The sequence below is a fragment of the Rousettus aegyptiacus genome, unplaced genomic scaffold (assembly GCF_014176215.1).
Source record: "Rousettus aegyptiacus isolate mRouAeg1 unplaced genomic scaffold, mRouAeg1.p scaffold_m13_p_1, whole genome shotgun sequence".
In the NCBI taxonomy this organism is placed as follows: Eukaryota; Metazoa; Chordata; class Mammalia; order Chiroptera; family Pteropodidae; genus Rousettus; species Rousettus aegyptiacus.
Genome location: NW_023416284.1, coordinates 102656627 through 102766251, shown reverse-complemented (window position 1 = coordinate 102766251; position 109625 = coordinate 102656627). Strand labels below are relative to the sequence as shown.

General features: G+C 40.0%; 1 protein-coding gene and 1 pseudogene across 4 annotated transcripts; both read left to right on the top strand.

Annotated features, from left to right (window-relative positions):
* Nucleotides 1–7849: 7849 nt before the first annotated feature.
* On the top strand, nucleotides 7850–103111 carry ADGRF5 (adhesion G protein-coupled receptor F5). 4 transcript variants are annotated; one of them, XM_016158925.2, is made up of 23 exons: nucleotides 7850–8254; nucleotides 52021–52146; nucleotides 58354–58408; nucleotides 67706–67876; nucleotides 70991–71167; nucleotides 71298–71404; nucleotides 73047–73105; nucleotides 73970–74112; nucleotides 77373–77594; nucleotides 78554–78757; nucleotides 85295–85465; nucleotides 87313–87432; nucleotides 87582–87791; nucleotides 89931–90143; nucleotides 91839–91994; nucleotides 93830–94038; nucleotides 95094–95273; nucleotides 97111–98502; nucleotides 99737–99778; nucleotides 99866–99925; nucleotides 100539–100623; nucleotides 101887–101953; nucleotides 102597–103111. In XM_016158925.2, exons 2-22 carry the CDS (start codon nucleotides 52045–52047, stop codon nucleotides 101949–101951), a joined length of 4143 nt encoding a protein of 1380 aa, XP_016014411.2. In that variant the 5' UTR covers nucleotides 7850–8254; nucleotides 52021–52044; the 3' UTR covers nucleotides 101952–101953; nucleotides 102597–103111. The 4 variants fall into 4 exon arrangements, with proteins under 4 accessions (XP_016014411.2, XP_016014409.2, XP_016014412.2 ...); XM_016158923.2 differs by lacking the exon at nucleotides 101887–101953 and having other exon boundaries at nucleotides 7853–8254; XM_016158924.2 differs by lacking the exons at nucleotides 7850–8254; nucleotides 101887–101953 and adding an exon at nucleotides 35450–37255.
* Nucleotides 84241–84359, top strand: LOC118606744 (annotated as a pseudogene).
* Nucleotides 103112–109625: the final 6514 nt, after the last annotated feature.

The following is a 109625-nucleotide window of genomic DNA, read 5'->3' as shown; positions in this document are numbered from 1 at the left end:
AGTTTTGGCTCATCTGCAGCTATGAAGAAGAAGACTTCTAAGTTTTTAAAATAAATGATAAAAATCAGTCCTCCCTTGTCTTTATCCATCCCAAAAGCCCTCTATTCTCATACTTTCTATCATTCTCTCTCTCATGAATTCATTTATTTATTTAGCAAGTATGTGACTCAAAGAGGGATACAAACCTGATTAAAAGATATAGTCAAGATGCTTAAAATATAGTATAAAAGATGAGACATGTGTATAAGAAGAAGATAAGATATACTAAGATGAGGAAAAATTTGCTGTTAAAATTGATAAAAGTCTTCTAAGGAAGTAGGATAAAGATAGGTGCTTATTTAAAAGATGCCTCACTTGGATCATTTTGGAGGCGAAAACTGAACCCCCCTGGCCATTTGGATGAGTGGGTACAAAACAAGAAGAGAAATGAATTGCTCTGCATCATGAAGTGAGAAGAATTAGAAATTTATATCGGACCCAGGAGAGAAGGAGAAGGGAGATGTCAGGCTCTGGGAAGGAGATAGAGCCCAGACATGTGATATAGATAGAGGTGTAAAGAGAACATTAGCCAGAAAAATTCCCTGTGGAGTGGTGGCAGAGGGACTTTAGGACAATGATTTTAGTGATTAATATAAATTGTTTTTTAAGCTTTGTAATTACCCTTTCTCTTTTCTCAGACCCCAAAGAAAATAAACATGTGTTCTATGTAACAGCATTGTACTAATGGGGCTTTGGGAAATGAGGAGTGTGGGGTCCAAAGGCAGGAACCAAGAGCAATAACTTGACAGAAACCATTGAATCCAATACAGCATCCAGTGAGGATGGCTCATAAGAAGTTGAATCTCCCCTACACCACCTTCTTTGAGGATCTTGGAGGAATGGAAGGTGAGAGGACTGGGCTTTGGTGAATTTCTCGCAAGACATGGAATGGAAACTCCAGCCACTCATTTTGCTATCATGTAGAAAAGACTGACATCATCCCATAGGATTGTTTGTTAGGAGAATTAAATAGGTTAATATGTCAAGGCTTGACATATAGTAAACTCTCAAGGACATTTGGTGTTATATGTGTTATTTGAACTGCTGGGTTATGAAATTATAGATACTATATGACAGGGAAGGGCTGCTAAAGTGATACAGACAATATGTGTTCTAGGATTTCAGTGATAAGAGAGATTACTTCTGGCTTTATTTATCAAAGAAAGGTTTGTGCAGAGCTGGACTTTATGCTGGTCATGTAGACCTGATTGACACTGTAATGGAAGACTCCAGCTAGACGCCCAACTCTTTGCAGAAAGGAAAAGACAAAGCTTGTTGAAGGGAGCAAAGGAAATTCACTTGGGTTTGGAACCAAAGTTAAGTAACTAAAGAGCAGCGTTATGCTGGAAAAGTAGCCTGGACATAGACTGGGGGTAGAATGACAATCTAAAGAGTAAAGCCTCTTGATAGGCACTGAGAGTATGCAGCACAGGTATCATGGAAGGATTTTTGAAAAGAAAGTATTAAAATCATAGCAGTGCTTTAAGGAAATTAACCTGATAGTTAATTAACCTGGGTAATAGGTAAGAATGAGAGGAATGGAGGGGTAACAAGAGTTAGGGAAGGATTTGTGGTGACTAGGATGGGACTCTTAGGGGCTAAAAAGGAATCTGGAGGCAGAGGCTCCTAAGAAGGGAGGAGGCCTTTCACCCAGGCTTACGTTGCACATGCTGGATGGTCTCTATGTTTGTTTATTCACTTTTCAATCTGAGATGTTGAATGGCAAGGCCTAAAGTGAGTCAGAGACAAAGACCATCTCTTATCTAACAGGAAAGCCAGAGGTTAGAGAAATTTAGGACATTGCGCACAAAGCCAAAACTTCCTCCTCTATCTCTATCATAACAAAAAACAAACAAACAAAAAGTTCCTTCAGTGTATTCTCAATCCATACTGGTTTGTTGTTAAAACTGCAACCAAACCAAACCAAACAAGATCTATATTCAAATGCAGAATGCCTAAGTTTAATTTTTAAAAACATGTTTCTGTTTACATCATTTAAACAAAATAATTTCTTTTTCTAATGTCCTAAAAGACATACATTTTCAAAGCAAGCTGTCTTTGGGAAATGTCTAGCTATATTCAGAGGGGTGGTACAGGTTTTCTTGTGAACTGTATCAAAGAGCATGTGGAGTACCAGATGCTGAATGGTCAGTACACGTGCAGGACGTGGTATAAAACACTGCACCTAAATATGGGCCTGAGGACACAGGGTTTCATTTCACTTGAAAGAAATGAGCAAATCTGAGATCAAGCCAAGAAAAGTAGTGCTATTTCATCAAGGATTGAAGACAATTATGATTCTCTCTGGAGTTTTTTTCCTAATAACTTCCCCCCGCCCCCATAGTGATGGGTGGAGGATGAGAGAAGAATGTGTTTAATCTATGACTCAAAATGCCTCTATCTTTTAAAATAATATTTTAGTGACTTTGCTTTTATTAAAAGACAAACTATAGAGAAAAACAAGCATCTTTATTACATGGCATACAGAATTATTGCTATTTCACCATTTTTTTTTTTTTTATACCAAAGGCATAGAATAAAATGGAAAATCTCTTTCATTCCCTGTTTAGTCCTATTTTATACCTTCCTTCTCCTGGACCTCACTGTGCGTTTTCAAAATTATATATCATTGTGTATATATTATTCTGCAACCAGCTTTTTTTTTTTTTCACTTAAAAAATTACCTATCCATGCTGATACCTATAGGTCTAGTTCGCTATTCCTGTAATAATACTCAATTTTTTTTATCTACTTCTCTAATGATGCACATATATGTTCTTCAGATTCTAATTAATAACAAAGAGTTATGCAATTAAACACACTTGTGTTTTCTTGTTATATATATAGGCAAGAATTTCTCTAGAATCTATACAGTGACAAGATTTTGAACTATCCTGGATATTGCCAAATAACTCTCCAAAAATGACTGATGAAGTAACACTCACTCGGCAGCAGTGTGAGATTCCTAATTCCCCCAAATCATTCCGCGGTGTGTTAGAATTCTTAGTTCTCACACAAAAAGAATTGGTGTAATCTTCTGTAGGGAGGGGAGGGAGGAGGGACGAAGGAGAAAGACAGAAAGACAGAAAAAAGAAAGAAGGAAGGAAGGAAGGAAGGAGGAAGGAAGGAAGGAAGGAAGGAGGAAGGCGGAAGGAAGGAAGGGAGGAGGAGGAGGGAGGAGGGAGGGAGGGGGGAGGGAGGGAGGGGGGAGGGAGCGGGAGGGAGGGGAAGGGAGGAAGGGAGGAAGGGAGGAGAGGAGGAAGGGAGGAAGCGGAGGAAGGGAGGAACGGGAGGAAGGGAGGAAGGAGGGAGGAAGGGATGGAAGGGAGGAAGGGGGGAAGGGATGACAGGTGAAGGCAGAGGCAGGGACGTAGGTGGCAGGAGGGAGGACGGGGAATGGAAGGGAGGACGGAAGGACGGTACTGGAAGGAAGGAAGTCCTCCTTCCTTCCTTCCTTTCCTTTCTTTCTTCTTTCTTTCTTTCTTTCTTTCTTTCTTTCTTCTTCTTTTTCTCTTTCTTTTTCTTCTTTCTTTCTTTCTTTCTTTTCTTTCTTTCTTTCTTTCTTTCTTTCTTTCTTTTCTTTCTTTTCTTTCTTTCTCTTTTTCTCTTTTCCTAAATCATTATTTTCTTAATTTTCCTAATCGTTATTTTCCAAGGAAGCACATGATAGTGGTCTTACTTAAGATGAATATTTATTTTCTTTCCAAGAACAATTTTATTGATTCTTCTTGCATATGTTCTTGCTTTGACAGGTTTGATATAATGGAATACACATTTCCTTTTTGTCTCTTAATGAAATAAAGTCTTAAAAGTCCTTTGTAGTCCCTTCTTAGCACTTTGTCTTTAATGACAAATGTGATATTAGTAGTTAGTAAAGAGAAAAATGGCTAATGGAATAAGACCAGCTTCCCCTCTAATGTAGGTAGAGTCAAGCTGTCATAAATAGTCCTCCCTTTATGAGTCACTGAGAAATTGTGCAAAAAGGACTACATGTTTGTGGTGAGTAATCTTTGAGCATCTAACAGATCACATTTATTCTGCTACTTGCCATAATTGTTTATATTTCTCACGAGTCCTCCAAAATCATGAATCATTCTTTTCAGGAAAACATCTGAACATCTATGTTGAACTATTAGGTGTGTTGTTTTCTCCCCTCCAAACAGGGAATTAATTACAAATTTTATTTCACAAGAAAAATGCAAAAATATAACAAAACAGAAAAGGCTTCACATTTACCTGCCCATCTGGTACTAAGAGATTCAGAGAGCAGATCACACTGATTGACTTGAACATTCTTTAAAGTTAAGTCATTTTATGTTTTTGGCATTAAAGAATATATATTACAAGTCACATTAATTGAAAATACAACAAATAACATTAAAGAGAAACTAAACCACACAAATATATTGATATAATCTGAGTTCTTCCTGACAAAATGCCACTGTCCCCTTTGTTGAAGGGTTTGCTATAGCTCATTGATAGTAATATATTCCTAGATGGTTATCTTTGCAACCAGAATTCCTTGAAAATACCATTTTAGAGAACTGTTGAACACCTGAAATATATGTCTTTTGTTTATCAATTTTTTTCTCATTTCTAAGGTATGAACTTCAATGAATCCAAGTCTCAGCACTTTTGCCCTATCTGGTAACCCAGTGTCCAATTATGGTTTTGTACACTTTGAGCTTTGCCTGTACTTCTGCCTTAATTGAAATGCTGTATCTTCCTAATTGTTCAGCTGAGACAGTTTTGTCATTCACTTTGACAATCACCGTATTTTGTTTATTCTGTTTTTATCTTACATATTCAGGGAATATAAAAAAAATCTAAACAAAATATTGGAGAAAACGAGTTCTGCCACTGCAAATTCCCAATACGACTTCCCAGATTCATTATTTATCACCTGATCATTTTCAAAAAATGTAAAATCATCACTCTCATATAAAAATAAAATAAACATGGGATGGAGATTTTATTTAATTCATTAATTAATGAAGGGATGGTAATATGTTATAACTGGTTCAAAGGAAAATCTCAAGAATAGACATTTTTATGGCAACCGGGAATGCCAAACTGAGTTTGTTAATAGATGTAAATGTAGAGAATAATATCCCATAGAGCACTTAAATGTAATATTTGGGATAATTGTTTCTAAAGGGTGGAAATCAGTGTTATCCCTACTGGTGAAAATTAATTTGTGTCTCTATGGATAGGAATCATTTACATTATTACATTTCTATATCTTTCAGAATTATAAAATGGCCAAAGATAATCAAAAGCATAGAGCCCTATAGAGTCAGCTCCTCACAAAGGATCTGCCAGACAGCATTCAACATTCTGTTGACAAGACACCCAGTCTCATCTTTTCCCACTTTAAATTCTTTCACTATGTTTCTTGGCTATTCCATTTTCAATGGAAGTAATATCCATTAATTAGAAACAAAATTGAGACATCATGAAAAAAAATTCAAACTATTGCTTTAATAAATAGCTTTGTTTTATTATAGAAACATGCATATATTAAATTACAATTAATAGAAAAACTAGATAATCAGAATCAGACATAGTTAGGTTATCTTTATAGATGTTAGATAATGAATCTCTGTTATGGTAGCTTTTACTCTATTCAGACGCCCTTGACTGGAACTTCTCAGCCAAATACAGCCCTTAGACGTACCTTTGCCAAAATACATGCTCAGAAATTCTAGTAGTAACATTGTCATGTAAGTGATCTAAACCATGAAACGAAAAATACTTATGTAGCTTTAAAAGTGTTTCAAAACCCAAACAAAATGCGGAAGCTAATTTCTGACATGACAGTAGCACTGTGGCATGTCCTTTGACTCCCTTCTGCCTTGTGATTTTTAGAAAGCACAATTTTGATTTCTCAGGGAGTGTAGTTGAGCAAGGAGCACAGAGCCTGACTTCAAAGGCTGCTTCTAGATGAAACGCCGTCCTGGATAATTATTTTTCTCCCGCCCCCAACCCCGCTGCTGATTTTTAATCTTTGCTGGATGCTTGTGTTTCTTCCCCCTTCTCCAGGCTTTACCTCTCCTCCCTTTCTTTCTCCCACAATCCTCCCTCCTCATTCCCTCTTTTCTGTCCATCCACTCTCCTCTTTGTCATCCCCTGATTTCTGCCTCTCTCTCTTCTCATCTCTGACAGCTTCCCATTTTTCTTCACGATTACGAATTTAAGTCCTCTTTCCTGTTGCCATGTCTAAAGCTATATTTTCTGAGTAGAGGTCATCTCCTACTCCTAATATGGTCCCTGTGGGAACAGGATGTACAACACATGGCAAATGGTGGCATTTAATAACTATTAACAACAGCACTGTAATATTAGCCTGTGAAATTGCTCCACTTTGTCTGCCAGAGTTTAAACTGTAAAACCCTAACAACAGTCTTTCATTTTCCCCTGAATCCTATGTTTTCCTTTTCCCAAAAAGGAGATGACTATAATTAATGCCCCTTCTACTAATAGTAAACTCACACAAATCGTACCCTCCTGGGTCGTAGGTCTAGGGACGTTATGCTAACACAGAAACAGTCCACAAGTTTATAGCCCTACAGGAGACAGGAACAAGTGGACTGGTTTTCACTGCTTTGAGTTAATGAGTGTTAAGAGAGAGATAAGCGTAGTTTGCTAAGGAAAAACACCGAAGGGACCTAGGAATCTGAAAAATAATTTCTGGAGGATGTGAGATTTAAAGGATTGGAGATTGAGGGAGGGCATTGTCCATAGAGCAATTTTCAGGAATGGAGAAAGGTGGGGAAAGAGGGAATGAGAAGGAGGTGAGGAGAGAGCAGGTGGAGGTAGGCTTCGAGGTATAGTGAGAGAGGTTAGCAAGTGCCGGGTCCCGAAGGGCCTGTAACCATGTTATAAGTGTTCGGCTTTTATTCTTACGACTGAAAGATTTTAAGCATGTGAGTTATATCATGATGGTTGCATTTGAGAGAGATTGCCCTGACTGTGGGGAGGAGAATGTATTGGAGAGGAGCAGAAGATCAGCAAGGAGACCACTGGTGTAATTTTAAGTCAGTGATGCATTTGAAATCTGCCTGCTCACAGCCACAACCCAGCATTTGTCCCGCTTGCACCAGCTTCCAAGTGTAGTGCTGTTCAAGCCCTGTCACCTCGTAGAACAAAATGTCTATAGTCCAGGCCTCTTGTAATTCTCTGGTTAAAACCAACACAACCACAGTTGCAAACTTTTTCTTGGACTGGCTTTTTCAGGACTGGCTTGATGGATTTACAGCCTGGGCAGTTGTATACAGTCTTATACTGAGGGAAAACGGCCACTGCACTTGATTTAATTTTCTGCCGTCTCCATCTTGAAATCCTTAATTTTTAAATGAGTGGCCTCAAATTTTCCATTTTGCACCAAGCCCCACAAATTTCACAGCGAGTGAGTCCTGCTTCCAGCACTCTATAGAGGGTAGCCTTTGAGTAATTCTTTAAACCCTAGGGCAAAATGGCCGGAGGACTTTAGGCGTTATTCTAAGATTTAACACAGAATGCCATCAGCAGTTCCAAAGACAGAGCCTAGAGGGTCTCCCCCTAGGCTGCCAAACAGACTTGTGGGGCCCGTTCTCACCTGCCTTTCACCAGTACCTCTATGATCTGGCATTTGAACTGTGGCCAGTAAACGCTTCAACTCGGTGGAAGAGGGTGAGGGCATTCTTGACTTTTGCAGAGTTAAACACTTGGAGAAACTTCAGGAAGAAAACACTTGATAAAGGTAAAGCTAGCTGGCCCGTAGCTCCCTGCCTGCTGCCCTGCTCATTTTCATTTCCATGATTCTCGGCATGTTTATTCTCTTCTTTCCAGTGGCCAAAGGACAAGTTTAAATTTTGTATTTCCTCTAGGGAGCCTAGAGGAGGCAACAGGCACCAAATACAGGAAATCATGTGGAGAGGATTTCTTATTTATTGCGGTTCCCATATTACTTCCCTTCCTCAGCCTCCACCCCCACCTCCAACCACACTGTGTCTCTCAGCTCTTTCCTGCATCAGAGAACAGAGGCAGTTCACCTCTGCTCTCTAAGGTCTGTGGGAGCCCTGAGGATCTGAAGTCTGGTATTGTGAAACCCCAAGCTCCTGTGGCTATGTGATTGAATGGGAGGCCCTTAAATTTCATCTCACGCAAGAGGGTCTTGAGAGGATCTTCAGGACAGGGTTACATTTCAGGAGCCTGCAAACCACAAAAGAGCAAGGTAGGTCCCTTCTTATTTTGTTTTGTCTTGTTGAATGTGAATCAAGCTGTTCTGAAGTAGATGTGTCTGTCCATATGGCTTTTTTAGTTGGCTACATGTTTTCAACCTATGTCTTGCTGAGATTTACCGATTTACAGGACAGTGAGTAAAAACTGTGAGATGGGAGATGACCTCCGGTGTTTTTGAATTTGTACATCTTTGGATAAAGAATGCGAACCAGCCTCGTACACAGAAATTGAAGCTAGTTATCATTCTCTTTGGAGGCAAAATCTCATTAGAAGTTGCAATTTCGGGCTTCTGCATAAGGGAAAAAAGTTTACTACCTGCATTTTCTTTTCACTGACATAGACCTCTCCTCGATTTTTTTTTTTCTTTCACTAAAAGAAATACTTGAGATGACAGAGGGTTCTCTAACAGGGATAGAAATAGGTGTTTCTAATTTAGGGTACCTATACACTGGTTTCTTTTCAGATTGTATAAATCTCTTGCCTTTTACTAATTCGGCATACCTATGAGTTATAAGTAAATGAACAAGCACTTTGTTTACAATCTGGTGGACTTCTATGTTACTTTCCAGAATTTGCTGTGAAACAATTGCCTTTCCTGAGGCACCCTGAACTTAAATGCTATTAGTAACAACATATGTCAAATGATAGTTGAGAAGTGTGATTTTATTTACTCTGTTATGACAATTGTCTGCAAGGATATTGCTCACCCCTTAGCTGGCTGCTTTTTTGAGTCACTCTTGGAGCTCAAGAGATTGTATTGACTGAGACCTGGAGAGGGGTCAAGGTTTATTTGAATAACATTGCATATTCCTCTGGAGTTATTATTTTTGGCCTCATATTTTTATTGTCCTTATAATCACTCTTTCCTCTGGGAAAAATATTTTATAACAACTTCATAGTGTCTCAGCCAATTTATACCTATTTATCGAACACTGACTATTCTTTCCTAATTTATTTAGTTCAGATGCTCAAACTTTCTTGCCACTCATGTATTTTACCACAGTCTCCCTCCATTCCATCCTTCATTCCCTGCAACATGGTTTTTGGAAAAATACAATGTCAGATGATGTCACTCTCCTCAGTGAAATATTTCCATCACACTCATTACTTAGGGACTTGCTGCCTAAAGGGCAGTCCAGGAATCAGTGGAACCAGGCATCACTTGAGAGCTGTTAGAGATGCAGATTCTCCAACCCTTCCTCAGACTTAGCAAATCTACATTTTAGCCAGGTCCCTGGGTGATTTACAGGCACATTAAACTTTGAGAACCCCTCCTTAAGGAAGGTAGACAACATCTTCAAAGTCTGATTCTTATCATCCTGTCCATCTTCACCTCTCCCCACCTGACTTTCCAGCTGTACTAAGTACCTTCCATTTCCCCAGTACCTGAGAGCTCTAATGCTTACCTATATCTATGTTTGCTATTCTCTCTGTCCCAGATACCTGCATTTATCTTCTCTACTCAACCACCCATTGTGCCTGATTTCTTCCCCCTCCTTTTCCCATACCCCATCCACTTCATACTAAGTGTCCCTCAAATCTGTGATTTTATGGCACTTCGTGAAATGCTCTGTCATTAGCCCTTAGCACATTGATTGATGGTTGCTATGTTTATTTTCGTCCTTGAGGAGTTATCAGTCTTTGATTTCTGAATTTGTAGCACTTGAAACAATGTCTGGTGTATAGTTACTGTTTATCGAATTTCTGAATTAATGAAAGAACAAATGAATGGATACATTGGCTGAAGAACCAAAATTTATTACCAGATTGAGAACTAGAATTTGAAGCTTTCCAAGAAGATTGCCAATCTCTATAACATTTTTCCGAATTCTCCTTTATGAGACTTTACTGGATTCATTTTTATTATCAAATATTTTGTGTACCTACCATGTGCCACACCTTTTAGAATCGATTTCTTTATGTCTCTGTGGATAGACTCTCTCATCAGGTGTTTCTCTGTCACTGCCTTTCATTTTCCACCACTCCAAGTCAGAGACTTATTCATTTTTTAGCAAGCACTACATACCTTCCACAGACCAGTCACTGTGCTACATGCTAGGGGTATGATAGCAAAAAGCACAGATGTGAGTCCTGCTTCCATGCAATTCCTCATATAGAGGACATGCCTTTTCTCATCCTCTATCTTGTTTCTCTCCTAAAGCATTAAGGAAAACTGAAAGAAGTCTAGTCTATAATATGTGTCGGCACAACTAAGTACAGACGTATTGGGAGCTTGAGGGCACTGCGATTTAGTAAAAATAAAGCTGCGCTGTGTTTCGGGGCCCTGATTTAGTCCTGCACTTGCAATTCACTTGCCCTGGGAACTTGGGTGGGTCCATATCCATTCTTTGAAATTGATTTTCTCAAGTGATGGAAAGACAAAGAGCTACAGGGAAGAGGAGCCCCTGCTTTCACAGGTGCACAGAGAAGATGATATCCAGGAGCCCCTGCACTCAACTTCTCTCATACTCCATGATTATGTGAAGGCATTGTTTTCTGAGTCACACCGGCCAAAGAGATCTTAAGGGAGTCATTTCAGTAGTATGCCCATGTGCTCAGCCACAGACATCAACATCATCCTTTGGTACCTTCCATGGAGCACAGAATGGCAGTGGGTCCTAGGGAGCAGTGCCCTGCAGCTTAAAGAAATCCACTTGGCACTAGTCATTAGGTGTAGTGCTGGTTGAAGCGGGGCAGCTGAGGAGGGAGACAGGGTTATTCTGAGGCTATCTCTGCTTTTGGAAAGCAACCAGAAGGGAAGGAAGTAACTCTACCAAATTGTGCAGGAAAAATCTAGAAGCCTACATACGTATAGCCAGTCCCTGACCCTCACTGTGGCATAGTTGCAAGGACTCCTTTTCTGTCTAGATGCGAGCCGTTTTCTTTCCCACCTAAAGATGCGTGACTTAATTAGATCCCACTTAGCATTAGATATTGGGGCAGGGCATAGTATCCTTTGTCCCTAAACTGTGCCCTTCTATGGGGGTACATGGTGACCCAGGGGAAAACGAACACTTTCTATTTATTCTGCAGACAACTACGGGGCTCAGGCTGAAGCAAACTGTTTAGGTACTTTCATTCAGCCACTTTTTCCCAGTTTGAGCATTCTTGTCTTGCTCCCCTATCACCTAATACTTCCATAGTAAGAGGCCTCCTAGACCTCGTGAATTCCATCTTGCTTCCTATTGCTCATGCATCTCTTGACCTCCATACTGCCTGCACATCCCCTTGTCTTACAGTTGCCCTTCAGCAGCAAAAGTGTTTTTTTTCTCATCACTTTCTAACTGCTCCGATTAGCATTAATTTCTGGCCATTATCAAAAAGATAAGAAATAACAAGTGTTGCAAGGAGAAGAAGGGACCTTTAAGCACTGTTGGTGGAAATGTAAATTGGGGCAACCACTATGGAAAACAGTATGGCTATTCCTCAAACAACAAAAAATGGAACTACCATATGATCCAATAATTCCACTTCTGGGTATTTATTCAAAGAAAATGAAGATACATGCACCCTTATGTTCACTGTAGTATTATTTATAATAGTCAAGATATGGAAACAACCTTGGTGTCCACTGATAGATAAATGGATAAAAAAGAGGTGGTACATATACACAATGAAACATTACTGATCTATAAAAAAAGAATGAAATCTTTTCATTTGTGACAACATGGATGAACCTAAGTGAAATAAGTCAGACAGAGATAGACAAATACAGTATGATTTTACTTATTTGCACAATCTAAAAAACAAAATAAATGAACAAACTGAACAAAACAGATACAGAAAACAGAACAGAGGTTGCTAAAGGAGAGAAGGATTGGGTGTTGGGCAAAACAGGCGAAGGGAGTCAAGAGGTGCAAATTTTCAGTTATATAATAAGTAAGTCACGGGGATGTAATGTGCGGCATGGTGACCCTAGTCAATAATATTGTAGTGCATAGTTGAAAGTTGTCAAAAGAGTAAATCCTAAAAGTTCTCATTATGAGAAAAAGGCAGAATTTTGTAATTTTGTATGGTAATGGATGGTAATTAAACTTATTGTGGTGATCATGTCTTAATGTATACAAATATCAAATCATAATGTTATACACCTGAAACTAATATGTTATATGTCATTTATACTTGAAAAAAATAAGAAAAAAACATTAATCTCTAATAGTAAGCACAAGTTGTAGCAGCAAAAGGAATGTTAATCTACATGGGAGGTTTCCAGTGGCCTGCCACAGATCTCAGAAGGTGTCCGAGATCAAACTTGGCTATACCTGGTTCAACACTTCTTTTCTAATGAGAGGCTCATGGTGGGCTAGGAAGAGGCAGATGTGGTTTCGAGCCCCCCATCTGTCACTTCTTTGAATAAATAATTGTATCTTGCCAAGTCTTAGTTTTGTTTCTGAAATGCGGATACTATTTCACACACAAAGTTGTAGAGAAGATTAATTAGCTAAATAAAGTATTTAATATGTCACCTCAAGAAATATATCAGTTCTTAAAAGAGGAGGCTGGCCAGGATGGTGAAAATGAGAAAATTGTCATTTGCAGAATAGTTGAAGGAACCAGGCGATATTTGAAATAAAAAGTCAGTCTTACTGTGGCACGTGAAAGTGGCCCACAAATATTTAAAGATTGCTGTGTTTGGGAAAAGAGATCAACAGCGGATTGATGAGTGAAAATTATAGGGTCAGGTTTTAGCTTCATGTGCAGAGGGATTTACCCACCATCAGAATCGTCTAAAACTGGGAGATCTGCCTTGTGGTGTAGTGAACGCCCTGTCCTGGGCAGTGTGCCAGCACCCTGGAAAACCATGGCCGGGGTGTTCCCAAAGGGATGCCCGTACTGGGTGGGGTCCGGGTGATGACCTCAAGGTCCTTCCCGCTCAAAGCCATCAAATGAAGGTCTGCAAAAAAAAAAAAAAAAAAAGAACTCATAAGGCTAGAGAGTGATCAGAGCTGCCTTTTTTACTAGCTAGTCCCACCTATCTGCTTTGACCATTTGTAAATCAGGGTCTTTGCAACAATAAAGTTAGGTTGGAGTTCCAGGAAAAAGCAAAAAAGAAATGAGAGCAATGAGGTGGGACAAGTTCACTCTAAACTGCTCTTCTTGGGTTACTCTTTAGATTGTGGGTTACTTGTGCTGCAAATACATTTCTATTTGATGGAAAATTGCCACATTTTGGCACATTTTCAGCCTAAATAGGCTCAAGCAAGTAAGAGGAAGACTCAGAGCTATGTCCCCGATTTCTACTCTATCTGTAAAATGGAAACATGACTAAATGGATGTACATATATTTAGCCATTCAAAAATATAATTTTAAAAAGCATAAAATAAGTGGTCCTACCTACCACCTTCTAAATTATGGAGGCTATAAGTGGTGCATTTGACTTTTGCGGAGAGAAAAATGTTGACTGGAGCTGTTTGCTTGCTCTGAGTCGAGTTCATTAGGCATTGTTCACCCAGCTTTCCTTTTCTACTAAATGAGCCACATTAATAACAGCCTCTCTGTCAGTTAAGGACCTGGAGACATTTAGGGAAGAGATAATTTAGTTACCATGGGTCTTATACCCTTCACCCATTGCTGCCCTGGGGTTCTTTGCTAATACTTTATCCTCCCTGCTCTGGGAAAAAGGGGCTGATCTTGTGGTTTTGAACCCTCCCATCTTTCTGCAGTTGCTTGGGCAGCATCTCAGCATGCCTTTGCTCCCTTTAATCTTGTTTCGAAATTCCGGAGCCAAAAAAAAAAAAAAAAAAAAAAAGCAGTAGCCTTTTCGAAGAAATGGGTATTAGCAAATACTGTATTTTGTCAAATTGAAATGAAACCATAATATATTTTATTCTCTAGGTTTACCTATGGTTGCTTTATTAAAAACAAGTTATAAAAAAAAATCCTGTTGAAATACAATCCACTGCACAGGGAAAATCATAGAAACCCATGCAGACCAGCATGTTTATTTTTAGTTGCGCATCAGCCTACCCAGCATAGCAAAGCAACTGCCTAATGTCCAAACTATGGCCCTGGGAATTTCCTCTAACAAGCCTGTGTTTCCGTGCATTGTTATAGTACAAAGGGCAGAAGGAGGTCTGAGTGGAAGGCTCACGGTACCCACCCCTAGAGTGAAATCTAGGATCTGTCATTCCCTCAGTCTGCATGGTCCTGAGTGCCAGGGTCAAGATGGAGGTCACCTGCCAGCTCTGGGCAGATGCAAATAAGTAAATATGTATGATTATTTCATCTAAAAATATCCCAGAGACCTGTGATGACCTTTCAGGAATAAAGGCTCAGCTTTCTGTGTGGGTAGTCTCAAACCTAATCCTCACCTGTGCTGTGAAGCGGAATCTGATCTAGCCCCCAAACAAGGATGGCATTCGAAGATCCTGGGTTAGACTGCAATTAGTAAAAGGGTTATTAGATGTATTAGTAATAAAAGCATACATGTATGTGCATACAGCCCCAACATACACACATGCACGCACGCATGCACGCACACACACAGAAGAGCAGGTATCAGACAACTTAACCTCCCAGATCTTTGCTATTGACGTATTTTAGGCCCGTTTCTTATCCTTGATTTATTCATCTACACAATGGTTACAACAAACCTTGCATCTTATTAGTTTCAGAATAAATAAGGTACATTATTACAAATACTGACCCACACTAGATTTTTGTTTAAGATTTTCCATTTTGGTCCTAATATGCTTTGAGCTCCTTATAAGAAATTACTGTAAAAATATTTACAAAGACTCCAGAAGTTTTTGTTGTTATTTTTGGTTTGCTGTTTTTGTTTTCGTATGGGTTTGTGTGTATGTGTGTGTGTTTTGTTGCCACTAAAGAGAAAACAGCTTAATTTGTTACTTAATTGGCACACTTTATAAGCAGATCTTTTCACATCTTTATTGAGCCCTCCAGTCTTGGGGAAGGTCACTTTACTCCAGGTTGTGAAACTCAAGGTTATGTCTTGGGGGTCACTACAGAAGAAGTAAAAACATGCCTCTGGTCTGCACATGGAAGCCCACACCCACCCCTTAAGGGATCTGCAGTCTATACTCCAACGGCCCAATATGGGGATTGGGCTCCTACATTAAAACCCAAGGGGCAAGGGGATGTGCACGTACAAACGCCAGCCCTAAGACAGGTCAGGGTTATTGGGCTCTGCCAGCAGGTGGATTTCCAGGCCCTCTCTAAGTCCGCAGATGCAGGAAAAGGTGTTCTAGCCCTTTGGTGAAAATGTGAGAATGTTAGTAAAAATGCCCTATGGATTGTTTTGTTGGCAAGTGTTTATCATCAGACACCCCTCAGGGGTTCACAGGGCAGGTTACAAATGTCCGAAGTGGGGCCTGGGAATTTCCTTCCACAAAGGCTGTGCTTCCTCTCTTTGTTACTCCTCAAAGAACAAGTGGAAGCATTACTAGAGATCCTTACTTAACCCCTTCTCCTGTCCGCCACTATGTGTCCTCGCATAGCAGAAAAATCGTGCTTCTAGTCTTCTTAAAAGTAGAAAGATTTCAAATGTGAGTTGTGTGTGTGCACCTGAAGGTTTGTGTGTGTGTGTGTGTAGAAGAAATAAAGCATAAAACTTTATTTTAAAAGCTTTTGTTCAATATCATAAAAGCACCCAATCACAGACAAAGGTAAAATTTCTACTTTCTTTACCATAATATGCTTTCCTGCTAAAAATGCTGACTCAATTTAAGTTTCCTGTCCCCAGAGCAGGACCCTCCTAGAATGATACTTGCTAATCCCCTTTGGAGTCTGCTTATTGGCTAAAGCGGGGGCATGAAAAGTTGAAAGATCTTTCAATCAACCAAATTATTTATTGAGCATATTCTACATATGCTCTACTAGCCACCAAAAGAAAGTAGAAGTTTCTGCCTGCAAGAAACGTGGAAAACATATGATATATTTATATATGTACAGACATACAGTCATGCATTGTGAGTGAGAGTGCAAAGAAACCAGATGATGTATGTTCTAGGTCCAGGAAGATCAGAAGAGGCACATGAACCCTCACCCAGCTGGAGACTAATTATACCCAGAGACGTCTCCAAACACTAGTGTGGCCAAGTGCATGCACACACACAGACATATACATGTACACACATGCACATACACTTTATCTCAGGAGACAGCTTTGCCTTTTCAGAGGAAATAGCTCTCTTGGCCTCTCAACACCTACTCAACGAAAGCATCTGCTTCTGCACTCATCTCTTTATTTCGCTTTCCTGTCTCCAGGGAAGAGACAGCTCTTCCCTGCATCCAGAGCCCAGCTCTCACTCTCTCTAGTCTTCCCAATGGCCTCACTACACTCCTCTCTGATTGGCTCTTTCCCTCTATCATTTATTTCCGCGTAGGTCCTTCTCATCTCAAAACAATAGCAGCAGCAGCTTTTCCCCAACCCCACAGCTCCTCTTCTATCTTCCTTTTCTCCTCACCAAGAAATTCTTGAAATAATTATGGATGTTCAGGTCATCACCAACTATTCACTCTGCAAACCACTCTGTTCTGTTTTCCGGTCTCCCCTACCCACGAATGCACCTTAGTGAATCCTCTTGCCAAATTTCTCTATGGCCTTGATGTTCTCAGATCCATCTCACTTCATTATCTATAGCATTTGATATTGTTTACTTCTACCTCCTCTAGTCTTGTCCCTGCCTCCTAGGACACCACGGTTTTCAGGTTTTTCTTCTGTTTCTCTCACTTCACCTTCTGTTTTCTTTGCAGGCTCCTTTCCCTCTACTGTTCCTTTAACTTCTTGATGGCCATGACCTGGGCCACCTTCTATCTCCATCTGCACCACCGCCTTCCCCCATCTGCAGTTCATTCCTCTGTCTCGCCTAGAGTCCGCTTTTCTCCCTTCTCTGCCGAGTAAACTATTGACCCTCCAAAGCCCATTTTAAATGCCACAAGATTACTTCCTTTTTATGTGTTTTCCCATTTCTGCAGAATCGATTTCTCATCTAGGTGTCTTCCTAGCACTTTATCCAGCCTCTGTTATAGTGCCTTTCGTATTTGTATTCTCAGTAATTATTCACATGCATGCCTTTCCTAGGACATAGGGCTGTTACCTTATTCATCTTATTATGCCTACCCTTATCATAGTAACCTGGCACATTAGGTTTTCAATAAATGTTTGATAAAGAGGGAATACAAAAATGTCATTTAATAAACAGACATTTTGGTGAACTTATCCCTGAGCTTAAATAACATCCTTGTGTTTGGGAATGAATGTATTAGTACATTTTTATTTTAATATAATTTAAGTTAAATTACTCACATTTAGACTACTAACAATACTTTACCTTTACTCAAAATCAAAACCACAATTCTTAACAATTCCTGTTTGAGTTTTCAATCCCTGTTTAAAAGCCTAAACGAATGACAACTTTGGACTTCACATTGAATTTAAATTTCCCTCAGGGAGAGTTTCTGAGTGTGTCATAAATGACATTGTATTTTCTTGCACTTGAAGCGGGGTTGCCATGGTGGAGCAGAACTAATATTTTGTCAAGGTTGCCACTTCATTGTGGACCTGGCATTGCATAAACTTTCCACTGCTGCACCTGCCGATCTTTTGAAGTCAGAGAGATTGATTTGCCAAGTCGTTTGAAGGAGAACCGTGGAGACCACAGGAAGGTCAGCCTGAACACGGCGTCAGTACAGAATCCACACCCTCCTGTCTCCCAGGAGTGCGTAGTACAGGAATCAGTCTTACAGGGCAAGACCAGAGGCTCACCCAACCTTGGGTGGTGATGGTACATTGCATCTTCTGTTGGGCAATGTGGAGAAAATATGTGAACTGCTGTTTATTTAGAAAAATCTCATTCTTTTAAAATCTCTATATTGTGTTTTTGTAATAATGTGTGTAAAATATTAGTACAAGAGAACTGTAAGTGATGTACAAAATACTGGAGATATAAAGCATGGTTAATCCAAGCGTAGTCTAGAGATTACCAGTGGAAAAATTTGCTGGAGCCCTGGTCAAAATGTGGATTGCCAGGCTCTATCTGCCCAATTAAATCAAAGCCTGTGTGTGTGTGTGTGTGTGTGTGTGTGTGTGTGTGTGTGTGTAAAGGTGGGGATGAGGCAGGGAAGAGAAGCAGTGCTGCCGAGTCCACATTTTTCAACCAGCACCTTAGATATTTCTTCCAAAGTCTGATGAACATTTAATTATGCATAAGTAACCATTTAGAAAATATCTGTCCATTTGTGTTTAGAAAAGTATTTACAATGGTGGCTTAAATGGCCCCTCCCTGCATTTCTCTGGATAGGTTAATGATTTTGCCATCTGGGCTCCTCTTTGCAGAGACATTCATCCTGCTGAATTTGTAACCTTTCTTTGGGCTACGAGTTTGGAAGAAAATCCTATACTGCTTTGTACCATCCCTCACATCACTGTATGTTTAACTCTTTGCTCACTTATCTCTTGGCAGCTTATCTTGAAGCACAATATAGCATAGTGGCAAGAGCTGGGTATGGGGTTCGGTATGGGATTCAAATCCTTCAATTGGACCTGAGATCTATGGAGTTTTAAAATGAGGTTTGGTAAGTTGCTAAACCTGTCTAAGCTTCCCTTTTTAAAATGGGAATAGCTAACTAGTTCATAAATTATTGTGAAAATTAAATCACATTGTACATAAACAATATTTTTAAAAAAATCTCAACACAGACCCTGCGACAGACTTGGTTCTCAATAAGAGATGGCAATTAATAATACCAGCAAAAGCGTCAACACCAACAATGATAAGCGTCAACACCGACAATAAACTGTGTGTTTGGGAAACACATGGCTGATTAACTTTTTTGGAGTCTAAAAGAGTATTCTGTACAAAACAGGTACTCAAAAACACTTGTGCAGGAAATGAATATGTTTTAATTTATTAGTAAAAAAAATAAGATTTTAAAAATATAAATATGTAAGCCAACTGCTAATGTAACTAGACAAGTGACTAGAGATCAAACTTGGGCTACTTTAGATAAAACTTCAATGATTTTGTGAAAAAATAATCTGTATTCCCACATGTCGTCTGTAAGTTCTCCTTACTTTATCAGGCAATTCTGCTCATTGCTTATATGTTTAAGTTACACATCTACTGTAAATTACTACATACAGGTTTATTTCCTCTCTTTTTACTTGAGACCCACGTTAAGTCAATAATTTAATAAATGACAGATTTCAAGGACATATGGGTTTTATTTATTGTTATGGATTATCCTTCAAAACTAAGACTTCTGATTAAGGGATTGGCTAATACTTATTTCCTGTTTTTTGATATACCTTAGTTCTATTTTTCAAAAATGAAACCAACAAACTACATCTTCTATAAACACCCATCCACTTACCCAACCTCACATACACAGACACATACAAATTTTCAATGGTTATAAATGTAGGATGTTGTTGCAGACTTATAAAGTACTACATCAAAGAAAGAGAAGGAGAAAGAAGAAAAGAATATTAGCACCCTAGAGAGGAAATAAGGAAAAGAGTGTGTGTGTGTGTGAGAGAGAGAGAGAGAGAGAGAGAGAGAGAGAGAGAGAGAACGAGCCCTATGTGGAGGCTTCCAACTACGGAAGCATCTTAAGACTCTCCAGTCTTTTGTTTCTGGCATGGAAACATTGAGGCTTTAGTACTCATCAGTCTCTGCTCTAAACACTAGGTACAACCATTCTATGAGATCATTGTACCACTATATCTAATTCATAGATGAGAAACAGAGAGATTAAGTAACATGCCCAAACTTACATAGCTAGTAAATGGTAGAACTAAGATTTGAACTCAAGTAGTCTGGTGCCATGGCCCATGCCCTTGACCTCTTATAACACCTCTAATAATGTGCCATCTCATTCATAATAAACACTGATTGAGCACCTGTGTCTGACATTGTGCTAGGTACAGGACACAGAAGAGTAGACAAAAAGATCCTGCCTTAGGGGGTGGGAAGTGGGGTGATAAGATAGCAGAAGGGCACATACATAGACCATTATAATACAGTTCAGATAGTGCTTTGACAAGGAAGTGAGGAGCAGAGGTGTACACACAACTAGAGGGAGTCAAAGGTTGTTTCTCGCAGGGAATGACCTTGTCTTAGGCCCTGATGGACAATGAGAGTTAGGCAAGTGACAGTGGAAGAAGAAGGCAGTTCCAGGAAGAGGCTGGAGAACAGCGTGCTTGCAGGGTGCTAAGGGGATTCAGAGAGGGAGAGTAAGATAAGAAGAAAGTGGGAGAGAGAGGTAAAGCTAGATGTGTAGACAAAAGCTCTAATGATTAAGGATTTTAACTGAAGATAATTATGTCATTTTGGAGAGAGGACAGACTCCCTATGAACTAATCCAGCAGTTCATTTATCTACCAGTGTTTTTCTAAATGTAGGCAGAACTTCTGGTTCAATGGATGGGTTTTCAAAGTGAGAACCACTATGGCAAAAAATAATCATGCTGTATTTGAGTGCTTATTAAACTTCTGTGTACATCAGAATCACCTCTGGAGAGGTTGTTTAAACACTGATTTCTAGGGCCAATCCCCATAGTTTAGAGTCTGGAGGTCAGGGTGGGCTCAAGAATTTGAATTTCTCACAGGTTTCTAGGTGGCTCTAATGCTGGTTTGCAGCTCTCTATAGAGCAGAATCTCTGAGTGTGAAACCAGAAACCTAGCCAAAATTATTTAGGTGATTCTTAAGCTATACTAAAATTTAAAAATTCCTAGGAAGAAGAATGACTAAACCTCTTACTTTCTTTGTCATAATCTCCCTTAATTTTTAAATATTTCTATAGTTTAAGAAATTCTAATGCAAATATTCCCGATATTCTGTTTCATTTTTGTCTCTAAGTGGTCAAAGTATGGTGACTTGTTGGGTTCTTTGATATTTTAAAAATCAACCCTTTGAAACTTGTCTGTGAAGCAGGAAGTCACTTGTTATCCCGAGCAAATACTTGAGTCAAGAGTTTGCTCCTTCGGAAGGCTTTAGAGCTATGGCTTTTGAGCAAGTTTCTCTACATTTTGGAACGATTTGAATCTGAGCCTCTGCAGAATGGACTGTGAATGTGGAAACATGAGACTGATGTCTCTGAGTATGGACGACTGGGTAAGGCTAGACCACACACATCCCTAGGAGTGTCGTTTCCTTTTTGATAGATAAAGCAGGAACAGGCTGGAAACCCAAAGGCACCTTGAACAAGCGAGGAGTGAAAGGATAGACGGGGAAGAAAGGATCTGGGTGCTTCACGTTTCCCTTCACTTAAAAAAAAGATCTGCTTTTTTTATGTCATGATAATAAACTAAATTTCTCACATCAAATATTCAGAAGAAAAAGATTCGTGTGAAAACAGCAAGTGGTCAAATTAACACTCTTTAACACAATGAGTGATGAGTCAAAGTGAGGCCCCAGAAGCAGAATAATTATAAATCATAAAAAAATAAATTCTGTGGGAGTAACTTAAACTCCTCTGTATATTGAAGTGCAAATATCATTCTGAATATCTGGAAGCATCTGGAAAGCCTCATTTATCCAAAGTAGATTTAATTCCATTAATTATCTCTGTTTCATGTAGAAGAAATGTGCTAAAAATATGTTTTCAGATTTTTGATGCTGCATAATTTTTTCCCTTAGTTTACCAGCAAAATTAATTGGAGTCCTCCGTTCTGTATCCTCACAATAAAGTTCAACCTTTACTAAAAGTGACTTTTGAGTTTTGAAACAATAGGTTCAAAGGAAAGTTACTAAAAATAATTGAAATTAACAGTGATTGTATAAAAAGGAAATAAGCAGAAAACTGCTTTCACTGAGAAACAATCAACTTTCATTAACTTGCTCTTTCCCCTTATTAATTTAATTTTCATATAGGGATTTTAGTTGAAATTCTTCAAATATACCGATGTGGTTTACGATTTGCTTCCATGAGCTTATGGGGCAGCCAGTGTCCTCTCATTTCCTGATGTCCCCTTCCTACCTCTGAGCCCACTCGGTCCCAACCCCAGCTCAGCCCTGCACGTATTCAAGTCAGATACCTGGGCTTTGCCACTCATCTGATACTATTAAAGCAAGATTCCTACTCCTACTGGTGGGAGAGCATCACTAAAGGAGGGAAAAATAAGTCTCTGAGACTTTCCTTTCGTATAATCAGAAAAATTAGAAGAAAAAAAAGATGAATTTGAGGGAGAGGAGAGGACTCCTTGTGAAGAGCAACATGGGTTCAGTCTTTAGAACAGTAGTTTTCAGAATTTAATCTGCACAGAGTCACCTAGAGAGCTTATAAATAATGAAGTTTCTGGACTTCACCCTGAGACTCTGGTGAGAAGGTCACAGACAGGGTCTGGAAGTCCTGGTCAGTGGATTCATTAAACACTACCCATAAGAGTCACAGGGGCCTTGTCCAAGGCGCTGATCCTCACCCACGAAGGTGGTACCTCATATGTTGAGAAGAGCAAGTGGACTGCAAGGTTTCATCGGCGGTTTGGAGATGAACGGAATAAAAAAGTTTTTCTCCACCCTCAAAGGGTTCCCAGCTGGGTCTGAAAATTAGATCAACAAAGTCAGGTTAACAGGAAAAAAAAATACACATTTATTTAATGTAAGTTTTACACAACACAAAAGCCATCATAAAGGAATAAAGACCTGAAAAAATGGTTAAACCTGAAGAGTTTTATGCGAGATTTAACAGAGTGGAGGGTTGAGAAAAGGTATGATAGGACAAAGAGTATGAGGTGAGTGTAGTAATCTTCCCCCAATTTCTTTCTCAAGAAAATACTGTCATTGTGCCTGATCTCTCTCCTTCTCTCTCTGTCTTGGAAATGAGGAAGCTCCTTTCCTCCAGGTAGAAGGAGGTCACCTCTTACATGAGGGTCTTATGTTCTGCTTCAGGGGAGAAGGGTTGTGGGGAATCAGAGACCTTCCTATTTCTTCCATTTTCTCAAACTCCTTCAGCTTAAAGTATCCAATATGCCGGGGTCATAGTTTGAAGTAGCATGTCCTGAACCCCATAAGAGAACAACTCACTTCCAGTAGCTTCCCCTACCAGAACCTCACTTTCTTTTTTGACAGCAACTCCAAGAGTTGCTCATTATCAATGGCCTTCTAGATTCTTGACAGAAGAAAAAAAGTACAGAAAAAGACAAGTGTCACTTGCCAGTCTACAGTATTTATCAAGGGTTGGAGGAACAAGAAAGGAAAGCTATCATACTCAGCTCTGATTTTCTGCTTATGAGATGACAGGGGACAGGGCTTGAGAGTGGGAAAGAGAGGATGATGCTTTAGAAGGCACCCAGAGCATTGTCATTCTTATGGCAAAGACTCTGTGGAGCAAGCACTGGAATTTATTCTGCAGGATTTCATGGTTAAAGAGTGTATATGCTTCCCAAATACACAAAATTAAACTGTAAATCATGTTTATTCACAAACTACATGTGATAGAAAACATTTCTAGTTGTTTATAACTCCTACTATCACCTTGGAACTAGGATGGTAATGCATGGAGGACATATTGCTTGGGAAATTGAGATACATTTGAAGGCAAAAGCCATGATTAGCCTAAACTGCTCTGTTTAACATAGATAAGAAAAGAAATGAGACTCCATTGGGAAACCCAGTAACATGAGATCTGAATTAGTGAGGCTGGTAGGGATAGGATAAGGGTTGGAAATGGGATTTTCAATAACATGGAAGAAAGAGGGATGGGATGGTACCCCTACTAACACACACATTCCTTATTGATCTTATTCTACTGTATGTATATACACAACATTTTTGCTCATCTGATTTATAACTTATTTGTTTGTTTATTGTCTATATCGCTATATATCAATCACTCAAGCCCCTGGCAGAAAAGAAATGACATTTTCAAAGGTTACCTGAAGAGGTGTGGACAGTTACCAGGAGATTGGCAGCATCAAGTAGCTCTTGATTGCCTCTCCTAGGGAAGAAAGGGGCAAGAAGGATAGGGTGGAGTGAGAAGGTTAAGAGCCTGGTGAGATCTGTGGATGTGAGAGAGGCAGTTTCCCAGAATCCATGGCTGAGGATGGAGGAATACAGCCACTGCCAAAATTGTAGCCTGGCAAGGAGGGGAGGGGAGTAAATGCCTGGTTCCCTTTCTTCCATCCTTCAGTATCCTGCTGGGAACTTCCATTCTCCCATTCTTCCCTTTGTCCTCCCAGATGACAGGGGTTGCAGAGCATGTGGTCAGACTTCTGGGGCACAGAGCAAGATAGAGATGTACCTGGAGGCTGGCTAGCACTCTCTGTCAACTAGAATGTAAACTCCTAGGGGATGGTTGTTTTTGTTACTTCTTATCTCCAGGGTCTAGATTAGTGCCTCGTGCGTAGGTTTTCAATTAATATTTGGTGAAGAAATGAATGATACATGAGCTGGATGAAGAGACATATTAAAAGAGGATTTAAGCAGTTAGGTGATATCATGCAAACCCACCAACTGTCCCTATTATCATATTTAACTAAATTCATTCTCCCTCATGATGCTTTCATGAGAAGGGCATGTACAGTGGGCAGACCTGAATGAAAAAATGAGAAGATATTTGACATCTGATTACACACATATCATGCTAGTAAGTTATCCAGAATTTCTTTCACTTTACACATTTCTAAATCTGGCCCAGTGAGCAGCTGGACTCGATTAGCAATAGATGGACCCCAATGCTGTACATCCAACAGCATGACCTCTATGGTCTGAAGGTTGATGCTCCAGTACCTACAGGTGCTGGAATCAAGGGAATGTTCAAACTCCAGCAACCCCACCCCAGGCAGGACAGAGGGCTCGGACGTGAGCAATTCCTGGTTCCATCTTCTCTAACTCAGCTGCTCTGAGATTGAGTTTTCTGTCTGTAAAGTGGGGGTGACAGTGGTTCCTCCCTCACACGGTTGTGAAGCACAGTCAGGGCCTGACCCCACTGCCTGGCATGGTGCAAACACTTAGTAGTAGCCACAAGGATTGTTTCTTGTACAAGACAAGGTCTCTAATCTCGAGAGAGGTGCGGAAAGCTCTGCAGAGGCTCTGCTTTTTGCCATGTGCTCTGTATTCTTGATTAGGGAGAGTGTCAGGAGGTAATAGGACAGCCCGTCCCCAAGCAGGGCTTCCGGCTTCCTTCCTTCAGGGTCAAGTGGAGGGAAAGCTGGTTTCCCATCTGACCCCAGTCACCACCACACACTGCACTTATTATTTTTCTTTCGGGTGGCTGGTGGGCCAGGACTATACTGAGAAAGAGAACTGTGCAGCTAGCTCTTCTTTCCTCTTGTCAGAGAGATGTTTCCAGATGGAGCTGAAATGAGGAGCAAGTGGGGAACTCGGTGAAGGGGGAAGGCAGGATTAACTTACTTTGGAGAAGGTGGGAAATGAATTAGTGCCTCTCGGCATTCATGTGGAGTCCCTCTTCCAAGGGCTCTCCTAACTTCATTTTGCTCGTAGCAAGTCGTTTGTCCACCCTCTTTGGGTACGTAACCCTAAAGAACTATTCCTAGTTAAAATGGATGGGCTAATGAAGAAAGAAACAGGGTGACCCTCTGACACAAATGTCTCCCATGCTTGTGTGACCACCTTACAGAGACATTCTGGAGTCGGTGGCACTGAGGATGGGATGTAAGGAGAGGCTTCCCTGGTGCAGGTAATAAGGTAGTGAATGTCCACAGAGAATTTAAAATCAGTAGTAAAACCAACTAAAAGTCATATATAATATATATATATATATAAAATCACATGGTGGCAATTCCAAATAATGTCAGTGATAAAATACTCTACCTAAAAAGTATTTTGATCTAAGTTCTAAACAATTGGTGTCATCACTGGTGAGTTTCAGTAATATCACATAAGGTCATAGTGAATAGTTCTGTTACTTATCTTTTAATGAATATTGTATTCTACATAGAAGTCAATTCATAAAACCCAATTATACACTGGCTGCTGACACAGGCGGATTCAGCTACGCATGCTGGCTCCAAGAAAAAGTTCCTAATGGCTTGGAACTTTTTAAGCTTGCTTGACGTCTCTCTAGCCTCTGAATATGACATGTCCATCCCTACCCTTGGACAGTACATTAAAAATTAGTAATGTTAGCATGGTGGTTGTAAAGACCAAAAGAAAAAAAAAAGAAAGAAAAAGAAAACTAGACAGCATTTGCTTCAATTCTGTCATTCTATCAGACCATATAGAGGTTTTATTTATGGCTGAGATTTAAAAGAGTGGAGAGTGCAACCTGAGTGTACTCTTTTCATTTGGCAAGTACAAATTTTATTTTATACTTAAATATTTTACTGAATTTTTATAATATGTTAAAGTGAAATGTTTTATCTTTAGTCAATTGCTTTAAATCCAAAGACTAATCAAGAAAATAAGGATTAATACTGAAAATAATGTTCTCATATAAAAGAGGAGGAAGTTAATAAAGGACGTAGTCCAGATATCAAATACGCTAGATGCCTCCATGGTCCAGATTGTGACTGATTTTACAATTTAGAGGTGAGCGTGTGTGTGTGTGTGTGTATTAGTGGGCTAAGGAAGTCAGTTTTTTCTCTCATCATTATACGATGGCTAGAAAATTCTAAACATAGACATATGCTTAAATATTGCTCTTGTTAGCATATATGATTCTGACACTTAGCAAGAGGTGATATGGGAGCGTTTCTAATTTACACTAGTAAGTGATCCAAGGGCCAGAGGCCATTTATAAGAGTGCCTATATTTAGTGAGGGCCCCGCAGGTTCAAACAGTCATAGGCAGAGAGACATCCTGTGTGCAAATACTGCCATGTAAAACACAAAGGCCAAATCTTAATGGCTCTAAATAAAATGGAAAATGGAATGACATTTGAGGAATTCAGGAAAAGACTAAAAATATATGTAGTTTTCCTCTTGATGTTTCGGGTCAGATGAGGCAAAAAGGGGTGTGGGCCTGGAATAATCATGTATTGTTGATACATAGCTGTGATGTGTACTATATGTCAGGTCTAAAAAAGTTTAGTAGTCCTAAAAGGCAAACTTCGAACTATAGAAGGCAAAGTAGTTTGAAAAGTTCTTGAACTTGAAACACTGGACCCCTCATTGCCCTGAGATAGGTCATCAGAGCAAGGTGTGGAGGGCTGGGCAACTTTCATGCAGCAAAGTGACAGACTGTATGATGGTAGGCCATTTCAAAGGGCAGTAGCAGCCACTGTGACACATTTCCCTTAATCTATTACTCTATTTCTGAAAAACTACAGACCAGAATCCAAGATAACTAACCTCTGGTTTACCAACTTGGTCACCAGGCTGACTAGAAGATCAGGGTTTGCCATAATGATATGAAACAACACTGACCAGTGAATAAAGATAGTTATAAAGTAATGACTTATCCATGGCTTATATTTGGGAAGACAGAGAATTCAATAAAGTTACAAGTAAGAAATCTGAAGTGAACAGCTAATGCTTCTTCCAATATTAAAACAGGAAAGTTGTTTTGAGCAGGAGCTAGTTTACCGAGTAATATGTGTAGTGCTTGGAAATTTTGTGCCCTTCGGTTTCCTTTAAAATTTACTACAGGTAAAATAAAAAGTGGTGTTTGTGGTCTAACAAGATCTTGCTAACTATCAAATATTTAATTTCCCCAAAGCTAGCTCACAAGTTCTGTTGTTTTTCAGCATTCCACATTTTTTTTTCTCCCCAAGGAGTTGAACTTCAGAAATTTTGATTAATTTTCATTTGTGCTTCATTTGCTATTCTTACCAATGCTGTCCCAAACTGTATGCTTTTCCTCAGCAATCTTATTTTAGGCCCTTTCTCGGGGCTGAATTTCAGAACCATTATTGTTCTTCACAGATGCAGGCGTCAGCCAGTTTTTTTCCAATTTTTTTCTTAAGCAAACATTGTCATTGTGCCTGACATATTATGTATTCTTGAAAGGACATATTAAAAAGAATACATCATTCCTCCAAAGAACCGAAAAAAAGTGTTATTACAGAGACAAAACTGTTAGACATATAGCAGAAACCAAAGAGCAGTGACTCTGGAGGGAGGTGGGTACATACTTTGGGGGTGGCAATTTTTACTACAGGGATGGCTTTCTCTGGTTGACCACATATTGACCTATTAGTGTTACCTTCATATGGCAGGTTTTAGAAAATTTATTGAGAATTTGTTATGTGCTGGAAATGAAGTTACTTCCCCTCTTTGGCTAAGATGCTAGAATACCTGCCTGTACATACAGTGGGGCACTCCTGTAACCTGATAACAAGCAGACGGGCATGCAGAGGACATAAGTGTGCACACTGTTAGCAATCAAAACCATGCTGTGACTGTGCTTTTGGAATTACTGATTCCCCTGATGGTGTATATACCCAAGCCAGCTGAAAAAGTGATGAAACAAAACAAAAATTCTTCTTGATTCATTCATTCATTAAAAAAATATTCACTGAACACTTACGTTCCTTAATATTTAAGTTTATATATTCTTTTATAATCTTACCTCTAAACGAGTCACTTTTAACTAATAATTTAAAAAATCTAATAATTAACAAAATTAATAGTTAAAAATAGTTTTAAAATGATCAGTTCTTAAGTGTTCAATTTCCTTCTTTCTTAAATATATCCTTAAACTATGCTCATGGAAAACACATGGATAAAATTCAGGGGAATCCGTGTACCTGAATGAAAAAAAAATACACCTTTTTTTTCACTAACTTCTAATTGAAATTAAGAATTTCCTTGAATTAAGAACATAGGTAATAAATCACAGTAGTATTTGCAGTACCTATGACTTTGTAGAAATAGACATTGTAGGTATTTTATATCACATTACTATTTTGCAGATTCTTAAAATTTGGTTTATTCTAATTATTACTTTAAACTTGTGATAGTTATTAAAACTTTCATTAAATCTTTTAATTAAATAGATTAATACCAAAATAAATTTGTTACTAAATCACAATTTTAATATTTTAATAACTATATTTCGATATGGTTATTTTCCTGTATAATCTTATGTGTTTTGTTTTCTGCATTTAAAGCATTATTCTGAGAAGGAGTTGATAGGTTTCACCAGATGGCCACAGGAGTCCATGGAACAAAAGCTTTTTCAAACCTATTTTAGTAGTCTTTTCGCCAGAGCCAGTGAGATACAAACTCAGTCTTTATACGTCTAAAAATATCTTTATTTTGCCCTGATCCATGAATGTTTTTTCAAGTATGGAACTGATGAGGTCCCCCTGGAAGAAAGCAGTTGAAAAAAGGGCAGTGGGATCCTGGACCAAGCCTAGGGCACATCAATGTTTAGATCAGGTAGAGGAAGAAAGGCCACCAGTGGAACTAAGAGCAGGGACCGGTGGGGAAGGAGTGATATCAGAAGAGTGGATGCCACAGAAGCCAGAAGAATATGGGGTTTCAGGAAAGAGGGAGTGGCAAATTCTGTCAAATGGTGCTGTAGGGTCAAGGAAGACGAGAATAGAAAATGCACCATTGACTAGGGTAACGTGGAAGCCTTGGTGACTACCGTGAGAGCCGCTTTATACAATAGTAGGGAAGGAAGATTGATTTGACTGACTCTGGGGCCAGAAAAGAGGGCTGAGGAAATAGAGACAAATATATTCAGCATTTTGGTCAAGATTTGCTGCGAAGGGGAGCAGAAAAAGGCTGCAGTCAATAGAGAGAGAGCGCGACATATGTCAAAGGGAGTTTTCTAAAGAGAGATTCTAGATCATGTTTGTACACTGGTGGGGCCGATTCAGTGCTTAAGAAGTAAGAGGAAACAAGACCCAGAGCCAAGAGGAGGAAAAGGCACGACATCAGAAGGAGCAGAGATATGTCACCCTCTCAGACCGGAGGGAAAACAAAAAGGTGGTGCAGGTACGTGAAGGTCGAATGTTTGTAGAAGAATGAACATTCTCATTTGATTGATTTCGTTTTCTCAATGAAGGGTGAAGCAAGGCTGCTGCTAAGGCTGGGGGAGAAGGTGTGAAATGGTCATCTTGAGTGAGAAAACTAAAATAATGGGTTTGACAATTCTACCCCAAATTAGCAGGATGGTTTTAATAAACAAGCTTTATGTCTGGCCTCAGACAGTTAAGAACTGCTCTCTGAAATTCTTCCCCTCTCTATTGTACCCTACTTCTCGCTAACCTCATTGCCCTCTTGTTATCTCTACTCTCTTCCATATGAAACCTCTTTGATGATAAACTAACTTATGCTTACATACAGCTCATTGGAAATGGACAATATGTTAAGCTTTCATAGTCATTTGAGTCAAAGTAGAGGTTGTTCCTTCACTTAGAGTAATTTGTCTCTAAAAGTGTAATTTTAGGAATTAGGGGCAGGAGGATGTAGGTTTCTCGTTGCTCCTCAAATCCTGCCACAGGAGTAACAGCCTATAGTACTAATGTCACCTGGCACCATATATCTCAGACCACTGTGGTGCCATTAACCACAATTTTAGTTCAGCTGCATTCTAATATGTTAGAAAGAATCACTTAATATTCTTCTGTGAAATAATTTGGGCTCTGGAAAAATTGGGCTAATTTATTTCGAGCATCATTTTGGGTAGTAATTAAATTGTGTTCCGAGTATCATTAAAAAAGACAATTTCAACAGAAGTTTAATATTGTCTCTTTCTCTACTCAGAAATTTTTACTCCATCTTAGAATTTAGGTATAGAGATAAGCACCCTATTTGTACTGGTGGAATTGTTCCAAGGTAGAGGTAAGGGCAAAAGGTATCTTAACAGTCGAAATGGATGTGGGTGAAGGCACCAGGGCATAATGTTAAGAGTATTGCATGGGAAGACAGAAGATCTAAATTCTACTTCTGGCTCTGACACTAACAGGTGTGGTGACCTTGGTTAAGCCTGGAACTTCCCCCTAATACAAGATAGCTGGGACAAATGATTACCATATCCCCTTTACTCTAACATTGGAATCTGAATGAGACGTGCCCTCCTGGGGACAGGGCTTTGCAGGCCCAAACTAGCATCTGCTGGATGTTTGCAGATAATCCTCACTGTTACCTGAGGTAAACAATATCTGCTAGTGCAGAGCACCTGCATGCAGGATGCACAATAAAGAAGCAGAGGTTAGAATAAGAGTGACTGCCAAGTATGCATGGACAAACACATGTACTTTAGAGGAAATGTGGCTTCATTATAAACAGATTCCTTCCCAGACCAAGACAAGAAGGAATGCCCATGTCTTCAAATATTCTGCTCATCTCCTTGATACTGATTGCGGAGGGACTGAAGAAGAAGGCAATGACAAATTTTGTCAGTCAGTAACTCTAATATCATATGCATCACAGCTACAGTATGTGGGTGACATGTCATCCTGTGGGTATCAGTAAGCACTTCTGCTACACGAATGGCATGCCACCCGTAAGAACTGAAGGTGGACCCTGAAGGCTGGGGATGGCTCATAGGCTACTGATGGTCGACCCTCCACAATAAAAGATCAACAAAGGTCAAGAGAGGGCTACTGGTGACAGCTCTATGGAACTGTGTCCTAAATCTGCCTCCGTTTTTCCTATATGCTGTGCTTCCCTCTTCTACCAAGAAAAGGCAGGGAAAGTAGTTCTGGGAGTAGAGTTCAAAACAGGAGTCCACATGGAATGTGTTTTTGATTTTTGACAGAAGCTGGGGCTGTTACTGGAGGCATAAGAATATGGATAGAACAGGGCTGTCAATTGTATCCAACTGGTTCAAAAGATGGAAGCTTCAGGATCTTCCATAGCAAAATGACAGAAGTATCTGGAAGATATGTACATAAAGAAGGTATAATAACTCCGTCTATGGGTAGAATAGGCCCAGTAAGAGCAAGTGCAAATAAAACCCGAGAGGCCGCAGCAGAGCACAAGCATGACCAACTCCAATTAGCAGAGACTTTGCCAAGATATACACACAAAAGATAAGAGTAAGACCATTTGTATACTATAAAACTGCCCAATTATTTGTCAGTTCCTTCCTTGCATAAGGACAGGTCAGTGCCAGAAGGGAATTTTCCTGGCCTCAATATAGAAATACCAAAAGAGAGCTGACCTTGGGCCACATTGGGTCAAAAGGGTTACCAACATCTGGTTGTGAATAATTAAAAAAACCCATGGCTCAACCTGTCAAGACATGGAGGTTAGAGTGCTTTGAAACTTGAACTACTATGTACTTTTGCATCTACTTCTGCTGTGTATGCATGTTAATACTGTGACATACATAACTTTGCTTGTGTGTTACACTTCTAAATACTCCTTTTCAATGAACCAAAGATGCATCTCTGCCCTCAGAGAGCTTACATTCTAGAGAGGGGACGGAAGGTGGAGACAGCCAATAAAAAAAAGTTCACTGTAGTATGTTAGAGGGGATACGTGATATGGAAAAAAATAATCAGAGAAAGGGGAGTGGGTGTGCCGAAATGTAAAATACAGCAGTCAGCTAAGTCCTTACTAAGAAAGAGATTTTTAGGCGAAGATGTGGAGATGAGAGAGTGAGACATGAGGAAACCTAGGCAAAGAGCATTACAGGCAGAGAGAAGAGCAAGTGCAAAGACTCTGAGCTGGACTCGTGCCTGATTCTCAAGTAGGTCAGCATGGCTGGAGCAATGTGAGTAAGAAGAGAAGTAGAAGAGGAATTAAGAGCAGAAATTGTGAAAGAGGTGCCAATGGTGTATTGCTTACAGGCTATTGAATGGCCTTTTACCTTGACCGTGTGAGATGGGAGCACCGGAGGGTTGAGTATAGGTAGACATTATATAATGTATGTTTTATGAGGACCGTTCTAATTGAAGTCTTGAACAGAGATCAACTAGAGGCAATAATAATAATTCGGTCAAAAGATAATGATGGTTTGAATGAAAATGATAACAGTGGGAGGGGTAAGAAATACCCAAATATGCATATATTTTGAAGGTAGAGCTAATGGTATTTGATGACAAATTAGACATAAAGTGTGCAAAGGAAGACTAAAATGACACTTAGGATTCTGGTCTGGGTAACCTGGGAGGATAAAGATACCCTGTGCTAAGATGAGAGAGACTGTGGGAATAGTTAGTTTGGGAGGGAAAATCAGCTTAGTTTTGGATTCGTTCAGTGAGAGATCCTATTGAGCATCTTAGTGGAGATATCAAGTAGGCAGTTAACTATATGGCTCAGGAACTCAGGTGAGAGGTCCATGATAGAGATGTGCATTTGGAGGGCATCAGCCCCAAAAAGATGTAAACCATGAAACTGGTGGTGCTCATGTGGGGAATAACTCAACAGGGAAGAGTTTCAGTGACTACGCCATGGGGCATTTTAATGTTGAGAGAAAAAAATCAGCAATGGAGTGAAGTGGAGCCCTTTCGTTTTGTCTGCTTTTATTGATGACCTGTGATATGCTGGCATATACTAGGAGCTGGGCATACAATAAATGAGACTAGTCCCTGTCTTCAGTGTGTTTGTAGTCAATGCATTAAAATAATCATTTCAATGCAGTATAGTAATTGCAAAAAGACACGTGCCTGGTGGTATGGGGCCAAGGAGTAGGAATCCGTGGCCCAGGCTGGGAAGGCTAGGAGGATCTTTGGAAGAAATAACACTTGTAACTTAAAGGGTGATTAAAAGTTAGCTAGATGAAAGAGGTAGAAGGACAGAGGGGTGAAACAGCCTAGAGCATGCCGGGAAATATGCATTTAATTTGTGCCGATATTTCTGTTTAAGAAAAGAGCTCTGTCTCTAATGAGGTTATACCTTCAAATCCTAAGAGACACCTCATACTAACACAAACAGACAACATGGCTCTCTAGATAGTTACTCTGGCTACACCACTGCAGTCTGGTCGAAAAAAAATGGGGTTCGACTTGCCACCAACTCCAACATCTTAGAATTCAGGAGAAGGGCCTCAGACCATGTAGCTGTAGCCGCAACAGAACAAAGTCCATCAGCAATTAATTCTGGGTTGCAGCCGAGACCATATGGTGGTTCCATTTTTTATGTCTTTGTTTTCATTGTAAGTGAGTGCGACAAGCACAGAATGTTCCTAGCAACAAACAGGACTGTGGGTGAGAGAAGAATTGCTCCTCAGGGAAGCTAAGGGACAGCCACTTTGACAATGCCTTTTTCCATGTCAGAGAGCCAACTGCACCCAACAACGCAACACAAGCATGCCTGAAAAAAACGAGCAGCTGTAAAAAAGAAAGCTTTACCCAGGAAGTTACTCTGATAGCAGGGCGTTTCTTAAGTCAAGATGAGGCCACATCAAGTTCCGCCACACTGTTAACCTTTTTGTAAGCATCAAGGTCTGCAAGCTTCCCTTTCTCCAGTTGTAGGCTAAGTCTGCCACCAGACATTTACTACCCAAAGCTGTCAGCCTGCAAATTTCTTTTTGTATCCTTTACCATCACGTTAATGTCCTGTATCCTCCTACTTTTTTTTTATTCCTCCACAACATAGCTGCCATCACTCACCTATATTTATCCTAATTCACTTAAGTTACCCTCAAAGAAACCAAATCTTATGACGAAGATGAGATATATTTCAAAAGCAAATTCAAAGGGCCAACCTATTCGTGCTGCACCTGAGGTAAATCTAGCAGAATGCAGAGACAAAGACAACACTAAATCCATGCATGCAACTATTATTACAACAGAAATCTCATCTCAGAAATAACAATAGCTAACACACATGCTCACTATGGGCCAAGCACTGTTCTGAGCATGTATTTAATTCATTTAATCTTCACAACAACCCTGAGGTAGGTATTATTAATATTCTGGTTTTACATGTAAGGAAATCGATGCAAAATAAATAAATAAATAAAAAGACTAAATAATCTATGTTGCCATGGAGCTACTTACTATTTGGAAGATCTGGGGTCCGTATTCTTAATCCCCAGGCTACTCTGGGTTTTCAAGGCCTAGGTACTTTTCCAGGACTTACATTTAATAGTACAGATTTTTAGTGTAAGAAAGAATATGAAGTATCTTTGTCCATTTCTTATAGAACAAGTAAATACTGCAAATACTTAGCATAAGAAATTAATTTGTAATATTTTAGAAAATGATTTAAGGTATTTGGCTCTATGTATATGTGTTTTAATATTTTTCCTATTTTTTTTAAGCTAAGAGTAGTATTTTATATAGAATCAAAAGATTTACTTTATATAGTAATTCACAACTTTACTATAGTGGCTTTTAGCTACAAATAACAAAAACCCAATTGGAACTGGATTAATTGACAAGGACCTTTATCGTGCCACTAACAGAGGTAATGTCCATTCACAACTGGCCACATATCGAAGCTTACCCCAACGTCTCCCCAAGGAGAATGAGATCACTGTGCTTTTGATCAATCTTAGTTCACTTTCTGAGCTCAGCCTTGCTGGGAGTGAGCTCCCCAGGCAGAGAGAGGCAGAGGGCAAAGCAGGTCAGCTGTGGGTGAGCAACCATCATTGTCTCCCAATGAATGCATTTAGTGAACTGGGGAATACAATTGAGAATCAGTACTGAGAAGAAGAGGAATATTTTAAAGTTTTATCCTTTTTTGTTGTTGTTGTTAAAATATGTAACTTTGGTCTCAAACCTGAGTTCTACTGGTGGTTATTGACATGTGTAAGGGAGACAGCTTTGGCCAGAAGGGAAGACAGGCAAGAAGAGAGGAAGATGGTGTGGAACGGGAAAGACATATGAGCTTTAGGATTAGAGTCCAAGTCTTCAGATAGCAATGAACAGTTCTCAAATTCTTCCTCTATGTCAGATCTCACTGGAGCCTATAAGCTCAGCAGTATTATTATTCACTTTCACACATAAAAAAACTTGAGTCTCAGTGAGGTCTCATAATGTGTACAAGGCTATATAAATAGAAATCAATGGGATTATGGTTTGAATCCCTATAGTCTGACTCTGCTATCCTTACTTTGACAGTTTGGGGACTGTCTGTTTCAGACTCACCTGGTACATGTACTTACAATGCAGGTTCTTGGGCTCCAGGCAAGGCCTCATGCATCAAACTTTCTGTGGACAGGGCTCCAGAACAGACAGACAATCGAACAGCATTCCCCACACTAAAGTTTAAGATCAAGCGGGTGATTATCTATTACTTCCCATTTGTGTTCTGACCTTGGGCAAGTCTTGTTTCCCTTGGGCCTCTGTTTCCTCACTTGCAAAATGAGGATGGGTAAGTAATTTCCAGTTCAAAAACTGATTATAATTCATCTTTAAACCTCACAACCTGACTGCAGCCTGCCAATTGGTCCTTTTACACGTAATTTCTTATCTTTATATGTTAGTGTTAAAAAGATGATATTGTAAGTGTCATAGAATTTATGGTTCGATCTGCAAATACTCATAGAGCATCTCTGGAAATCTGGGAGAACTAGTTGTCCCTTCAAGTGGAGTATTTAAACTATAGCTCTCTCTAAAGCCCTGGGCTGGGAGTAAATCTCATAGGTCTTCTCATACTCTGGAGATTTTTTTTTATTCCCTGACTTTCGACACTGCTAGAGATAAGGAACTCATCGATAATCTTACTTTTCCTTCCCCTCGGAAATCACAGTCTAATTTGGTGGACATATTTTGAAGGTTTAAACCAGGCATCCTACACCGGTCATTAGCTCTAACCTGTCTGGGGTTTGCTCTGGTTTCATTTTTCTAATTTTTTCTTTGGAGAAAGGAAAGCAAGAACGAGGGGCATTGGCCAAACAAGTCCAGCCACTCAGTGGAGAGGTTTCCAGATAAGAAGGATCCGAAGGACTTCCCATGGGCGTGAGGGAAATCGCACACGCCATCCGGGGAAGAGAACCAGGAAATCACTTTTTGTTTTTCAAACCGCAGCCAGCTCTCAGTCATGGCTCTGTGAGGCTCCAAGCGCCACGGCAAAGAGGCACTGGTCAGCGGGGAGGCCGAGCTTGGTGCAGAGCTGCCAGTCCTGCTTTAGCCTCACAATGAGTCCTGCTTGGCTCTCCTTTCACTGGGCGTGAGGCCTTGGAGGAGGCCACAGGGCAAATGACCTCGTAGTGGAAACCTGGAAGGTTTTAGGAGTCTGGTCAGAGCAGGAGTCGGCCTGGGGACTGCGGTACTGGACAGGTAATAGGCATTTCTCTTCCTATGGTCTGTCTCTATGTGCAGCAAGACCTCAGGGATGCCTCAGTCATGTTGACACTTCTTCTAAGGCTTCTTCCAGTTACGATCCTCTTTGCCTGATTTTCCTTATTATGTATAGCTGTGGCATGTACGTTGGGAGCATAAAGCATGTGTGGTAAAAAGCACTTTGCAGCCTGTTGGTTAAGTTGAGATTGTGTTTAGGGAGATTGAGTATCAGGCCACTAGCTGGGATACTTTAAGGGTTTTCTCTATAATAAATATTTTTCCCTTTCCTCTCTTCTCTTCTCTCTCCTCTCCTCTCCTTTTTTTTTTTTTTTTTTTTTTTGGTTTCATTTGTTTTGTTTCTTTTCTTTTTAAATGAGTTTCCCACCTCCGAACCAGAAAATACCGTAAATACCAGATCTTTCATGAATGACTCCGTGAGTGTTTCTATGGCCAGGAAGCCATGTTGTGGGTGTACAGATGAAGAGAGGAACCTGTGCACGTGCATAGCAGGAGGAGACAGGAGAAAGTTCAGTCCTTGAGGCAAGGGATGATCTCTGAAATGTAAAATGCAAGCTGCCATCTCCTACCCACTGACTGAGGGAAAAGGAGTTTACGATCAGCATTGGAAAGGAAGTCAGGCAGAGTGCTGGGATTAAGAGCTGGGCAGACTTGAGCATTTTAGAAGGGAGGAAAAGCTCTATGATGTGTGGCTGGCTTAAGCCATGTTTTCTCATACGTTGTAGAAAGCCAGGTCATGCCAACATTGCAGCTCAAGTTTTCCATTTATAAAAGGCTAATGTTTTGGCCTTTCATTTTTGAATGACACAAGTAATACATGAACGTATTTGTACTATAACAGAATATCTCAGGTTTTCAAGCCCCGAACCCCCCAATATGCATTGTATTTTCCCCTACCCCAAACTAGCCCATCAATAGTTTCCTGTGTATTTTATCAGTTAAATGACTTATTTTCTCTCTTTCTAGCTCTTAGGACAATCTAGGGCACATGGGAATACAATAAATTCTCATGATCAGATTCATGTATTGATTCTTCACAACACCTTCCTCTCGCTGGAAGATAAAATAATACATGGGGAGTGTGAATGGCTTTTTTAAGTCTTAGAAATGTCTGAAAGAGTTCTACTCATTTTCACTGTTATTATTTCTTGTGTTGGTTTTGGTTTTGGCAATTGATGATATTAATAACAACTTCCTACAGATTAAACTCTAGATTTTCCAATTTGACATTTGGGCTTCTCTCCTGAAGACCATCAAAAGCAGCCTTGTTTTTGAAGAAATAAAGGGGAAAAAAGAAAAGAAAATTAACTGGATGAATAGATAAACAATAGATACATAGATAGATCACTAGATTAAGTGATTGGCCCTAGGGAGATGAGGTGAGCGTGGGAGAAATTGTCTCTTCATTTAATGGATAATAAATGTATTTAACAGATGGATTTATTTTCTGTCTTTTTAGCCTTCTGTAAAAACGTGGTCTTTTATTTTATCCCCATACATTGTTATGAGACAAGATAATAAGAAAAAATCATGAACAAGTCAATATTGCTCATAGAAAGAGGTTTGGGAAAAACATACACATGAGCAATGTTAAGCATAAGAATAATTACAGAACATTTTCAAATGCTATTTGTTTTTTGTTTGTTTTTGTTTTTGTTTTTGTTTTTGTCCTCTCCAAGATTTCTCCGTCTCAAACTCAAGGGCCACTTGGCCCTGCCGATTTGAACAACCTGTAGTGCTTTCTTGACCATCCTGTTAAATTTGCCTGTTTTAATGCTTCTCTGGATCCCTGCCCAGTATGATTAATTACTTCACCCAACCACATAGTGCTAACTCCAGGCAGAGACTTTCTCTTCTTTTGCCATATCACAGGTGAAGCAGGTATCATATTCCCATTTTATGGAATACAAAAATGAGAGGTTCAGAGGTTACATTGTTTGTCCAGCATTACACAAGGAACCTTTCTGGGGCACTGAGATGAAAAGAAACCCAGCTCTCTGGTTTTCCAGTCCTATTCTTGGTCAGTGACGTGAGGTTAAACGTCATGTGGAATAGAGAATTTATGTGATTGGCTGGATTCTGGAAGCTTTGTAGCAGCACAGACTCCCACTTTTGCTCAAAATCTGTAGCTAAATCAAGCTATTGCCTGGTCCAGATTTTAGCAGATTCTAACACTTACTGTTAATTAGCATCCTCCCAGGAACTTAACCAAAATAACAACAAAAACTTCCTGGAGCAATTGAATCAGAATTTCTAGAGAAGGAGTCTGGGCATGGAATTATTAATTTTTTAAAAATCTCTGAAGGGATTCTTTTATGCAGCTAGGGTTGAGAACCACTGAGTTCTAGCTGTAGGAGGTAAGACGGCTAAACTGAGAAGCAGAGGCAACCCTCACTTTTGTAGCCTAGAAGTTGAGGCCAGAAGTGCCAGCAGCTGTGAGCATCACACACTGGGATTCTATTTTGGCTGCTGCTATTTATGAGAGAAGCAGACACATCTCTCATCTGCATGTGAGAATGAAAAGGAGTTTTCCAGCTCCCCGACCGTGGCACCGCCTTTCGAGTTGAAATCGGAACAACCCCACTGACTTCACTGCAGATACATTGGCTCCTGTCACTTGCAGATTTTACAAAAGCTGATTAAATGTTCTAGGTAAACAGGATGTGCTCTTCTAGTGCCAAATGACTGTGGGAGGTTATACATTTTCCTCAATGTCACTTTAACATGTTTTGTCCCAATTCCAAGAAAAAGGGGAAGAAATACTAATTATCCTTTGCTGATCCATCACTTTCTGGATTGATCTAAATATGGATAGACAATAAATAAGGGCTGTTTTTAAATCTTAAAATGTGTCCCTAGAGTCTTTCCACCCTGACATTTCCTGGTAGTTCAAGTTGGTATGGCTCGTAGGTCCAATCTTTGCCTCCTCTCTAGAGACCAACAGGAGGGGCTCTCTCAGCTTCTCTGAGCTTCCTTCTGTGCCTGTGAGTTTTGGCACAGAACAGGTGCTGCAAGAAAGGTTTGTTGAGTTAAATATCTGTGTCGGCTGTGGATACACTATGAATTCACCAATTATTTACCAGCTCAGCATTTCAGTTCACATTGTATGACTCTGGTCATGATGGTTAAAATAATTAGAACCTTGCTTATTTCCTAGAAAGTAATAATAACAGTGAAACCTTTAAAATCACAGCTTGGTGGAGACACATGCACTGGGGAGACTTGCTAAGGGCTGTAAAATTAAAAAGGCAAAGAATCCTTTCCTTTAATTAGCTTATGTTCTTAATGCGAGGCAAGACACAGGCTTTGAAAATTTTAATACCAGGTAATAATTATTGAGTGCTTACTGTGTGCCAAATATTAAACTCAGTGTTCTATAAAGATTATTAACTCATTTAGTTATTCCAATCATCCTACACCTTAGATGCTATTATAATCCCTACTTTTTAGATGAGGGGACACATAATATAAAGCAAGTTTTCTGAGACGCACAAAGCTGGCAAGTAGTAGAGTCAGGATTCCAGTTCAGATAGTCTGACTTACGAGGCTATACAACTAATTACCATACTGCGCTACAAAAACCACAACAGTATTACAAAAAGACCCACATGGCAGGGCCAGACGAGTATCTGAGGAGAGAAAGGCAGTGCATTCAGGAGAAAGTTGTATCTCTAAGGAAGACAAGAAAAGAGGCGGCATGCTATAAAAGCTAAGAGTTCAGACTTTGACAGAAGACTCAGTTACTTACTGTGTGACCTGCGTGTGTTATTTAATTTACCCCAGCCCTAGTTTCTTCATCTGAAAATGGCTCTAACAATATAGAATTGTAAGGATTAAAAGAGTTTAGAGCATGCAGAGTGCTTAACCTATTGCCTGGCACATAGCCAGGGCTTAATAAATGATAGTAACTGTGATTACTAAGTGAATAAGCCGGACCTGAAATGATGAGCGAAGCTCACAAAGGAGGAATGGGGTGTTTCAGTTGCCAAAATAGTGTAAAAAGAAGCTGAGAGGTAGCAATCCATTCAACCAATACTTATTGTGAATATTTTTGACACATTATGCAAAAGAAGATACAATAAAAACTCTGTATCCAAGTGTTTCGGGAGCAAAACATGACAGAGCTGGGTTTGTATTAGATTGTTGTGATCATGCTGGCCAGGTGAATTGGCACAAATATTCTCTGGGCATTTGAGAAGGTTTAAAGTATTTATTGCGGTATAGTAGCATTCTATGAAAAATAGTGTTCTAGAAAAATTAATCATTTGGTGATATGTTGTGTTGTCGGGCAGGGAAGAAAGGAGGAAGGGAGCCCATTGAGGAGATTACTGCAATCATTCAGATGTGTCATGATACTGTTCAAACCAATGTGGTGGCCAAGGAAAAGAAACCCTCAGCAATGGGGTATTGAACAAGACTTAGTGACTGACTTACTGCTCCCACTCGGGTCCTTGATTCTTGTGTCCAAGAATGCCTGTGGGTTGTGAGCTGGGAGACTGGAGAGTAAAGGCAGATGTTGGTGAATCTGGGAAGAGGTGAGTTAGGGGATAGCATTGGGAGAGAAGAAGACACGTTTGGTGTTAGTTGAGTTGAATTTAGACCTGGTTGGACATAGTACAGTGGGAGAGAAGCTCTTAATATTTAGCAAAGAGAGCAGAGTGAAAATAAAGTTTTGGAAATTGTCACATAAATTGATAATTAAAATGATTGAAGTGGACAAGCTCCCTAAGAGAAAGGGTGTCAAGAGAGATAAGCCAGAGACTTAGGAGAGTTTTCGGCAGGTCCACAGTGAGGCGGTGGTGGAAGGAGGGGGATTGAATTACAGAGGAGGCGGGTAGAGAGCAAAACCTGGAGCAAGGAGAGACTCAAGAGAGGTTCAGGGGTCGCCACACAGGAGGAGGCTCTAAATGGCGTCAGAAACCGACAAGAAACCAGGGAGGATGAAGGCTAGTGAAGAATGTCACTGGGTTTGCCTTTATACAATACTTTTCATAATGAGATGAGGATTAAAGTCATGCTGTCCAGATTAAGGAAACCTTGGAATGGCCATGACTTCTCAGGGTACTGTATTCTGGGGAGAAAAGAAGTAGAGCTTTTTTCATTTTGAGTAGCGTATGCATAGCATTCTTAAAGTTGAACAAACTCCCTAGAGAGGGCAATGAAAATCTCAGAGAAGTGAAGCCGCTGGCCAAATCAGCAGTGCCCAGTCTCAGGGGGATGGAGTGGAGGAGGGCTGTGACAGGAGGAAACACAGAAGGCTAAGATGGCCCTGCCAATTATTAAACTCTTGGAACATTTTAAACCATGAGGTAAATAACTACTGCCCTGAGCTCCTGGAATGCCCAGAGTGCTCCCCAGACCTCTCCCTCAGCCACCCAGCCCCTCACTTTGGACACCCCTCCCCCCCCACACAGACCTCCCTGCTATCCAGCAACGAGGGCCCCCAGGCCTCTGATCCTGCACAGAGATGACCCCGATTGGTCCATTCCGATTATTACGAAAATACTCCAGTACTGTTTTGAATTTCACCTAATAAAAGGTAGAACCATAGAACTGTAAAGCTTGGACTCACACCCAAGCCCTCTGATGCTCTCTACAGCACTGCAGCCAAGCACAGGGCTACTCTCCGCGGCAGTTGGAATATACTTCTGGCATTGTTTCGCCAGGGCTTAGGGAGACCCTCCATGTGGTAATCGAAAGCAGTAAGATAGATGAGATAACAGCGGAGTTAGGAACTTAATGTTTTCATAAAGATGGCAATCTCTTGCTTAAAGGCTGAAATCCTCCAGCGATTTACAACAAGGAAAGAAGGATAAAAGGTTATCAATGCTGCACACATGTGCAGTGTGTTTTGGAAAACTTGACCCCATTGTGTACAAACAAACGTTCTTCTGTAATCTGATAGTATCGAGTCACCCTGACACAATGCTGCTGCAGGACTTATTTCAAGGCAGAGGAAAATTAAATTAAAAAAAAAAAAATTCAAGGCAGGTCTTTAATTGGTATTGTGTTTCGTGTTTGTGTTAAATAAATATTTAGCTTACAGTTCTGCATGTGAGAGGAATGTATCATTTAATTAAATAAGAAAAGCAAAGATAAGTCTTATCACCTCTGCTGTTGAAAATACAGGTTTCTGAAGACAGGCTCTTAAAGTTACACTTGAGGATTTTTAATCCGTAGTTCTACAAGTCAGGAGGATGGTTATTAACGGCATCCATCCTTATTGCAACCCTGAGCCTCATGGAGATGAGCAAAGAGTAATAATCACAATAAAATTTGCAATGAAAGTCATTTGACATTCGATATTACTATCCATCATTTGCCATCAAAAGGAACTCTGCCTTGAATTATTCTCTAGGAGTAGAATGGTATATATGCATATCTATTTTCAGTCTCTCCCCTAGTCTATTTTGATGAGAAGTACATGTTTAAAATATAGCCACTTGAGTATATAGTCTGTACCTCAGAACAGGGAGAGCAGGATATAGGAAAAGATGCCCTTGGCTTGTTTCAAAGGACACAGCCACAGGCCAAGGTTTAGTAAGAGACCTAGCTTCCTTTGATACTGTCCTGGCATAAAAATACAATTAGTTCATTTCTTAAAAAGAAAGCCGTGTGTGTAACATCACCTACTATATGTGATACGAATGTTGAGCAGCTCACATTTGGGAAGAATCTCCATTGCCTCTCTTCCACTTTGCAACCAAATTTCTTGAGTTTTTTGTCCTCACCATCTCCAGGTTTTCACTTTCCACACCCTATAACTTTTTCCAATATGACATCCTCCCTCATCGCCCCTCTAAGAGATGCCCCTGCTAAGAACATATCATGTTTCCAAATTCCACAGGCACTCTCAGTCCTCCCCTTAACAGACCTCTTTGCACCGTTAAACGTAGTTGACCACACTCTGCTTCTTGAAACTTGACCTTCTCTGGTTCCAGATTCTTCTGGTCTTGTTTCTCTCCTGGCTCTCTGATATCTCATTCTCAAACATCTTGGCTCAATTGTCTTTCTTGACTGGACTTTTGATCATTATTTTTCTGTGGGACTTGGGCCTAGGTCTTCTCTATTCTCTCTACTGTCTTCCCAATCAATCTTATCCACTCCTGTAATTGTGGTTGCAATTACAGGGCTTACCTGTGTGGCTCCTGCTCACCTTATCAGCCCCATCTCAAACCATTTTGTCCTTCCTTTTGGTGTTCCAGCCACTCTGGCTTTTGTGAAGCTTCTTGAATGTTCCATGTACTTTCCCACCTCAGGGACTTCATATGCGATCTTTCTGCCTGGAACTTCTTCCTCTCCCCTTTCAACCTCCTCTAGTTTTTAGCTATCTTGGAATCATACTTCAGATTTCAGCTCCATTAAATACTCCTGGGACACCATTCACAAATTCTGAAGACTAGCATCCTTCTCTTAATAGGCTTTATTATAGTTCAGCACAGTGGTTAAAATGATAATCTCTGGAGTTAAACTTTCTAGGTTCAAATTCAAGCTCTGTCACTTACCAGCTGTGTGATTTGGGGCAAATTATTTAAGCACTCTGTGGCTCAGTTAATTTGGTATCATACTATTAATTAGATATTCTAGAACCACTTCATTAGAATTATTGTGAGGATTGAAGGATTTGATATAGTCAGTGCTCAGATCAGTATCTGGCACATGGTAAATATTCAACGAATATTAGTATTATAACTATTCTTTAATAACGCTCATCTACTCCATTAGGCTCTGCTCCATGGAGACAGGATCCATTCTCTTCCTTCTTTGCTATTTCTCCTGTACCTGGCAGAGCACCTCGGCACTTAGCAGGACTTAATAAATGTTTGTCCAGTGAATGACTACACTAATGAATATGTGGGTGAGGGGATAAGCAGATTTGCTTCATGTAATACTTACAATAATAAATATAATGCAAGGAGGAGGGCTAAAGACCTAGGTTCAGTGCGGGTGCTCAGAGGAAGTGGGGACTGTTTATAGCTGAACAGATCAGGGAACCTCTCACTTGGAAATGGTCTTTTGCTTGGGTGTTGAAGGGTAGATAGAATTTGACTATGCAGTGATTATACTATGGCTAAGAGATAGAAGATTAACAAATCAAGTAAATGGAAGAATTATTTTGGTTTTGCCAAATACTGAAAAATTGTTTGACAGTAATAATTACTCCCTCCAACCGCCACCTCGATTGATTCTCAAATATGAGTTTTTTTTTAATTTTTACTTTTGTATGAACACTGAAAAATCTCTTACACTATTTTAAGTTACGAAAAAGCAATCATCTTAAAGATAAATACTTATTAAATATCCCAGCTCTGAAAAATAAAATTCAGGTCATGGAAGGCCTGGAGTATCAGTGAAAGTAATTGCCTTTATTCTGAAAGCAGTGAGGAGCTAAACAGGAAATAACACATGGGAAGAGAGCTTCTGGAAGATCAGTCTTGCATTCATGTAGATATGGAACGGAGAGGAAAAAAATGGAAGCCATTGCAATGGCACACAGGAGGGGCAGTGAAGGCCTAAACTGTGCAGTAAATCAGGGGTGAGTTGTCACAGATGGGTTAGATAAATGTAAGAGACACTGATGAGTAGGCTCAGAAGCCTAAGTATGGTTACATTATGTTTGACATAATTATGAGGAATGTTAAACTCTTTCAATAGTAATGGAGCCTTGAGAGGCCAACCCCTATATCCTAATTTTGAATTCACTGAGTGCAGTCAACTCCCTGGCTTTGCGAATAGGAAAACTGAGACTCAGAGAGTAAAGTGACTTGCCTTAGGTCACACAGTTAGGTGGCAAAGTGAGGCTAGAACTCATGTTTCCAGTTGTTTGGTGTAGTATCCATATAGGGAAAGTTTTTATTTATTCTTATTAATATCCCACCAAATGGTACCTCTTCCCCAGTAGTATAGACTGCTTACTTTGTAATTTCGCCGCCATAACATATCAGCTTGGCAATTTATTTCTCCTCTAACTTTCTATTTATATTTGAAAAGTGGTGTTAATTTAGTGGTACCTTAAGATCAGTGATAGAGTGTAATGACATATCCTTGGAGAGAGCTTAGCACCATGACTGGAGCACAGTGGGTACCCAGTAAATGACAAGGATCATCATCATAATCATCATCATCATTGCTGATAATTATTGTCCACAATCCTATCATAAATGGCTTGCCTGCATATAGGACAATATTATATAGAATGTTAAGAATCCTTGGTTAACCTCTTGAGTCCTGACTGACTCAACCTCCAGCTGCCTTTGAAACACAGACCTTGCTAGGTCTTAGTTTTGTCATCTGAAAGACTAAGAGGTCTGTGTATGTCAGGGGGTTAGGGCACTTGAACTAGAGATTAATTCTGACTTGCCTTCCAATTCTGACTGTATGTTTTTGTGTGCTATTTAGATATACCAAGTATCTATTTTTAAATTTTCATAGAAACACACCAAAAATAGATAATAAATATAGAGCAACAGACCAGAGGCGCATGTTTAGCCTTTTTAAATAATTAAAAATAAAAAAAGGGTAATTAAAAAAATTTCTATATTAGTTTGCTAGGACTGCCATAACAAAGTCCCATGGACTGTGTGTCTTAAACTACAGAAATTTATTTTCTCAACATTCTGGAGGTTAGAATTCTGAAATCAAGATGTTGGGAGGGTTGATCTCTCTAGAGGCTTCTCTCCTTGGCTTGTGAATGTCGTTTTCCTCTGGTGTCTTCATATAGTCCTTCCTGTTTGCGTGTCTGTGTCTTAATCTCCTCTTCTGATAAGGTCACTGATCATGGATTAGGACCCACCTTTAATGAACTCAGTGTAGTTTAATTACCTCTTTAAAACCAGTGTTTCCAAATAAGGTCACCTTCGGAGGTATTGGGGGTTAGAATTTCAACATGTCAATTTTGGAGGGACACAACTCAGCCCATAACAAATTCCAACTCTGACTAGGCTCTTTTGTGCTTCCTGGGGATGATCTTTCATATTTGCAACAATGCTGCAAAGCAGGTACTATGACCCTGGTTATTTATGTCAGGTAACTGAGGCTCAGCGGGGTTAAGTGTCTCACCCACAGTTAAGTGGTGAGCTGGAAACAAAACACAAGCCAGTTTTGTTTGCTTCAAAGCAGGTACTCTTTACTCTGTATCTATTATAGGAAGGCCTAAGGCCATCAAATTTATTCTCATTCCAAGTTGGAGCTAAAATAGCTCTGCTTTTTTTGGTGGTGCTGATTGTTCCCGAGAACAATGCCCTCCTGAAGACCAGGCTGAGCCAATGTCACAGTGGTTGGACAAGCTACTCAAGGGAACTTTCACAAGTGGCTCCAGGGGCCACTAAATGTTACCCTTTGGGTTGCATTGTTCCCTTTGAAACAGAGACAGCTGCCTCTCTGCTTATGCTGTTCTCCTTTGCCTGAAATTCTCTTTTCTTTCTCCATCATGCACTGAAGCATTGCCTATCTTTCAAGGTTTGGCCAGTGACCTTGGTCACTCCAAATCTCACTCAACACCACCCCGCTCTGCGGTCCTCAATTCCCATCAAGCTAATCACTCGCACACTGCAGCTCACTTTGGAGACACTTCGGATTGGATCTCACTCTGCTACCTACTAACTGGGTGGCCTGGGGAAAATTCTGTAACTTCTCTGGGACTTCATTTTCTCATCTATGAATTAAAATTAAAATATCTACCTCACAGCACTATTGCGAGACGTAAGTAAGTGAATTAACATTTGTTGCACATAGCACTGTTTGGCACATAGTATACATTTAGTAAATAGTGCCTTTTAAACTTATATTTTTCTTTCAGTCTATATTATTTCAATTGCGTATTTTGTACTTTCCCAATGAGATTGAGAACTTCTTGGGGGCAAAAACCATGACTCATTTCAATTTGTGAATGCACAATTTTGGGCCTATAAAAAGCAATCTGTAGTTATTGGTCCATAAGTACACAACATATTTGATAGCATATGAGACATATAACACAAGCTCAAATAACAGCCTAGGTGATTGAACTGCATCACAACTATTTGATAGACCGCCTCTAAGTCCATACTCGCATTGATCCATTTACTCACCCTTTACTGACTGATTGACTCCTAAATGCATCCTCCTGAAGTTTCTATTTCTACATAATTTCTTTAGTAGAGGAGGAGCTACAGGCTGGTGAGGGAAAGTACCAGAAGTGTGCAGGCGAATGTGGAAAGAGCAATGAAATGCTAAAACTATGGATCTGGAAACCTCAAACCTTGCTGTACGTCAAAAGCAACTGAGATGCCTACAGACACTTAACTACCACCCCCTAGAAACTTTGATTCATTTGATCTAGGATAATATCAATGCAACAAACAAATAAACAGAAAAAGAAACAACTCATGTGATGGGTCTGATGCTCAGACCACCGAAGCTGATGATACACATATACTTCGGGGAACTTCCTTCGAGGGTGGTGGTACTTGGTGATGCTAGGAGAGGGTCCGCATACCAGGCTGAAGTCAGGAGCAGAGCTCTGGACTGGAGGAAAGAGGAGGCACCCGGGCAGGGGCTGATCAAATACAGGCTCGCTTTTACTTCTTACCTTTTAACTCTCCAAGAGTTGCTAAGAAGAGTATCAAGGCTGTGCTCCCCAGGGGAGAGGATGGGGAATATCAGAGAGCTCAGGAAGGCAGAGCTGCATAGAGCTTAAGAAATAAATCTTTTCCAGCAAGAATCTCACTACTACCCTATTTAGAAAGAGCTTGGAATTACAATTTGATGATGACATTGGGTCATTGGACCTCACAGATGTGGTCATTTTGTGAACATGCTTTGAACTTGCAATGTACAAAGGCCCATTTATTCTCCTTCCTACTGAAATTCTGGGCAAGTCAAGACTGACAAAGGGTTTCCAGGAAAGCAGCTGATCTTAAGCATCACTTGTTTCTAAATCTTGGGAAACCATTCCCTGATGTGTTTTGGACCCTTTTCACAATGAGGCTCCCGATGCATAATCACTCTGCAGGAAAATGTCCTTAGAGACTACTTCAAGGAACTCAGACTCTCACCCTCCAAATGTAGTGCTGCTGAGAATCCCAATGACTTATTCCTGGCATATGATGTCAGGGTGCTTGTTTCCCTCTTTCTCAATTCTAACTTCACAGTAAGGAAAATAGAGTCGGAGGAGACCAGGAAGTTGCTCATCACCAAAGGGTTAGTATTAGGCATGAGATCATTTTTCTAAGATACAGCTGGCTCATACAGATTGGTGAGTTTTAGTGCAGAGTATTCAGGACTTATATTTTTAAAAGAGAAAGAAATTGGGAATGTTATCAGATTATTTTCTTTCTCTCTCTGTCCCTGTTTTTGTGTCTCTTAGTTGTTGTCTGCCCTTTACTCCAGGAATTTGAAAGAAATATGAACTGCTAAGGGATTTACAATAAAGGAAGCCCTACTGAAGACACGTTGTCTTGAATGTGGAATAAATGCTCCATCCTTGTAACAGGATGCATGTGGATTTTTTCCTCTGTTACCCAAGTTAAACAAGTTCACTGGCTTCCTCACAGACAAGAAAAATGTGAGCTGGAGGGTTAATGACATAGGTGAGAAAAGTTTGTCTCAAGACTCTCCCCAAATGTAATAGCCACCTCAGAAGCTGAACTGATCTTTGGCTGATATCACTGTTCCAATTGGTCAGGCCAGTGACATACTGGTTGTGAAAAATTTTGAGACTACCTCTCTCAAAGTAGTGGCCTTCTTATTTCAAGTGGAGAATCCCTCATCCTTGTGTAACTGATGACTGTACATAGCAACTATCATTATTCTACATCTAAATAACCCCTCCCCAGAGTAGGGTCTTTCTTACATCTCTATTTCTATTGACTTGTGATTTCGTTGTCAATAAATATGTCGATAGAGAATAGAATGTTGATTTAATAAAGAACTGCTGTGGGGTAATCTGGGGGAAAATGGGGACAATAGTAGCTGGTGGCCTATATTAAAGGACCATAAATAACCTTTTGGAGACATTATAATTCTTGCTAACTTGACGAAAAAGGCCAACATTGGGCAATGATGGAAGGATACGAAGTCAGCTTTAGTCCTTCTAATATCTGAGTCCCTCCTTGGGTATCACATACTAAGGGAGGCTCATTCAGTTACTAAATCTAATTAACTGCCTCAATAGGGAACCAGCTAGTATAGAACATTAAATTTGGGCCTGGAAAGATTAAGTTGCCTTCTAAATGCTCAATTCGTCCCCAAAATGGTTGCTTCACCAAGCTAAATCAGCCTGCCCAATACCCACAAAGACCCACTCCCTTTCAACAAGGGAAGAAAAACCTCTAATAAAGAACTAAGCAATAAGTTGCTATGATTTCTCTACAGCAGACATATTTGCTTTTAAATATCTATTCCTGTAACCTAAATTGCAATGTATTTTTGAAAAGCCATCGAGTTGCAGAATTTTAAAAATGTATTTGATTGCCAGACTTGCCAATTGGGTCAGTTTTCCAGAGCCTTATGCTTCCGTCTTTACTACTGTTGAAGAGGAAAAGGAGGCGGCCAACAACTGGTGATTGAAACACAATTCCCCCTGGCATGTAAGTCTTGGCTAGCCTCTGTGTGTTATCCTGGCCACAGTCCCGTGGCACTCCCTGCAATGCCTGGGCCAAGGCCTGTCCTTCCTGATGGTTGCCCTCCAGATTCCACTAGAAATCAAGGTGAAAACCACTGCAGACTGCATCCCTGGAGATCTTCATGGTTTTTAATTGCATCTGAGTCTCAGAAAATTCTGTGAGAGAATTAGAGGAGGAATAATTATTCCCGCCTCACAGATGGGGGAACTTGGACTCAGTGAAGATAAGTGACTTACTCAAAGAAGCACAGTTAGTTTATAGTAATCCTGAATCCTAATCCTTATCTCTGTCTCTTAGTCTAGTGCTCTTTCCAGAACAATACAAGGACACAGAAAAGTCTGTAAGAAAAGGAATCTGCACAAAGTAGTTTGTCCTGGTTGGGATTCTTCTATCTGATACTCTTCTTTTTAAATGCCTCCATGAGTAATCTGGCCACCAAAATCTTTGTTTTCATCACCATCATTATAAAAAGAGGGCTGTCAAAAGTCAATACATAGGATGGGATATGTTATGATATTAATATTCTATATTACATATTATAATATGAACAAATTATGAAATACAACCTATAATTTTATGACTTAAATTCAGGATTTTCCATACTTATCAGTCATAACCCATTAAAATGGGTCATGAAGTCAATTTAATGGGTTGCTATCAGGATTAAAAGAAAAATAGGTTAAGACAAGGTATACTAGAATTGAAAATGTCAGAATGTGTCGTGTGTAGAAAAGGTAAGTATTGTTCTCTGAACATTTTGTTCACATATTATGTGCACTAAATCACAATGTTAAGTATTTCTTACCAGAGTGTTTCCCTTTTTCTCACTTCTCCTCTCTCTTCTCTTTCTCTTTTCTCATCCTTTCTCTTTCTCCTTCTCTATGTATATAGAAATGTACCCAAATGTCTTTCACCTTTGTCCTATTTACAGGTACCATCCACCATCCTCCCCAATCCTCATCTTTCTTGACATTTCCCAAGGGTCTGGAGCAGACACTGTTCTGTAGAGTTGCTCCTTCTTTTCTCCCCTCTATTGAAAAGGTCCTTTTGCAGTATGACCTTCGAGACAGGATTTGCGAGTTCTTTCCATGTTTTGTAAATAAATTACTGTATCTCTAAACCATTACATTTCCATTCCAGGCAAAGCCACTCAAACTTGAAGAAATGGAATCTCCTAGGAGAACCATGATGTCTTTTGCAATCATTGTGATTTGTTCTTCCCAAGTTACACTGAGCTTGAATTTAGAGTCTGTTGTTAATCCTTTGGTGAGTAAATCCATATCTGTTATATTTTTCCTTGTCACATTTTTCTGATTTCCTGGAATGTCACAGATAAAAATTGCTTTCAAAAAAATTTTTGAGAGCCTTATAGAAAATGTTGCAAATGTGGATGGGAATGGTGAACATAAATGGATATTAGCGTTTCTCCTGGGCTACAATTGACCATACTCAGAAATCGGTGGTGGTAGTATCAAGTGAAAATCCCTCAGTCTTCCTCCCATAATTGAATTGCCATCTCTACACCGAAAGCTGCACCCCTGTGAAACTGACGACAGTGACTTTATGCAGATTTAGAGGACTGAGAAGGCACGTGTTCTTGAAGGATCCATTTTAATTAGAGCATCAGGCCAGACACATTTCATAAAGCATTAATCTGTTATGTGTACTTGCAACAATCACAGATAGATATATCTAAAGGGGCCATTGCTATTACCTAAGCTTTTCACTGACAAATTGTCCAAGTCGTTTTGTCTCTGCAAAGTTAATGGGCGTTTAGCTTGACAAAAGGGGTAATAAGTACTCCTTTATTTTTTGTAAGAATTATTGGATTGTTCCTTCCTTAGCTTACTCCACTTAACATGCACCAAAGACAGAGTGTTTTAGAGGTTAGGAAATCTTGGGAGACTGATGAAATTGTCTCTGTGTCTAGGTGTCTTCCTCTGTAAAACAATGATAATAATAGTACTGATTTCCTATGACTGCTATGAGAATTAAATTAGTTAATATTTATAAAATATCTTAAAACTGTGCATGGCACATATTAAACATTACAACACTGTTTGCTATTATTAGTTCTTACTGTATTTTTTCCTGCTGATTTTTTAAAAAGATATTTTAGTGTTACATTACTTATACTGTTACTAGTGCTATATATATATATATATATATATATATATATATATCTATCTTATTGGTAGATTTTAATATCGTAAAATATTTCTTTTTTTCCTTGCTTGGTACTTTTAAATGATAATTCTTTGCCTTCTATTCCAATTGTCAATTTTTTTTCATATTTATGTTTGTCTGATCTTTGTCCTTTATTTTTTATTCAGATCTTAATATATCATGTTGCTTTGATGCTTCTTTTATAAACAACATGTATTTAAAGATTTTTTCTTTTAAATCAAATCTGAGTAAATCTGACTTTGTGTAATATAATTTATTAACATTTAATGTCATTTAAAATGCTCGATCTTACTTTCAGGATTTTGTTTTGTGACTTTATACACTTCTTATTTTTTGTTTGAGTGTCTTTCATTGTTTAACTTAGGTTTTCTTTATCTTTTTCTTTATATCTCTCATAACTTGGGAGGTATATTTTATGTCTCTTCTCCAGAGTGCAGGGTATAATCCGTACAGTCATGTGCAGCAGCTTATGCATATAAATAGAGAAAAATGTTTATGTTTCCTGTGGAATTGCAGGGTCAGTTCAGAGCTCCAGTTACCCCAGACCTGTGGGGAGAAAGACAGAGCATGAGGTGATGTCAGCAATGGGGTTAGTGTTACCTCTGTTCCAGAATTTCCTAGTGTTCATAGCTGTAGGCATGCCCTCCTACTGTGCCAGGTTGGTCCTCATCTCAGTGGCCCTAATGGAGCTCTTCCATCTCCCTGGTGGCACGGGCCGGTCATGGATAAGCTGCTGACTTCCTAGAGATGCTAAGAGAATTTAAACTTTACTCTCCTGGAAGGCCCCACCACCACCTCAAAGGGCCTCGCTTTTTTCCCCTAGATCTGCCTTAAAGACATAATATCTTTGTACAGCACAAAGGCCAAAGACCCCCATTGGAGAAATGCACTTAAACCTGCCTTATCAGCTTATATGACCCTAAGCTGCCACCCAGCTCCTACGGTTGAACTTCTACCAGTTTAAAAGTAGCACATGGTGATGAGTTTTTTAAAAATACTATAGTAAATACACATAAAATTTACCATCTTGGCCATTTTTAACTCTACAGTTCAGTAGTGTCAAATACATTCACTTAGTTGTGCAATCAATCTGCAGAAATTTTCATCTTGCAAACTGAAAATCATACCTATTAAATAACAATTCTCCATTCCTCCTCCCCCTGGCACCTGGCAACTACCATTCTACTTTCTGCCTCTCTGATTTTGACAACTTTAAGTACCATGTATAAGTGGAATCACACAATATTTGTCTTTTCACGACTGGCTTATTTCACTTTGTATAATATCCTAAAAGTGTATCTATGCGGTAGTATGTGTTAGAATTTCCTTCCTTTGAATAATGATCTATTGTATGTACATCCTACATTATTCATTTATCTCAATGGATGCTTGAGTTGCTTTCACCTCTCAGTTATTATGAATAATGCTGCTAATGAACGTGAGTGCGCAAATATGGGGTGATGGGCTTTTGAAATTCAATAATACAGCTTCTCAAACCTTACTGTGCACATGCATCCCCCTTCTTAAAATGCAGGTTTCAACTCTGGGGTAGGCTCATTCCCCTTGTCCCTGCTCCAAAGATTGGACTTTGAACAGCAAGGATGTAGACTCCCAGCTTTGGCCTTGGCCCTGAGTCTGAAACCTGGCTCTAACCCTTACCAGCTTTGAAAACTTAGTTGTGTTTCCCTCATCTTCTTAACTTTTTTCCTCTACATATTATCAGAATGAATAGTAACTCCTTTATCTGTTTCTTGTGAGGATTGAACGTTCTCATACATGTATGTCTTAGTGCAGGGACTAGCACAGAGCAAGTACCTAAGATTTGGTAGTTAGTTTTACTATTCTAGTACAAAATAAACCTATGTTAATATACCAATGTGAAGAGACATTCCAACAGGGCTGAGACAATTATATAACATAGACACAAAGATGTTAAGTCTGGGATTTTACATCAAGACAAAGAAAAATGAATAAAAGGGCCTTGACAAGGAGAGGTGAGATCTGGCAATAGCCGGCATCTTTGAGGACCGCTTTGTTTGTCATCAGGTTCCATGGGGGATTTTCTTTTCTACACATAAAATGCCACCTCTCATTACTGACTGATTGTCCACTCCCATTGTAGGCCACCATTTCCACCCCCATAGTTATTTGTAAAGTCATCATGTCAGACAGGTGGGGCATTTCCTGAAATTAGTGACCTTGTGTCTTCCTACTGAAGCTTGGCCATGAGGAAATTCCCCCTGGATGGAGCTAGGCTTTGTTGTTCAGACACTCATCTTAGTACTTCTGCAAGAATGAGCTGAGGGAGGCCCAGTTGGAGGCTCTGTTATTGTATCTGAAGAAAATGTTTAGTTGAGCATTGGGAACCCCTGGAAGGATCTGTGTTTTCCTCATGAGTTCTCCTCAACATCCAAAGTTTAAGAGAAGAGGCAAGTTTTGGAGTCTCACAGGTCCCAAAACTGGGGTAATGTGAGCACTCAAGAGTGCAAAGCTGGCCCCCTGTGACCCTTAGGCCAGCTGGACACGTAGGTATACACCACTGGCCAGAGACTGCACAAGCATTTGCTGTGCTTCGGCACATTACTATTCACAGCGTAAGAAACTGAGGCTTAGAGTGAGTGCATGACTTTTCCAACCAGGAAAAGCTGAGGCTGTGGGATTCAGTTCTTGGCGTCACTCCAGCATTTGCCTTATTAAAATCCAGGCTCCATGACTTGGCAGCCAGTTCTTTGTTCCTTGTCAAATCTGAGAAGGCCAAGGGTAGTTCACCACTGGGGAACTTCTCGGAGGTTTTATTGCTTTCAGTGTGTCTTTCCTTTCTTTTCTCTAATGATTGAAGGGCTCAAAGGATAGGTTATTCTCAAAAAAAGTTGTGAATCCTAACTGGACAACAGAGAGGAGGTAGGTGATAAGAGTTCTGGAACCAGCACTTTGCAAAGATATCCCCTGAAAATTCTAGACAACCACAATAAAGAGTCAGGAAACAGTTAAAAAACAGTGTCTCTCAAAAAATGACCTCACATCCAGGGATGAGCAGGTTAAATAGTCAATTTTTTTCACCCTACCCATTACCTGCTAAATCAGACTGGGGGTGGAGAGACAAGCGATGCTTATGCTTGCAAAGATTTGAAATACTTTGCTTGAGAGAATTGAAACGTATCCTGATTTTAGCGTATGACTGCCAACAGAAAGTCTTCAATTCTTTTGTCCTGCTGGAAAAATGGAGAAAATGAAACCTTGACCTGGGAGAGCTGCTTAGTGGTGACTGCCAGTGATGACCTTCTCAAAGGCTGAGATCCCTAACCAAAACCTGTGAAGAGCAGACAGAGAAAGCTGTCTACTTTTGTGCATTGACTTTGCTCCTTCTCAGTTCCTGCGCATTTCAGGACAGCTAAAATAAACTTGCTGCAAACAAAGCAGCAACTGGGTTTTTGAAATTCAAATCATCATCCATTTTCTATTCATTTCATCAGGAACATTTATGAACTATCACAGGTACACGGTTTTTCTCCCCATTTCCTATGGATGTTAATACTAGTCACTGAACAGAAAGAGGGAACAGAAGTAGGTAATAGAGAAGAAAAAATGCTAGGTAAAAAGAGACTAGGTCCCTGAGACGAACCCACAGTTTCCTGAGGGATCTCCTGATAAGATGATACAAGGCCTTTGTGCACAGACTAGCTGGGTTCAAATTTTGACTCTGCCATTTAAAAGCTATGCTATTTCCACCAAGATATTTGACCTCTCTGTGCCCATCCATGTTTTCTGATCAGCGAAACGTGGCTAATCTACAATTTAGGCTGTCGTGAAAATTAAATAAGTTAGCACACATCAAGTACTTAACAGTGCCTGGCACAAGGTGTTGAATATATCTTAGAAATGATTGTTTCTGTTATTGCTATCGTGTGAGATAACAAGAAAATAACAGTAGACACTGCAGATGGCAAAATGAGCTTTGCCTCGGGAGGAGTTCATAGGTATGTGGAGTTCACAGTGAAGAGCACACTAAGGTGGACAGGGATTGCATGAGGAGACTTCATAGATTTGGGGCTCTTCTACTGAGCCTTAAAGGGAGTTGGATTGGGAAGCACATCAAAGGAAAACCCAAGCGGAGGCAGGGATGAATTAGGAGACCTGTGTCAGGTCAAGGTGTGGTTACCAGATGTGGAACTTGCAGTGACTCCAACAGCAAAGCCAATCAATGTCAGTTCTTAAAGAAAGAAGCCACATAAAGATGGGAGATGATCTTTACAGAGGTGAAGCAAGAAACAGTATGTAGACAGAGGGGTCTATGTGAATGGTGCCCCCAGAACAGTGTGATGCTCTGTTGTGGAATAACATTTACTATGTCGCTAAAAGTAGTCTCAGTGCTTTACATTTATTAATCATTTGATCCTCACAACAACCTAATGAAGCAAGCTATTTTATCCCTATATTATGGGTGAGTACCAAGGCACAGAGACATTAAGTAACTTGCCCAAGGCCACACAGCCATTTTATGGTAGAGCTCAGATTTGAATTCAATACCTGTAGAGCCCTTGTTCTTAATTATTGTACTATATGATGTAACAAACATTTAATAAGAGCTTACCATGTGCCATGCTGCAGTTTACTTAATTCTCATAACAATTCTATGAGGTCCGTACCATTATTATTCCATTTACAGAAAAGAAAATAGAGGCTTAGAGGGGGTAAATAAATCTCTCTTAGGGTCACATAGCATATAAGTGGCACAGCCTTGTGCCCAAGTAATCTGACTCAAGAGCTGGCTCTCATGGCTCCTGCCACAGGAAGCAACAATGGAACCATCTGAGGGAAAAGACCAGGGAATGAGAAAATAATTTCTAAGTATGGACAATCTAAAATAGATCTCATGACACAGAAATATTGGGGTGGGAACAGGCCGAGTGCTAAGAAGAGGTCGTGAGACTTGTCGAAAAGGTCACTGGAATGACTCAAGGTTCAAGTCTTAGGCAGAAAGCAGATTTAGAGAACACCATAATTTACACTTCTTGACAGGACTTAAACTGCCAGAACTCAGAGAAACTCAGATATGGTGATTTCTTCCACTCCTGGAACTAGAGACTGGTCTTTAAAAACAATTCCCCCGTCATTTTATTTTCCTGACCATTGAGTTGCTGTTTACCCAATATCCACTGGGCACAGATATTAATCAGAATCTGCAGCCCTGAATTCCGCTCTAACATTTTGGAGCATGTGAGCAGAAAGCTGTCATGAAAAAACATCTCTAACGCTAACTGACAATTTTCTAAAATGTCCTTTCAGATTTTCCACGATCATGAACTAGCAGGGGAAGAGCCACTAAGGCAAAAACGAGCAGGTATGTAAACTCTTTGCTTGGTGATCGCTTCTACTAAGTACGATCAAATGACACTTGCTGTAACTTTTCAAAACTCTGCAATCCACATAATTCAGTCTCCAAGCACATCAGGATCTAATTTCTAGCGGTAATTACAAAGGCACTCCATTCTCTATTTGAATGCCGTAAAACGATCTTAGCAATGCATTATAATCTTCCCTTTCTCTCCCATCACCACTCCTCATATCCTGGAGATTTCCCAGTGCCTCTCTCTCCTCAGTTGCCCTCTTCCACCATCAAGCCTGCTTCTCTACTCTCATCCCAGCAGCCTTCCCTTTTGCCTTTTTTTTTTTTTTTTGGCATCTCTTCTGTTCTCACTTATCATTTTATTTTGTGGATAACTTAACCACTCAACTCAAGTTCTTCTTCTCGGTCTCCCATTCTAATTTTCCCACTAAATTCCAAAAATGGTCTGGAAAATACAGGGCTCCATGCTTTGGAGGGTTGAGGACAGGTGAAAGCTGTGAACATTCACTAGTACACTGATCCTCAGTGTCCTGTCCTACATGCAGGACTCTGGGCAGGTGTCAGTATATGTCTGCAGGCTGGCTTTCCCCAGTATCAGATCCTCCTAATTTCCTCATAGTAACCTTTCAAAAGCATCAGTCTGATTGTATTAGTTCCCTGTGTGAAATTCTTCATGGATTCCCAATTGCCTTGGAGATAAAATCTAATCACCTGCTGGAGTCTTACAAGACCCGCAAGCTTTTTCCCACATGTTCTCCTGTTCCCTTTCGCACAGTCGATGCCCCACCTACCATCCCTCTTTGTCTGGGGGACACCAACTTAAGACTCAATTCACATGGGCCTCTGCCATGTAAGGTCTTTCATTGAATCCCCAGACAGGGAGGGGTTGCTTTTCTGAGTTCCCATTGCCCTTGATACATTCCCATAGCACAACATTTGTCCCAGTGTATTGTAATTATTTTGCTTCCTGTTTGTCATCCCCAGTAGACATGAGCTCCCTTGAACTCTCTTCCTCTCTCTAGCCTGGCATCTTGCCCAGTTTCTCAATAAATGAGTGAACAAATGAAGAGTGCACGTCTCTGTCATAGCTGCCTCTTTGTGAGTTCAGAGGCTATGTTCTTATTGTTAAGAATCTGCTGGCTTAGTGGCTATAACAACTGTGTGGAAGGTAAAACTTCTAAATTAGAGCATTGTGACTGAATCATTTTCCAGGGATGTCATTTTCCAGGCATGCTGTGACTCGGTGTCTTCAGTCTTGTGGTCTAAAGGAGATGCTGAGCTGCCAAAGAGAGTAGGCTTGCCCTGAGGTCAAAGGTAGAGGTATCTGTTAGAGCCCCCTAACAGTATGAACCAGACCCAACTGTTGTGAAATGAGAATTTGGCCACATTTTATTAAGCTCTCAAAATGCTCCTTGGAAGGTCATACTGCTGATCACTTTCTCTTCTCTTGTCTTCTCTTGTCTTCTCTTCTCCCTTCCCTTCCTTTCCTTCCCTTCCCTTCCCTTCCTTTCCCTCCCCTCCCCTCCCTTCTCTCCTCCCCTCCCCTCCCCTCTTTTCTTCTCCTCTCCTCTTCCCTTTTCTCTTCTCTTCTCTTCTCTTCTCTTCTCTTCTCTTCTCTTCTCTTCTCTTCTCTTCTCTTCTCTTCTCGTCTCGTCTCTTCTCTTCCCTTTTCTTTCTGCTTCTCTTTTAGCCTTATTCTATATCCCTATGTGACCTTCACTTCTGTTTTCTTTCCTCCTTCCTTGAGTTGGCCTGTAGCACAGACTGAACTTTCTGTGCTTTAAAACAAGCATCATTACATCTATTTTGTCCCTTGAGCCTTCCTGCAACCCATGACAGGAATAGGGTCAGAAAGACTTTGAAAGACTTTTTTTTTTTTAAAAAGTCAAGCCATCTGTGGGTGAGTTTTAGCTCCAAGTTTCTGCCAGCTTCTTTTAGGGTTGAAGTTATCAGCTTCCTCAGGGGCCGTTGGTGACGGTACAGCTATAAAAGTAACGTCTTCCTGCACTTCTGAACCTGGCTGTTTATGATCCATGGCAAAAACATAAGAGGAAACCATTTCTACATCTAAGGATTTGACATTCCAAAATTTTTCCAGACATGCTTTCATTAAAAACAATCATGAGTATGATAAATCACAACGAAAACATTTTATCTGCTTATTATACATGGTCTTCTGCGCTCTTGGGCCTCGCCTTACCATCTGTAGAAGATGGATTGGCCTTGGTACTTTTATAAAATCACTGAGGTGAGAAATGGCCATAGAAAGGCCTGGGCGCAAGGCTGCAGATACCTGAATGTAAGTTGAAGTTAAGAGCATCACTCTCCAGGAAAACTATGAAAGAAGGTACTAGGAGGATCATATTCAGCTGATAGTGCTCAGAGGTGTCTGTGTTCTGCTTTGTGTGTTAGGTGAGGTAATAGGATCGGGTTCTGGTTTTCAGAGTAATTCCTTTTATATTTACATACAGCTCCTTTTCTGGACTCTTAATGCCACAAAGGGACAAATAATGGTTCTGAGGGAAAGAGAATCCTCAAAAGTAATTTCCTTTTGTCACACTGCACCAAGTCTTTAGAGTTTGAAATAGAATCATCTTTAAAGGCAGGATCAATATTCATATTCTCAGAGCACTATGACTTCCTAAGTCACTTTGGTCTGTTATATAGTTTCATTGGGCCCTTGAGAAATATATATGTATACACACACACACACACACACACATGTATAAACACTCAAATAAATCACATATATGTATATTGTGTCTATCACACAGAAATATAATATACATATTACATACATACACATACATGTATAGATTACACATATACATATTACACACATACCACATATATACCACATATATCACACACATAAGCACTCACACACATATGTCATTACCTCACAGGACTGTTAAGAGGATTAAGTAATATCATGTACATATTATTTTTAAAAATGTTAATGTGATTATCTGGGCAGTTATTTATTTAGTGTTTGTTTTAATAGTTTTTTTTTTAATTAAAAACAGTCGATTGACTTATTTAAAATAATATTATGCTTGAAAGAGACTTAATAGCCCTGATACAGAGAAGTTTCCATGGAACTACTAAAGGCAGTAGGATGGATGGCATGATATAAGATTGAGAAAAACTATTTTAGGGAAACTATTTCAAAACTCTACTGGAGAAGAGAAGCCTGGAAAAACCTCAGAGACTAGAGACAAGAATTATTGTGGGTCTGCCTGCTGGAGCAGAGTGGCTTTTGGGGAGCAGAGGAAGATAATGGGTTGAAGCATCGAGGATTGTGTCCTGATTATACCAGGAAGTGGATGCGAAGCAGTTGAGAGGCTGACACAGAGAAGGGACTGATGAAAGCTATCCGAAGTGAAAGTTAGCCTGATGGTTATGGCCAAGTGGATTAGATGAGAAAGTCCGTACCCAGGAGACCAGCGAGGAGGTTTAGCAGGAAGAACCAGCATCAGCCTTGGCCTCTGCACCGAACCAGCAAAGGGGCAAAGGAAGTGCTTGTGAGCGGCATGTTGAGAAGTTGATCAAAAGGACCTGGAGGCAGATTTGACATGGGGTGAAGAGGAGTGATGATCCATATGACATGGTATAGGTGCACACGCCTGGGTGACTGGGGGATGTGGAGGCCACAGGTAGAAACTAGAGTTGGGATGAAATAAGCTCGAAATTTAGTCTTAAGGGTAATCATCATAGGGGACTGAAAGTTGAAGTTATTGGTTAGAAGTCTCACAAATGTGTCCTCTATGACAATTTGTGAAGTTGTCTATGCCAGGTTTCTGAGCTTGACTCATAACGTGTCTTTGGCACTGGGTTAAAGAAGAGTCCCCATTGGTTTTTCCTTGGCTTCAAAAGGAATGGTTGGTAGAAAATGAAGTTTTTAGAAAGGAAGATTCTGGATATCCCAACCCTGTGCTGGAGGTGCTTACTTTTCCACAACTATTTAGTGAGTGCAAAGTTCCTACTTGTTTGGGTTGCTGGCTGTCATTGTGGAGATCCTAATCTTTCTGCAGATCTGGCAGCCCAGGTGTCCTGGCCCTTTTTAATTTGGGTCCAGGAAATGCTGTGCATTTTCTATGTTGAGGAACAGATTTGGAGGTTTTCATGGCTTTAATCTTTCTGGTGATAATGTGTGGCATTTAGTGCTCAGAGCAGGCCATGGTGGTAGCAGAGTAAGATGAGAAGGCTGGGTGCTCTTGGTCTGGTTTTGGGTTTGATTTTAAGGTTGACCTTGAATGTTGGGGGTGCTTTTTAAAAAAATGTCTCATTAGTGTTGCTTGTTTGTTTAATGATCTCAAGTTGAGACCTGATTAGAAGAGCATTAGTTTTTCTTGACCTACCAGCAGACATCTGTATAGAATATGATTGTTACATTTTTTATAGTCAGTGTTATTATTTTTACCTACTGATTCATAATAGCTACAATATGCCAGACAATTTGCTAGGGGTATTCATACAGTATTCCATTTCCTTAATGACAATTTTGCAAAGAAAATAATACCCCAGATTTACAGGTGAGCAAGCATGGCTCACAAAGGTAATGTTTTGCCCAGGTAAGAGGGCATTCAGCCCAGCTCTCTCTGCCTCAAAGGCTAGGTTCATAATTAAGAGTCATAGTTTTCAATATATGCTTCTGGCCTGTCAGTGAGATTCCATTCCATGTTTCTTGGAGCAGCTTTGTTGAGTGAGGGGCACTGGCACTACTATTCATCTTACTAGGAAAAGAACTTTATGTGGGACCGACTTTGGTGATTTGGGTATATGATGAACTAGTAGAATTGGTTCTTTTTCCCAGACTTCATGGCCCAGGGTCTTATGACACAATGCTGCCCCCCTCTTCATCTACATCTGCCAGGTAAGCCACAGGCAGGAGTTTTGATGGTTTACCTTTGTGTGAACAAACCTTTCTAAAACCTAACGGGAGAAGAGGATCTTTGACTATCTGCTAATAGTGGTAGAGTAGGATACAGATGATGCTGCCAAATTGCTGCCTACCAGAACATGTCAAGAAACAAGTAGAAGAATAAGCATCTTTTAATATTTAACTGCTACAGAGCTAAGAGGGAGAAACAAGAGAGCCAAATCCAGTGATAGAGCAGCATTGACCCTTTGGTCAAGAGAAAACCACACCCAACCTTGTTTTTCCTGGGTAACGTTAGCAGACTTCTTTTTTTTTTTTTTTTTTTTTTTACAGATGGGGAATCAATGTATGTGTCTGTGTAGGCTCTGACTTTTAAGAAGTCAAAATTCCCATTAGAGCTTCCAGGGAAAAATAGTACTGTTTGCTTAAACAGCTGTGATTAAGACAGAACTGCTTGTTGCAGGCTGTGGCCAACTTTCCAGAAATGTCTCTCTAAGATAAGTGTTGTGTGGTGGGGCAGTGATTTATAGGAAAGGAGAGGGGAAATCCTGGTTGGTTTGTGCCTCCTGGGTCTGCTGATAGGCCTCCGTCTGTGACACTGATGACACCTGGAATGTGCTACCTTTCACTCGGGGCATCGGTGAGTCAGAAAAATTCAGACAAACAACACCAGGGCAAAAGAACCCTACAAAAAGAAAACACATTAAACTGTCTGGGATCAGATTGTCCAGCGGCAGCAGAGAAATGTGAAAAGGCCTCTAAAATACATAGTCATGGAGAGGTGGAGAGCCATCCTCATTCCTCCTTCATCCCTTATAGCTTGGAAGGGGACAAAGAGCATCACTTTCCCAAGCTCTGAAGATCTCAGGTTTGGTGGAAGGAGCAGGGGGAAAGGGTTAGGCATTTCTATCCCACTTGAGGACTGTGAGCAAAATGTGCCCCGTGTTCCAGCACCCAGTACAGTGCCTGGGAAGTAGGTACTCAATAAATAGCAAAGTTACTTACAAATCAGTAAATCAAAGAACGAACTTAGCAGGATTTAGTGTCAACATCCAGGAGTTTCAATGGCCATGGATCACAATGTGTTTTCCCTCACTGTGGATCCCTAAGACATTTATCAGGTTAAATCAAATTGAACAAAGTTTTAGATAATTCTTCCATTTATGATACATAATGTTGCCTTCAAACTTAATTTTATTTTAAATTTACTTAGGGAATTGCACACTGAGTTATAAAGATACATCTAACATTAATACCTGATATTTTTATAAAACTTAAGGGTTTCCAAACTGGTCATTTTCATTATCTTCTTTCATTTGAGTTGTGGCAGAGGATGGTTAAAAGAAAATAGACTATGGAGTCAGAAAACGTGGCTTCAAATCCCAACTCTAACATTTGCTATCCATGTGGATTCAACTTTTAGATTTCAGCTTTGTAATCATCAGTCTCGTCATCTTGTCATGATCTAGGGGTATGTATACTGTCCTCATGGTCCTGGAACCTCCCAGGCAATGGATAAATGACAGCTCCTATTATTACTGTTATTCTGATTACAATCACCATAGATTCTTCTGGTATCACTGAAGAAAGAGGTGAACAATATCAGCTCCCTCAAAATAAAAGAGGAAAAATAAGAGTAAGCAAATATACTCGGAGACTACCTGACTATTTGCCCCACAGGAGCATCAGCAAGCAGTGTTTGAAAAGGAAAAGCAAAGTTAAAGCCAAAAATAAGGTTATGTGCTAATATTGGCTCCCCAAGATTACCTTCTCAGTTTCCTCATTTGGATTAGAATCTTAAATCTCAACCTGCTTGATCACCAAAAGCACTAGTGGGAATTGAAAAAAAAAAATACAGATTTCTGGGTTTAATCTATAAAGATTCTACTTTGGTTCATGTGGGTTGATCCTCCAAAATATCTGTGTGTGTAGAATTCTCTACAAATGTATAATCATCAGTCAAGTGTGGGTACCACTGGAATAGGTAATTCCCAAGGGCAAGCCTGTAGCCTTCTGAGTTACTATATATTTTGAGCCTGCTCGGAAGAATTGCCCACTTTCAAGAATAGTTTTCTTCTCTATTAGGGGTTTGCCATCTTATCAATCTTTGGGTAGAAGTGACACTTAGGCTGAGGGTTGTGCTGAAACTCTTTTAGAAGTTACTGAAGAACATAAAAAGTAGATGAGAAAAAGAGGATCTCAACGGCTGCTGCTTTAATTAATAGCTGCTCCAGTCCGATAGACTGAAACTCACTAAAAGTCACAGAACTTTCCTTGTAGTATTTTAAGCTTTTGGCTCAGCTCCTTGGAAGACTTCAGTGAAGAATTAACTGCCTTGGTTTTAGAGGGAAATGATGACATTCATGAATCACTGTGCGCTTTTCAAGTACATGCTCTTACTACAATTATGTCTGTAAAGAGCAGGGAGAGGTGGGCTCAGGCAGCCATTGATATTATGCTGGAATCAGACCCTGCAACAATGCGGATGATGAAGTGGGTAATATGGGATTGTTCTTGACCTCACTCATCTCAAAAGCAGCTCGGTCCAGGAAATCCTGTTTACATTCATGGGGGTGGAGTCTACTAACCATAGCAAAGAGGATCCTGGAGCTAAGAATCCTCTGGAGAGTGTAAACACTGCTGCAATACTTTTCAGGAAAAAGAGTTTGATCCAAGGCAGATCTCGTGAATACCGTGCAGCTGCCCTCCTTGCAAACATTCTCAGTGGGCAGCACACTGTTTCCAGATTTCAGATCACACAAATAAGATAAGCAGGTTTTTCCAGGAAGTTGGTTTTCATCGCAAAACCATTTGAGAATCAAAAAAATAAAAAATAAAAAAAAAGATGAAATTTGAGGCGATGCCATAGTATCATGACAGACTAAGATTCCACATTGAGTTTTAAAAGTCACTGTGTTCTAAGTAAATGCTTTTTTATGAGGAGAAAATACACCTTAGGGTGCACTCTGAATTTTAAGAAAATATGCACAGATCTTTTTGCAGATTGAATTAATTGTCAACAAGGTTGGTGAGTAAAACCAACCTCCTAATACAAATCTAGTTTTAGTATTTCACATAAATAATCCTTGGAACATTCAAAACAAAATTTTGCAATATTATGGGAGGCCTTCTTTGACTTTTTAGAAAATACTCATAAAATTTTCATTTTATGGTAAGGTATGCCTCAAAGGTACAGATTTACTTAAATTTTAAGGTGATAGTTTTTCAGGTATTCACTAAGCTTTTCCTTAATTGACTGACAAAATAAAATAGGCCACAATTTGCCTTCTGAATGCATCTATGTAAAAAAAATTCCTATTCTCTGAAGGTTCTTCATTAGCTACAGATTGAATCCATGGCTTCTGCTCCAGTTATATGCTTCAGCCAAGAATAAGCCAAAGATTCTGGCAGTGACAGAAAGGTCAATCTGTGACTCAACTCGGAGAGTCCCAGGTTTAACAAAAACTGACTAGGCACCCACTCATTATGTGGTGATCTCCACGCCAGGTGGAGTGAGTAGGACCATGAGAAGTGAAAGAAAAGGTTCCTTGAGAAGCTTACAACTGTGAACCGGACATGATGCAAATAGGAAACTATGAAAGAATATATATATATGGTTTGCCTTGTCTGCAGTAGGCATGTGTTGGGGAGCAGATGCAGCTGAAATGCCAGCCAGTCAACCATCCTAGAGACAATTTGAAAAAGCAATGAAGAGCTGAAGATCTCTTTTATTTTACTTTCCAATTTGCCAATTTCACTTTTTCGTTGAGTATGTATCATGTTCTGGACACCAGAGATACAGAGAAAGAACAAAGAACCATGTTGGGTGCATAGGCTAAAAGCAAAGGAAATTAACTAGTTGACTTTTCCCAGATCTCCTCAAGTTATGCATAGTTCAGCTCTCGAAATACATGCATATCAACTGAATGGTGTTTGAAACATACTGATTCATCCCGGTAAGTCAGGACTATGGCACTTATTGTCTAGACTGTTGACATAGCCTTCCTACCAGGTGTCACTACTTCTATTCTTGCTTCATTATAGTCTATTCTCTACATGGCAGTCCTTGGCCTTGGACACCGAGAGAATGGAGAGGAAACAAAAGTCCCGAGCTTAGCCCATGAATATTTCAAATGACCAGAGACCACTGCACTGAGACCAGACAGACTAGTTGCCTTCCTCTTCTAAACAGCAAAATTGTGGGAGAAAAGCATCATGAAAGGGGAACTTACAGTGTTCAGTAAACAAACTTTACTTTTCCTCTATAAAGTTTTATTAGAAATTTGTAAAGGCTGGTATGTCTATTATCCACATGTTTCTGTCACTACTTTTAAGTGTTAAAATGTCTATCATGTCCTCCCTCTGCCACCATGGTAATTTCTCACAGCCTTCATATGCTTTCATTTCAGTTGCCATGAGTAGTCCTGCAGCTAAAGAATACACTGTTGATATTGAGATCAGTTTTGAAAATGCCTCCTTCCTGGAGTCGGTCAAAACTTACTTGAATAGCCTCAGTTTTCCAATTCAAGTCAATGACAGTGACCAAGCTACTAACATTTTGAGCATGGTGGTGACAACAGGTGAGTAAAAGACCCATTGCTTTGGAATGGCGAATCGGGAATATCAGGAGAAAAGATGTCTGAGATCCTTAGAATGGGAGCAAATTATACTTTGTAGGCAAGGGAAATGATCCAACAGGCCTGTGATCTTATGATTTTGTAGCTTTTTAGATGAAGTCCTTATTGGTAAATTCTGCAACCAGTTTCTTTATTTTAAATGGTTAGCAAATGTTTACTTTGTGGTTTGTTTATTGGTTGCGACAAAGTGGTGCCAAGATATGGTCATGACAAACTACTGGGTCCTCTCACCCTGGGTAATCAGTAGGTATAGCAAGGACTGGTTCTGGATGTTAATAAGTAGAAAGTTCCCTTTTGGGGGGCATCATAGGTTAGGAAATAGAAACTGGGAACATGCCTGAATGAGAAAGAAGGTATTAACTTTCTGGTCACTGACTCCCTTTCAAGGTCATAGCAGCTCTCCTATGTCTCAGGGGACATCACGTGTATGCAGTAGAAGCTGTGACATGGTATAACACTTTGTCCTATAAAAGGTTACTGCTTTGTAAATGGCAAAGCACTACAGATGTTAGGCTTTGTTATTTTAAATTGGAGGCAAGAATAAAATTCTTGTTTTTCAAAAACTTTTTCAAATTTTTATATTTAAAATAGTCTATCACAATGTCAGTCTATGCATCTTAATTTTTAGATCTTAGTATATGCTGCTTGAGCCTGAAATAGCTGTCTTATAGCTCCCTTTGGATTCCATTTCTCAGCAAATTCTACATTAGCATTAATTTCCTTGAATTAGTGCTCTGTGATCAGATGCCAATGCGCACTGAGTCATCCAGTAGCCAAAAGGCTATTATTCTGTGTTCCTCAAGTGCATTTGCGCACAGGACTCTTCCGTAGAACATTTCACAAAACTAGTTACGTTGGCACATTAAAGGAAAAACCCTTCTATGTTCCCATAGCACAGGCCTTCTGCCTCTGAAATTATTTCCCCTACTTATGTGAAAAAGTTAATAATTTAATAGATGTTTAGTCAATTTTGTTTTGCTTCCCATTTTTTAAGGAAACCTTTGATATCTATTTGGGTACCAGAAAGCAAATATAATAAACAAAGCAGACCAATAAATATCAATAAATAAGTCATTTGTTTTCATTGAGCAGCTTGTGATTATGAACATTCGAGCTTTTGTTGTGAGCTTATGTTACATATACTCAATATAGACATATTAACAAATTCTCCCTGGTTTATTTGGTTCTTTGGAGAAGTCTTGACTTCAAGGGATTCCACTATTTAGGTCATTTTAGAAGCTTGTGAACCCAAGTTTACAAGTTGTGTTAACAAATTTATGACTTGGATAAGTAAGTTTCTCTTTTAAGATGCAAATGCCTGGGAGAGTTTAATTATCTTGCCAACAGGACTGACTGGTCATTCACCGTTGAAAGGGTGAATCCTTTCTGATGGCTGGGAGATCTTGAGGCTCATGGACCTCAGGGGCAGCTGGGAAGGTTGGGTAGAGTTGACTTAGAGAGGAGCTGGTGGGGTGGGTGGGTAATGAACATTAGATTTATTGGCTATGATACAAATGTCTAAGTGTCCCCAAATGTTCCTCTCTTCTCAGACTTCCTCCTGCCATTCTTCCAATGGCTGACCTTCTGATCCTTTTTAGAAAGACGTTTTTAAAAAGAACAAACACAACTGAAGTGTTTTAGAACCAGATAGTATGTGTAAAGCACCAAACAATACCTGGAATGCAGTACGTGGTCTGGAGCTGATAGCTTTTGTCATCCTCTTAAAGCATATTTGTATTTTACACGGGAGTCAGGAGTTCTTCAAATACTACCCCTACATCCTTCTCAAAAATGAACAAGCAAAAATGAAATAAAAAGTGTTTTTGCAGCAGGATTTTATATCAGTAGGAAAGATTTTGCCAGAGGGGGGTCTTGTTGGCTCCCTTCAAATCCCCCCTGCCAATGTGCAGCAACCCCCACTAGGTGCCTTGATTTCCTCTGTTCCTTATGTTTCTGCTCAATTCCCACCTGCTTCTGGAGCAGAGGATTGCAAGAACTCACTGGAGCTCTCTTTTTTCTCCTATTTCAGGAACAATTATTCGATGACTTTCCTTCAGATAGTCACTCGGCTAAGCCTTTGTACAGATGCCCGTTTGCAGAACAAACAGCTCCCAGTGATATGACTTTGGTCCAGTTTTGGAAATAAATTCAAAGCCCTCTGTTTCCAGAGCATTTTTCAGTACCCCTGTAGCATCAGAATCTGTTTGGGCTGCTCGCATTTGACTTGAAATGTAAAAGGCACAATTTTACTTCTACTCTATATTTGTTATCTATTGCTGCATAACAAATTATCCCAAACTTAACATTCAAACAGCAAAATGTATTATGTCACATAGTTTCTGAGGGCCAGAAATCTAGGAGAAGTTAAGCTGTGGCTCTAACTCAGGATTTCTCATGAGGTTATAGTCAAGTTGTCATCCAGAGGGGCAGTAATCTGAGGCTCAACGATGGGTAGAAAATCCACTGCCAAGCACACTCATGTGGTTGTTGGTAGGCCTCATTCCTCACTAGTTATTGGCTGGAGACTTCAGTTCCTTACTCTGTGGGCCTCACCATGACATGTCCTCATGTGATGATAGCTGGCTTCCCCCACAGTAAGTGGTCCAGGAGAGAACAGGAGAGAGCCACCTAGATGGAAGAGTCACACTCACTGTCTTTCATAACCTAATCTCAGTGATACACCCGCATGTCTGCTATATTCTATTGGTCACACAGACCAATCCTAGTACAATATGAGAGGAAACTATAAAAGGGTGTGAATGAATACCCAGGGGCAGGGACAGTCAGGGGAAGCTGGCTACCATACACTGTATGTCCAGGAATTTGTTTATCACTTTATCATTGTAGGAATCCCCTGGATTAGTGGAAGTAGTCATCTTTTAGACAGCCATGTCTAATAGTATGGTAATGCATATGGGAATCATGGGAATTGCATGCAGTACTACTGAACTTCCCAGAAGGGCATTATGGAGGGGAGTTAGCCTGTAAATACTTGTAGTCTATAAATGCAAAAGGGGTGACCACCTTCTCTCTCCTCACTGCTTTCATTGATGATAGTCTGCAGACCTACTGGAAATGAAATCTGGTGCTCCTGCGAGACAGGCTATAGGTGGCCTCAGGAACAGTGCCTCCACAATCTCACTTGTCAAGAGCATAACAATTCCCCTGCAGGGCATCACTGCAGTTGCCTTAAAGGATTGCCTCCCAAAGGACCTTTTTGCCAGCTCCAGGGAGGTAAGTAACTGCTCATTAAATGTTCAGTTGTTGAGTGGCTATTTAATATCAGCTCAAGCAAATGGTTCTCTGTCCTGTGTCCACTTAAATGCTAACATGAGATTTTGAAATATTGTCCTGTATTTTTCAGCGGTTACCCTGAGAATGTCAGTCAGACTCAATGTGGGCTTTCAAGAAGACCTCAGGAACACTTCCTCTGCCCTCTACAGGTCCTACAAGACTGATTTGGAAAGAGCAGTAGGTTTTGGTCCCAGGAGCCTCTTAACCAACTAACACTTTAGGCTGAACTGAGTCTATTGCATTGACAATGGATGGTTTGTTTGGATCTGTCAGAATTTATAAATGTGGATGTTCAAGTGATTCCTATACATCTAGGGCGATGAACTAAGAAGTGCTCAAATAAGACTAGTCAGGAGATGATATGACATCATCTTGACCTATAGGTGAAATTCTTCCCAGGGTAGAATTAATTCAGATAAGATTTGGTGGCATCAGCTCACTGAAACCTATTTAAGAATCTGGTCTAGAAGCACCAGATAGTGCATTTCTATTTGTCTTCACACACCACATGAATGAAACCCCTAACATCTTTTGGGCAGAGCAGCTTAAAACTGGCACAGAGAGTTCTAAATCACTCTACACTAGAGGTCTCTAGGAATTCACATTTAAGCTTTTAAATTTAGTCATGTAAAAATAGAAAATATCTCAATTGTTAACTGTGTGCCGAACACTGTTCTAAATGCTTTACATTTTATCGATTCACCCAAACCTAAGTATTTTGCTTGAGTTAACTCATTTGGAATAGAGCTTTCCAGCTGGTGTGGCACAAATTATTACAGGTGTGCTAAAATAATGACTTGCCTTAACTCTGGACAACTGAGTCCCTCGCTCAGACCAGGAGGAAGCCAGGGACTTATCCCAATGTGTCCTACAAATATTATAAATTTCCATGGGTGCCATGATGAAATGCTGATACAATAGTATTCTTAGGCATCTGATTGGCATATCTGACATGTAATAGTTCTGCTCATGAGAACCCCCCTCATACACACACACACACACACACACACACACACACACACACACACAGGCATACATACACACACTCCACACTAAATTATATACTTTGAGGGAAGAAAGAGTTACATATTAATCTTTGGATCTCGCTCATCCAGGTACCTGGCACAGTGCTTTGAACATCACACCTGCCCTATAAATGTGATTTTGAATCAAACTGAATCTCCCGTAGGGTTGATATTCAGAGAAATGAAGTAGAGTGAAAACATCATCGAAAACTATATTGGCTCAACCAATGTTGCAATATATTGAGTGAGGAATCAGGCAGTGTGGTGGCCATTAGAACACACCTCATACATCTCTAACTAGAGAGAATGTAATTGACCAAGGGCCCCGGCTGCTGCCTCTGAAAGTCATGGCAGTGCTTGCTGCTCTCTGTTGATGAGTGAGCATGGCAGGTCTATGTCTGCCAGACATAGACTTCTCTGAAAGCCTTACTGAATTGTCTCAGGCTGAGTCTGAAATGAATCCATTAAACTGTTTTACCTATTCTCTTTCACTTGGGGTCTGAATTTTCTCTCTGCCTTCTCACTGTCTCCCTAACGCTCTTTCCGAGGCATTTTCCTAAGTAAATTTCTTGCATGTTTAATCTGGTGTTTGCTTCTTGGAGAACCCAGACTGACACAGGTAGATAGGAATTACTTCTTCAAAGAACTGCCAATGTCAGTGCTCATAAATAAAATATATAGGAGAATATTTTGCCTAGGGTTATAGGAATATGCACTTTTCACTCTGTTTTAAATCTTTGACATCTCTCTCACTAGACTTTGATACATGGCACTTGTCTTGCTTTATTTTCTAGTTCTGGAAAGGTTACAGTATTTTACCAGGCTTCGAATCGGTGACTGTGACAGGGTTCAGGTAAGAAAGCTGTAATTTTGTCATTTCTATCCAATGGCAGAATCCAACTCATTAATGAAGGAAGAAATCCCATTAGAAGGGTATCATCGCGGGGGGGGGGGGGCGGGTCTAAACAAGACCAGTTTGATAGAAGTGAAGACAATGCCAGATTACTGGGGCTTAAAGAAGCTTAAATATTGAGAACTGTAACTCACTACTTAAGAGGAAGGTTAAAAAAAAAAAAAGACTCATATTCTTTCTACGCACACAGGAATTTTACAAAGATATGAGATGAGTTTGTAGTCTAGAGAGTTCAGAAATATAATATAAAAGTGAAATAATCTCATACAACGATGTCTTTATTGAGGAAAAGTTGGCCGGCCGGCCATGACCATAGATGCATGCTGCAGTATAAATTGCACCACCCTGGAGTTGGGCACCCTGGCAGACCTGAGAGGTTTTGCACAGTGTTTCAAAAAATTAGTTGCCAATCTTAAAAATTAAGAGTGTTTACAGAAACATTTAGGATTTTGACTTCACTTAACATTCAGTATAACTATTACCCTGGGCCAGGCCAGCATTGCTGTGTGACAGCAATCTCTGCATTGTGGCTGCCACCCTATGACCAGCTTATGTGATTCAGTTCACTCATCCCTGTCTGGCTATTTTCTTCATTTGCATTCCCTGTCTGCAGACATATGAGAATGCAAGCTCTGCCTTGGGCTTCCAATAAGAGATTTAAAACACGTTGATTTCAGTGAACCCTTAATGAAAAAAGTGCCCAGGCTGTTTCTGCCATTTCGTTTTCCCATGCAAATAAATCATAAAGATCTAGATTCTTCCAGGTCACTTACTGCTTTACTGAACCGAGTATTCTCCATCCAGGCCCGGAAGTGTGTATGTGAAATATGAAATCAAGACTACAACACCATCACCTGAATTAATAAGCAAGGCAAATGAGCAAGTGATGCATAACCTTAATCAGACCTACAGAATGGACTACAATTCCTTTCAAGTAATTCCTAGTAGTAAGTGGAACATTGCTACATTTTTCCTATGTATAGATTCTATTTAGATATAGCAATGATATTTATCGTGATGTTTAACCTAGGAAATTACATTAAGATGTCCTCTGTGGAGAGAGTCTCCAGTTCCTAGAATAGAAGATTATGGGTCATCTCCTTGTCTTAGGCTGGCGCAGAGCCTCCCAACAGGGCTAATGTCACTAGTGGTGAAAGGTTTACAGGGGAAGAGATTTTATAAGGGAGCCACAGAGCCATCTGGGTTTATAGATTTTTAAACACCTAAAAAAGGCCCAAAACATCCAAAAAAAGTAAAACCAACATTGTGGTGAAAGTTGAAATATAAAATGAAATGCAATGATATTAAATCGGAGGCCATTGTTGGTTCTCAAAATGTGGCCCCAGCATCACCGAGGAGCTTGTGAGAACTGCAAATTCTTGGGGGCACCTTAGATCACTAGGACCAATCTGTGTTTCAATAAGTCCTTTAGGTGATTCTGGTACACAGGAAAGCTTGAGAACCACTGCTTTGGATCACATATAGCAGTGGTAAGAATCCTAGGATTTTAGATGGTCTCCTCCATTTTACAAATGGGGTTCACAGTTGGGCTCTGCTATGAGTAGGCGGATGGGCTTATTGTTGCTTGGGGTGTAGTAAGGAGAGCTGGCTAGGCAGAGATTTGATGGGCAGGAATTGGCTGGCAGATGTTCTGGGTAACTCAGGCCCATGATCCCCCAGCGAAGGTGGCTCTCCTTTGGAGCAATGCGGTCCATTGCGGGGGAGGGCGCCTCAAGAATCGCTGCACAACTGGGATAAGGTGTCCTTTTCAGCAGGTAAGCCATCCTCAAAGCAGGTGTGTCTTCTTCCTCTTTACATTACCTGCTGATATTTTTAGACATCAGATTACTTTTAAAAGTAAAATCCTGAAAGAGATATACACACGGTAAGAAAGTGGTAACACACAAGCAAGATAAAATAGCAAAATAAAAATTCAGAATGAATAAGTCAGCGACAACGGAGATGAAAACCAGAAAATTAAAGGAAAGATAATAAGAGGCCTAAAAGTGTGTACTCACACAGAAACAGTTTTAGCAATGCCATTACTTCCTGACCCCTAAAACCATCTCACCAACTGACAGATGCTTTGTCCTGGAAAATTCTTTTTATTTACAGTTCTGAGGATAGAGGAGAGCAGCAGTTTCTACCACAAGCTTCAATTATAATTATTCTTCCCCCCAAATTTCAGTTGTGCTGACGAAGGTCAGCCATTTAAATAAATAAGTATCCAGGAGTTTTACTGAGAGGTGGTGTCAGTTCAGGAATAATGTCTCTGACAGCACAATTCACAAAAGTGCTTTAATGTTCATGGTTTATTCTTCCAAAGAGCAATGAAATTGTGGATGGTGCTCGACCCCCCTTTCCTGCAGGGGTCTACATCTCTCTCTGTCTTCCTTTGAAGACCACAATGTGATTCTGTGATATACATAGCCTTACACTAATAAACATGAATGTATGTCATATGCAATAGTAGTGGGGAACTCGGACACCATCCTGCTCTCCACAGCACTGCTGGTGTTTCCCCAGAATACAAACATCCAAAAAGAGTCAAATGACTAAGTACTTTTTAAAAATTGTAATTACATTTGGCAGGCAGGGGAGAGGAAGAGAACAAGAATTAAAAAATGTTGAATGAATGGGTTGGGATCAGAAACTTATTTTTAAATTCATCTTTATGAAACATGAAGGGCACATGGAAATCATCACAATAGTTCCATTGATCTTATCATCTATTAACCTCTGGTGATATTTGATTAATTAGCAGGGTCCCTTAACCAGAACGCTCCTTTCTTTCATCACTGCCCATTAATTTATGATCAGTTCCATACAACCAAATAATACTAGCAATCTTACTAATCGTAGTAATTAGCAGTAATAGTAATGAAAAGAGGGACGTTATTACTGTAACTTTTCTATGTTAAACCCTGTGTTCCACGTATTTCATCTTCATATATTCCGTGAGACAGATGTTATTGTCTTCATTTTACAGGCGAAGAAAGGGAGGCTCAGACAGGTAAATAATTTGCTCAAGGACACATAGTAACTCAAGTTTGTGTGACTTCAAAGCCAGTTCACTGTATTAAATATTTTCAGATGGCCTTCATTCCTAATAGTTGAATGTGATTTTTTAAAATCGTATTTTATTCTGGAGCCTCTTCCTCTCCCCAAAGTGATAAAAAATATTTAGATACCTTGATAATTTAACCAGAACATCGTACCACCACAAATTAATTTTATGGTGTTTTAGTCCCATGTTTACAATATGGAGAGCATCTGGCCTGAGCATGAGGCCCTGTGCACGTGAAGCCTCATGGAGCCTCCTTACCCAGCTCCTCTGATTTCCTCAACACATGGAACTCAGAGCACAAGAAACAGCTTTGAGGGGAAAAAACTGCCTGTTGTATAAGCAAAGGATAACTTTGAAAGATACACAAAAATAACAAATATCGTGTTTTTATTTCTGTGAGATGACTTAATGCAGTGGTTCTCTAGAATATTACTGTGAAATAATAATTGATGTTATTCCCTTAAATCACCTCCCAAGGTAGCTTGCACTGCTTTCCAGACAAGGGAGATAAGTCTCAGAGAAGCTAAGCAAGTTGCCCAGGGTCACACAGCTGGATGTAGCACAGAACAAGGATTCAAATCCAGACTTGTGTGTCTATAAGGCTCCCACACTTAAGGGCCCATGAGTATTAGGTCTTAAAAAATTGTTTCCCAGGAAGACTTAATTATTTAGAAAATTTTCCCCCTATTTCTAATACATGAAAAACATAGAATAGAGCTTTCAGTTATCATGAGATACCAGTTATTGATAAAAAGCAGCTGATTTCGACAGGAACACAGAAACTTGATACTTAAGTTTCTGGTGTGGCTTTTTCATAAGCAAATGAGCAATTTTCTACCAGACTATTTGAAGTATTGAAAATAGCTTTAGGATCCCCAGTTCTACCACTTAGGACTCTTAAATGTACATGGAACCCCAAATGGAAGCCATGTCCCAGTATCTGACAGGCTGCCACTCTTCGGATCTCAGATACCAGCTGTCTGGGAATGGAATGAGGAGGACGTGTTGCCTTATCCTTGTCAGCACCGCAGATGCGGTGCCGACCTCCTGAGAACATTTGTGGAGGTGACATCTGGTGAGTAGCACCACTTACATTTATTTGCTTTGGAATCCTCATAATCTTTTTCTTTGTGTTTCCAGATGAAACTAAGTTCTTTATCACACCAGAAATCATCTTTGAAGGGGATACGGTAACTCTGATGTGTGAAAGTGAAGTTTTGTCCTCCAACATGTCCTGGCACCATGTCCCAAGGCACTCCGATATCCAGAACAGCAGCAGATTCTCGATTTACAGCTCTGTGTTCAACAACGTGACTTCTGTGTCACGCCTCATTATTTATAACGTCACTCAGGAGGATGCAGGTGGGTTTCTATTCAATGATTGGTGGCAGAGAAGAAATGAAAAGCCCATAAAGAAGCCCATAGAAAGTGTGTATAGCATTTTCCTCTTGGAAAAGAAGTCATTGGGCTCCATTTTTCAAAACTGAAAATAGTCTCATAGCATATCAGCCAAGTGAATTTAGCCTTGGGAGACAAATACAGTTTTCCATTTACTGGGGCTTCTGAGTTGGAAACTGAGACTAACATCAGACTTTTATTTTTATTTATTTTTTTTAAATTTTAAGACAGCTTTGTTGAGGGGGGACTGACAATAAGCTGTACACATTTAAAGTATACAATTTAATAATTTTTCATATTTATATATATACACACATACCTGTAAAACTGTCATCATAATTAGAATAGTGAGCACATCTATCCTTACCACCCATTTTTTTGTACTCCATTATAATCCCTTCCATCTGCCCCTGCTTGCCTGTCCCTCCCAGACATTGTAGAAGCAGAAGTCTTAAACCTGACATTCTAGAATTTAATAACCCCATCGTAATCCAGAATGAGAAGTTTCTCTGAATGAGAAATTTCTCTGAATGAGAAGTTGGGTTGCGGACACATGGGTCCTATCACATCTTTGTCAATTCTGATTTTACCCAAATTATCCACAATCTTCTAATTCTCCAGGGCTTTCCAATTCTTCCTTTCTGTTTCCTCTGTCCCCACAATTTTCCCTTACCAGCAAAACCTTTGAGATTTCTGCTATTTCCTTAGAAGATGTCTCTGCTCTTTTTACCTTGTAACATCAGAAATATCTGCACAGACCTGCATTCCTACATGTTCCTCTAGGGTTGTTTAGACCAAGTCTCAGATGCGTTTGAAAACGGTGTTTCTTGAAGCACTGACATGGCACATGAGATGAGGCTATTATTCTTCTAAGGTGATACATGTATGTAGTAATAGTAAATGCTTTTGTGGATTCTTTGCAGGTGAATATAGTTGCAAACTGGCATTAGATATTTTTGAATATGAGTCAAGAAAAAGACTTAATGTTACACCCATCCGAATTTTGGCAAATGAAGAAATGAAGGTGACATGTGACAACAATCCTGTATCTTTGAACTGCTGCAGTGAGATTAACGTTAACTGGAGTAAAATAGAATGGAAGCAGGAGGGAAAGATAAACATTCCAGGTAAGAACGTTAGATACCTTTTTGCAAATAGGTTTTTGCCTTTTGGCCAAGAAAAATTGGGAGATGCCGTGAGTAAAAGAAGAAATGTCAGATGGTTGTTTTTTTTTTTTTTTTTTCCAAGCTTCAGACTGTGAAAAAGTACTAGGTTTGATGCCAGCTCTAGCTTAGCCATTCTAGAACTAAAATCCAAAAATATGTACATACAAATGTCATGGATTGTAGACAAGATGCTGGCAGAGAAGACCCAAGAGGGAGTGACCTGATAACTTAGCTTCATAACATCTCCGGCCTGCAGAAAATCTTGTCCCCACTTTCCTTTGCTTTCCATCCTCAGCATAGAGTTAAAAGTGAGTCAGTCATTGGCTTTGCTTCAGGAGTCTGACTTGGAACTTCTCATTTCTGTGTCTCTTTTCTTGCTGTCTGTCCTTCTCATTCTTCTGCCTTTGCATCCATACTTTCCTCTATATTATCTACTTTTGGGTCTCTAGGTTTTTTGTTTTTTGTTTTTTTCTGTGTAGACCTGTTTGCCTTTCAATTGTTTCCTGTCAATTTCTGATCCTGTTTGCTTTCATTTCAGCTCCGAGATCATACTTGAAGTTCCCCACCACCCCTTCAAGTTTATACTGATGAATGATAATAATAATAAATTAATAATAAAATAATAATAAATTTTAATAAATTAAAATAGAAATGCTAACTCTGTTTTATGTAACAGTTTATAATTAATCAATTAAAAAAACATATTATTACTTTTAATCACATTTAAACTTGACCACAAGTTTGAAGCTGGCATTTGTTGCTTCCAATTTTCAAATAAGAAAACTGAGGTCCAAATTAAATGACTTATTCAAGGTTGTCACAAGAGGGAAAGAAAAAGAATTGGAACTCACGTCAAGCCTTGTTTCGTAAGACCAGTGTTTATCTTGGCCAAACTATATTATTATGCCTGGTGAGCCAGCACTGGAGCGAGCTGACTTTTTGGCAGAGTTTGTACTGAAGCAGAAGACTGTTTTCTGCCTAGAACCCTCATGTAATAAGTTCCAGTCCTTCCTTTAAGAAATGACAGTATCAAGTACTCATCTTTGCCGTAAAAAAAAATAATTAAAGTAAAATGTGGCTTTACATATGAGCTACATTAGTGTTGGCAGAGACTTTATATTGCAAAGGCTTTGCCAACAGACTATATTAAATTATAAAAATAAAATAATTATCAATTTACATGCAACTTTTCCTGAGCACAGCTATTTTGCAAAGTATATTTCAGCTGTATCACTTGTATTCAACTTTGAAGTACTCATAAGAATGGGAAAGGCATCTTTTAACTGTTGGAAATGTCGACACATGGTACATTTAGTCACTTCCCTGATTTTTAAGGAAGAGGAGGTGTTAGCATCCTGAAGGAACTGCCAGATGGGAGGAAGACCTTGCAAACTCCCGTGGTATTGACTTAGAAGCTTTCAACTCAGAGATGAAAAGCCTTGCACTCTGGTAGAGGAACCAGGAAGTCTGCAGTGCAGATGCTCAGGGACCTCTCTGTAGCCACTACTTCTTTAGACATTCCTAGTGCCCAGTGTTGGCTGAAATGACTGTAGAACAATGGATTTCCTGTCACAGGGCTGGCCGCCTGGGACCTACAGAAATCAGGTCTCTGATGAATTTAGCTTCTGCTCTCTGTACCCTGCCCTTCTCCCCTGTCCCGTGCTGCCCCCTCTCTACAGCAATCTTTTTCCAAATTTCCCAAGTGCTTTAGCACTCATTTTTCCTGGTCAGGAGGAAGCAATCGATATAAATAATTCACCCCAAACATTTGAATGTATTACCTCTTCCCCAAAACAGATGTGTTCATTTTCAAAATCCTTTGGAAAGAGGTAAGACAGAAAAGTATCAGCAATGGTAGAATTTCTAACTTTAAGAGAGGGGATGTTTTGAACAGAGAGGGATTTTTGTTGTTTTTCTAATCAGTGGGTGCCAACTATGATATTAATGAGAGTGGTAGCAGAAGTAATACAGTAGTGGCTCCTTATCCATGGGAGAAACATTCCAAGACACCCAGTAGATGCCTGAAGCCACAGATAGTAAGTACTACACCCTAGATATACTGTTTTTTTTCCCTATATATACATGCCTATGATAAAGTTTGATTTATAAATGAGGCACAGTAAGAGATTAAAAATAACTAATAGTAAAAAAGAACAATTATAACAATTCCTTATAATTAAAGTTATGTGAATGTGGTCTCTCTCAAAATGTCTTATTGTGCTTGCTATATGTAAGCACGGATTTGCTAGACAAAAAGATGATTCACATCCTGGGTGGAATGGAGCCGGATAGCACAAGATGTCATCACACTATGGCATGCAATTCAAAACTTATGAATTGTTTATTTCCGGAATTTTCCATTTAATATTTTCAGACCACAGTTGACTATGGACAACTGAAATGGCTGAAAGCAAAACTTCAGATAAAGGGGGACTACTCTAGTATTAATAGAAGTAGTAGTAGTAGTAATAACACAGGTACTAATTGTTGGTATTATTAGTATAGCTTATAGTTTTTCTGTATCCAGTACTAGCTCTGCCTGTATAGGAATGTATTTATAAGCTGAGGGATTTTAGGGGCAACAGAGTTCACAGACTCACCATAGCTCTTCTTATGTGGTATGATGATAAAAACAATAAAGCCTTAATTCCCACTTTGCCCACAAGTTAGGACACTTCCCAAATGAGTTCATAAACCTCTTTGTGGCCCACCCACATTCCCTTGGCCCATCATCATGCAGAATATTTATAAAACAATTGAATCTTTACAAGAGGGTATCAGCTCCCTCCTTGCTGACTGTCAAGGCATATGACAACGTGAAGCAGCACACTGAGTGACCTGTGAGGGGAAACAGGCTCAAACTCCATGATCTTCCTTTCTGTGTCTTTCTTCCCAATTACCCCACTGAGACCTTGAGGTGCACAGTTCTAGGGGTATTGTATGAAACACAGTGTGAATGCCGCCAATTTAGAGGTCTTACTTTTGTTTTCTGAGTTTACGGTCTCTTTGGAACCTTATCTCCACTCCCCCTTTAGGTTTTAGCCTCACAGAAATACTAGTTTTCCCAAACAAGACAAGCATGCTGCTGCTTCTGGACATTGACTTATATCAGTGGTTTCTGATTTAACTGTGGAATCCTTTCTTTAATCAAAATCTTGTGTGGTTGTTTAATGTGGGGTTTCCCAACCTTGGCATAGCAACATTTTAGACCGGATCATTCTTGTTGAGAGGCCCTGTCCTGTGCAATGCCAAATGTTTATCAGCATCCTCGGCCTCTACTCACCAGATGCCAGTAGTTCGCCAGTATCGGTAGCCAAAAATGTCCCCAGATATTGCCAAATGTCCCCAAAGAGGCAAAATTGCCACTGGTTGAGAATCATGCTTCTAATATGTAAAGCAGACCAGAGTGAGGCTACTTGCATTATAGAAAATATATAGACCCACATGGCTTATTACCCTCACACCCCTGAACCCAGCCCCAGCTCCCGAAGCAGGTTTGTGGAATAGCCAAGTTCTCCAAAGAGTGCTGATTTACACACACACAACCTGCATAGAACTGCATATCAGAACATCGCAGCCATCATTTCTATCTGTGTCTTTCGAGTCCTAGAGCAAATCGTCCTTCTTCTCTGAAATCTTCCCTAGTCTCCCAGCTAAAACTTTCCTCCTTTAATCTTCATAATATATTCATTTCACTCTTATGACATTTATCTACCGTGTATTATAATTATTTCTATACATCTCTTTTATGCTCTATCTTACATAGCTCATTGTCTTGAACATTAGTTTAGTGAGAAAAGCTGAGCTTGAAGGATGAGTAAAAGTCAATAAGAGGAGGGATGGAGAATACTTCAGGTCTGAACACAGGTATAAAGTATGAAGCTACAGGGCATGCTGAAGGTCCAAGACTTGACCTGGTTTTTAAAAGAGTGATATAGATGAGATGAAGAGTACAAAGGCAGATTGGAATCATACTGTGAATAAATACATATACCACACTAAGGAGATTTTAGTTAATTTTGTAGGCAATGGTGAGATTTTAAAGATAAAAGGAGGGAATGGCTGATCAGGGATGATTGGGTTGAACTTTAGAAAAGCAAATTTTAGAAAATAAGAATAAATTCTAAAAACAAATTTTAAGCTAGTGTAGCCAATAGATTGAATGGGGCAAATAACCAAAATAGATACTCAGTTACAACAGCATGCAATTGGGGCCCAGGCTAGTGACCATGAGTTGGAGTGGATAAGACAGTTATGAGATGTTTTAGAAGTATAACCTGAAAAATTTTACAACTGATTGGAACTGGAATGTGAGGAAATATAATTAAAAGTGACCTCAAGAATTTTAATTCTGTGAACTGCCAATAGCAAAGAGAAGAAACATTAGAACATGGAGAGGTTTTGTCTATGGAGAAGAAAGATAAGTTCTTAGTGGGACATGTTGAGTTAGAGGTACCTCAAATGTCAAAGTGATACCCGAGAACTTGCTTCTGGGTTTCCAACACGGGCATTTCTCTTAGAGATAGAGGGGCTGGTCATCCAAATACAGGATATAATAGGAGCCATGGGTGTAGATGAGATTGCCCAATGAGAGAGTAGAGAAAGAGATAAGGAAAAGGTCAATATCAGAATGCTTGGGGCAAGACTACTATCCTGGGGGACACCAATATTTATGAAGTAGCCTAGGAAGTAGATCCATAAATAAGGATAAAGAGAGAAGAGAAGCAGGAAAGACTTGTGGAACTGAGTAAGCCCAGCCACAGAGAAGGTCGTCAGCAGAACAGGATGCTCCAGGTAGCATGAGAAGAATCCACTGGATGCGAAAAAGAGGAAATCACAGTTGACCTTAAAGAGCGCGTTAGGTAGAGTATAGGAGAAAGAAAGTAAATTACAATGGTCTGATGAAAAGTGGGAGTGAAAGACTGAAGGCGACAAATGCAGAGCTTTGCGGTACAGAGAGGAAGAAAATGCTGTGGTGGCTAGAAGAGCTTTCAGATTTGGGGGAAAGATTGTTTTAGGAGGGGAAGATTTGAATATATTTGGTGGTTGACATGAAAAAGTTCCAGGAAAGATTAAAGACACAAGGGAGAAGAATGATAAAGGATAGAAGAGGGCCTGGAGGAACTGGAAGAAGTGAGTTTGCAAAAAATAAGTGGAGGGGTGAGCCATAGAGATAAGTAGAAACGCTTGTGCCTATGAACTAGGAGGCAATTTAGTTAAGGTGGGAGAAGATGAAAATCAATTTTGTGTTTTTGAACAACCATTTTGGGGACTGAGGAGAAAAGCTGGCTATACATCAATCAAATTATTCCAAATATCACTGATTATCCAACTGAGACTGAAAAAAAATGCATTTACATTGGTTTATTATGAAGATTTATTCTTTTTCCTTAAATTTTGGAAGATTGACAATGTTTGAAGGATGCCTTAAGAATACATGGCAAGTCTATGGCCATGCCACCTTGAACAAGCCCCATCCCATCTGATCTCAGAAGCTAAGCAGGGTCAGGTCTGGTTAGTACTTGGATGGGAGACCTCCTAGGAAGACCAGGTGCTGTAGGCATAAAAATAAAAAATAAAAAATAAAAAATACGGGATTGTAAGACGGCAAGTTCCTTGCGATCTGTGAGGTCAACCAAGGGTTGCCTCGCTTAAAAAAAAAAAAAAGAGAAAGAAAGGATACATCGCAATAGGCAAGATTGGAGGAGAGAGGGACTACAGTAGAAGACATTCTCCAGGGCGGTATTATAGAGCCATAGGCAGGAAGTAAAGTTGGCTTGGAGAACATGGCATCTGGAGAATGAAAAGCAAGATATATATATGAAAGAGGAGCTATTTTTTAGAGGAAATGGCTGGTAACCTATAAAAGTGAGAAGTTAAGCTTCCACTAAAACATATAGACTAATAAGAGGAAACAAGTTTTGAAAAATTTTTATAACGAGATGAATATAAGATGTTTCAGTCTTATGTCATTCTCCTTTCAATAATAATGGTAATAATAATAATAGTAATAATAATTTAACTAATCTGACATTTTTTTTCTTTTTAGTTGAATCATAACCAAAGGTCTTGCTTCCTTTTTTAAAAAATTTAAAAATTAAAAAAAAAATTTCACACTAATGACCATCACTAATGGGGCAGGCCTCAGCCAGGCACTGTTCTAGGTAATTACATATATTAACTCATTTTATCTGATTACAATCCTGGTCCATAGCTATTATTATTTCTCTCCATTTGACATCTGGAGAAACTGAGGCATGGAGTAGTTTAGGGACTTTCTCAACAATGCCCTGCCAGTAAGTGGTAAAGTTTGGGATCTGCAGCCAGACAACCTGGCTCCTGAGTTTGCAGACCTAACCATTGCACTGTCCTGCCACCTTTCCATTCAAAGAGAAGAAATCTAATTTAAATAACTCTTTTTCACTGATTTGGCCTTTGTTACTAAACCAGAGAGTCAAACCAGCTGTAACAGCCAAATAACTATTTATGTCATTGCAGGAAACTCTGAAACAGACTCAGATTCCAGCTGCAGTAATTACATTCTCAAGGCCGATGGAACACAGTGTCTAAGTGGGTCTGCAGGAACGACAGTCATCTATACTTGTGAGTTCATCAGTGCCCATGGAGCCCGAGGAACTAAGAACATAGAAGTGACATTTACGTCTGTGGGTAAGGACTCTTCCTAGAATTTTTAGCCTTGCACCTCAAGCCAAAGGCTGCCAGTCAACTGGAAACATCTATGAGTGACAAAGCAGGGGCTTCCCTGGTAGTGGAAGTGCTGTTGGGGTAAATCACGAAATGGGAAACGGAAGAGGATTTCCCTCTCTGCCATTTAGCATCAGATGAAGTCTTTAAAATCTGGAAGGAGAGGGGTGGGAAACAGTGGCTGAAGGGAAGGGAGAGCCTGCATTGTGCTGGTAAAACAGAAAGCGAACTGGGAAGCAGAGTTTCACACTCAGATTAGTCCCATTTGATCATAGAATTTATAAGGAAGAAAATACTTCTTTCTTTTTCCTTCCATAATGTCATTCTCCCTCTCTGAGATTACAACAACATAGACTGACTCATTCTACAGCACCCTTCACCTCTGTCTGCCCTTCTTCCTCTCCCATTTCACCTGTCCTAGGAAGAAGGCTGCGCAAAGCTTTAAGAATCTGATAGTTTGTAGTTAGTTTACAGTTGCAACAATGTGTTTTAGCATTTCAATTAATTCAACTTACTCAGACTCCTTAAAAATAGCATTTATTCTCCTCATATCATAAAGCATCATAACGTTAGCTCTACTGGCAAAATGGAGCTAACTTGTTTTTCCACCCATATTACAAAAATAAACTATTTAGAGAAATCGTCAGACCCCACCTCTGAACAATTTTGAGAAAGGAATAATACAATTATACTTGTTACTCTCTTTCACATTTTTTATTATCGTGACTTGGAATTTTTAAAAAGAGCAGGATTAGGTTTACTTGAAAACATGATTACCATAGAAGAGTTCATGGGTCTTTTTAAGCCTTTTGCAGTTGTTTTAGAGAGAGAAGTTGTACACCGCACGTGTAACTCAGAATTGTGTCTTTAGGTGGGCTTTTGGCTACCTTAGGGACATGTTTAGATTTCATTGAAAACCACTGCTCTGGTGGTTTGGACCTCACCTGAGAATCAAGGGAACCAGAATCATGGTTCCATGAGCCTTTTTCTCCTCTCTCTCTCAAAATTCACTAAACCTTAGAAAGCCACCTCGAGATCCCTACAATGTGAGGAACTTAATAATCTATGTTTGTATGACTTTGAAGCTCTATCTGAACATTCGAATCCCACCTTGTAAAGTTTGTTATGGAAAGCCTTGATTTCTTTTGATTATGCTAAATATAAGATTTTATACTGATTGTAAAAGTAGGCCAGCATTGGTGGACTCAAGGCGTGAAGTTGTTTGCCTATGGAAGACAGAAGTGAATGGCATTTTGAAATGTCAACTGTGTAAAAGACATGTTTTAAGAGGAATGGAAAGATAGAGCAGGAGGCAAAAATAGTGGCACTTTCATATGAGTTTTTATATTTGTAAAGGTCTTGTTAACATTTTTGGTGAGTAAAGCCTCACGAATAATTCCCTGAAACAGAGATAAATATAGAGACACTGATAGTTAGGGTGCCTGTGCAGCCTGGTTCGCCTGAGGCCATGTAATTATTTGGGCAATTAACCCTATGATTTCCCTACCTAAAATGTAGTTCCAAGTAAGCACTGACTGGGAACCCAGTGCTAAATGCTGGGGATGCAGACACAGAAGAAAGAGTCCTGCTATTGAGGGGCTCACATTTTTATGGAGAAGAAATATAGAAAGACAGAAATAAAAATACAATGTGGTATTATTTTTTTAAATATTTAAAAAGACTAGAGAATGAAGTTGTTACAAGAACTGAGCCATTTAGTATTCCTTGAGTTGCTGTGGAAGAGGTTGGAAGGGGGCTGGGTTTAAGACAACACCCCTAAGTTTGCAACCTTTTGCCCTGCTGATCATCAGGAGATAATTCCAGCCACAAGGGGGAAGTGAACGAGTTCCTAAGGCATGTGATGGAAATGAGTACAGTTCAGAGCACCACCGGGAACAGCCTAGAAACAAGTAAAGCCCAGGAGCAGCAAGGTACCAATCTCGTGTTGACACAAGTAGAATCAGGACGGTCCACAATTTCTGTCTCTGTCTTAAATTTCACTCATGTGTCCGTGGCACCAGAAAGACTAAACATCATACTTGTCGGTTTTCTTTTGTCTGTTTTGTTTGCATTCTTTCAGCCAACATAACAATAACCCCGGACCCAATTTCTGTTTCTGAGGGACAAAACTTTTCTATAAAGTGCACCAGTGATGTGAGTAACTATGATGAGGTGTATTGGAACACTTCTGCGGGAATTAAAATATACCAAAGGTTTTTTACCACGAGGAAGTATCCTGATGGAGCAGAGTCAGTGCTGACAGTGACGACCTCAACGAGGGAATGGAATGGTGAGTGAAAGGCCAGTACCCTACTCTGCTGCCTGCATCCCTGGATACACTCTGTAATCGTTGCCATCCATGGAGGGCTTGTCCTGAGATATGCCTGTGCCAGCCACTTTACATTAAATATGTCATCATATTTCATGCAACAATCTTTTGGGGGGAAGAGGCCACTATTCTCTTTTACAGATGTGGAAACTGAAGGTGAGAGAGGATAGGAAGTACACCTAAGTTTCTACACCTTCGGCTGTAGAGCCAGAACTGGAACTTGTCCCTCTCATTCTAGAGCCTGTGCTCTTGCCAGGATGTTAAGAGGATTGCTTTTAAAAGTACTTTCACCAGACTCTTAGGAATGTTTTACCCAATTGTGGTATCAAAAAATATAGGTAAAGGATTTATATGCTTGGTTCCAAAGATAGAAACAATTTTATTTCTTATGTATCTCTACATATTATTCATGTTGGGAAAATATGCAAATCTTTGGGGTGGGGGGAAGAGACTGGAATAGAACTGCTACACAGATAGCTGACTTTCATTGAGCTCTTACTATGTGATAGGCACTGTGCTAAGTATTTAGGTGTATTAATTCATTTGAAACAACAAACCAAGAAGATAATGCTATTATTATCCTCATCTTACAGATGAAGAAACTGAGGCTCAGTGAAGCTAAATAAATTACCTGAGGTTATACACGTCCTAAATGACAGAGCTGGGACGAAACTGAAACTGCCTGTCTCTTGTGCCCAACCCTTAACCGCTTCACTCTGAAGTCTTTCATTTACTGTTCGATTAATTAGCCCAGATCCTATGAGTCCCAGCTCTTCTTCATTTTTACATACAGAGGCCAGGCAACAGTGTACAAGTAACTTGATATTATTTGGCTGTACTTGGTTATGTAAAATCAGAAAATGAGAATATTTTTCTTTCATGCTGAGCTTACACCTACCTGTCTAAATTGCTCATCTCTTCTACTGGGCAATAACTTATGAGCAGCCATAACTCTTCCAGTCACATTAAACTATTAACCAGACTCATACTCAAGTACTAAAAAAATCTATCTCATCTAAAGCAACTACACTTTCATTTTATACTGAATTAAAAATTTTCTTCCCTCCCGAAAGAACTGAAAGGAGTTTCTTCTCTGTTTTTGTTCTACCTGTTTATCCTCTAGTTAACTGGCACTCTGGCTTCTTCAGAGTTGGGGCAAAGAGGAAGAATGCAGAAAAAAAAAAGGGTCTTACTAAACTATAGGTACAGTTATAATCATCCTAATACTGTCCTCATGACAGCTGCTTAAATAGCAGCTCATCTTTTGATGGGCCCCAGCACAAAGTCCACTGAGAAAATGTTCTTTCAAAAAGCTCAACTCAAATACTTTCCACAGTCCACTCTGTCTCACCAAGCACTGGGCATGCAAGCTACTCCCGCTGCTGCCTTCCCTTTTACTTCAACAAAATCAGCCAACCTCTTATCTTTAGACTTTTCTCAATAAGAGTGAGACATCAGACATCAAATTCCAGGGTCCACGGCTCAGGCTCTTCCAAGAACCCATTCTCTATCCGTCTCTCTGTCTCTGTCTCCATCTCTCTCTTCATCTCTCTGCCTATCTGTCTCGCCCTCTCTCTCTCACATCTCAGTCTCTACCTCTCTCCACACACTTCTGGTGGTGCCATGATGGGTCCTAGAAACTGAAAAGTCTACTCACTTAGAGATGGAAAGAAAGAGTGTCATGAGATCACAGTACTCTGTCTGGCTGATGACTTTCAAAGTTTTTCAAAGAACTTCCCATCTCAGCATACACCAAAATTTCCATTTATTCCATAGCTAATAAAAGAACCTTGGAGTACATATTGGAAACCTGTTCCGAAACCCAATTCCACCCCTAACAAACTGTGTGACTTTGGATAAGCTGCTTAATTTTATATGAGAGTAAGTGACTATTTAGGTGGCTCTTGGTCAGTCCTTCAATCACATAGACCATCCAGGAGGGCAGTCGATCAAGCTTTTTCTTATTCAGTATCCAGGAAGGTGTGGTGTGTCCTTACCCAAGCTTAACAGGGACAAATAAGCTTCTTCTTAACCTTCTCAACAAATGCCTTTTTGGAACAATGATTTCATTCCATCTAATTTTTGCTTCCTTCCACCCAGGAACCTATCACTGCATATTTAGATATAAAAATTCATACAGTGTAGCGACGAAAGATATCACTGTTCACCCACTGCCTCTAGAGCCGTACATCATGGTTGACCCCTTGGAAGCTGCGATTTCATGCAAAGGTTCCCATTACTTCAAATGCTGCATCGAGGAGGATGAACACTACAAAGTAACTTTCCAAGTGGATTCCATTTCCTTTCCTGCTGGTAAGACACCAACAGCTGAATTGTTAGTGCATAGTATTCACTATATGTGGAGTCTGAAAATTTAATCTTAAGAATAAAGAGATACAGGGATTGCATCAGAGACAGGATATATCAGAGAAAATCTCATGAGGCATTATTACCTCCTAGTTTGCTCTGTGACTGGTGGCTCACTGGTTTGTGGCAAAATCTTAAGAGTTTGTGAGGATGGAGCCCATGGTTTTAGCGGGAGCTGGTGAAGACAGTATTAAGATGTCTTCACAGGCCTTCCACTTCCTCACTATTGTAGATCTATTGTTTTGATAGTCCCTCCTTCTATGCTATGAATCAACATACTATAAAAGTACCACAAAAATCCTTTTTAAATGCACAGTTGAGCATGAAAGAAAGTAAGGAAAATAACCAAGGGCCAAACACAGTGGAAAAGAAAAATAAAGAATGCTGTACCTAATGCTGAGACTTCCCTGAGGACATCTGCCAATATAAGAAACCTAGAACCTTGAGTTTTAAGGCTCTGAAGGTCATTTAAAAAAAGGACTTGCTCTCTGTGCAGTAGCTAAGGTACTTCTACCCCACCAGCACAATGTCAGGACCCTCAAAGAGTGACATGCTCAGTAAAAGAATAAACCAGGGGAAAAAAATTCATCTGCCAGAGTTAAGAGCTTGGCATCATCTCTGCTTGGGCAAAAATTTCTCCTGAGAATTATAACTGTTTTGTCTTCACTCATGTTTGGAGTTTGAATATTTGCTATCCATGTTGTCCAGTAGCTCCAAACTGAAGGGTCCATTGGTAGCACCCTATGACACATGGTTAAAAAAATTAAATCCTCTCTGGTCGAATGTGCCCTCAATCCAGATCCCTCAGGATTCTTACAGATTAAGGTCAACCAAATAATGGCTCACACCTCAAATCTCAAACCGTAGACACCATCATGAGCGATGCACAAGCTCATTCATTCTTTCAGTAATTCTTGGGGACCTACTCAATGCAAAACACAATAGTAGGTAATGAAAAGGAGATAAAAGAAGTGAGACACATATATTAATATGTAGACAGGCTCATGTTATATAGGCAATGCATATAACATTAAATATCCAAAATGAGCACTACAGGTCAAAAAAAACACTACAAATTCATAAAAGTAGGGACCCGAAAAGTCTGGAAAGTTTAGAGAAAGTTACATGGTAGAGAGATATGGAATTAATATGGATATTAAAACATTCAAACATTTTTAACATTCTGTGTTCAGCATAGATGTATTCAGTGCTATCTCAATGTGCCAAATACTAAGCTAGACACTAGGAGATGGAAAGATAAGTAAGACCAGACACCTTCTCTTCAAGACCTTATGGTTTAGTGTAGGAGAAGACTCTAAACTAATGTAGTGAAAGCAAGATAGGATAAATGTACAGGACATAATGGGATTTCAGTAAGTAGAGGGCATTCTTGAAAAGCATTCTGATTCCAAAACTGTGGGCGTAAATTCGGAATCATAAATGGTGAAGTTTTGGCTAGCATGCATGCAAATGTGGGCTTACATACCTCTAGGCTGGAGGTATTTTAAAAACCACATTAAAAATGAATGTGGCACACTCCTGGGAAAGGTTTGGACAGGTATCCAGAGTGGATCATTTTAATGAAATCTGTGCTTGGGATACTAAGATTGTGACTTAATTCTTTCAATAATTCTGTCTTAGGAAAAGAAGTTAATGGAAAGCAAGTGTGCTACATATTGAATTTCATGGCAAACTCAGTTCCTTGGTGTCCAAAATATGTTGACGTGTTTTGTCACTTTACCAATGCTGCTAATAATTCAGTCCGGAGTCCACCTATGAAGCTTAATCTGGTTCCTGGTGAGAGCATTTTAAATTTATAAAAATGTTATAATTATGAGCAGAGATTCATTCACTCCCTCACTCACCCATTTAACAAATATACATATTAAGCACCCTCTTGTGGCATACCTTGGGCTACGTGAGCATGGGGGTGGGGAGGTTGAAAAGAAATATGCCATGTGTCCTGACCCCATACTAGTCGGGAGAGAGAAGTAATGATTAAAAATGTGTATCACATATAATTTGGCAAGTGCTAAACTAGAGACATTGTTGGCAGCCAGAAGAGGCTGCCTGGTTTAACTCTGTGAGTGGTAGATGGGAAGAAAGTGATCAAGAATGCCTTGCAGATGAAGTCATGTTTCAGCTGAGTCTGGGCAGATAAGGGTGGGCAGTATCTATGTGGGGCTCAGACCCCTTGAGGTTTCAACAAAGGAAAGGTGTCCCCACTAGCACTGTCTCCTTGAGACAAGGATACATGAAAAGAATCAATCTGAAAAATAAGCACCTATCTTTCCCACCATTTGTAATCACTGAGACAATATCCCCCACATAATATTTTCAATGTAAAAGGTCAGATTTGTGGAACCATTTCTTAATATCTCCTCATACTGAAGAGCTCTCCTCAGCAGCATAGAAAAACAAGCGAATACAGGATGATCCTGGGTTTCCGCCATAGATTAATCCATGCCCCTAGAAATCTTCTCTACAATAGGGCTGCTGATATCAGAAGGATCCATAGCCCTATCACCAAGTCTATTTGAGTTCACTGACTGATTTGTGGCTTTTCTTACGTCTGTTGGTAACTGAACCCGGCACCAAAGCAGGAAGTAATTGAGAATCCCCTATCTGAGTCACTGTTCCTTACCCTGCCAAGCACACCTCTTCTGAGGGCCAGCCAAGATCACTTTATTGTTCCCCTATCTTAGCCCAGTGCCAACGTGTTTTGTTCACTTATCTTTGTTTTTCTTTTCTCCTTCATACCAAGTCTGAGTTTGCTTTCTTTTCCTCATAGAACATGACTTAGGTATTTCAAAATTTTATACAATGGCTGAGAACTCAATTAATGTTCAATTTAAGAATTGATGAAGAGAGAGATCTGCTCGTAAGAGAATCAGAAGATTAGAGATTCTGCAACAAATATCATTTTTCCATTCAAGCCTTGAGTAGAGGTGAAATAGAGTTTCCCTCAAGGGAAACCAGAAGGAAGAAATTCTTACAAATATTGCCTAGACATTCAGGCCATGGTGCCTGGAATTTCTACTGCTAACTGTATCTTTGGATTAAGGCTGTATGTACTTCTCAACCTTGGCTGTACATTGGAATCACTGAAGAAAGTTAAAAAACTGGCAATGCCTCAATCCCAGCTGGAGAGGTTCTGATTTACTTGCGTTGGAGTGAGCTTGGACATTGGTATTTTCTAAGCTCTCCAGGAGACTCTAATGTGCCAGAGTTGAGAATCTCTTGAATTAAGGCATTATGTCCTCCAGGCTCCTGGAAACCTGAATACCTCTTATTTGGATGAGTGCACATTAAACTCTCATTATTTTCCATGACTTAGATATTATAGGCAGTAGAGAGAAGATTCCTGGGGACTGAAGGTGAGAAGGAGCTATAGAGGAAATCAATTCTGTTAGGAAAAACAAGTGTAGATTAAAGTGAGACATATGTGGAAAACACTAAGAGGCTTTTGGAAATCAGGTGCAAAATAAAGGAATTAGCTAACTTCAAAGAGGTCACTGAAATTAAAGGGAAAGATGAATTCAAACATCAAATTCTACCTAGGCTGGACCCCATTTCCGCTATCTTTTCTCTTCCTTTCAGTTGTCCTTTTTATTTCCATGTTTCCAATACAGGAGAGAACATCACATGCCAAGACCCCATAATAGGTGTTGGGGAGCCGGGGAGAGTCATCCAGAAGTTATGCCAGTTTTCAAACCTTCCCAGCAGCCCTGGAGGGCCCATTGGTGGAATCATTACTTACAAATGTGTAGGGTCTCAATGGAAGGTGAAGAGAAATGACTGCATCTCTGCCCCAATAAATAGTCTGCTCCAGCTGGCCCAGGTGATCTTTAAACCTTTGATTCAGACCTCTTGATGGGGAGAGCTGTCTAGCTTATCATATTTCTCAGCACTCAGGAAAATGGGCCTTGAGCTGATTTGTGTTGCTCTCAAAGATACTTTTACTTGTTTATTTCCAAGGAAAATGTAACCTTAAAAATGCTTAAAAATTTGGTTTAAATGCAAATGTGGAGGCAACAAAATATGAGTTCTACTCTAAAATTGGCTGTATACCTTTACCTTGTCTTCTCAATACCTTCTCTCTGTTACCTGCAAGGGGCAGGTAGTAGTATCCTTAGAATAATTTTGATACCAAGCAAGTAGCTCTAACCTTTACAGAAAGAGGAGCAGTATAAAAAAATAAGGTAGATCAGTGAAAAAAAAAATAGTTGTGCTTTATGCTTTTACAGGTCTGAGATTTCCTCAATCCTTAGAGGTAATCTATAGTTACAGAAGAAGGGACTAGCTTACCTCTGTTACCTACAATAGAGGTTACTGCCATGTGGTAGGGGAAAATTCCATTCTTTCCATCAAAATAAATAAATGTCATCTTATACTTAAGTCATTAGGAATAAGATACTTCTAAAATTCCATGAATTACACTCAATAAATACTAATTAAGGCAACTAGAAGGTTTATAGTTAATAGTGATATCTTCAGATAACTGGTTCCAAATCCTCTCACCCTTGGAGAATTGAGGAAAAGAGGTGATACTGATTTGTGCTTTATCTAATCGTCTTCTGTCTCTCCTCTTGTCTTACACCAAATTCATGAACATACCTACTATGTGCAAAGCAGTATTATAAATGCTGTTAGGGTAAAGAGGCCAAATTAGAACTTGACCTTTGATTTGATGGAAAATATAGATGTTAAACACATGTTAATTTTGGCTAGGATAATCAAGAAGTAAGTTATTTTATGAGATATGTTTATTGAAATGGAGAAAAAAAGAAACTACAGACATGAGAGATTTTGTTATGGAAGAATAAGGAGGATTCGATGACTGGACTAATTGGCAAGATTTTGTGTGTCTGTTTGTGTTGGCTTTTATTTTACTAGGCTTTGATCAAGAGCCCCTTTCAAGACAGGAAGCTGCCTTCATACCTAAGAGATCTTTCTATTAGCACAGACAAGGTGGCACATGAAGTCAACTCATCTCCTGGCACCCTGGGTGCCGTTATTAACATCCTTGATTTGCTCTCAACAATTCCAATTCAAGTGAATTCAGAAATGATGACGGTGAGTTTGTTTATGCCTTGCAGAAGTTTGGGGTCTCATCTTTTCACCCCTCAGGATTTATGGTCAAGAAACAACGTCTCCTCATTGCAACTTCTTCTCTGTCTTTTCCAGAACAATGCACTGGATATGAGTCATATAACATGCTTTGCTAGCTCTGGCTTTTAGTATATCAGGGAGTGTTGCCAATATTCATTTTAGGACCTTAAGAAGATTTACTTAGTAAATCTGTTCTAGTTTCTTCAGTAAGATAGAATTAATTCTTCTTTCTAGAAAAACTAGGAATTCAGGTTTTTAGATTAAGTAAAATGTGGGATTCTCAATGGTCTAGCACTAAACATGAACTTTGAAGTAATCAGTGTTCTGGGAAGAAAGAGAATTCACCTACCAGAATGCAGATGAAGAGACTTTGTAGAAGCAAAGCCAAGATTTAAAAAAATAAAAAGATGGTGTGGCATTCACAGGTCAGAAACATTTAGGAGCCATTACTACTCCTGGGACTAAAGGAAAAAGGAGAGGAAAGAGTGCACCCCAGCTGAGTGAAAGCTGAAGGCTTGGAGCTGGGAGTCACTTAGCAGGAGCTATAGTCTTGGAAGGACATAGCTCTGGCCGAAGGTGTGCTGGAGAAAGTGTGGTTGGGGGAGGGGTGCAATCGGTAACAGAAAAATCTTTTTCAGCTTTTTTTTTCTCCCACCATCCCATCTCCTGCTAATGCTTCCCGTCAGCCAAACCCAAACAGAGGCCAATTGGCAAGCAACTTGGGTAATGAGAGTCTAAGGAGGTTATATAGATTTCTTGGGGCAGCTATAACAAACTGCCACAAACCAGGTGACTAAAAATAACAGAAACTTATTCTCTCACAGTTCTCAAGGCTAGAAGTCCAAACTCCAGGTGTCTGCAGGGCCATGTTCCCTTTGAAAGGCTCCAGGAGAGAATTTTCCCTGCCTCTTCCAGCTTCTAGTTATGCCAGGCTTTCTTTGGCTTGTGGCTGCCTCATTCCAATCTTCAGCTTTGTCTTCACATGGCTTTCTCCTCTCTTCCATTTATCTTCTCCTTTTCTGTCTTTTATAAAGATACTTGTCATTGAATTTAGGGTCCACCTAGGTAATCCAGGAGGATTTCCCCTCAAGATCCTTAACTCAGTTACATCTACAAAGACCCTTTCTCCAAATACCATCACATTCACAGGATCTGTGTATAGGACAGGTCATTTTAGGAGCCGCCATTCAACTAATTACAGGGACCATAGTTTGAGATAACAGAACAAGGCAAAAAATGGTAGAGAAACTATATTGAGAGGAGGCACAAATGGGACATGACAAATCCAGGTTTATAAAAGAGAGAATCAAAATATTTAGCCAAAAGGAAAGATGCCTTTGATGACAATGGCATTGCTCATTTAATTTTCAGCACTTGAGAGGGTCTTTTGTGACTACCTTGCTGGTATAATACCACCCACCAAAGAGCCTTTATAAGCTTGGGATTTAAAATAAAATTAAGCAATTAATGAAGATCACTGCCAGACTGCTGAATTAGCCTCAGTTGGTGGTGAGGAGTGGTTCTCACTGTCACTATTGCTAAATGTTTAACAACATCTCACTCTCTTGGGGATTGACCCATCCTCTGCTAACTCCCTGCCATAAGAAGATAGATCTCAGATCCCCACAGTCCATGATGTCTCATGTTTCTCTTCTCTATTCCTCTTACCTATACCTGCTCAACCAGTTTCCAGGAAGATGTTGTTATTATTATTATTATTATTATTATTATTATTATTATTATTTATGTTTTATGGTTGAAAGAATTTGGTTGGCTTCATCCCATGTCATGTCAATTACAGCACATCCTGTCTATAGTTAATGTCATCCTCGACAAGCCCATCTTGAGTACCTGGAAGATGTTACAACAGCAACAGACCAATCACAGCTCACAGCTACTGGATTCAGTGGAAAGATTTTCCCAAGCATTATGGTCAGAAGATAGCACTATTTTGTCCATCTCCAAAACTAATGTGCAGATGAGAAGCATGGTAATAAAATCTGGCCCCCTAAAACCTTACAAACAGGTCTTTGTTTTCTCAGACTCTGACCTCTGGGGCAATGTGGCCATTGACACGTGCCAGATGGAAAACCTACAGCCGGATTCATCTATCGTCACCGTGGCTTTCCCAACTCTCAGAACCGTTCTTGCTCCAGATATTCAGAGAAATAATTTTGCAAACAGCTTAGTGATGACAACCACTATCAGGCCTCAAATAATTACGCCATTTAGGATTTCAATGACTTTTAAGAACAACAATTCCTTAGGTGGGAAACCACAATGTGTCTTCTGGAACTTCACCCTCGCCAACTACACAGGGGGGTGGGATAGCACCGGGTGCTATGCGAAAGTCGATGGAGACAGTGTCTTCTGCACCTGTGACCACTTAACATCGTTCTCCATCCTCATGTCCCCTGACTCTCCAGACCCTGATTCTCTCCTGAAAATACTACTGGATATCATTTCCTACATTGGGTTGTGCTTTTCCATTTTGAGCTTAGCGGCCTGTCTAGTTGTGGAAGCTGTGGTGTGGAAGTCAGTGACCAAGAATCGGACTTCCTACATGCGTCACATCTGCATAGTGAACATTGCTGCCTCCCTTCTGGTTGCTGACATCTGGTTCATTGTGGCCTCCACCATTCGCGACCATTACTACCTACTCAATGAGACTGCCTGTGTGGCGGCCACCTTCTTCATACACTTCTTCTACCTCAGCGTCTTTTTTTGGATGCTGACTCTGGGCCTTATGCTCTTCTACCGCCTGGTTTTCATCCTGCATGATGTAAGCAATTCCATTCAGAAAACTATTGCATTTTCTCTTGGCTATGGCTGCCCTCTTATCATCTCGGTCATCACGGTGGGGGCCACCCAGCCCCAAGAAGTCTACATAAGGAAGAATGCCTGTTGGCTCAACTGGGATGATACCAAGGCCCTGCTTGCCTTCGTCATCCCAGCACTGATCATCGTGGTGGTGAATGTGACCATCACGGTTGTGGTCATCACCAAGATCCTAAGACCTTCCATTGGCGACAAACCCAACAAGCAGGAGAAGAGCAGCCTGTTTCAGATCAGCAAGAGCATTGGGGTCCTCACACCACTCTTGGGGCTCACCTGGGGTTTTGGTCTTGCCACTGTGTTCCAAGGAAGCAATGCTGTCTTCCATATCGCATTTACCCTCCTCAATGCCTTCCAGGTGAGTTTTACAGTGCCAGCCTCTCAGGAAGTATCTATGCTGGTGGGACAAATTAATGATAGAAACACAAACAAAAGTGAGAATGGGGAAGGATTTCATTTCAGAGGAGGATCTAGCTGTAGAGAGCAGTAATCATAAGAATTCAATGAGCTAGAAGGACACATTCCTCTGCTCCAATGGAAACTCGTACCTCTTATCACCTGTATTATGATTTAGTTGCATATGCAACTTCCTTCTAAATATCCCGATAGCATAAGTGGGAGGAAAGTCCCTTCCCTACACTGGATTTTGCTATTTACCTAGCATGATCTTGATGCGGTTTATTATCTCCTAAATGAAAATACCACTATTAAACAAAGTGATCTCTCCAGTTCATTTCCACAAGCACTAAATGAGTCTGTCTTTGTAAGGTCAAAGACAGGATCTGTCTTATTTATCACTATATCCCTAGTGCCTAAAAAAGGCAAAGAGTAGGTGCTCAATACCTATTTGGTGAATGAAATGAATGTTATGCACCACATAGTATGTCCTCCGGAAACATTTACTGAAGAATGAAAGAATGAATGTCCTATGTAAGATAGACATTCTTCTCTATCATACTAAAGTGAAAAAGATACCCTCTTTGTTCTTCTGCAGCACATAACAGTATAATTTAAGCCAATTTGTTAGAAAAGCTTCAGCAGAGGTACAGACAACAAGCCTTTGGAGCACAAAGAAGGAAATACTTAATTCTGATTTAATCAATGGACTGGGTGGTAAGCATAGATCCCATGAGCTGGTGAGAAGGCAAGGGAGTCTGGTGGTGGAGTCGAGATATTGCCTCCTGAATGCTCAAGCCAAGACCATGTAAATCCTAACTTCTGCTACTGGGCTGATGGCTCCAAACTATAGGGCCCATGCCTAGTGATGTTTATAATACACCATGACAAGAAGGGACTGATTATTCAACCCCATGCCTCAGGTCCTCATCACAGTGTGAGATAGTTATAGCATAACCAGCAGGGCCTCCAGTTCATAATTAAAAGAAAAGTGAAAATATCCTTATAACATAACATTTAAGGTCCTTTGGGTAGACCTACTGCATCTCTTTTAACATGATCATCTACTAGATGCATTTCATAAACACAGATGTGGAAAGAGGTAGTACAAATTCAGTGCCAGATTAACAGTGCTTCCTATTTTGCTGGACAATGGAATATGATTAAAATACACTTCTTTTCAATTCATTTTTCAGGGATTATTCATTTTACTCTTTGGATGCCTCTGGGATCAGAAGGTAAGAACATGATGGTTTTATGCTCATAAAAAGTCTAAAGTGCTTGTGGAATGTTGAATTTATGATGGCTTTTTAAAAACAATGCAGGTACAGGAAGCTTTGCTGAAAAAGTTTTCACTGTCGAGATGGTCTTCACAGCACTCAAAGGTAACTCTTTTCTTTATAGAGACTTGAAAAACTTTTTCTCTCCACAATCAGTGTTAGCATAGATTATTCTGTTGTTTTTGCTTCTCACCTGATTCTGCCTATTGAACGTAGCCTTGGAACTGTCATTAAGATGCTGTCTCCACATTTTTAAACAGGAGTCAAACAGCACAAATAATATTGATTGGAGGTTAAAATCAAATTTCAATGAGAAACAAATGATGAATTTCTAGGGGAACTCAAGGCAATAGAGAATACAATTTGAGGCATAATGATGAATACAATTTTCTGTAGTTCATTTTGGAAAATAACAATTTCACTCACATATATTTGACTGTTTTCATTTGTCAGAAGATACTAAACTCTATAAAACAGTAAAGTATTTATTTGAAAGTTATTTTTCTAATACTGATGATGAGATTCCAGTGTTTCAAGATCCTCTCCTGCTTGATTTGTTTGAAGTAGAAATTCATGCTCATCCAGGCTATCGGCTTAAATTGGAATGAGCTATGCAGGCAGTGACCACTAGGGGGCAACAGATGAAATAGCTTAGAGATAAAACAGGGCCTTGGTCTAACACATTTCCTTTGTAATGGTCTTTTTTTCTCTTTTCTAGTCAACATCCCTAGGTTCTTCTACACCTGTATTTTCTATGAGTTCTCCAATATCAAGAAGATTTAACAATTTATTTGGTAAAACAGGTATGTAGTGACCTCCAGCTACTCCCCAGGTTGACCCAAACGATATTTACCCGTTAGGGAGTCTCACTCCCCTGCTTTTTCCCACTCCCTACTTCATGGCATTTTCCTCAATGGTCGCACTGGGAGCAGAAGTTAAATATAGGAAAATAACTTGCCTCTATTTTCCCAAACCACCAGGAGGCTGGTATAGAGGACAACTGCCTTTAGTACGCAACTAATCATAATTTATAAAGAATGAGATTTGGAAAATCTAGGCGAGCCTGTGGAGAGTTGTCTGTCAAAAGTATATCGACCATAAAAATGGAAACTGTGAATTGTTGGCCTTGTCAAACACAGAGTTCTTTTCAATTCATGCGAAGTAGGAATAGTTGGGTCATGTTTCTGGGTTATGATGCAGCAAAGAATGTTTAGAGCATCCTACCCATAGGAACTCAGACTGTGGATTTATTTTCCCTTTTTTTTCTTTCCTTTTTCTTTTTTTCTGATTTTCCTTCTTTTTGGAGTGTGCTTGTTTTACACATTGACATTCATAAAAGTATGAGTACATACATGAGGGATCACCTATGCACTATTAAAATATCCAGGTATGGAGATATAAAATAGTATCAATGGCTTTGGGCAATAAGTCTCAGCTATTCTGGCAAGTTGAAACTGCTGTTCTGTGCCACCATCCCCTCTGAGAAAATAAGCACCACAATTCCTTTCAGCTTCTTGAAACCTAACAGATCTCACAAATGCAGAATCTAGAAACGTGTCAACATTCCTGACCAAAGCTTTTCATGTAAGAGCAAAATTTGAGAAAGCCTGTTCATTGTTAAAACTACAGAGGACTTGGTGTTTTAGGCTTCAGTTTGAGGCATTACTTATGAAACAGGAGGACTTTTACTTTTGATTTTGAAAGTCACCGATTAGACAGACCTCTTGTGAAACGACAAGATCTTCAGCGGGTATTAGAACTATCACCGGGACTATCACAGAATTGTCACTGGGACCTGATTACCATTTGCATTAAAGTGAAAATAGTGAAAACTCTATGAAATGATTCTACAGAATCAGAATTATGTAATATATAAGGCCAATTAAAGGTGTTCCTTGTATCTGAATCGGTCAGATAAAAGTTGGAATTGGGCTCTGTTCCTGAAGTCCCAGGGCCTGAGATTTCCAGTCATTGCCACTTGATGGCCTCTCGGGGTCATTAACGAAGCTCCAGGTTGTCTTATTTGAGGGTTCCATAATCACTCTAACTTTGGTTTATGTTGTCAGCAGCCCCAAAGGGCCCCCCAGACAATGATGGAAACCTTGTTAGCAGTGGCAGTTCACCATTCTGATGGTAGGGTGGGCACCGTGTCCCTTCCCTTGCCCAACACACCTTCTACTTGCCCTGTGCTCAGGCCCTGCCTCCCTGCTGACGTAAGCCTGTGTGGTAGCTCTGCGGCTGCCCTCGCTGCTGCACTAGCTCTCAGCACTTTTGGTGGCATCCCCTGACTTCCGCTTTTTTAGTCCTGCTGTTTCCTCTTCTGTAAATTTCTCTTCTCTTGCTTTCCCCCCTTTCCCACCTTGCCTTCCAGTTCAGCCTCCCGGCCCTTCCTAAAAGCTTCCTCGAGTCGCCTTGACCCAAGGGAACCAGGGAGGGTCCCCCATACGGATGTCCACAGGCCCATGCATGTGGTGGTATGTGGAGGGCTACCCATGTTGAGATCTCCCTGTCCTTTGTAGAAATCTGGCTGCTGGTATGATGGGAAGTCATTAGTGCTTGTCTTGTCGCCTGCCACGCATGTTTGAGAAGGACTGCTTTGTTTGTCCTCCGGCACTTCTGGATCTCGGGAGGAGGGCAGGCATGGGTTTGTTCCCAGGCATGGCGAGCTTACCCGGCTCCTGGACTAGGATTTCCCCTTAGGTCTCGTAGGAGAAGTTCACACCCCGGTGACCGTGCAGATCTGCCTTTTAGGCTGACTCGCTGCTCTGTTTTTCAGGAACGTACAATGTTTCTACCCCGGAAACAACCAGTTCATCCCTGGAAAACACATCCAGTGCTTATTCGTTGCTCAACTAAGAACAGGAAAATCCAACTCATGTGACCTCTCGGGAACAGTGGATGTACTCTGAGAAAGAGATCTTTTCAAAACCCTGGGTAAAATATTTTCTCCACAGGCTTCTGGGAGCAAATGCTGAAGAAACTGTTTCATTAGGGAAGAGGCTTTCTCTTGTAAAGACAGACTAAAATTAATTCAATTTATTTTGCTTCCCCATCCCTACCCTTTGTGTGATACCAAATGTGTATAGTATTTAAGTGAAACTCAAGTCCCCCAAGGTCCAGCTTCTCTGTTTATGTTGTAAAATAGAATTTCAAAGAGATATTTTCACTTTTTACACATTATGCACCAAGATAAGCTTTGATTAAAATAATAAGTAAAAGTTAATATCTAGGAAATATTCTGGTGAATTCAAGGAAGAGAGGGTAGAAGAGAAGGAAGAAAGAAGGAAGGGGGAAAAATAGAGAAAAACAACATTAAGGACCACATTTTAAGATTTCTGCATAATGATCTAACGCAATTACGCAGATACCGCAACACCGAGAATTATTAAAAAATGGCTCAAAAATGGGAACTGAAAGTAAGCCACGGGAAAAGTTCAATATCTTTCTGGTATTTTCTTAGCAGGGGAAGAGAGGAGGCAGTGGGGAAAAACAAAAAACAGAGAAAATTGTATTATCGGGATGCTTTCGAGTAGTAGATAATAAGATATGTAAGAAATGGATGGAAAAAGACATGATTCTATTGATGTTGAACACATACGTATATATTTTTGCACTTAAAGTTTGAGCTAAGTGGAATGAATATGCAAAGAAAGTGTGATAACCATCCTTTATCAGATTCAAGCAGATCCAACTGTGGATTACATTTCTATAGTTTATTAGAAATGCCTTATGTTTTGGTTTATTCCATGTTTTGAAAGCATAAAAAATACATATTTTTATATCTATTAATTGCCAAATGTGATATATTGCACTGAAAACAGACCCCAGCTGTCATATATTATATTTAAGAGCTTTAACCAGGTACTTCTCTGTGCATTATAGAATCGATTTTAGTAATCTTGCAGCACTGTATATTATCATTGTTGTTGTTACTGTGGATTTAGTGGGCCTTGCTGTGTCATATAGCTTTCCATATATTAGCTCTTTCAGTTCTTAAGTTCCCAGACCAATATACATTAAGAATCTTGTATGATCTAACTCGTGTTTATTCCAACCACTTAGAAATTTTTCAGAAAGTTTTACAGCTGGCTAATCTATGCTCCTAATGACACTTTACCTTGACAAACAGATGGTGGAGGTTTTCCAAAGAATTTGATTGTGATTTTTGTGTGTGTGTGTGTGCCTTTTGTACAAATATAAATATTTATTAAAATTGCATCCATCTTGAAAGTTAACCATGCGCTGCAGCTACAGCAACCTTACATTTCAGATCAAAGTTTGATCCCTGGGAGATAATGAGGCAGAATAAAACTGTGGAGCTACTGGAGAAATGTGAGCTGTGTAGTCTTCAGAAAGACTGGAACCTAAATGGGCCCAACCATCGGGAAGATAGGACAAAAGAGGCTGAGATTTGACAGTCATTTATTTATTGAGATTTGAAAGAGTTTTCTTGTAATATTTTAACTCTTTAAAATCTCTTCCTTTGCTTTTAATTTTAAATTCTACTCTAGCTTTCTTTTCTTCATGGGGAGAGGGAGGTGGAACAGAAATATGAATAATATTTAAAGTGAATAAACTCTCTATTTCTACATATTCACAAAAGACATACACATTGATTCGTATGTTTGCCTGAAAATTGTCACATCACCAAAAGTCCTTAAAGGAAATGATATCAAGCTATAACATTCTCCTGGGCATGAACTTAATACTGTGAAGACAGTCAGAAGTCAGGTTGGAGGAGCCATGGAAGTAGAAATAGCATTAGAGAAAGATTGGCTTTGTCTGATCTGGTTCCCCGGGTTTTATCTGGGAGAATCGAAGCAGGCTTCCAGCACAACGTTAATGTGGCCATCTTGGCATGATCAGCGAAGGAAAGCACAGCGCTCAGGAGGAGGCTGTGGTTCTCATGCTCGAAAACACAGTGCGACAAGAAACACTGAACTTCCACCCACTTCTGTAGGGGTCCTTGGGGAATCGCTGTGTTTGACATTGTGAAGGGAACCTCTATAATGGCAGGAACCTGTAGCAGAGTTCCACAGGGTGTGGATCTGGCCCTCTGCCCATGTTTGTTAACTGAGGCATGTTCCCTTACTCCCAACACATAGACACAGACACAGACATACAGACACACACACACACACACACACACACACACACACACACACACACGAGTGCATGTACCTCCCACCTTTCCAGCCACAGCACTGAATATAAATTCCAGAAAACTATGAAAACAAAAACTTGGAGAAATACTTGCTAGTTTTGTACCCCCTGCAAGATACATAGTTCAACCCCTGCTTGCCAAGAGTAAGATAAAATGAACAGTAGGATTCAAATTCAAAATTGTAAGAGAGCATCCATGAATCTGTAAATTGTATGGAAGCAGGAGCCTCTGTTGGCCTTGAGGTCACCAGTTCTCAGTCAGCAATGGTTACAAGCCTTTAGTGGCTCTGATAATGGTGCAAAGTGAGATGTGTGGTCTCCTTTGCCGGTAAAGTGCTCCGTGCTTCTCCACATTCCTGCATCTCTCAGTGCACAAAGTCAGTTTCATTGGCCAAAACTTTCTTGCATGAAGGGACCATCCATTAGGTCAGTTTCTTGCAAAGGGGTTTGTGCTAAGGCTTCAGATATTGTGAGATAGGAGCATTCACAAAGGAGCTGTTGAAATAAAATACAGAAATGTCCTTTGGGAAGATTGTAAGTCCAGTGGAACATATCATCTCTTGAATGAGTCATGTTTCTACATTTCTTTCTCCTATTTCTTATTTCTTATTAAAAAAGATAAAGATTCACAAATTTTTCGAGATATAAATTGCAAAGGCCAGAAATTAAGAAACAGTGCAGAAAGTCATAGTCTTTTGTGGTTTGTGTAGAGAACTTTAGAGGGGTCTGTGTTGGAAGATTAAAAAAAAAAGAGTTACCTGGAAATGAGAAAGATTACAGCAACCAGTAAATGCAGAAGTAGGGGAGGAGTTATTCTGAGGTGACTAGAATAGAAAGTCATGACCATTTGAGAAGAGAAGAGGAAATGGGTGGTCATAGAAATGCCATGTAGGTGGAATGTGTTGTATTTGTGTCATATGATGAGAGTGTCAAACGAGGCTTCTGCATCTCAAAGAGAAAGTCAATGGCCCAGGCCAACAGAAGCCAGATTCCTTGAGTGTCCAAAATAAAGGAGAAGCTTACAGTAGGTATATCTTCCTTATGGATTTTTTAAAAAATCAAATGTTAGCTTTGAAATGAGATGATATAGGTTTCTAAAACCGTTACTTGGGATTCAAAATCATGTCGTAGTATGCCAGCATACAGCTGTGTTTCCTCTTCATGCTTATAACAATAAAATATCTTACAAGATCTGGTGAAGTTCTCTTTAAATTGTCTGCTCTTATGCAATATGCTACTGTTGCTGTTTCAGGCTTCCTCATGTCCCATAGCTTAACTCGGTTCTCCAAACAGTGAATGATCCCTTCCATTTTCCAGGGATGGAGTGGGGTGGGGCCGATGCCAGAAGCTCACAGCCGAGCTCAGTTGTCCGACAGGACTGATGTCTTTCCTCACACCACCCACACTCGCACTCAGCATGTTCTGACATTTGTAAACATGGCCCTATATCTCCTGTATCTGTTATCTATTTGCTGTGTAGTATATTATCACAAACTTATAGGCTTAAAACAACCCTCATTTGTTATCACACACTTTCTGTAGGTCAGAAGTCTGTACATCAGGGTCTTACCTCAGGCACCGCCTCCAATCTCCTTGCTTTTTGACAGAATTACATTCCTTGTGGTTGTAAGACTGAGGCGCTCACCAACTCAAGGTGTCCTGCTGTCTCCCACCGTGTGTTCCCTCCACGACATGACATGTTTGCTTCTTTAAAGTCAGTAGAGGAGCTTCTGTACTAATTTGAATATCTCTGACTTCTTTGGTGTCTGACCTTTAGACTCTCTTTTAAAGGACTCACCTGATTAGGTCAGGTCCATTCAGGGTCACCTGTCCTGTGATTAACTCAAAGTCAGGTGATTAGAGACCTTAATTACATCTGCGAAATCTCTTCACCTTGTCATATAATGTAATCTTCTCAGAGGAGTGATGTCTCATCATATTCACAGGCCCTGCCCACAGTCAAGGGGAGAGGATTATACAGGATATTTTGTCAGATTGTTTAAACAAACCAGAAAAGTTAAGAATCCGACACTGCTCTGTAGAATCTGTGTGAGGCATTAGTTGGGGATATGTGACCTATAAACATTTCTTTATCCATATAGCCACACTTAGAAGTATCTCTCCAGTAGTATCAGTAATAAAGCTCTCATGCTGTAAATATTTTGTCTGCTGAATATGCAAATATGAAAGAAGTCATCTTTCCTAAGGCGATGGCATCCAGCTGTGTGGAAATTCAGAGAAAGGGTACTATTTGGAAAAGCTCCATTTATCCAGGTGAAAAGAGGCACACCTCAGGAGCCAACAACCCTTCCCGGCCTGGTGTGTATCTGGTGCCCCAGGTAGAGTGAGCCGAGGAGGTAATGTGTGCTTGACATTTAGACTAACAGATCCGAGATGCCAGCCAGGCCTCTGAGCTTTGGTACATCTGACCTCTTAGTCCTTAAAAATAAAGTCAAAATATTCCTCTCATGCTGGGCACTTCTCATCTTTCAGAACTTCCCATGAAATACCGCCACCTGCAGCCTGCATTTTATGCCTAGGACTGGGGAAGTTTTCATACTGCAGTAGACCATAATCTCTGGCGTGGTCTAGACCCATGTGCTTTCATGAGTCACAGCAGTTTGTCTGGAGTTTTCTGCCTGTTTGGGATGATTTTTTTTCTTCTTCTTAAAATAATGTATACATCATTTAGGAGGAAGATGTTTATTTTTGTATTTTGAAGACATTTTTTCCCCAAAGACATTTTTTTCCTGCTTAGCTTTATGAAGTTTATACTTTATTTATATAAATGGGAGAAAAGCATGCTTCCTAAGAATACTTTATGTAAAAGTGAACGAAACTTTCTTTGAACTGTTCGATAAGGCCTTTGAGAGCTGAAATGCCTAGTAAAACTATGACAGCCATGTATATTTTAAATTTCTTAACGGCCACATTTAAGAAACTGATAAGTACGATTAATTTTTAAAAATGCATTTTCTTTAACCCGATATATCCAAAAATGATCAGTTCAAGATGTAATTAACATATGCTTATTAATGAGATATTTTACATTTGTTTTTCTTTTTGTAATGTCTAAAATCCAGTGTGTACTTTAAACTTACAGCACACCTCAGCTGCAGCAGCCTCATTTCTATTGCCCCAAAGTCATAGGTATCTGGAGGCTGCTGCATTGGACAACACAACTTCAGAGCATAAACCAGAGATAAATGCTTTCTGCTACTTATTTCTGCCTTCTACACGTAGACAACAAGGTAGGAAAACAAAATTAAAACAAGACCTGTACAATGTCATCCCATCCCGGCTGGTGTATGCAGAGGCCCTGCCCATGGGTTGGCGGGGGAGGGGGTTGCCAGGGAGGGGAGAGAAATCCATAAGGCCCCAAATCCCTCTCTTCCATAGAACTCCTGCCCCTCCAAGCTGGCCTGAAAGCCACACTGTTAGAGGTTGCTGACAAACACAGGGCATTGCCCCCAGAAAATCACAGCTTCCCATCTTCCCCGGGAGGGGCAACATGTCTGGGGATCCTCATCAGCCTTCCTTCTCAGAGGATGAGCTGGCTGTGTCATTAGTGTCATGTAGCACAACAAATACAGCTCCTGGAACATGCCTTTCCTACTTACGTAGGCCCTTCACTAAGCCTCTCTGGTGCTTGGTTTGCTCAGCTGAAAAATGGAGATCATTCTAATTACCCCTCAAGGCTGTTGTCAGACTCAGAAAGAACAGTTCATATGAACATGTTTTGTAAATCATCTTATGCAAATCAAATATTATTTCCAATATCTCTGTGAGAGGCAGAAAGGGGCAGACACAGGGGAGCTATGGGGACTCTAATGAGATTTCACAGACATTCTAAGGCCTAGGCATCTTGGGGTCATCAGGAGGGCACAGGATCAGGAAAGGAAGGACACAGTTTGTCAGGTACTCATGAGAGAGTTAGAAAGTGCTAAAAAAATTATTGACTTTGAAGATTTCCTTCAAGCTAATGAGTTTTACAAGGTGATTTATTTACTTTTTTTTACAAGGGTCCAAAACACATATGGACATTGGCAGAGTTTTAACTATGTTGCCCAAAGACATGCTTTCACCCTGATTTTTGTGCTTCCTGGAGGAGTCGATGCTCTCTCCCTCGCCGCAAAATGCTGAGTCATGGGGCATGGCTCAGCCTCTAACACATGCAGCCCCGTGGCTGCCTATTGGACCCCTGTTGCCGAACTGAATAGGGAGGCCTATCAGAGGCCCAGGACTATGCCACAATCCCAAGTGCTTTCAGAACACCTCTGAAAGTGGGGAGTTCTGGCGATCAACTTCTGTCTGCAACTACTTGAAGGCGCCTTTAAGCTCAGGCCTGGAGACCAGATGGCTGCGGAGGATGTAAGTTTGGGAAAGTGGGCAAGCCTCACAATCGTGATTACTGGTTTCCCAGGGGAGGCCTGCTCTCAGTGATGCTTCCCAGGCATCAAATAGGTCCATGTGGCAGACATCCAGGGACAGCAAGCAGCAGTATCATTCAAATACCAGCCTGCCCCTCTGGAAGCTCACATCAAATTATCCCTCATCTCTGCAAAAAGCAGTGGGCCAAAGTGAAAGTATGGAATTGGCCCCCTGGCCAGGCCAGTGACGTACCCGCTTCTCCCTGTTTCCA

What these genes read in the sequence shown, in the direction of transcription:
- ADGRF5 (XM_016158923.2), top strand. Translation starts at nt 52,045, where the DNA reads ATGGAATCTCCTAGGAGAACCATGATGTCTTTTGCAATCATTGTGATT. An exon ending in ACTAAGGCAAAAACGAGCAG is followed by an intron (nt 58,409 to 67,705) that starts GTATGTAAACTC and finishes CTTTCATTTCAG; the next exon opens with TTGCCATGAGTAGTCCTGCA. An exon ending in GAGCATGGTGGTGACAACAG is followed by an intron (nt 67,877 to 70,990) that starts GTGAGTAAAAGA and finishes CATTGATGATAG; the next exon opens with TCTGCAGACCTACTGGAAAT.